General features: G+C 44.3%; 4 protein-coding genes across 4 annotated transcripts; 2 read left to right on the top strand and 2 right to left on the bottom strand.

Moving 5' to 3' along the window:
• Positions 1–233: 233 nt before the first annotated feature.
• Positions 234–3,375, top strand: FZD5 (frizzled class receptor 5). Its single transcript, XM_040069842.2, has one exon. The coding sequence runs from the start codon at positions 243–245 to the stop codon at positions 1,989–1,991; it is 1,749 nt and encodes a 582-aa protein (XP_039925776.1). The 5' UTR covers positions 234–242; the 3' UTR covers positions 1,992–3,375.
• Positions 3,376–7,928: 4,553 nt separating this feature from the next.
• On the bottom strand, positions 7,929–40,469 carry CCNYL1 (cyclin Y like 1). The gene is made up of 10 exons (XM_040069409.2): positions 40,007–40,469; positions 27,645–27,719; positions 25,411–25,445; positions 24,099–24,199; positions 22,608–22,643; positions 21,830–21,881; positions 19,075–19,194; positions 16,944–17,110; positions 12,429–12,591; positions 7,929–9,649 (listed from the first exon to the last, which is right to left on the bottom strand). Exons 1-10 carry the CDS (start codon positions 40,251–40,253, stop codon positions 9,533–9,535), a joined length of 1,113 nt encoding a protein of 370 aa, XP_039925343.1. The 5' UTR covers positions 40,254–40,469; the 3' UTR covers positions 7,929–9,532.
• Positions 40,470–50,491: 10,022 nt separating this feature from the next.
• On the top strand, positions 50,492–53,454 carry METTL21A (methyltransferase 21A, HSPA lysine). Its single transcript, XM_040068869.1, has 3 exons — positions 50,492–50,651; positions 51,840–51,951; positions 52,979–53,454. Exons 1-3 carry the CDS (start codon positions 50,505–50,507, stop codon positions 53,374–53,376), a joined length of 657 nt encoding a protein of 218 aa, XP_039924803.1. The 5' UTR covers positions 50,492–50,504; the 3' UTR covers positions 53,377–53,454.
• A 4,353-nt stretch (positions 53,455–57,807) lies between these two features.
• CREB1 (cAMP responsive element binding protein 1) lies at positions 57,808–97,321 on the bottom strand. Its single transcript, XM_040068866.2, has 8 exons — positions 97,118–97,321; positions 78,443–78,564; positions 74,901–75,047; positions 73,108–73,208; positions 70,165–70,307; positions 68,540–68,722; positions 66,962–67,112; positions 57,808–64,071 (listed from the first exon to the last, which is right to left on the bottom strand). Exons 2-8 carry the CDS (start codon positions 78,554–78,556, stop codon positions 63,927–63,929), a joined length of 984 nt encoding a protein of 327 aa, XP_039924800.1. The 5' UTR covers positions 78,557–78,564; positions 97,118–97,321; the 3' UTR covers positions 57,808–63,926.
• Positions 97,322–121,896: the final 24,575 nt, after the last annotated feature.

Genomic DNA, 121,896 nt, shown 5'->3' with positions numbered 1-121,896 from the left:
GGCGGCGGCGGGGAGCCCCGGCGGGGCGGGGCCGAGGCGCGGGCGGTCCCGGGGCGGTCCCGGGGCGGTCCCGGGGCGGGGCGCGGGCGCGGCGCGGAGCGGGGCCGCCCGCCCGCCCCAGAGCGCAGGTGGCGGCGGCGGCGGCGGTCGGGATCCCGGTCTCGCTCCCGGCGGGGCCCCGCTCCCGGAGCGGAGGCGGCAGGCGCCCGGGACATGCGGCGGCGGTAGGACGCGCGGCGGCGATGGGCGGCCGGGGGCTGCCGGTGCCGCTGCTGCTGGGGCTGCCGCTGCTGCTGGGGCTGCCGCTGCTGCTGGGGCTGCCGGCGGCGGGGCGCGCCGCCTCCAAGGCGCTGGTGTGCCAGGAGATCACGGTGCCGATGTGCAAGGGCATCGGCTACAACCTCACCTACATGCCCAACCAGTTCAACCACGACACGCAGGACGAGGCCGGGCTGGAGGTGCACCAGTTCTGGCCGCTGGTGGAGATCCAGTGCTCCCCGGACCTGCGCTTCTTCCTCTGCAGCATGTACACCCCCATCTGCCTGTCCGACTACACGAAGCCGCTGCCCCCCTGCCGCTCCGTCTGCGAGCGGGCCAAGGCCGGCTGCTCGCCCATCATGCAGCAGTACGGCTTCGCCTGGCCCGAGAGGATGAACTGCGACAGGCTGCCGGTGCTGGGGGACACCGAGGTGCTTTGCATGGGATACAACCACACGGAAGCCACCACCCTGCCGCCTTTCTTTGGGAAGCCCACGCGCCCTGCCAAGGACATGGCCAAAAACCTGACGCCGCTCGACGGGCAGCGCCTCTCAGGGCTGGACTGTGGTCAGACTTGCAAGTGCAAAGCGCCCCTGATCCCCATCTCCAAGGAGTCCCATCCGCTGTACAACCGCATCAGGACTGGGAAGGTACTCAACTGCGCCATCCCCTGCTACCAGCCCTACTTTACCCAGGATGAGAAGACCTTCGCTACCTTCTGGATCGGCCTCTGGTCCATCCTCTGCTTCCTCTCCACCTCAACCACCGTGGCCACCTTCCTCATTGACATGGAGCGCTTCAAGTATCCTGAGCGCCCCATCATCTTCCTCTCTGCCTGCTACCTCTTCGTCTCCCTGGGCTACATTGTGCGGCTGGTGGCAGGGCACGCCAATGTGGCTTGCAACCCTGAGCACCACCACATCCATTACGAGACCACAGGCCCCGCTCTCTGCACCGTGGTTTTCCTTCTCCTCTACTTCTTTGGCATGGCCAGCTCCATCTGGTGGGTCATCCTGTCCCTCACCTGGTTCCTGGCAGCTGGCATGAAGTGGGGCAATGAGGCCATCGCTAGCTACTCGCAGTACTTCCACCTGGCTGCCTGGCTCATCCCCAGTGCCAAATCCATCGCCGTACTGGCGCTGAGCTCTGTGGACGGTGATCCGGTGGCCGGGGTTTGCTACGTGGGCAACCAGAGCCTGGAGAATCTGCGGGGCTTTGTGCTGGCACCGCTAGTGGTTTATCTCTTCACCGGCAGCCTCTTCCTGCTGGCTGGCTTCGTCTCGCTCTTTCGCATCCGCAGCGTGATCAAGCAGGGCGGCACCAAAACCGACAAGCTGGAGAAGCTGATGATCCGCATCGGCATCTTCACCGTGCTCTACACTGTGCCTGCCACCATTGTCATTGCCTGCTACATCTACGAGCAGCACAACCGGGAGGCCTGGGAGCAGGCACAGAACTGCTCCTGCCTGGGGGACCCTCACCGTCCCAAGCCTGACTATGCTGTCTTCATGCTCAAGTACTTCATGTGCCTTGTGGTGGGGATCACCTCCGGCGTTTGGATCTGGTCTGGCAAGACGCTCGAGTCCTGGAGGCGCTTCACCACCCGCTGCTGCCGGGCCAGGAAGCCCGCGGGCGCCTCTGTGTACGGCGAGGCCAGCCCGGCCCTGGTGGGCAGGACGGTACTGCCCAGCATGGCCTCCTACCACAAGCAGGTCCCGCTGTCCCACGTGTGACCGGAGGGAGCCTCGGTGACCCCAGCCGCAGGGAGAAGAGGGTTGCGAAGACCCTGGGCCACGGAAGAGGGGGTGACAGCTGGGCCACCCCCGGCATCTTCGGCCCCACCGTGGTGGCGCTGCCTGGGACCATGGGCATGGAGCAGCTGCAGCCCCATGCAGGGCAGGGGGAGTGCTGCCAGCTACGTGGGGACGGAGGGACAGGGAGGCCTGGAGCCTGGCACTGCCATATATGCCCCATTTGGGGTCCCACATCCTAGCTGGCATTCTGGGATGCTGCTGCCTGTGGGCCAGTAAGGTGGCAATAGCTCTCAAGCACTGATTTGTGTCCCGCAAGGAGCCTCTGGGCAGGTCTTGCTGGTGCTGGGGTGAAAGGCAGAGCTGTAGCAGACAGGGCAGATGGTGGCCCCCCACCCCAGGTAGGGGCTGGCACTGCCACAGAGCCCCTCGTTAAAGCCCAGAGAGTGGGTCAAGGAGAGCTGGCAGGGAGTGCTGCCTCCCTGGGTGCCCTGGAGAGAGCAGGAGACAGCCCTCAGTGCTCCCAGAGCCCTCAGGCACAGCTGCATATCGAAGAGGAGAAGGCTGGGAGCCCTGGTGTGAGGCAGCCACTGGCCCTGCTCAGGCAGCAGCACACTGAGCAGGAGGGGTGGAGCTGCACGGGCCGGGGGCTTCATGGGCAGTGGCAGTGCAGGAGGAAGGGGCCGTGGAGACGATCTGCCACAGGGACAGGGTCCCAGCTGCGTGCAGTGCAGGCAGGGACCAGGTGATCCCCTGCGGTCCCTTCTGCCCTGGGCAAGCACATCTGGCTCCCTCCAGCCAGGGGCTCAGGCCTGGGCAGGAGCTGGCTCCGGTGGGCTCAGCTGGGTGGCACCGGTGGTGGTGCTCTGCGATGGGCAGCCAGCTCCACTGCCCACGGACACTCATCCCGGGGAACCGAGGGGCTGCGCAAGGGGCCGTGTGGGCAGCGAGGCTGCCAGCCCAGCACGGGGCTTGCAAGGAGCTCTGGCACCGAGAGCGGGGCTCTCCTGAGCTGCCCTGGAAAGGGTCGGTGCTGCTCGTGCCTCTCGCCTCTACAGTGGGGTGAGTTCCATCTCCCTGTGTCCTGCCTGCCAGCTGTGGCGTGTGGCACAGCAGCTGAGCGTGGCACAACCAACCCTAAAAGGGTGTTTGTACCCCTGCAGTGAGCAGTGGGGGTGCCCCAGGTGGGCAGCACGCTGTTTTTCCTGAGCAGCAGCTGGGTTTTGCAGTCGGCTTCAATATTGTTGCTGCTTTTTTCAAAGCTGTGCCTCTGCTAGAGAGAGTACCAGGTTTGAGAGGGAGCAGTTAATGTAGGGAAACTTAGCAGAGCACTCGTACCTCTTTTCCTCCAGCTTCCCAAGCGTTTTTCACTTCCCTGGATCAGACAGCAGTTGAGCACTGACAGAACCATTGCCTGGCATTAAGCAGTGGTGACAGCTGGGTTTCAGTAAGTAGAATAATGGTGGTGGGGGGTTGTTGTCACTAAATGCAGCCAGGGTAAGGGGCTCCAGCTGTGGCACAGGATGAGGTTGGCTGCCTCTGGCTTCAGGCCACTTGTGAAAGCACCTGCATTTTAATTTATTTTTTTTCCCTGCCCTAAGCAGTGGTGATGTATGTAACTACCCAGCCATTACTGGAGTCCTTTTTGCCCTCTTTCAAGCATGGCACTGTGACCCAGCTGCTCAAGCACTGGAGAACAACTGCTGGCTTTGCTCCTGCAGGACTGCAAGGATCTGAGGCTGTTCTTAACACCTGTGGACCACTTCAGTCAAAAGGTTTCCACCTCATTTTAAAAGGAAAACCTGGGAAGTGAGGGAACACCCAAGTGGCACGTCTCTGGATAAAGGTACTGCATGAGTGTCTCTGGGGTGCTCTGGATAGAGAAGACAGAGGTGCAAGGATGGAGGGCTCACCAGGGGCTGTTCAGCTGCACCCATCCACACTCTCGCTTTAGGGCTCACCCCCTTCTGCATGTTGGAGTGCTTTATTGTGGACAGAATTGCACCATATTGTGTTACAACTGTAAATAGTTGTATTATAGCCTAATTTGTACATACAGGAGCCGTAGTGACCTTTGATACAGGTTAGGGACAGGTGTGTTCTCAGCAGTGAGGCAGGTCAGGCGCAGAGACGCTGTGGGTAGTCTCGTGCTGCAATCCAGGGCATTAAATGATTCCAGCCTCCTCCAGTCTGCACCTTGCTGGACTCCTCTCTCTATATAGTGCCTTTTGTAGATACAGCTAAACACACATCACGCAATACAATGAACAAAACCGTGTCGAGGGTGGTATTTTGCTGTTTTTGTTTTTTCCAAAGTGCAACTGACTGTGTTGAGAAATCCAAGATTAGCTACAAGCCGTTGCCTATTGAAAAATATAAGAGCTTTGATCTAATGGTAGGGTAATACAATCAACTCGTGTTTGAGCCTGGCTTGTCAGCAACAAGTGGCAGGAGGGGGGAAGGAGCCGTTGCCGTGTGCCCTGTCTGCTGTAGCCAATTTACATGTTGGGTTTTGCCTCTTCCGTTACCGATGCTGTTCAATGTTGCTTAAATAACTGTACTATATTATGTGAAAAGCTGAAGAAATTTTATTCAAAGAGAAGTATCAACATTAGTTATTTATGAGGATAAAAAAATAGTGTGTCTTGTTTCCTGCTTCTGTTAGACTGTCTTTTACCTTAAAAGCTTCCCTGTCATGGGGAGGGGGAGGCGTGTGCTGGAGGGCCACGCAGGGCTCTTATCACTGGGCGTCGTGGGGAACTGGTGAGGCAGCTCCGTTGTGTGGCACAGGAGTAGCACGTTCCGTGTGCACGGAGCCCACGCAGCGCTGCCCTTGGCACGGGGGATGGCACCCATGCGTGCCCTCAGCGCCGGCGTGCCTGGGCTGGGTGGTGCTGTCAGGCTCTGCCCTGAGCTGGGTTCTGCGCTCGGGGGCGGCCGTGCCGGCTGTGCCCGTGACTGCGCTGACAGCGCCTTCCCTGATGGGCCAAGGTCACGCCTCGCTGCTAAAGAGGGTTAACTATCAACCTTTATTGACGTTCTGCAGTTTGCACAGTATGTGTCCCTTGCCCTGTGCAGAGACCAGGCCCTGAAGAGGTGCCCTTTGGTACTCCTAAGGCCAAGCAGATGACAGCTCCACAGCAAGCAGGACGCTGCACACCGGCCCATTTGGGTGGCCGTGTTGCCATCTGCTGTGTGACCTCTCCTGTTGAGAGGAGCACTTGGGGAGGGACAGCAAGGGGTTAAGGCTGGCTCCGTGGTGACTAATGGTGCAGGACTCTGCTATCTAGTTAGGTGTGTAGGCACACACCAGGTCCCACCAGATAGGATCTCTTACCTGGAAGCAGCATTCCAGCACCCAGTGATAAACCTGACAGTCCTACGGCCTGACTCACCTGATGCTGCAGGGATCTGCCGCCCCATGTTCAAGTACAGGCAAAACACACCATTGGGGCTGACCCTGTCGCTTGAAGGGCAGCAGCTTTGGGGTGTGGAGGGGCCGTGAACCATTTCAGCATCAAGTTCTTCTCAAGGAGCTGTGGACACTCACAGCCTGCTCCCGGAAGTAACTCCAGCACCTTGCTGGCAGCCTTGTCATTCCTGCCTGCCAGGAAGCTGTTGCGTCCTCAGCTCCGCAGTAAACAGGAGTTTGGCAGCACTGCCATCCACCGCCTACCTCAAGCCACTGTTTCCAGGGATGGGCCTTTCCTGGAGGCAGCTCGTGAATCACCTGCAGGACTCTGTGCCCGTGAGCACACACGTGACCCCGCACAGCTGGCCCAGTGCTTGTGCCCCTGTCTTCTCCAGGCTCCACTTGGTCAACTTCAGCCACCCTCGAGGCAGTCACCGGCTCCCCTGGGGCTGCATGCTGCAAATGCAGCACAAGTTCAGGCTGGGTGGCATGGGGAATGACAGCGTCTGAGAGCATGGGGACCATGTGGCTCTTCAAATAGGTTTTAATGTCATAGATCAGCAGCCAAAGTGGTTATTTCACCTGGAAAATGCCTTGTCTGTGAAGGCAGCCTGAGACTTTCCTCATCCTAAGACAAACAGGCCCATGCTCTGCCATTTAAGTGCTCTTTTGCCGGTCCATTGGGGGGTGGGCGTTAGTAAGGGCACTACAGTCACTTTGGCAGCACCCTGAAATTCACTCTTATTTGGTGCAAGGATAGTTTTCCCAGGTAACGATACGGAATGCCCGTCCTATGTCACTGTCCTGCACTACGGGAAATCCCAGGACAGGGGCTGCAGCCTGCCCAGTGCTGAGCTCTGAATGGAGCAGCTCACCCTGCCCTGAGCACTCCTGCCAACCTCCTGTGCAAGCTCTTGCCTCAATAGCTCTCCCGTCCAATTCTGCTTGCTCAGGGTATGCTTGACACCTATACTCTTATCCAGGAGCAGCGGTCTTGACATTTATTCCATCCCTCAAGTGCCTGTCCTCTTAACTGCCAAACCCAAACTGAAGTAGTTCTCGTAAAATTTCCTTGGAAACAAAATACACAGTCCCTGTACACAAAGGGAAGGGGCTGCTGGAGCCCAAGGGCATCTCGTAGCCCACAGACACCTCCATGGCCTCCTGCCCCTGCTGACTGCTAACACACGCTGCTCCTGCTAGTCTGGCTGGTGCTCACATCACTCTGGCTGGGCCATAACACAGCTATTGTCTCTGCAAACAGCATTTACTGCCAGATGGGGAGTGCTACCCTGGAACCGAAAGCAGGTCACCTCAACATAGATTAAATATTATTCAGCTGTTGGGTTAATAATTTATAATATATATAATAAAATATATAATTTATATTATATAATCCTATAGCCAGTTGCTCTTCCCTGGGAGGAGAGGTAGGTAACAGTCTCTGTAATTCCAGTATTCTGACCACGATTGTAATTTTTATTCTGCCTCTTTGAGAAAAGTGTTGCCAGCATATAGAGTAGTGCAAATTGGAGGGCATTTCCCCTTCACAGTTCACTGTCCAGCAGAACCACCTAAATGCAATTCCTTCTGAAACACTATTATAGCCCAGCACTTCAAAAGGGAGCTGTATGGTTTACGTGTTATTGTTTAGCTAAGAAATACACTAGCTGTGTTTTCCACAGTCTAACTCTCTTAGGGGTACCAGAACAGTAAATGGAATTGCTATTTTTTCCCTCTTAAGAATCTGAGTTGGTGTTCAGGCCTGCTTAGTATCTTCTGAACAGATCAAAATCCCATTGATAATATGCTCTGGGATACAGTAAAACTAAAGCCAGGTAATATTCAAAGCAAAATTAGGTTCCTAACAGCTGTCTCCTGCAGGATGTATTGCAGAAACAGCCATCAGCTTGAGATGTCATTCACCTGCCATCCAGACAGCAGGAAGAGTCTCCATCTCATCTGGCAACAAAGGGGAAGGAGTGCCCCCAGTCTCTGCTGAGCGGCTCACGGTGAGTGGCTGCTTTTGGAGCAGCCCCACAGCAGAGTGCACCAGACCGATCCCACACTGCACCTGGCGGTGCTGAGGGAGCTAAAGCTCGTTAGCAATTAGGTCACAAGTCAATCCAGGAGCTGGTCACTTGTAGATTCCAATTTAGTGCTCCTCAAGGGAGGACTTAAAAACCATCAAATTGCCTCGAGAGAGACTGACCCTACTTAAAGACCATTGAAGTGCAAAGAAACTGTCAGTGAGTGGTTTATTTGAGCAGGCCGAGTCAAGTTCTAATTCCAAAGAGCATGTGGGAAGATCTGGGCAGCTGTGCAGGGCTGCACCCCTCCCAGGACTCTGCTGCCAGCCCATGGGGACCAAATGAAGGTGAGAGGCTGGTGTGGGAATGGAGAGGCCTTAACACACACCACTGGGGTTTCTCTTTTTTTTTTTTTTTTCCTTTTTTGAGGGGCGGTGGAATCCAATAGCTGTACAGAACACACCCTTCACCTTTCACTTTAATTAAAATAGAGTTTATTAGCTTTTCTTTTAATACAAACATGAGAAAGGAAAACCACCTGAAGATGTAGTGTTATTTTCAATATTGACTTGTGATCAATACCTGAAGTGCCAAGTTCCGTGGGTTTGGGAGCTGTATGCAGCATTTGAGCAGCTGAGTGCAGCCACACTGAGTGATGATGGCACTCACACAGCCCCACTCCCAAAGGCAGATGGACTCGTTGTTCAGTGTAAGTTTGTGGGCCTTGGCTGTAAAAGAAAGTGCACAAAACCCGTGTCATTCGGAGGGAGATCTGCTCCTAGGACACTGCCTAGAACCTATTTGGATCCAAAAAGGGAAGATGCTAGAAAGACTTGTAACAGGAACAGTCTAATAATACTTATCCTGTTTAGAGTTCAGTTTCAGAGCTTGAAAGTAAGCTCTGTTCCAAGGTGTCAGAAAGAGCAAACCCCAAGCCTCTAGAGCAGTTGCACAAGGTAAAATTCACTTTGGAAAAAAAAAAAAAACAACAAGGTTTTAGAAAGCCTTTTGATAATTCTCACTTGAACACAGTATTTTTCCATCTACCTTGATAGGTAGTCCAGGATTCTCAAACTCATTATTGTCTCATTATGAATGTAACTTCCTCCCAGGAAACTGAAACCCAAGGAGAGCCAGATGGATGCACAATATCAGCTTTAGGAACTCACTGTATATAGCACAAGAGATCTGCAGTAGAACTCAGAGAAGCAGTGCTGCACACACGCCATTCACCACTGGATTGCTACACTGTTTGGGATGGTGATGATGTTTCCAGACCAACTTTTTCATTCAATGCCTCAGAAAAATACACAGATTACATCTCTTCCAGAGCAATATAAGTATTAGAAAATGAGAGAAGCACCATAATTCACAAGAAATGCAGCATGGACCCTATACATTTTAACAATATATAAAACCGTATCTCTGCCCCCAGTCAAAACATTCAAAGTCTTTTGACAATCTTTAATGGAGTGAAGTTGTGGGTGCAGAGATGGAATTCCTTCCTGCTGGGCAGCTTCTTGGTATGAACACATCACCAATAATAGCAGCTTTTAGTAGCCAAACCAGGGAAAAGCCATCAACACGTGTCTATGCTACTGTTTTCAGCTCCAGAGTGGCTTTATACTTTTAAGAGTCCCACGTGTTGTTTTTGTTAACACTGCATTGACCTGAAATACAAATGCAGCGAGACTCTGGATGACGGAGGAGAGGAGGGAAGAACATAGTACTATAGTCATGTGGTTAGTGTTTAAATTCTAAAATTTAAAACTACTTATTATTAAAAACCTCGAGAGTTCACAGCTATAGGCCTACATAGTAAGCAAACATCTGTGGGGGAGAGAAGGAGACAAGTTTGTTTTTGCACCTCTGGATACATTAGAAGGAGGAGAGAGTCGATTTGACAAAGGTCTTGTCTTTTGCACCAAGTACGTTCCTCAGGCTCTGGGCTCCCTCGGCTGATGGGCTCTCCTCGCTTCCCCTTGCTGGAAGACACCATCACCGCCGGCTGTGTGCATGGAGTGGTGGATTCCTGCGCTTGGCGTGGCTGCGGGTTCCTGGTGCTGCACCTTGCTCTCTCCTCAGGAGAGGATGGCATTAGAACGGCGGATACCAACTAAGTTATCAGCACTGAAAGATCGTCTCATAGCAGCTTTTGACAAGTCTTTGTATTTGTCTTCACACAGCCGGGAGATTGCCTGGACACCACAGACACGCACAGAATGAAAAGGCCGCATTAGGAAAGTTTGAACGTGCCAAGGGAGCTTTACAAGCGCAGGAACAGCAGCTCGGGTGCTCTGCAGCAGTGACACTCCTGGCTTTTACCCAGAATGACAATAAATAAGGACTGCTCAGGAGGGGAGGTAGTAATGGGGTCTGTCCCCAGGTCAACATGAACCCCAGCCATCAGAAAGGCAGACCTAAAGAAGGTGAATGGCTTCCATGTGCCAGCATCTTCTTTGTTTTACTAGTCTCTCTATCTAATGAAAAACTTGGCTCCATTTCAGACTTAAGTTTGTGGAAGTTATGTTGAAAATCACCTCTAGTAGCGGGGTCTGGTGCACACAGCAGCACAAAAATGTTATTTTAGCAGTGCAGAAATGCACACAGGCATTTCTCTGAGAGAAAAGGCTCAAGCTGTAAAGGTTTCTGCGCTCCCTTGGGCACCTTACCCTTGGCCACTCAGGGCAAGCAAGCCAAGAAAATTAATTTCTATTAGGGTGTCTGTCTACACCCTCACTCCTAACATATTCTTTTTTACCAGGATCACCCCCATGAGCTGAGAAGGGAGGGCAGCCATGGTACTTTACTATGGCAATTAAGTATTAGCACGTGTAGACAATCTAGTGTTGAATTGCTTTTTCATCCATTTATTGGCTTGCTTCTGCCCTGCTTTATCTGTCTATTCTAGTAACAACCCCAATTATTTAAATCCTAATAACACAATTGTCAAAAAAAACACTGTGTCTCCTCCCCTGCAAGGCCTGCTTCTGATTGGAGCTTTCAGGCATTATCAGTGCAAATTAATAAGGATACCTGTAATAAAAAAGTTGAACTGAATTTCAACCCTGAACATTTACTTCCATTAATAATTTACCACCTATCACCAGATGAACTTTCAGAGTCCTGTGATCAGCTACAAGCCTACACCTTCCCTTTAAGGCAGCACCCATTCAGCACAGCCCAGTGTTCTGCAAGTTCAAAAGGTGAAAAGCACTCTGAGCATGAATAAAGTCCTAAGTGTATTTTAAAATAATTATTTACATTTATTTCTGCCGACCTTCTGGAGGCATGCATTTGGCTCAAGAGTGGCATTCTTTGAGACACTGGCGGCATGAGCTCCTGGTGCAAGACCAGGCAGACTCTCCATCCTGCTTTAATGCTAGCACATCAATCACACTGCAACCTGTGTTGACATATTTAGCCCCAGCTGCCCATATGGTGTAAATCAGTTTTCAGTTTCTGGAATTCACTAATTCCCTGCTCTATACAGGCTCCTATCAGCTGCTTATGTACCTCTAACCAAAAGGCAGAATTAAAAATTTTACCGAATAGTCTAAATATTTATCACATTTTAGAATTAAACCCCAAAATGTCCAATATACATGGATTAGTAAGTGCATGATAGCAAATTACATACTGTACTGAAAATTACTCTGGTTTTAAATACCAAGCCCTCAGATACTAAGAAAGAAGAAACAAAACAGGCTCACAATCTGTAAATCATCCACTTATGCCCTGGCACTGAGCAGTTCAGTAAACAATTTCCTGTGGACTATGAACTGCCCTACAACCACATTTACAATTAGTGACAGTGTTAGCTTAAAGTGCAAGTAACAAGGGTGAGACAAAGCAGAAGAGCTGCATTGCTTTACTTTAAATAGAGGAATTCATAGGCATATCATACTTATCATTCCAAAGGACCAGGAGGGTTCACACTTAGTCCCGAGGTTGAGGCACTTATGGGACAAAATAAAATCTCTAGCCCTTGTCAGAATTATTGGGGGTGGACAACGGAACAATATAAGCCAAGAATCTGCAGCACACCCCTCTCTGAAAGGGACTATGGTATCAGTGTACACAGGCCCTGTGGTAATGCTTTTGTTGAAAGGTCAACAAAACAACATGCAGAGTCATCAATTAAACCTGGACAGATGAAAGGTTGCATTGATCCAACAAGAAATTTCACTGGGAACCCGGGTAATTGTATATTTTCAAAATGTCTTACAAATCTCCAGCAACTAGGAAGACCGACTCTGCAAAAGCTAAAGCTTTTTAAAGTGAGCCTTCACACCAAGAAGGCTGCAGTGCCTCCTCACAAGGGCAGCCTTTCCCATGGAGCAGAAAGGCACAGTAATCTGCATTTACACTCCTCTGGGCATTCTGAAGGATTCCCAAGAAGGGGCTGTTCTCAAAGTTTATCTTAAAGCAGTGTTTCTCTGGAAAGGTGAGAAGCCACAACTTCTTTCTGCAGCTGCCCCAGACAAATTGTTTATTAAACCATGAGAGCAGTGAGTGCTCCCCCTAAATCTAAAAGCAGCTGTGCAGTGGGATGCAGTGGGAAACCTTCAGCTGGTGATATTTAGACGGATCTGAGTGTGACTGCCTCTAGGTGCTTGGAATACAGACTGTGACTAGGGAAGGACAGACAATCCATTACATATGACACTAATCCTTTCAATCTTAAGTAGCCTAGCTGAACTACGGTTCCCAAAATAACATCCATTTTATTTTGCTATCTGCTAGACTTTTGTAATCTCTTCCAAAACCCTTCCTTTCCTCAGAATTCTAGCTTAGCCTAGGCATGGTTTTAGAAGTGCTAACTGTATTTATAAAGGGGTTAAATTACCCTGCAATACACTAATTTAAAAGCTTTTTAGTTTTTCTAACTGCCACTTAACATGACTAGCAACAGATGCTCTTACTACTCATACAAGACAGAGGAGTCCCCTAATCAGCCACTCTCAGACCATTTACCTCCAGCTTCTGTGCTCTCTCTTTACTGAGAGGCTCCAGCAGAAAGCTCAGGTTATTGTCATCTGCTAGGGAGCGAAGATCAAAGTAGTATTTGGCGTAAACACTGGCAGGAACATTGATATTAAACTGCAGTAGCTCCAAGAAGTGTCTTTCCATCTCGTTCCTGGGAGGCGTAAGGGACAGGAGACAAAGGCAAAAAAAAAAAAAAAAAGATTGTTTTAGCTGGCTGCAAACACTGAAGAGACCTCAAGCTTGTTTTAAACCCAGCAGCTTTGAAACAGGTCACCGAGAGCTCTGCATTATTAGTTTCGAGAGACAGGTCATTCCCTGGTGCTCAAAACAAGGTGCAGCTTTTGAGTCCTGGCACCTCCGGCTCGGCGAGGAAGGCAGTGCCCTGTCGTGCACTCGCTCGGCCGAGCCGGGAGGTTCATTCTTCGGAGTTCCATTAGTGCAGCTGTACAATTCATGCGCCATTCTCACTCTCATACGGCCCCACGCTATAGTGATCAGATGAAAGGAATGATGTATGCTGTTTATTAGCTCTGAAGAACTTGCAGACATTTTCACCAGGCTGATAACAGGAAGGGGGTTTATTGAAGTAGAGGCAGACTAACAAAAGGAGTAGGCAGATCACCACGGCAACAAATGGATCTATGAAGAGCTGCTGCTATTATCTCACAGAAAAAAGCCTCTTGAAGCAACATGGATTCATCTCCAATAAATAAATAAATAAGCAGCATTAGGTGGGAGAAGGAATTTTCTCCTCAATAGCAATAGGCAGGATAACAAAGTACTATGTCAAAGGGCACTGTCCAGTTTTTACTCTCTTGTCTGTTTTCACTGGGCAAAACACTTGGAGGAAAGCGTGGAGAGTGCCATGACACGAAAAAAACTGCTTCAGCTACTGTAATGTGGTCAGCTAAAGCAGAGATATTCTGCAGAGGAAAAACAATGTTTTACAAATTAACCTAGAAAACAACTGGTGGTACCCAAACCGAGCAATTCAGTTCAACACGACAACAGTCCCTACAGGTAGCAGATCTGTTCCAACAGAATTTAGCAGCTGTACGGGCCAACTCTGAATACACCAGAAGATGAGTTGCACCAAGTCAGTGCCAGGGTTGTTACTGCTATTTTGGGAGCTTTTAAAATGGATGCTCTACCTATCAGTGCGGGGGCAAATAAATCAAGGAATCATCTGCGTTGTCCTGTATTGGGTGGTGGGTCTCAATATGAATAGCAGCTTTGTGCTTCTTTCTAGCACAGCAGACTCGAGTATCATTGAACCTAGTGCCAAAATTAATTTCCTGTTCATATGGTCATAAGCCCATAGAAATGTAAATCAGATAATGTTTTGATGATCAGCTGATCAGAGCTTGATTTACCCTGTGAGTAAATGCTCTTCACTGTCCCTTTTGTACTCACCAGGCTAATACATTTTAATTCTGCAAAAATACAATCCTTCATTGGATTAACAAGTCTATTAACAGTGGTTTAAAACCTGGGAAAGCATAATGCCCACGTTTTTTCTGTGCCTTATTTACAAATATATGTGGCCTAAAGAATGAACAGCATGTGTCCCCGTACAAACAATCAAGGCAAGATTAGCAGCTGTACTGTTAATTTTTCAGCAATTATGGATTCAGTCTCATCAAAGCCAGCAAGTTCTGACAAAGGATGACTCCCAAATGTCAACTGAATTTCCTTTGATAGTCTTCCCATCAGAAAGTAAAACAAAACAAACTATCTCCCAAAACCCAAAAGAAAATTGTCTTTTGTTAAAAAACCCCACTTTTGCCTTGGTCAAATAGAAAAGGGCTTGTGATAGAAAAATTAAGATGAACTCTTCAGCTACGTTGAGTAGGATGAGGCAAAGGCAAATGCCCACATGTGGCAATAGCCAGGCCTGGATCTTGCATCCCTTCAGAACCTGAGAGCCCCCAGCTCCTGCCCTATAACAAAGCTGTTGGGGGCTCTGCCAGCAGGAGTTTGGTGGGGAGGAGGTGCACCCGTGCTGCCTTCACAAGGATGCCTGGCTTGTAAGCACACACACAGATTTGCAAGCTGGGTGAGCTAAATCAGCTAGAAAACCTTTTGCCAGTTCCAGTGGTGAAGCCCCTGTGCTTGGCTTGCAGTGCTTCAACAAGAGATCTGTCAGGTTGGTGAGATCATTCTAGACACAGAGAGCCAAGAGGAGGATTCAGAGTTCACAAACAAAACTCCCCACCAGTTCTTGTAGACAGGCTGTTCCTGCAGAGGAATGGCCCACTCAGGGAGCCATACCTGGATGAGTCCTGCCAAGCAGTCTTCAGCTGGGGAGCTGCTGGGATTTTGGGTGGATTTTTTGGCAGCATCGCCAGCTGTCTCCAACATAAGAATGCAACTGTGACTGAAATCCTTGGCCAACTATTTTCTCTCACTAACTCTTGTATTTGGAATACTCACTATCTAATGACTGCAAGTACTAAAACTGACAATAACTATGGTACCAACCGTGAATTGAAAGTAAACTTGTAAACTTATAACGGTTTTGCCAAGTATTTGAAGCAGTTTTCCAAGGTCCCTATAATGGTGATGTTATCCAGCCAAGGAGTGGTGAAGTCTGCCAGCTGGGATGAACATCCTGTGCCACTGTCAGGAAGGGGGTAGAACAGTGTCTGCCCGTACCTAAATTCAAAGGTCTAAGTCATCTCAGATGAGATGGGATTATAAAAATCTCATCCTCAAATTGGAGGGAAAAAAAAAAGCCTAAATGCCTAAATTCCATCTATTTTCCTTACCACCACCACCACTGCTTTGAAAATGCAAGTACTGGCAATTTCAGGAGACCTAGCATTGGCAATAGAGCATAAATATCCTGCTTGTTACAGATATTTTCAGTGCTATCAATTTGATTTGTCCCAAATGGGGCTAGAAGAAGAGACATCAAAAAGAGCAAGATGTACACTCCAGCACTCCTGGCTTTGCTGACCCCACTTCAGCCATCTCAGAATTATTTGCAGCAATGCTTCAAGTATGTTCCTCAGATAGATGAGCACTCGGGGCCAGGCTGAGTGAAGATGGACATTGAATAAAATCACTAATTATGCTTTCCCGAAGCAGGGCTGGTACAGTCCTGAATTTTGAGACAAAGAACTCCCAGGCAAGGGAGAGGTATAAAACAAGTAACAGTGGTTGCTGTTTGAGGTGTGAAATCATTTGAATAATAAAAATTGTTCTGGTCCAGAAAACTCCCTCATTTTTATATATACAGCCCCCCACCTAAAAAGAAGAAAAATATATATTCCTCTTCCTAAAAAGTCCCAAATAAATAATTACTTACTGCATTTTAAACATTAGTTTGGGCTGATCCAAGGTAGAGAGCATGGGGCAAGAACACTGCCCCATGACACAGGCAGTGTCCCAGAGCTGTGTGCAGAGCCCTGCCAGTTCAGTTTGCTCCTGTGCTAGGACTGGCTGTCACTGCATGGCATGGACACATGCTCAGGGCACAGCCCTGGGATTAAACTCAAACATACACAAAGCATGTCATGAAAGCAAGGCCAGAAAGCCTGGTCTTTTAAGCTGGACTTGTATCATTTCTACCTGTGGTAACAAGAGAAATAGGAGAACAAGCTAGCAAATAGAATTAAAACAAAAATGTTGACATTTCAAAGCTCTGAGATAGAACTTTGTGAGAAGGAATTTAACAGAAAACCTAATGGGCCAACTACAGTCCACATAAACACACCTCCAGTCTATAGTATGAGGATGAGTATCTTCCCATACTGCAGAATCTGGCTTAAAGCTGAGTGCAGCAAGAAAAGACAGCAGATTGAAAATTTCTGAAAAACTGAAATTGACATCTAAGACAAAAATACATCTAAGGAACAGCCTTACAAAAACATGCAGTTATAAGACAGAGGACTTTGTTTTCAGCACTGGAGGCACATCTAAGAACCCACCCAGAGAGGATAAAGCTGTCGCAGTAGCTCTGTCTAACACAGGCAACCGCAGCTACCCACATAAACAACTGCCAGCAGCAGCACTAGGAGTTCAGACCTTGAGATGTTTAGGCCTTAACTGGATACACAAGCACAATGAAAGTCACAAGTCAAAATTCTTCAAGTTCTAAAACAGAAAAGGCAGGGGACAAATTTAGTTCACTTTTTTTTTCCTTCTAAAAAACCCTTTTGATAAGACTATAAATTGGGCAGTTTTGTTCCATGGCTCATCACTGAGATAAAGAAGGTAAAGAAAACTAACTTCAAAGTCACTCACACAAGTCATTAAAATTATTAATACAGATTTGTCTCAAAGTAGGGTAATTATCCAAAGTTTCTTGAGGTAAAAAAGAGAATGAGGCCAGACACTAAATATACACCTTACGTATACATCATAGCAATAGAGAGAGATTTTTTCAGCATGATCACAAAAATTGCTGTTTAAAAAACCACAAACAAACAAACAAAAAATCACACACAAAGAAAAACCAAAATCCCCACCAATGTGTATTACCCAAACCGTGCAACTTACATGTCCTCAACAGTAATGTCCTTGAGTATTTGGCAATAATCCACATTCCACACAGCTTGATCATCCCAGACTTTAGAAGCCAGCAGAATAGCTCCTAGGACTATCCTCTTCCAGTTACTAGGGCATATGTCAATCTCTGCATAGGTTAAAAGCCTTTCCAAATAAACCTATAGAAAAAAGAAGGAAACCCCCCCCAATTGTATGTGTGTAATTAAGACCGGGAGCAGAGCCGAGCAGCAAACGTGCCAGACCAGTATCAGTATTTATTTATTACTGTTAAGTGTGTCAACGTAAGTATCAGTGATTACTACTTACACTTAAGAATCTAAATTTTCAGGGGTTACGGGTTCAATTTTTTATGATCCCACAAGAGCTGGACCACCGGGTACAGGAAAGCTGGTGAGGTGTGAGTTCTGAGCAATGAGCACTGCTCCTCCAGGGACTGTCACACTTCACTGGCAGGTTCTCACTGGGCCCTACCTGGATGGCAAATCACTCAACATCACATCAGCCTGTCATCCTGGTTAAGGTTCAGCGCTGGGAGCTTAACAGGAAGTGCTAAAACCTGCACTTGGATCTCTAGTGATGGGACAAAGATGTGTTAATTGCCATCTTTCCACAACCTGAAAGGCCTTTAGGCTATTTCTGTTTTACCCTGTATAGAACAGACTTCAATCCCTTCATCTCCATCAGCAGCAGTTTAGGCAGGGAGACATACTCTAGTCCAAAGATGTGCCTTGGTGTTTTCTCCCGTGAGATCTCAGACCAACTCTAAGATGCTGAATCTATCGCTTCCTTGAAAGTTCTCTACTATTCACACTCCTATAATGATCCATTGTACTAAGTAATATGCACTTTCAAATTTGAACATAAATTGGTTTTAATTTTCTATTCCCTCATCTAAATCTAAGTTTCTAATGTAGCTTCAGACAAATTAGTGGGTAAGGGAAGCTCCACCTATTAAGGTGTAAGGAAAGGATTCATCTTTGTCACCGAGGTTTCCTCATGCTTTCTTCCCATCCTTGTCTTGTGGCCGTCTAATAGCCTAAAGGCGTTCCTATAATAACAGGGCCATCTAGTGGTAAAATTCACTGTAAAAACTAACTCCATTTTTTGTAAACACTTCACAGTTTGCCTAGGGTTAGCTGTCATCTTGTTCTGTCAAAATTGCTTCGATCTGAAAAAGCAAAAACCTCCAACTACTTTCAGAGTTTCGACAGCTTAAATATTCAGCGTTTTTAATTACTCATTTCCTTATTAAAGAGAGTCCTTCAAGCTGGGTTTGCTGAATTGCTGTATTGTCTTTTGGTGACAGTTCTGTTCTACTTTCACACCATTTTTCAGAAAGAAGCCACAATGAAGACTGAAGTTTAGTGTACAAAAAAAAGCCGTTTGAGAGACAGTCTAAAATAGCAATTCTACCTGTTGTGGTTTTTAAATTGCCTTTCATATACATATATAAAAATAAAAATAATCATTGTCATTGATAATTTTTTTAATCCAGCATGCTTTCTGAAATCAAACAGCAAACTGTAATAAGATTATTATCTTAATATTGTTCTTATATTCCAAGTACCTCCATATCACCTGGGGGAAAAAGTTATAGCCGTTTTGGCTTAATTAAAAAAAAAAAAAAGTTTGGTAGAAAGGTGGCAATGATTGAAGGACTTAATAATGAGAAAGATCCTCTCCTAGAGTTCCTATAGGATTGACTCTTGCTCTCTTGAGGCAGTATTACTTGTTCTGGTTAATATGAACTCAAAATTCACACCTTCCCTTCCACACAGCTGAAATACAAAACATCTTTGCGTACGATCTCATCACACCCCACTGTTTACAGCATCCCACCGTTCTGCTCTTCTCAAGCTTCTTCAGCCAGTATGTATTATGAAACAAACAGGGTTTTATTGGGCAAGTAATTAAGCATTACGTATTTATATAAAGAAAAGGAAATTGCCCTTTTATTTAATCACTTCTGTGACTACTTAGAAATCTCTGCTGAACTCACGTGTACTGTGCCTTCATTAATAGGGTTTCACGAGACACTCTTAACTATTTAAATATCAGTTCAGCCCTGTTCTCTTAATGAGGGCAGGGGAAAGTCCTCCAAAAGCTCGAGGGCGCCTCTTACCAGTGTCACTATTGCACATTCCGCTGTCAGCTGTGCGGCGCTGAAGAGCGTCCGGACAAACCGGTAGATGTGCTTGTGGTCAGGGTCATGCTTGTAGTAGTCATCTGGGACTTCTTCCCGCTGCAAGAAAGTTCTTGGAATTACTGGAAATCTGTCTTACTGAACACTGACTCTAAAGAACAGGTTGTTTCTTCTCACCGAGGTGTATAAACCCACTTCCTGTCGCAGAGGCAGAACAGAAGTCTACACTGAAAGAAGCAGCCCTGCAACATTGCAAACATTCCAAACAAAACACACTAGCTTTAGCTGCTGTCTCTCTTCTGAACTCTTGTTTGGTCTCTAGGGCCAACAGGAAAGAGCATGAGCTACCATCACCACTGCAGGTGCTAACTGTTGTCCATGGAACATTTTTCAGACTGAAAGAGATGTTAAAAAAAAAAAAAAGGCTTCTTGCTGCAAGAAAATCACAGGTATATGGGGAAACAATGGCTCCTCAAAAGGCAGAATTAACAGACTTCATGAGGTTCCTCGTCCAGCTGAGGCAGCGCTGAAGAACACGTGGCAATAATTCTGTCACAGGTAGAACTCGAAGGTGGTTGACACTGTCTTCATAGGACTCATTCATGACGAATTCCAGAAAAACAACAAAGCTAATGAACAACTAGATTTAACTCCAACACAGTGCTAAACTGTTTCTAAACACAGGGGAGAAGAAAAGCTCAGAAATAAACAGTCTGTAAAAGCAATCCTAAAGTAAGTGTTTGAGATACCTTCTGATATTCAGCACTTTTTCTGGAGGGATGAAACTTCAAGAGCTCCAACTCTGCACACTGGTTCTGCAAGATTGATAGTATTGTATTCCCCATCTATCTGTGCCCAAAAACCATCACGGTCTCTCTAGGACCCTGCTGTGGGAAGCTGGGGATGGATGGGTGCTATCCCAGGTGCTTTTAAACTCGGCTCTGGAAGGCACCTGGGCCCTGCTGCTGTGTGGTCTCGGCTTTGCTGGCTGCTTGGTCTTGCCTTAAGCACAGGCTTTGCCATTTTTGGGTTCTCTTTTTGATGTTTTCTTTCCTGGTCTCAGAGAGACTGTAGTTAGTGGTTTTCTCATCTTGGGAAGGGTTATTTCTGACATTTTGGATCTCTCCTGGTTCCCAGAGGGTGTGAGATTCAGCAGTTCGGTATTTAGCAGTTGTTTCCTGTGAGTTTTTGCCTGTTGCTATTTTGTTTGTTAGTAAACTTATTTTTTCACTTACATCTACTTGTATTCATTCCTTATTGGTGGAAAGGGATTGGTTGACCCTATACAGGGAAGCAACACATTCCAGAGCGTTCTCCTTTTAAATTGTCCTAAACCAAGACACGGGAACTGAGAAAGGAAGCACCAAGACTGGTATTTGTGACTAAATCCATGGTACCAGTAAGTGGATGCCATTAGGGTCAACAGAGCCTGGTGTGGACTCCTTATGACTGCATCTTTAGAAGACAAGGTGTTCAGAGATTTCTTGCTGCTAATTAACCTTTCTGAAGGAACACTAGGTACCCAGGCAAAACACCATTGCTATAGAAACTAACAAGCCGTGTGTGCCTTTCCCTCAGAAGTGTGACAATCTGCCATAACTCTATTTCTGTCTGTATGCTGCAGTAAGATACAGGAGACCTTTAAGTGTTCCCCAGAGGACACAATGATTTTCTTCTCATTAAATAGGAGGTAGGCTATCTGAAAGGATCAAAGGATGTCAGGTTGTTAAATAAAGAAATTCTCTGATCGAGCCCATCTTACATAAATAATTTTGAATGCAAAACAACAGATTCAGGCATTTAGAATAGTTTTGGTCCACACTTTAGCTCTGAAGTGCTACAGTCCATACAAGACAAAAGTGTAGGTCATATTTAGGGATGAAACTCTAACAAACACAAATATTAAACTTTTTATTAAAATCTGTTGGTTAACAAGCGAAATCTTTGAAATAGGTTGTACTGCATTCACTCAGGTAAGTCCCAGAGCAAATTAAAATTTTAAAGCTACTTGATCTTTGCTAAATTAATTTCACATGAAAAACAAAGGAAGTGGTTCTGCAGGACAGACATTAGGATAGGAGTGCTCAAACTGGATGTGAAAAGCACACGCTGCACTCCTGAGCTTCCCTGTACTATGAGGTTTTGCATCTTTAAGAGTGTCTAAAAAGGCCTACCAGGACCAGTCACATTAAAATCACATCCTGAATGCTTCTTGCTGTTACTGCAAGCAGTCTTAAGCTTATTTGCTTTACAATATTGCCTTTACTGTTTCCTAAAGGCCAAACTCACTGTTGCCTACTTTGTGTGACGCTTCATGTATTATATTCTCCTGTTTGTAGTCATTTAAAAGATTAGACACATACCTACTAACCATGTCTTCCTAAAGAAACAGGAAACACTTCTAATAAAGCAGAATTAAAGAGGCGAAGAAAAGACACAGAAAAGAAACTTCAGACATGGAATACAAACAAATTGGGCACTTCAAAATGGCACAAGCATAGCTTCTGTTTGTAGTCAAAGTAGAAAAATCAAACATAGTGTGTAACCTTTAGAAAGACTGGGCTCTGTTAAGGATCTAGCTGATCTCAAAAGTCACTCTTTGCACTTTGTATTATATAGAGAGAATCTAAGATAAATTTGACTATGGCCTGGTGCTAATACACTTTTATGACTTATACCACATAAATCAAGATGTTACTAATACACACTCAGAGGACAAAAAAATTACACTTACTGTGAGAGGATGAGATTTTTCATCAAAAATATCCAATGATCTGTCAGAATCTCTACAAAACAAAAGTATCTGGTTTAGCAATAAGAGTGGATTTGTAATGCTATGCTCTACTAAAAATCATTGTTCATTAAAGAGGATCAAGGGACATATTTTATAGTTCAGCTTGTCCTAGAATATGGTATGGAGCTACCTCATATTTTTGCAAAGCCTTTAATGATGAGTCCATACAATTAAATATTTCAGATGCTAAACAATGAATAGCTTTCCATGTTCTTGTATTATGCTTACTGAAGTTCTCCCTCAAAATGTGAAACCAGATGAAACTCATTAATAGCATTTACTTCAAAAAGTCAGCTGTAATTCAGAAGCAGATGCTGGAACTAGCAGTAATGGCAAGAATGATTTGTACATTTACAGAATGTTCTTTCACCCATCAAAACTAATCTGTACCTCTGTATTCAGGAAAAGCTAAACAAAGTCCAAAGGCTGATCTGTGGTGAGGTAAATGTGTTTTCCTCCCTCCCTGTTTTGAAGTTTTATGTGCCATTGGATGGGTGCATTGCTGGCCCTTCCACAGCTGCTCAAGAGAGGGTATAAAGAGAAAACAGATACAGCATAAAGTGCCATATTTTTCACTTCCTTTGAGTTTCACCAGCTGTCATTGAAATGACCAAGACCATATTTGACTCTGTGATCTCGAGTCTTTTCCCAGTCTTGGTGACTCTGATTTTATGGCCCAAAAAGTCATTATATTTCAGCAAAGGAAGAGTTCACTCACCTGTTCTTTATATGGTAGAATATTGCTAATGTTACACTAAAAAACAGAAAAGAAAAAATTATTTAACAAAGCATATTCCATGCACACTATTCCACGGTAAAAGCTGTCACTCGGCGCAAAATGTTACAGATCCATTTTGCAGTGACTTCCTCTCACATCCCCAAGTACTACACATCTCATTTCTGATGTTTAATTGGACAGAAATTGGCCAAATTAAATCTGCCATCCAAACTACTTTTACATCATTGCACAGGTATTTGTCCAACAAAATAAGTGTTAAGCAGCATTTTCAACATATACCTTCATTTCCTGATTAGCTGATATTTAGTGAAAATGTGGACTATTCCCAGCTAAAATATAAGTTCTCCTTGATGTTATAGATACCATTGCAGAGATTCTGCAGATGTTTTAACCCTGTCTGGTTGTCTAATTTAGGAACTGTCTAAAAAGAGAATAATAAAGATGGTGTTATGCCAGCATAATCCAAGAAGTGGACAAGAATAGATTTCATGAAGTGAGGCAACAGGTTTTATATATTAGCACTCATCTACTCTGGCCAAATTTCAGATTCTTTGCTCGTGGTGATAACACAAGTGCTGCCATCACAGGAACCTGTCATGAAAAGTTCTGATCTGCTGTCAGCTGTACAGCACTTCAAAATGGCACAAGCATAGTTTTTTAGGTTTTTGTTTCTCTAGTAAAGTAGAAGTGACATGCTGAATACTTTTGTCTGAAGCCAAATTTTAAAGTAACAAATGGACTTAGACATTTCCAAACTTTACAACACTATTAAATCACTCTACAACACTCTTAAATCAGTAAAGCCTTCTGGGACTCAATCTACTCAGCCTTCCTTTCCCCTCAAGCACAATAAAACTCGCTTCTCAGTTCTCAGCTGGTATCATCTAGGTGCAAATAACTGACTTTCTGGTACCCAGAAAACTAGCTCCAGCAGCCATTTACACTGGAGAACGTAATTATCACCCTCTAAAGTAACAAGTACGTGAAGAAAAGGCAGAAAGGCCAGAACTAAACCCCAAGTCAGCAGCGTGCTGGTTTTCCACAACTAGAGGGCAGACTAATATCACAGGAAAGTACCAAACACAGCCCTGTAACTTTTCCTGCAACTCCACGCACAAAATCTGTTTCAAGTTTTCCCAGGTCAAGAATTTCGTGACTGCAGTGTGAACTAACTCCCCACCTCAACACATACTTTCAAACTCACAATGCTGACACACTTCTGCACTGCCTCACAATGAGAACGACTTGGAAGCAGGACGGTCCATGAGCTCTTGACTGAAAGAGCTCCTTCCAGCAGTCAATTACCAGACCGCCACACCCCTTCCATGACCAACCTGCAGAAGCAGTGCTGTGCTTCTCATTTAAGAGTTAGACAAGACAAGTTGGCTTTGGAACAGACAAGACTCCCAGAAAATCCCAAATAACCCTTACAATGCCACTCCAGCCCTTGTTAATGACAAGGGTCCTTACCACTTTATTGTGCTTCTAAGGTTCGGTTGACTGACGGTGCTGTCATCTATAAATATTGTTGAGCACGAGCTGTATTTTTTTGTAAGCTGCCCAGGAGAAACCTTGGGGGAAAAAAAAAGGAAAAAAAAAAAGAAGAAAAGAACTGAAATACATTCAAGAAGAGCGATTCTCTAAGCTTTTGTTTAGCACACTGAATACTGGCTTTACACCTCAGGTGGTGCTGTACAGGAGGTGACTGTGGATGGTTGCTGCTGCAATGTAAGCTACCCTGTAGCCATCTATTCCTTTGTGTAAGATACATTTATAAACCATCCCTTGTAATACACAACATGACTTCAGATAATTTACAGCAGAAACAGCTGAGCTAAAACAACAAGTCCTGATTTTCTTAGTTCTCTCCCATTCCATTCTCATCAGTTTGTGTCCCAGTCTTCCCCCTCTGTGACGTACTCTATTAAATAGATTTCCCTGTGACTCCATAATCAACATCTCCCTTCTTTTACATCCTATACCCTCCCTTCACACATGTCCTGTTTAGCATCTGGAATCTGGAAATAGAGTACTGTTATTACTCTGACTTTTACTGTTAATATTTAGAGCTAGCAATATCATCCATTCTAATCCCATCCATTCTGTACTGTAATAAATATTACAATATAACCCTACCCAGGCCTCCCTGAGCCTTTTCAGAGAATGCCTTACATTAGAGATAGGGCATCATAATTGAAATTTTAATCAAACAATTCAAGATTCATTAGTTTTCACCAGAATTTTTTAAATGCCTTGTCTAAAACTTGAAAGTGAATTGTCCAAACCAACTAATACTTGTGTAAGAAGCTCAGAGCATATTTTCAGATTTTAGAACTAATGGAGTATCACTTGTTTATCATACTGATTTTTGTTCATTATTTCTTTCATACTGGATACACTTCTTAAAATAAGTCCTGTAACAATACTCCATCAGCAAGTCATTTAAGGCTTGCCATCCTGGCTGAAAAACTAATGCAGTTTTATTTCTGCTTAAAAAAAATACAGGCAGGTTGGTTTATATTTTCTTCTTTACTGTTTTGAAATGCTTAAGACTGACAACAAAAAAATTCATTCTTATTCTTTTGACATCAGCCATTCTATGCTCTGTGATATTGTGCTTGTTTATTGCTTAGAGATGTTTAAAGATAATTCAGTTTCACCTTTCTAAGGAGGATTTGGAACATGTGTAAGACTATATACCTAGAACTGCTACAGTTGTTTTCTTGAATTTGTCTTTGGCCCAATATCCTAATATTATTTATATAGATTCTGGTTTACTTACATGGTTTATATGGTTACTCTTCCTCTTCTCTCGCACTAGAAAGAGGGAAAAAGAATGTGAACTGAAAGGTTTCCCAATTTACATTCAATGAAGTAAGTCATTCTATTAACCTAGTTTTCTAAAGTATGGGAGTATTAAAAGTTTCAAATTTTACTTTAGGCGTCTGGAAAAGTACTTTGAGGAAAAAATACCAAGTTTTATCAAGCTAGTAAGCTACATATTCCTTCTGCCTACCCACGTGTACATTTAGGAACAATTACTTTCCTAAGGGGAAAAATGTCTCAGCTTTGAAAAGATGCTGTGTATCATGAAAAACAGGATGATTTCAGATAGTTCCAACAATGTCCAATATCCAAGAGCAGGCAGAAGCAGAAGCAGCACACCCTGAGCTTGCCAAAGGCACACAAGGAGGAAGGGAGGTGCCCAGCATAATTTGTGTTTTCTCTCCTCCAACTAGACAGCAGAAGGTAAAAGGGTATTTCACTACACAGAAGGTGCTGGCACAAACTGTGCACCTCTTTATCATATAACTGAAACCATGTCATTTGATCATTTTAAACTGTTCAAAGTCTTTCAAAAGAGACTGCAAGGTTAAACCTCCAGCTGTGACAGCAGCAATACAACAGCGTGTTAGGGAGAGCTGAGAGCTGCACACATGCACAAAGTATACGAATGTGACCAGCGTGGTTCTAACCTCAGATCATTAACACTCCTTAGCAGGACACATTCTCTTACATATTTATCAAAGCTGACAATTGGAAAAGAGTATCCACATTTTTTTAGTCTCTTTGCATAAATCTGAACTCATAATCTTGATACCATCTCACTGAGAGAGAACTTATAGATATTAATTCTACTAATTCTATGGAAGGTCAACTAAAGAAGAACAAGGGAGATTAGAAAATAAATTTTCCTGCCCGACTTCTCCATAAAAATCAATTAATTTAATACAAACTTCAGAGAACGGTTTAATAGTTACTACCTCACCTAGAGGAGCCTTTTTCTACATGAACACAAGTCTACACAATTCAGTATATTTCATTTGAAGAAAACCAAACGACGTTTAAAAGCAGCGCTACCCCCAACAAGCCTGTTCACGTAGTTTGAACATATCTGCAGCAAGGCTGGCAGGCTGCACAGTGCTCATGAACTCTGTCAGCGTGTGAGCTGCACCTTCAGCACTGCTCATCTCAGAGGTGTCTGAAATGAGCAGGTCAGAGCCTCTGGCTGTTTGAACACTGACCTTCGAGGCTCTGAAAAAAGAGAGCTTTACATTTCCTTGGTACCATCTCTCCTGGAGAGCCAGGCTAGTGCTTGTTCCCTCTGCTCACGGATTATCTGAGCACTGCAAAGTTGATACAACTGACAATTCTATCACTTGCCACAAGACTGAATAGCAGGACAGCAACTGACAGACCTGTCAAAATAATTCTTTTCTGTGGCAAAGCTGTGCCAAGTTAAGACACACTGCAGCTTTCCATCAACACATCCAGCCTCAAGTGCATCGCTTTCAAAGCAAAACAGTGCTTCAAGCAAGAAACAACTATAAAAGAAACAGAAGCATTTTCAAAAGATTATCTTAAACTTTTTTTTAGTTGTAACTTCAAAATGTCCTCATCGGAATTTGCTTTTATTTGTGCAATATAGAGATGCCTCCACTTTTTAACAGCCTTTTGGAATGCACAGGCCTATAGCAGTTGTTTCAAAATTGAGTTATTTATGTAAACACAGGACCTGCAAAGAACTTGAAAATACCAATACATCTATATAATTAAAACCAGGATTGGAGCATATGTATCCCCTGAAACTATTCTAACAGTTTAAAGCAACATATTCAAAAGCAACTGAAAGAGACTAATGGCTTAGGCTTCTTATTTATTACAGAAAACTTCAAATTTTTAACTACAAGTTTTTTACTTTTACATGATTTTTCACATAGTCCTTGGTCATTAAAAACTTCACCATTGCTTGAAACTTGAATTACACTAATGAAGAGAGCTTTGCTCCTTCAGACTACTAGGATCTGCACTCTGAAATCTGATATTTAAGCATTTTAAAGATCAAGTGATTTTAAGTGTTAAGTAAAATGGTCTACAAACACATTTCTGTGTAAATACATAAATTACTAACCCCTATGCTTTGAAAGAATTGAAGCACTGTTCTTGAGCTGTTACTTTCGGTTATTTTTCCAATTTTTCCCCTTTTTTGTTAAATTGGAAAAAACCTGAGCTTACCATCTGTTTGTGACTTGCTCAGGAAGATTGTGCTTGCTCTGGGATGATCAGATGGATTAGATTCCAAGGCCAAATCTGAAATAGGAAGGACAATAAAAAAAGAGATACCTTTAACAAAAGATGATAACTGCAACAATTCCCACCCAGCCTCAAAGTGCTCAAGCACAGTGATGGAAAGAAGATCAAACCCACACAGACTGGGCTGTCTCTCTGAAACAAAGCCGAGATGAACAAAAATTTTACATTTTTCCCTCTGAGAAAAAAAACCCACAAAAAAACTGGACAGGGAGACCTCAAAAAACCCCATTTATCTTCAGAAGTCAATCTGTGGCCCTACATGTAAGGGTCACTGGGTGTGGGGCACGTGCTCAGTAGTGAGCAGAAAGCTAGAACTTTATAAAGAGAATAATTTTAAAAAAGCATACCAATACAACAAAAACTTATCACTGCTGATCTTTCCTTCTGTGGTCTTTCCCTCTGATCTTTATGTACCAAATACAGCAGGAAACAATCTCTGTGGTCTTACAGAAAACCTAATAAGTAACATTTACAGTGCTGATAAATATCAAAACACGGAGCTTACACTATTTCAGTTCTTTTGGAATTTCAAATAAAAACATGTAAAGCTAAAATAGAGCTACTGAAGAACAAAATGACTGCTTTAAGGAGTTGCCACAACTGCAAAGGTTGCCACAACAGTGCAGTGATGGCACTAGAAGAGGGTAAATTACTCCCTTAGATTAAGATGGAAGTGATCACTAAAGTTTGTTGATGAAACTGCGACCATGATGATGAAATTCTGAGCTGCCTTAGCTTTGACAGAAGAAACAGCTGTTCCAAGGAAGTCATGCTACAGACACAGTGACTTATGTGAACACATGAACAGAATCATCTAGGACTGTGATCCTCTAAGTTCTGAAAAGAGCAAATTTGCATCCATTTACAGTTGTCATTCTTACTCCATGCCAGCCATACAAGCACACACACTCGTGCACTTTAAAGTGTTCAAGGTGGGACACCAACACAGCTGCCACACCCCTAAAAAGCAAAGCCATCTAAGAATTGCCATCAACTTTTCATTAAAAAACTCCATAATCTTTTTATGCACCCAACCAACAGAACTCTGCCAAACCACAAACTGCCTGGGTGCTGAACCGTGTGAATGTTGGTGCTACTGCACCTCCCCACAACACAAGCCACAGCCCCCGTGCGTCTGCAAGGGAACGTAACTGCAGGAGTACACGAGTCCCCAAAATTTCCATTCCAGATTCCCACTGGTGCACAGCACTGCGGTCCAGACCTCCATGTTTTCCAAGTACTGGCCTTTACAACACCGCTGATATTTGTCCATCTGTGATGCTCTGGCATTGGTCCAGGTTCTGGACCACTGTAATTTTGAATCTCTACTGTTTGATGTAGCCAACATTCGTTTAGGAAGACCAAGACTGCTCAAAAGGGAATTGCCCCCTCCTCTCAAAAAGACCAGAGTCAGCCATGAAAGCAGATCATGTGAAGATTTAAAAAGCTAATTTACAAAACCAGTTCTTCTATTGTTGCCTTACTGTGCACAGTCATAGCACACAGTGAACAGCTACCTGAATTTATTCATGCAGTTAAAATGTAAAAAGTCCTGGCTCAGATGCCCTAGAGTGGAATTTGCCTCACAGCTCATACCTCAAGTACTTCTGATACACAGTTGATTCTCTGAAAAATAAAAAAATCCAGCATGCAATAGCATGCCATGCTGCCACATTTTAAATATCATTTGTAACATCTTAACAAAACAGTACAACTTGTTTAAAACTTGTCCACAAGTCTGGCAAGTTTCTAACACTGATTTAACAAAAACACTTCTAAGAGACAGTATACTGCTTCTAATACTAGCACTGCATTAACAAACAAACCCAACACAAACAGTGATTCAGAAGTGGAAGTATTTTGCCAGCCTACAAGTAACTGAAGTATCATCAACAGGCCAAACAAGACTGCAATATGCAGACTTAAAATATAGATTATTATCAGCAAGTTATGATGCAAACAGAGCAAACAACTCAGAACTTATTTATGTACACTTCAGCAGCAACTTTTAGAGTAACTGGGTAAGTCAGGTCAGAGAGGATTTCAGAGGTCTCCAGTTCAACCTCTTGCTGAAAAGAGAATCAGCTTTTGGTAGAACATGAGGCTGCTCGAGGCTTTGCTGAGCTGAGCCTTGAAAACTTCCATTGAGGGTCCACAGAGCCTAGACCATCTTTCCCTTTAGGGGGACTAATGCCTACAGAGCTGTGAGACTCACTATGGAATGGCAGGGAAGAGCCAGCAGGACTGTACAAGTCTTGGGCCACATTTAGGGAAAGGCAGCAAGGAAAACTGGGGAGGAAAAAGCACAGGAAAATTGAAGGAAAAGGGCTACTGAAGTCAGTAACTCCTAATACAGGACTCCATGTTTCTCCTTGCTGAATTTCATAGGGTTGGTGTTGGCCCAGTGCTGTCTGGGTCCCCCTGAATAAGCAGCCTCCAGCACACTGACTGTTGGCTGTCATCTGCAATTTGGGCATCCTCCATCACCTCCTCACAGGACAGATGCTTTTTTTCCCAGGGAAGAGACAGTACAGGATAACACTCATTCTCCCTCACCTCATTAAAAAAAATACACTACTATCTTGACTTCCCTGTGGTTTTGATTTACTTTGAAACCACGTGACTTGTTAATGCTCACTTTCTTACATTGTTTCTGCCTCTTCTTGTGCTCTGCCAGTCCCTTTATCCATGCCTCTTACATGTCAGAAATCTGTCTAGGACTAAAAGCACAATGAATATATAACCAACTTTAATCCCAGACAAGAAGTGTCTGCAATGTCTAATTGTCACTCCAGGCAAGAAGATCCACAGCATTGCTGCATGCACTGAATGACACAAAATTGACAAGGCCAAATGAGTCAAGCCCCTGAACCAAGCACACCCACACATTTAAGGAGGGAACAGAACCGAAAGGATCATAGACTTCACCGGCTCCAGTTCCATGATGGCTCTGCCAGACACAAGGACCTTTCTGCTGGATGAAGCCAGGTATATCAACACTCACAGCACATTAAATCCACAACACAGATTATCCAACCGGAGTTAAGGTACTAATGAAGTCCAAGACACATCACACGGCTCCCAATATGAAATCCCACCAGAAATTATCAAGACCGAGCTGGGTGAAAAGTATCTGGGTTTGTTATTCCCAGATAACATGGCATGAGCAGAGACAGTGTACCTGCTTTGGTCTAGCAAGAGACTGCAAAGAAAGATGCGTTTAACAGACCACCCCCCTGTAGCTGTCCCCTTATAAGCTGCCGGAGTATTTTAACCATCCTGCCTGTGCCATTTTCCCTGGACAATGCTTTTTCCTAAGCAATGGGAAAAGTAGTCATGTGATTTGCTTGTCCTAAACTGCCAGTGTTGCTCACAAAATACCAAAAAGCAACAGCAATACAGCTGATGAAGGAAACATAAGGCAAGAAGCAGATAAGGGCATGAGCAGAGGTAAAATGTAATGGGACACAGCAAAAGAAAAGGCAGAGGAAGAGATAAATCTGTCTGCAAACAATTTGACTCACAACCAAGCATAACTCCTAATACTTCATCCTGGTAGCACTTTTGAGTCCAAAGCCAAGATACTACCCTGAAGATAACGCTAAGTCCTGAGTAGGAGCTGCATCAGAAGTTGTAAGACAGAAAACTCAAGGTTCACAGAAAGCTAACAGAAAAAGAAAGCGTGTATGCCACAGGATAAACAGGAATAATAGGAATTAAAACATGCAGAGACAAGAATGAGAGAAATAACAGAAACAACAGGATGATATAAAAAACAAGAAAACAGAACATTTTTGTTCTAGAGGCTATTAACTCAATAGAAATCAAAACACTTTCTATCAGACACTCACAGTGATGAAGAGGTGAAAAGGGAAGATTCCCACCAGAAATTAGGTCAGTGACAGCAGGACAATAATGCTGCTACACAAGGGCCCTTCACCTGTCTGAGAACCTCCCCCCTTATTTCAGTGCATCTCTCAAAGTCATTTACTCATGTGTACTACCAAGCTTGTCAGATCAATCCTGCCTCCAAGCGGAGCAGAGAGAAGCCTGAACTTGCTTCCCTCTGCCACCGTTCCCCCTTTGAGGAATCCCTCGCAGCTCACTTGCACTTCAGACAATCTCAGCCACCTCTGCTACTGCTGTGTGCTCACAGTCTCCCACAGGGCAGATCACATCAATTTTAAAAGCAATCCTCTGCCCTAGCTCAAGATCTTACATCCTTTCCACAACACAAAATCCACATGAAAACTTTGCTTTTATCCATGCCATGTAAGAATGTGTGTAGATTTTAGGAATTTATAATGATAGCTACTTATCTATGGTTTACACACGTCCAGGGGTGACTTCTAATTATTACAAAAACATTTTACACATTGCATGGTGCTACATTTATTATCCCATGAATAAAGCTGACAGTCAAAGATGCCGCTAAGCAGCAGCCCTTTGATAATTCCACTACCTCAGAACAATAAACTGTTGCATTTTCTTTAACAGTTTTAGCCCCATCCTTTGCTTTATTAGACAGCAGTAACATTTTGATACAGCATATTTAAAGCATGAAATGATACAATAATCTCTTTCCTGTAAATTGTGTTTTGTCACTTGCTCAATGACTTAGTAGCTGTGACTAATGCTTGAGCTTCCCTTATGTTTCATTACCTTATGCTGTAAAGATGCAAGCCACTTAACACTCCCAATACAGATGTAAAAATTGTAACAAATTAGATGAGCAAATGTGCCAATCCATTTCAGAAAGTCTGTTATTCATAACAATAATTTCATATAAAATTGTTTCTCCTTCCAATTATGTTACTCTAATTCTTTTCCCAAAACCTTTTAGGAAAGTTACAACTCTGGTTTCTGAATCTAACCTGCTTTGTTTATTTGTCCCAGCTACTCCAAATGCACCAGAAAGCCCAGCACGCATAGGCTGCTTTCCATTTGCAACTCTCAGTGTTGAAAGATTGTTAAAAGATTATTTCTAAATATTGTGAATTTACACAATAGACACAGAAGGATGTTTTAAAGCTATTTAAAAGGTGTCAGTTAATCTTTATGGCATACTACAGAAACAATAATATCATTACCAATACTCAGCACATATCTAAGTACACACTGATGTTTTGGAAGGATGCAGAAACTATTTCAATATACACCAAGCTCTCATAATTAGAAAGGAATTATTTGCTTTTTATACCACACTCCAGAGTTGGGCTGGAGAAACTGACACAGTAAACATTTCAAATTTTCTACTAAAATCAGAAGAATTTAGAAAGCAAAACTGCAGAATGTATATTAAATACTGGAGACTACCCAGGGTTTAAGTAATTGGTTAATTTCTGTTGCTTAAAAAAAAAAAAAAAAAATCAATACCATATTAATATGTGTTCTTTCATTTCTCAAAGTGCAGGAGGATCCACACCACTCCCTAGAGCCTCCCAACATGATCCTATTGTACTCCTTTCACAGCCCCTGCTGGGGAAACATTGCCAAGAGATCTGTTCCACAAAACACAACACCCATCCTTTCTGGGACCAAACGGAGCCCAGGAGGCTTCCACACATTTCCTGATGTACCTGATGTACCTTATAACCTGACAGGGTTATAAGCACTTCTACAGATTTTAGCCAAGGCAGAGTATCAGGAGTGCCCCAAATTCCACAGCAAAAGCAGGACAAGTTAAAACAGTGGTAAACAAGATGCCCCTAAGATTTTATTTTTAAACTAGAAGGAAAACAGTAGCTCACAAGCTAGACTGTAGAAGTAACTAACATTTTGTTAGGGATGTGTTCCTGTACTGCATTTAATTTAGGACCATTTAAAGGACAAAGAGAAAGAAATAGTTCTACTCTGTCACTTTTTATTCCCCACACTGACCTTCACACATAACACAATTCACTATCACCAGAGGTTAAAGTCAAAGTTCACAGCTCCCATTTTCTAACTCATAAGCCAAAACAAAACAACAAAACAAAAACAAACACCAACTAAACCAAAAATTTTGGAACACATAAAAGCGCACCCAAATTTTAGACTCTTACATCCGTGCTGACAACAGGACATCCCTCCCATACCAACTCCTCACATGTTCTCTGCCTCACTTCCAAGCCGTGCTTCAGAAAGCAGAACAGGTGAGTACCAGAAATTCCAGCCTCACGTAGTGTCTGCAGGTGACCAAAGCAAGACACACTGCAGTGTTTGCTGGTGTCACATGCCACCTGATGGACTGGCACATTTTTCACCCCTTCCGATTGCTCAATTTGCAAACTTCAAATGAAGCCTGGACCTTACCTGCAGTTTTGTTCCGTAAAAGAAAAATAACTATCCACGTAACAAAACATGTCCAAGAGCTTTACAGAAAAGCTTTTTTTAGTCTTTGAAAGATACCGGCATTCAGAAGTTTATTATCTGAGCCTGACTGACACATTTCATAACAAACCAGTGGTAGTTTTCACACTGGAAAAAAATCACAGTGTTTGATTACTGCAATGATTTGAGACCCTTTCAGAACTCCAAACAGAAGCAAAGCTGTGCTATACACACACAGCTCAACAAACATTGAAGAATGCTACCTGGCTGACAGGGGGATTTTTGTGTAAGCTCTTAAGGTAATCCTGATATTCACATCAACTGCAAGGAGGATCTTCAATTTTATTCATCTGGCTTTACTACACGTTTAAATAAATAGCACCAAGTTTTTTTTTAAGTTAGTACCATCCTCACTTAACTCTTGAAATCAAAACATTCAGAGTTTTCTTCTGAAAACATTATTTTTCTAGTGAGTGAAATAAAAGTGCACATTCAAACTCTAGATGTAATGCAGAAAAAAACAGATTTAAAAATCTCAGCATAGACTTGCTGGCAAGGATCTACAGATGCAAGGCCTGGGTTCTCAGTGTTTGGTAGAATTTCCCTCCTGCCTCCCGCAGTAACTTCTTCCTTCTCCCTGTATGTGGGAGAAACGTTGTTAGAAATGTTAACTTAATGTGCAGTATGAATCTGGGAGGAGTAGGGTTTTGTTGGCTGTGCAAGAGTTCATTCCCCTGTTAGTCAGCTTCTTGGTATGACCTCACCGCAATGATCACACTTGAGAGAACACATACTTCTAGCCCCAGAACTTCTGTTGTTCTACATCTACCCTGCAGGTGGGGGAGAAAACAGCAAATCTCTTAAAGAAAGCCAGCAGAGGATAAGGATGCTAGATGTAAGTCACACAAAACCAGTTAAAAAAAAAAAATTAAAATTAATTGAGCTTCCCTAGTTCTGTAAGTTTCATCAAACCCCTCTGATGATATATTTCCTTTCAATACCTGTTATGCTGAAAGCCTGAAGAAACACAGCAGAAACACAAATCAGTGTGAGCTTCATGTACATTTGTTCCATACCAACTACTCTTAAAAACCTAAGGTTTTTACTTGCTTCCTGCAAAAGTCTCCAAGACTTATCGAAGAGAAAAAATGATAGAGGATTCTTTAGTTGCCAGCAGCATCCAAGCATAAGAACAGAAATACAAATACTATACTCCGGCGATGAATTATTTTACTTCCAATTCTCAAATGTCTATATCAGTTTCACTGCTGTTTCTAGATGACTTTGTGATTCAGTCATTTCTACTACAGGTACTTCACAGATTTTTTCTGGAGGCCAACGCATCGAGCTTCTTAAGACAACAACATGGAAGGTGTTTCAGGCTTACAGAAAGTCCAATACTTCATATCTGTCAAGATCACAGACTATCTGCAACTGCTACAAATACCTTTGCTCCGTTTTTGGAAAGGGATATTGATAGTTATGGGGAACCAAGAGTGAGTCTAAGTTAGGTGAAAAACTTGGTGGCTACAAGGAAAAAGGGAGAAAGGACACTAAGAAAAGGCACCAAAGCATCATCTGATTTTTAGCTTTGGCTTTATGTTTGTCCAAATAGACAGCAGTATTTGTCAACCTATGCAGTTACAGATTTTCAAGTAGAGAGGCACAAAATCCAACACAAGATGGTTAAATCTTCCCTGTGATGAAAACTGCTGGCATCAAAAAGCTGATTCTTTGCACCGAAGTGTTTTAACTTAGCTAACATTTTAACTAGGATTTAAAAAAAAAAACAACAGCCCAACAACAACAAAAAAAACGGATCTAAAAAAAAACCAGGAAAAAACCTCCACCCACATGCCTGAAATAAGCTGAAATTATATAAGAGAAACAAATGAACAGTATTTAGACCTTCTGCAAGGAGGTTTATAGACAAGCTGTTATAGACAACCAGATTACAGACAATCAATATATCCAAATATCTGTTCATCTTCAACACTGTTGAATAACTGCAGCATGCAGGAAACCTGAAGCTTTCAAGAGCTACTCCAGGCACTAGCCAGGTAAACCTCACTTACTACACCCCTATTAACTCTCCTCTTCAAAGTCCCCTTCCATTTGCTTTCCCATCTAACCTGTGGGTGATGGTCACATCCCACTCAGCTCCTCTCCTGATGCCATTTGTTGTTCCCTCTTATCCCTGACTGTCTTTTCCCTTGTCATTCTCCATTCCCCAGTTTTATTCAGGTGAGGGTACCAGGTCACTTTGTCCCACCACTTCAGTAGGGTAACACTCTTCCTCTTGCTTCGAGGGATCAGGCAAACCTCTGCTCAAACTCAGCGAACAGCAGCAGTGCAGGGCGATGTTTTCAAGTACAAGTGAGAAACATCTGCCAAGCAACGTCTTGTTCTAGTTTTATCTGAGGATCAAAGAATTTTTGAAGAAGTAGATCTATGTTTAAACATAGGGATCTAGCAAGAAAGTGTCAGCTGTAAGAAGTTCTTCCCCCAAATAACCAGGAAAAAAAATCTCAGGCAAAAAAAAAGATGCCCAAAATAAGGATTAGCAGACGCTCATTTGGGGAGGAAAACCCAAACAACCAAACAAACCCAAATAACCTAACCAACACCAAACCAATCACCACAGCCCAAACAGCACACTAAGATCAAAGAGCTACCATTACTAAAACTAGATAGGAAAGCCTTTTTGGTCAATTCAAACTGTGTTAAACTGTTGATTTAAGGAACACTTACTGCTCAGCTGCGAAGTCAACTAGCTGCTTTAGATTCATGGCAGACTTTGATACTTAATATTAACAGTAGGCATGAATCTATTTAGAAGAAGCTTCTGTTTTCAAAGCTATGTTTATTCCTGTTTACCTAATCCAACTTGGCTTAGCATATCAAACCACAAACACAGTCTTATTTCTCGTTTGGAGAAAGTGTGCACCAAACAGGTTATGGCTCAGGATCTTGAGAGCCATAAAACACAAGGTCATGTTTTAAATTCTCTTAGGAGAGGATCTGACAAACCTTTCTCGTTTGAATTAACTTTTGTTGAAACATTAAACTTTTAGTTTTACTGTGTGTTTTACCTCCATTCCACCTACCACTGCTTTTTTGTCATACATAAATACCACATCATAATCTGCCCATTTTAAGAAAGTGAGAATTTTCTTATTTCATTCTCATGTGATACAGACAATCTAAGCAGTGCTGACTGGAAAGTAGCGCTTGTCAAGGAGAGTGCTGGAGAAGCTACAGAATAATCCTCACTTAAGAGCACAGACCTTTCATAGCATTCCACTTCCTATGAAAGAGTAACACAAAGCTATGAAACAACACAAAACAAAAAGGCCAAAGCTCAGTAGGTAACTTCTGTGTTCCTGATACAACTAAAACATCCAATTTTAGCAAAACAAGTGCACAACTACTTAAGACATTTTAGAACAACAAACAACTAGAGGTAGAAATTTAAGGAATGAAGCATCTCCATCCTATTTGGATGCTAGCTTTCTGATATATTTAGCTGTTTTCTTAGAAACTCCTAGAACTGAGCAGCATGGAACAAAAATAGCCAAAATGATCTTGACTTTTTTCCTTGCAGCTTTCTCCTTTCTCCCTGCCAAAGGATTCAAGAAAAGGGCAGTCAGTAGGTTCTCAGCCTCCCATTATAGAATAAGTTTGCATCTTAGCTAGCCTATGATACTATAAAATAATCAGTTGCAGAAATATGTTTTATCCTCCAAATGAAACCAATACTTTCTAGTAGTCAACAGCACAGAAACATGGAGGCTGTTTGCATGGCTTGGGTATGCCAACAGCTTTTACATCCTAGAGTTTAAGAGGAATAAGCATAGGTATCTATGGTCTACTAGGTCTACTGCAGATTTATTATTTCATAGAAGGTATTAAATTAAAGAGATAGCTGTCTCACTTCTAACTTCTTCATAAAGCCTGTATCATAACACTTGATTTCAGACTTCACAATAAGTGCTTTACATTTTGAAGTTAACTGCTTCCAATTCTATCCAGGGAGTGCTTTGTAATATTCGAAAATCAATGCAAGAAGTTCTGCTTCTATGACTGACTATCCAGAATTTTATTTTAATAAAAGTATCAAACTTTGATACTTTCTGCATCCCTAAAGAGTTATATCAATCAGAAAACTTCAAATATCATCTATCACTTGCAGCAGATAACATCGGAGGGCAATAATGAACCACATAGCACTGTAAAAGTGATCTTTAAAATAATCTTAAACATATACTACTTATGCAGTTCTAATTTTAGGATTACCTGCTGCCTCAAGACTAAAGTTTCCATAGCCACAAAAGTAAAATTTGTGATAAGACAGCTACTGTCTTATTCTTGGACCATACACTCTTATTCAGGCTTGCAAATTCAAAAAAAATAAATATTTCTCTACTTCAAGGCCAGTCCTCAAACGTGAATGAATTCACAATTAAATCTGTTACTTAGCACAGCTGACATGATCACATACTAAAGATTCAAACAAATACAACCCTTATTCCTGAGCAGATTTGTTAAGCTTAGGCATTTTTACTTGGCTTATTAGAATCATTAGAGAGTTTAGCTCCTCCTCCCCTAATGAGTTGAGAGAGTTCTGTAACTCTTCCTACAAAAATAAAGGTTTATTTCTCCTAGGCAGCAAACACAATTTCTACTACTGCACAGCTGTCTCAGAGGAGATCCAAGGGGCTGTTCCATCTCATTTCTGGAACAGCTGCACCATATGGTGCTGTGCAGAACCCTGGAAGTTTAATAATTCCATTTATGAAGGTCTCCTCACACTCTTCTGCAGCAACCAGTATACCAAAAAAAAAAAAAAAAAAAACAACCACGAAAAAAAAAAAAAATCTTAAGTTTAAGAAGAGTATGGAATACAGTGATTGTTGTTATGGTAGGCACCGTACATGAAAGATGGCAGGCAGGCAATCTTCTTCCAAGTGAATAAATTTCGCATAGGTGTGGTTATGATTGCGAAGATGAACGGCAAGATGTTTGTTAATTAAACTAAGTTTTGAATACCATGAGGTGCTAGACCGCGCCGTGCGGCTGCAGCAGCACCACGTGAGCGCCCGGCCAGACAGGAGCACCCCGGACCTGTTACATGTCTCGGGAATTCCCGCAGCACAGCCCTGCAGCTCTCCCGACCCAGGAGGAGATGCCTGACAGAGCCAGTCTGTGAGGTACCAGCGCTCCGGGTGTAACTGCAAGGAATCTGAGCGGCACACACGTACTTTCCCATGAGTCCAAGGAAAGCAAATTGGGAACACGGAGAGCTACGCGACAAGGAACGCCGGTGTCATGAGTACACAGTTACAACCCTGCACCCTGCACTGCCGGAGTATAAATTACCCATGTCCAGGCACGGTGATGTCATACGCACACGATCTTTGTAATTCTTAATTCCCTTACTCCCTACACACCCTCTTCCTTCCTCCTGTTCAACAGAGACTGGAAATGCAGCAGCTTTTGCGATCTGCCGAAACACCGCGACCGAGTCACGACTCCACAGTTAAGGAGAAAAGAGCACCCAGACTTCTCCACCTCGGCCAGGAGCACCCGGGGGCTCCGCCACGTTCTCTTCTCGTTCCCCGACCCCCTCTGCGGGACCCGGGCAGGGCCGGGCGCTGCCGGGCAGGGGAGGCGTTCCTGGCCCGGGCGGGGACTCTCCGAGCGGCCCCCGGCTCGTCCCGCGGGCGGAGGTGCCGGCCCGAACCCGGACCCGCCGGGGCCGTGCCGGCGCCCTGACAGCCCTGGGGAACTTTGCCTGGGGCGCGGCGCGGGCCGAGCCCTGCGGGGCCGGCGGGACCGCGCTGCCCCCGCCGCCGGACAAAGGGGCCGCGCCTCGGGCCGCCGGTGCCCCCCGGGTGCCCACCCGGGCGGAGCGAGGGCACCGACGGGACAGGGATGCGGTGCCCGGCGCTCCCCGCCCGCCCGCCGCTCACCATCCGGGAACTCCCGGTCGCTGATGTGCTGGAGGTGGGGGCCGCCGCCGCCGCCGGGATCCGAGTCCCCTGACTCGGCCTCCGCCGACCCCGAGCCGCCGCCGCCGCCCGCCGCCGCCGGCGCCGCCGCCTGGTACGCGTCCGCCCAGCGATCGGGCCCCGGCGCTGCCCCGCCACCGCCGCCGCGGGCCCGGCTGAGCTTGGGGCTGGCGTCCGGGGATACGCAGCAGGTGACGGTGTTGCCCATGGAGCTCGGAGCTCCCCCGCCGGGCCCCGGCTGCGCGGCTCCGGGCTGGGCCGGGGGAGGGGAGGCGGGCGCAGGGCGGGTCGGAGCGCGGGGCGGGCTCAACGCCGCCGCCACCGCCCCCGCCCCGGCCGCGCGCGGCCCCGCCCGCCCCCGCGGGCCGCGCGACCCCCCCCCCGCCGCCTCCTGCGCGCGGCGAGCGCGGACCTCGCGCGAGCGGCCACCGGGGGGGAGCGCCGGCCCCGCCCCGCCACCGCCCAATCGCCTCTCGCCGTGGAGCCGCGTGACGGCCGCTCAGCCAATGGGCGCGGGGCTCGTTACGCGGCCGCGGCCGCGCCCTCCCCCTGCCCGTGCGCCCCCCTACTGCCCTCGCCTTCCCCACGCGCACGCGCGCACGCGCGGACGGCCGAGAGGCCCCAGACGCGCCCCCATGGGCACGCCCCTCGGCGCCGCGCTCGGCCCCGCCCCCGGGGGGCTCGCGCCGGCCGGGCGCGCACGTGCTGCGGGCGCGGCGCGAGCGGCTGTGCGGGGAGGCGGGACAGGCGGGGGACAGCGGCGGCCACCGCCACACCGCCACACCGCCACACCGCCACACCGCCGCACCGCGACACCGCCACACCGCGACACCGCCACACCGCCACACCGCCACACCGCCAGCTTCTCCTCTCCCTTTAAAGGGCTGAAGGGCTCCCGCCCCGCGGGCGGCAGAACCTCAGCAGTGCCGCGTCCCCGCCGCTCGCCGGGCGCTCGGTTGGCTGCTGTGCGCGGTGCCTGCCAGCAGCCCGGGAAGGGAACACTGCGCGGGGCCGCCGGAATCCCCAGGGACCGCTCAAAGTCCGCAGCAGCTGTGTATTTGCTTGCTGAGTTTCAGCTACCTGAGAGCTCCTCAGAGGACTGGAATGTTCAAATGCACTTCAGGGAAGATGGATTAGAGGGCGAGACACCCACAGCAATCAGAGCCCCTGAAAAACACAAACACTCGTTGTTCTGCAATGAAACAACCCACTATCGCTACAAAAATTTAACTCTGGCCCCTGATAAGTAGAATGGCTCTGCAGAAGACTTAGGAACACACAAAAGTATTACAAAACTCTGCTATCGTGCTGGCAGTTATCCCAGAGATAAGCAGGCTCAGGGTTTTACTCCATTTTGTAGGAAAAATCCTACCGTTGGCTCTCCCATGTGATGACAAACATGGAGTTTTTGGGTAAACCACGTGTAGTTTCTTTGAGAGGAAGTCATAGATGCTGTGTTTCCAGAATTTATACAACTTAATCCCAAGCACAATAACGGGACAAACCAAATTATTTATAGTCTTATGTGAGGATTAATCCCTCAGACTGATGAATTATACCTTTTCAGTTACCAGCAATTTCTCTGAACTGTTAGCTAAGCCTGTCTACATGCTACTGACAGTTTGCAAAGCCTTGTTACTCCAGAGGAATCTGACCTTGCTGTGGATTACAGGAGGGCCTTGGGGAAGATTTGCTTTCAGCACTTCTTGAACCACTTTGGGCCAGCTGAAGTCCCTCTGCAGCCTCTGCACTCTGCTTGGAAAGCTGTAGGCCAGCCAGTCCTGCTCCCAGTTCTAGGAAGGGCCAGGGGTTAACCATTGGGTGGAACAGGAGATTGACTCGAGCCAGAGAGGGAAAAAGGGGCTTCATGCAAAACAACCATGCAGAGATCGGTGTTTTCTTCTCTCTGGCATCGCACCCACTGATTTTCTGTGAGCATGGTGGGGGAAAGAGAAGAAGCTAGAGGCTTGGTGTGGCTTACTGAAGTAATTAATTCTCAAGCAAGAATATGAGTTGGCTTTCATCTGCACTATTTAATAAGAAAACTGGCATAATTTACTCTTGCATGAGAAGAGTAATACCTTCCCTCACTCTCTGCACCTGGCTGACTATTTTCCGAAGCTGGAGCAGCTGAGCAAGCTGCACTCCTGCTGCACTGCTGGGCCCCTTCCAGCGGCTCCATGCCGATGGAGGTGAGCTGCTCCATCCAGAGCAGCGGTAGGAGCCACAGGCAGATCTGCACACCTCAGCCATGCCGAGTGTCCGTGTCTAAAGCTAAGTCCTTGTGTGCCTTGCAGCCGTGCCAGCGTGTGCTGTGGGGCTGCCTGCCTTCGGCAAAGGGAGGTGCAGCTGCAGCAAGCGCCTCGAGGGATCCCAGCAGCAAGCTGGGACCTCTACTAAAGCTCAGCCTTGGAGCAGCCTCAAGGGAATCCTTTGCCAAAGCTGCGGTTTTTGGGCAGTGAAAAATCCTTGTTCAAGGGTGAGGAAAGTGAGCAAGAGTGGCTCACTAGGCAGCTGGGCACCAGGACCCAGCCATCCGGACCAACAGCCAAAACCCCACGTACTTGTGCCGATAGGTGAAAAATGCTGGGAACTTGGAGTGGCTGGAGTATGTGACGTGCCTCACTGCTGTTTGGGTGTGAAGGCTTTGGTTCCTCTGGCTCCCAGAGGCTGAAGTTTCCCATGGGTTTCATACTTGGTCTCTGTGTAATTCTGCAAAGGGGGAGAGATGAAGGCTGCTCCTCCCCTGCACTAGTGCTGTTGAAGAGTATTGGGATTAATATAAACATGCAGAGGGAGGAAAGAAATCAGTAGTCTGTTTCCCTGTGAGGACTTATTCATGTAGGTCTTAAGCAAGAGGAAGCTGACTTTAATCCCTGGAAGTCACAGAAACAGCAAACTGTCCCACCTCCTTGTCATTCCAGGAGACGTTAAGCTTCCGCTTCCACATACCTCAGTACACCAGTAAAGAGTAATTTTCCATATCTGTGCATGTTTTCCTTTAGCTGCGGTGATGAGGAATATTCATTCCCTGCTCCCTTTTGGCAAAGTAACTCTTAAAATCTTAATTCAGATCTGATTTATCAGGATAATATGACAAAACCTGTTGCTGTGTGTATTTTCTGCAGAACCAGGTGATCCTGTTAATAGGATCTGAGCAACACCCTGCAGAAATGAAACACATTATCTTTTATTTATGCAGCTTAACATTCTATTGACTTACTGCTATAGCAATACTCTGAATACCCTCTATCACGATTTATTACTGGTCCTGGTTTTCTTCCTATTTTCTGTCTCATCTTTCTACTGTTCTGCTTGATTTACCCCAGTGAATCATCAGACAGTTTCCATTATTAAAAAAATCAATTACTTTGATGTACAATGGGCAGCACGTACCTAATTCCACATTTTGCATTAGCAGGCATTTTGGATGGTGGATCGTGGCAATAATGAATGCCTGAGCTGAAAATAGCTTACTACGGACTGCTGGGATCCAACCTCTTTTCCTCCTGCTCCAGAAAGAGAGGTCTGTGCCACGAGACTCTCAATTACCACCCCTTGTCTCTGAGCAGGGCACCCAGCAGGCAGCAACCCTCCTGTGATTTAATTTTCACAAAAGGGAAAGCAAAGTAACTTTCAAAAATGTGGGAAACTAATCCTAATTTAAGCCTTCTCAGGAAGTTGCTGCAAACTTTGGGAGAACTCCACACAGTCTTTAAGGAAGACCAGACGGCATCTTGAGACAAATCCTAAATGAGATTGTGATGACAGCCAAAGGAGTAGTGACCTCTGCTCCTAATATGCAGAGATTAGAAAGACCTGTAGCTTATTCTGAATATACAAAGGACCAGACTTGCTCCTCATGTTAGTCCAATGAGGTCAGAGGAGCAATACCCTGCCAAATATTCCAAGTGAGGAGCACACCCTGCCAACCACTAAATGCAGCTTCTGAGCTATAAACTTAACTATATGTATAATTATTTGCAGGATGCATAATACATGAAGACTACCAGGCTTGACAAGACTAATATTAGTGCTACCAGCTGTGTTTTGGCTTGTGGGCTTACAGGGGGAGGTAATTCTGTCTCTTTACTTGGCCCATTTGCTGAGTACATGTGAGCTGCTGTCTGCTTGTGTTCAAAGGAACCCCACTTCTCAGACAAGTCTTTACGTTTCCCGCGATGGTTCCTTGTAGGCAGAGTTGTGCAGGTTTCTATTTAACTCCCTCTCTGAAATCTCAGCACTTGCATTCACAACCACACAATCCTGTCGTTCTTTGTCTCATGATGCAAACCCAGGCTTCCCTTCATCTGCAAGCAGCAGTATCCCTAAGAGGAGACAGTTACCAGCTTCTATATGAGTAATAACTCTTGAAAAATTCCCAACTCCAAGCATATGTTCTTGTCCACACCAGCTGCAACAAGATGAGAGTCTTCTAAAAGGCTTGAAATTGCAGGATTTCCCGTAAGCCGTCCAGCTTCACAAGTCACCATCAGTCCCAGAAATGGAGAATGGCTCGTTGCACACACTTGGTTGTGCTTCACAGGGCCAAGAATCTTAAATCCAGCAAACTGATGTTATCTTCACCCTGACTTGGTACTACACATGCCTTTCCAAGGTCATGCACCTCCTTGCCTGTCTGCAGGGTGATGACACCAACTCTGGGATGTGTTTTGTTCAATTTCTCCCTTCTTAGAAAGTGTCACAGCTGGGGGAGGAGTGATTTCTGATCTTACTTGGATAACTTGGAGAAGAGCCAGGACTTTGTCTTTTCCTGGAAATGTAGCTGCAGGAAGAATGAATCACCAGGTTGAACCTGTATAACCAACTGAAAACAAAAGCTCAGACTTCTGTGTCTCACTTGGAAATAATCGGGGGAAAAATAGGCATCCTGTTTTGAAACCCACTACCAGCTGACAGGACAAAAATGTTGCACGTGTGATGTCTTTTGAAGCTGACAAGTAACCTAAGACTACAGCCATTTAAGGGAAAAATCCCTGAGCAAAACAGCAGTTAGGGAAACAGAATATTCCAATATTTGGGGGAGAAAAGTAACCAGGGAGGTTATTCGGAACGCCCAAGGTGGATTTTTAGTAGCCCTAAAGTTTCACACACTATTAAATCTCTTGTACTACTTTGGCTAGCAGTGAATACAAGCCAACTGGGGAGCCTGTGTTTGATAGCAAAAGGCCAGGCTGCAGTGCTGCTGTCATTGATTAAACCCCTCCTTTTGCCTTTGCTGCAATCTAAGATGTCATTACAGGCAATGCAGAAGCTGCTTGGCTGGCATGCGAGCATCTGCAGCGCTGCAGGGATACCAACAACACAGGCATGTGGGAATAAACCTTTCTTTATCTTAGCTTCTCTCTTCTGCTCCTACCTTCATTTTGTCTTCAAGTAAAATAAAACCAGCTTGACAATTGCCAAAAGACTGAGTTAGAGTTAATGGAGGCTTAGTACCTGAGAAGAAAATTCGAGATGTGCTGGAGCCAAGACAGAGGCCTGCAAAGCTGTACTTTGGGCTGGCAGAACCACCACTTTGATTTATCAAGTATTCGAAACAGCTGTTACTGCCAGTCAGGGATACAGATTTCTTACATGGAAAAGGAAAATGCTTTTCAGTATTTTAACACAAACATTAACGTGAATAGTGAGTTTATTCAGAAAACTCTAACTGTGCACGTGTAAGTCCTGCAGCAGGTTTATTTAGGGTAACCTTCTGCAATTCTAATTCCAACTCTGGGCCGCCAAAGCCTTGACAGTGGTGCTCAGGGGCCCTCCCTGTTAGTTTTAAGGTACTTGTAATTGCTTAGACTCAACTCTTCCATCTTCTCTATTGTCTGATGGATTTTCTTTCTGAGGACTCAAGAAGAGAAATGCTGACAATACCATTAGAAATAATGCTAAATCCCTCACACTTTTCATATGCATGGATTCTTCCTTCCTTTAAAAGGGTAACATCTGCACAGAGGGAAATGCCTTTGAATCTATATGAATGCTACAGCTGTTGTCTGCCTGTCCATATAATTGTTTTAAAGCTGTTTAAAGTTAGTTGTTGTTAAGTCATTTTAAATTAATACAGTGCATTACTTGCACTGTCATTTCCTCTCCAAGTGCAAAACACTGAACCTATAGAGCATATAATAAATTTCTCCACCTAATGTTAAGCCTCTAGGTCCATACTTAGACTCCACAGAAGGAAGGTTTTTGTAGCATTTTCCCTGCCCCATGTCTGTTCCACTTCCCCATCGCAGCCCTGTGCTCCCAGGAGTGCTGCTGGAGCAGCCCTTCCCAGGGTGCACCCACGTCTGCTCACGTGTCAGTCTTGCTCCCTGGGTTAGGAATTCTCCCCTCCCAAGACCCAACACTGGCATCTCATGGCTTGGAAGTTCAGCAGCTGGAGATGTGGGTAAGGCTGTAGGCCTGTGAACATCTGAAAGTGGGGGGAGGTTTCCAGCAAATGAAGTGCAGCTGCAAATCCAGTGGTTGGTTCTGAAGAAGAGTTTACTCAATTTGGTTTTCGTTCCTTAACTAAAACTTCAGAACAATGTCAGCTTTCAGAACTGCAAGGCCTTTGAGAGCTCACTCACATAATTCTACTAAAAGCTAACTGCTCTTTCTGTAACAAGACACTTTAATAAACGTGATTATATGTGGCAGTTCATCAAGATGCAAGGTTGAAGGCATGAATGTAGTATTACTGATGGGAACAATTCCCTCTTCAGAGGTTCCAGAAACTTCCTGTATTTCAGCTCAAGCACTTATGAAATTATACATCTTCATATTTTTGATCATTCCTTCCACTGTTTAATGTAACTCTGTGTGTAAAGGAAATGAAATGCTAGATCGGATTGTACATTTATTTCAATATTTCATTTTTTTTGCGAGGATCTTGCAGAAGCAGCAGGTTCTAAGGTCTACTGATAACCCACCAGTTTCTGCAGAAATGTAAGTCTTTATTTTTAATTCACCCCATCAGTTTCAAAGATGATCCAAATCACTTCAAGCTGTCTTGATTCTGCAACTGCAAGCTGTCATCAACCAAATTAATCTCTGCTTTATTCCCTTTGTATTTAACAGCAAGTGATTCACCACCCCATCTATTTTATTGGTGTGGAGAATCTAGAAGATTCTTCTACTGGTGAAGATGAAAATGTAAAACTTGTTAAATCATTTCAATGCTAGTCATTTGAATGGCCACTTACAGCGATCCAAAGGGAGAAAGACTGCTTTCTTTTCTGGGTTTTCCTCCAAGCTTTGTGTTAGCTCTTGTTCATTTGGTTGATGAAAGCTCTTAGCAAAACAGATATTTGCCCAAACTTTACTTCCAAGACAATTTTCACGTTCCAGTGGAATGACAACCAAAAGTAGCTGCTGTTTATTTCATGAGGAAAGGATTAAACCAGAAGTTTCCATACAAATGTAGAGCAGAACCATTTGGAATAAGGCGTTGCTGTCAGAGAGTTATCAACTACACAGGTTTCTAGATAGAGTTAAAAAAAAATCATATTGTTTCTATTTATACCTGCCTTTGCCTTGGTAACCAGAGACTGTGTGAGGGATGCAGTATTTTCCCATCATGGATGTCTCCAAAATCCATGCGCAGACATGCAGTGCATCCAGTGTCTGCAGAGCTATCACAAGAACTGTCACATTTATTTCTAAGAGAGGATTTTACATACTAAGCAGCAAAGATTGCAGAAAGACAGCTATATTAGTATAGATTCAGAATAATTTGTACTAATTTCTATCTTATCTACTTTGTTCTTTGATCTTTTAAGTACTTCAAGGACATTGTGCTTAAACACTTTTTCTTAATTACCCCGAGCAGCTTACCGAAATCCGAAGCAGCGGGATTTACTCATAATTGGCTACATTATGCCTGCTTTATCAAGTAGTTGAATGAGGTAAGAATGGAATTGGTGTTTCTTCATACTTTAAATCATTCTTGCTTACCTTAAAATCGGTTGTTTCCTACTTCGCAAGATTACCTGCAGCTTAGGTGTCCTTACAGCCCTCTGCAGTGCTCAGAAGCCACACCAGGCTGCGTTCTCACCACTTCACTGCTGTGCTGAGCTTTAGCCCTGCTGGGAGAAAAGCATTTCAGCTCAGCGCATCTGTTTTAGCCATAATTCTGTGTTGTTGTGTTTTCCTTATGCTTCTACTGTCAGGAAAGGTAGAAGAAACTGAGTGTGTCTTTCTGCCACTATAATACCCAGGTATTCCATTTTCTTGGAAAATGGATGTGGAAAGGTGAAGAGAAGGTAAATATAGGCTCTGAATGAATATGGGGAATCAGGCCCTGCTAAACTAGTGGACTTGCTTCTCCCTTAATAGCTTTACTATCCAGTTATGATTTGGAAAGTAATTTCTGATCTTCTATCTAAGGCTCATGGAAGAGCAACTTTATCAGGGAAGAAGGGGAAATATTTCTGGGAAGCAGGGCAGGATTGGTAGAGAACCTGCTGCGCTCCAGAGATATTCAGGGATATCTGACTAACAAAATCACATTATTGGGATAAAATCACTCACTGCATTACCATCTTTGGGAACAATACATTTTCACATGCAGCCTTTTTTTTAGTCTAGTTGCTATTCAGTCAGACACTTGGTCTTATGAAATACTGCAGGGGAAGAAAACTCATCTGGGGACAGAAGGGAGGCAGTTGGGAGCACTGGAGCCCTGCCACACTCCTCCATATTCTGGTTGGTGATCCCAGGACTGGCATGCGGTGCAGGAGATGGTGGTGAAAGCTCTGTGCCATTTGGGAGTTTCCCTCTATTTGCCTGCTGGTGTAGTTTAGGCAGAGTGTAGGTGACTCAAAAAGTCATTCAAACAGAGTTCTCATTGCAAATGTAATGACTCTCATTGCTTTTCCCACACTGCCTATATAAATAATTTGAAAAATAATCGAGATAATAGCACAAACAATTTCAAACTCTCAAAAGCAGGAATAGTGGCAAGGGACCAGCACTTTAGGACATAAAACCACAGAAAACTGAATCATCACACCTGTTCTGGCATGTTTATAGGGAGAAGTCGGAGTTGTCATAAGACAAGTATGGACTGGTTTGGGGCAAGTCAAATTTTGGGTTCCATTCTCCTACAGTAGCAGAACCCTAAAAACAAGCTTTACTTTCTGCTACCCCTGTGCGACCTGTAATGATCCTCCACAGAGGTTTTCATGAATCTTGAGCCGGTCTGTTGAAATCGACAGCTTTTAGATGTAACCACATTTGCATTTGTGCGCCAGACAGTTTTGCTGGTCCCTGTGGGAAAGAGAGGGGATACCTTCTGGAGCTGGTTAGGGTCGCCAGCTTCGAGGGGCTGGCCTTGCCCCATCGGTGGTGTCCCCAGGAGCTGCCAGGGCACAGAGCCACTAGAGATGGGGCAGAGAAGTTGTGTGCCCCCGTTCCCGCTGCCCCAGGCTCCTGTCGGGGGCAGAGGAGCATAGCTGCAGGCACCACGCCTTTCTGCACAGCAATGCCTCCGGGCAGCCAGAGCATGAGTGCTGCCAGGACACTTCCCCGACTCTCCCATGGCCTTCAGCAGTCTTTGGAGCTAGTTCAAGTAACGCAGGAGAGGAGCACTGTGTTGTTTCGCCAAACAAGAGATTAAATGGAGCCAAAGGTGAAGAGAGGCCCGTGCCCGAACAGCGCCGGGGAGCGTTTCCGCCGCACCGCCAGCCGAGAGAAGCCTTGGCCGGGCTGCCTGGGTCAGCGCTCCACTGAGATGCACAACTGCGGTCTTTCTGCGCGGGTTACCCAGCCACTGAGGGAGCGCTTCCATGCTGCCATGACACTTGCAGAGATAACGCTCTCCGTGCTACCAATGGAGGACGAGCCTTGCCGGGCTTCACAAATGCCTCTCCCGGGCACTGATTTCAAACCCCGCGAAGCAAAAGCCAGAGGCTGGCACCACAGGGAGGCTGCGGGAACAGCTGACAAAGTCCCACAGGGATTGGGACCTTTCCTCCCGTACCTTTCCGCGGGGCAGTGGCTGTGAGCAAGCGAGGAGCCCCTCCGGGCCCGGCCTCCCGCCGGAGGCAGCGCGGCGCTTCTCCCCTCGGGCCGCCCGGGGCCCTCCGCGCCGCCGGCCCCGGCACAGCCTCCCTGCCGCCTTGGCCCCCGCTCCCGCCGCGGCCGAGGGGCAGGAGCGCTCCGGGGACCTTCCGGAGCAGCGCAGCCCAGCCCTGCGTACCGGGGAAGCGACCGCCCCGGCTCGGCTGCTGAGCGCCGCCGTTCCCGCTCGGGCGCTGCGGAGAAGCCGCACCCGCCCCTGGCTGCGGCGCCGGGGGCCGGGCCGGGCGCTGCGCGGCGGCCCCGGGGCTGCGGCGCGGGCGGAGCGGGCGGGCCGGGCACGGGCGAGGGGCCGGGCCTGTCCCTGCCCCGGCTCGGGCAGGGCCTAGCCGGCGGCCGGGGCCGCCGCGAGCCGGGCCTGGCGGTCGCCGGCGGCGGGATGGCCTTGGTGCCCTACGAGGAGGGAGGCGGCTGGGCAGCGCGGCAGCTGCACAGCCCTTCGGCCACCTTCCACTTCGCCAGCCGCACCATCCGCCTCCAGCAGGACTGGCGGCGCCTGGGGGTGGCGGCCGTGGTCTGGGACGCGGTAGGTGGGCATGGCAAGCGCAGCTTTTCTGCACTCGGTGGCTTCCTGTGCCTCTTGCCGAGCTTTCAGATTCACCGTAGAAAATTATTTACCGTAAAATTATAAAGGGAAGAGGGAAGGCTTTAATATTTATTTATTTATTTATTTATTTATTTATTTATTTATTTATTTAATTATTTATTTTAATGTTAGGAAAGAAAATGTTAAGCTGTGCTTTACTTTCCCTCTTTCCCCATAAGAGATCCTACAGGAGCCCAAGGGAGACACACCAGCTAAAACTGCAGGGCCAGGAAATATTCCGGATAACTCTCACCTCTTTCTTTGCAGCAGCTGGTGATATTAGCTTGGCACCCTTTAGAGCACAGCATGGATCCCACTGCTTGTAGCCTAAAGGAAGGCTGCTGATAGACTTTATCTTGGGGATAAGAACCGTCCAAAACAGAGGGGTTTGTGGTGGGTCCAAGGCCACAGGGCAGTCGCTCACATCATCACTGTAGGAATCCAAGGGCTTCCTATTGGGTGGGATCTCAGTCGACGTACAAATTGCACTTTTACCTCTAGTTTAAATGAAGTTTAGCATTTTTAGCAAACTTCTCAAATGAATTGGTGTACTGCTGATCTTTCTGGACATAACTTTGACAGAACTTGCTGTGGGAGTGGTCCTTATCAAGATGTATATAATATATAACATGCGAGATACAACCAGCTAGAAGTGTCATTAGTTTACTTTCCCTGTGTCCTTCCCGAGGGCATACCAGTGTTGTACAGAAACCTTTTGAAATACCTTATAAGATACTATGAAACCTTATTCTGGACTTTTGCAATACTATGTTCATTTGCTAGTCTTTGACGACCACTCAGCTTTTCCTTTCCAAATAAAACTCTTTCTACCTCCTGTTATGTTTGGGGATTCATGGAGCAGTTACCAATCCAAGTTGTAACGTCTGTGCTTTTTTTTTTTTTTTCCTTTTGCCAGTAGGAGTCTTCCATATAACTTTATAAAAAACTTCCATAAAGCATTAAAAGGCTACACGTGCACACAGGAGGTGGAGAAGGGCTGAACAAAGTCTTGCTGCAGACCTGAAGCACCTGACTCTTCCCATACCCTTCTCTCTCAGGTTAAACCAGGAACCCTGTGTTCAGTATGACTGAAACCCCGTGCTTAATCGCCCTTGTCTCTTGGCTTAGGCTGTTGTCCTGTGTGCTTATCTGGAGATGGAAGGCATTGATCTCAGGGATCGGTCTGTGATCGAGCTGGGAGCTGGAACTGGATTGCTGGGAATAGTGGTCACGTTACTAGGTAAGGGCTTTTTTGTTGTTTCATTTAGAGCAAATCACAACTATAGTAAAACTAGCTTTTTTTTCATGTACATGCTTGGTATAGAAGTGAGCACCAAAGCTGCATGCGTTAACTGGGATGGCTCTTCTCTGAGTCATCTTCCTTCTTGTTAGACTCGAGAGCCTGCTGGGATATTTGTTGTAGTGATGGTGCCACTGCAGTTTACTTTATGGCGGGACCCTGTTGAGGCTGAGGCCTGTTGCCATGGCAGGCAGCTCTGCAGCATTCAGCTCTGCAGCTATTCCCCCCCAGGGAACAAGAGCTGTGCTTCCACTTGTCCTCCAATGCAGATAAAGCTACAGACAGAAACCACTCTTCCAGCTTGCAAAAGCCTTTCATTAGCCTGTCTTGCAGACAGGGCATGGAGAAGTGAAGTGATTTGCTGCTGATCTGTCTGTGGCTGAAGCAGGAGCTGGGTACTATGTTAAATTTGTGCTATCTTTCCCAGGTTAACTTTGTAATTCAAAGCTCTAGTGGCTGGGAAAGGTGCCTATTGAAATCATAGAAACAAAACAGTTTGACAAAATACAGTCATGCCATGCAAAATCACACAGGCATAACTGACCTGTGAAAGAGGCTCTTTACCTTCCTCTCTTCTACAGAAAAATATGGAATTGGAGCAGGTTAATTGTAACACCCCCTGTAATTTATTGTTTTGTCACACATGGAAAGGCCAAAAGTAACTCCTTGAGTTTCATGCATTAAGAAAAAGCACCAGAAAACGTGGGGTTTTTTTTCCCCTACACAACTTAATCTTCACAAGAGTACACTTTGTATTCTTAAGTGACTGATGAAGTGTAGGATATCTGTAGACCGGGGGGTTTTGCTTGTTTTATTTTGTTTGTTTGTTTTTAATCAGGCAGCTCAGGGGAGCAGTTAATGTTTAACAGGAACCAAGGAGCCTGCTGGAGTTAGAGCATTGTATTCCATGTGCTGTCTTGAGGGACATGGACTGTGAATGTGAGCCATGTCCTCCTGTCCCCCTTAGGTGCCCATGTTACCATCACAGACAGGGCAGCAGCACTGGAGTTCCTGGAATCAAATGTGCAGGCGAACTTACCCCCGGAACTACGTCACAGAGCTGTGGTAAAGGAGCTGACGTGGGGAAAAGACCTGGATAACTTCCCTCCGGGAGCATTTGACTTCGTCCTGGGTGCAGACATCGTTTATCTGGAAGAAACATTTGTAGAACTGCTTCAGACTCTGGAGCACCTGTGCTCAGAGCGAACGGTGATTCTTCTTTCCTGTCGTATCCGCTATGAGCGGGATCTCAAGTTCTTGAAGATGCTGAGAGAGCGTTTCTCTGTGTCCGAGGTCCATTACGATTCCAGTAAAGATGTTCATATCTACAAAGCACAGAGGGGTAGTCGCAAGGATGACTTTTGACTCTCTGCTTTGTTAATAAGCCACTAATGCTGTTCAATTCTCCCCTCTGTTTCTACTCAATACACTTCTTCCTAAGCATGAAGTTGCAGTTGTGTTATTTCACCGCCTTCTTGTTCTGCTAGTCTTGTCTGATCACTGGGCCTGATACAGCAAGGATTTATACTGCTGTTCTGTATATTGAACCTCTGCTTCATTTCTGAATAGAGTCGTATAGGGTATTCCACTGTCCTTTTATCAAACGTAATTTTTGAAACTGATTCAAGTTGCAGAAATCTCCAGCATCAAAATTGTTACAGCAAAATGTCTGTGTTTGAAATCAAACCGCATTTAATTTCTGGGGGGAACTTAAAGAGATTACAGTGGGATTTTTTTCCCATTATCGCTTCCTTAACTGTAGAAAAGAGTGGATGAAATAAAAGATAATGCTCCAGCTCTAAATGCTTTAACTCTTCAGGACCTCTGCATCTTAGAAGTTGTGGTAAAAGAAACCACTTAAAAGGCAAAAAGAACCAAAGGCAGATGCTATAAAGTTGTTCTATTGCTGTCACTGCTGCACTGAAGTGGCACCGTGAAGTAAAGAACAAGAACTGGAGGGGCACTGGGAACAGGGATGGCCAAGTAAGCCAGCTTGGTATTTTTACCTGACTTGCAAGCGAGCGGGCTATGCCTGCAGTACTGAAGCAGTTGTGGTTTCTGAGTTGTCCCTAACAAGTCTGCCTCACACAGATCAAGGCTTCTTGGAGGACATACACGTGCACATGTGCCGCCAGGAAAGTGCAACAAGGAGACTCAGGCTGGGCTTAAAATATCAAATCAGCCCTTGACTCTTAAAGTACTGCTAAGATAATGTTCTACTTTGTGCCTTTGTTTGTGCTCCCTCTGTCTCTGAGAGCTGTTATTCAGGAAGGGAGGGTGGTCTGCGAAGTCTTTGTAGCCGGGGAAGTACTTTTGCATTACTTGGGACCTTGGGGCAGTGTCTAGGTTTCAGTGTGCTTTCAGTGCACATCGGTAGTTAAGACACTAAGTAACAGATTTCATACCTTGAGCTTGTAAAACACATCTGTGTGTTTATTCCAGAAGATCCGGGAGTCCAACTTGCACCAGCAGCAGATTTCCTTCTCTTTCTAATGGTGGAAGGGTGAAACTGATGAAAACAATGGCGTAACAGAAGACAGCTACACCTCTAAATGCAGGAATTGCTTTACTATTTTTTTGGGGGTTTTTTTGTGTGGATGTGGAACTCCTTTTGCTTTAAACTTAAATTCAAAAAGCCTCAGGTGCATGTGCATGTATTTGGCACTGGCAACAGCAAACAACTTTGCAGAACAAAGCAGCTGCTGCTTTGAGCTGTGGACACTTTGGAACGTTTTCGTCACTTTTGCTCCCATCATACTTGCTGGCCGGTGGTCCAGGAGTGCTGTGCTGACTCTACTGTGGAAATGACACATTTATCATTAAGGTTTGTGCTTCATCCCTGGCACATCTCTTGCATGTTTTCAGCGAGGTTCCTTGCTTAGCTTCGGACGCCGTCTGGGAGTTGCTGCTCTGGAACACTTGCTGTAACAGTATCCTCAGAAGCCACATGGTGTCACTAAAACAGTACTTAGGCAGCCGGCTGCGAATTCGCGGCCTGAAACTGGATTTGGAATCAGTTTGGGAGAAGGAACGGTACCTTTAACTGAAAACAGATCATGAGATGAGCTCTCGTGTCAGGTGTAGCTTCTTCTGTCCTATCAGCTGGGTGAGCAGTGGTTTAAAAGGATTATGATCTCTCTCCCCTCTCTCTGGCTCTGGTTTTCGGAGTGTGGCTCTAGTTCTCACCTCTCCTCTTCCTTTTCCTCTCCATTGGTGTTTCCTTGTCTCCAAGCTCATCTGGGATTAGGCATCATGCTCATGTGTAGCTCAGGCTCCCCTTGGGCTGGAGCTGGCAGAAAGCAGTGTGCTGCTACCTGGGCTGAGTGCCCAAGGGAACTTTCCTATGGGAAAAGCCTGGCAGTGCTCGGCCCTTGCAAGAGGCTGGAGCTTGCAGCACTGACAGCCATAGCAGCTTGCACTGTTGCCATAGCAGGAACATGCTAAAAAGCCTGCTTAAATAGCACAGAAAAAAGCACAAAATAAAGGCTGGTGCAGCAGCCTGCACGCTTCTAAGAAGGGGGTTTTGCCCCAGGCCTTGCTTTGACAATAGAAACTGTTTCATACTTTTTAAAACAGTTTAATTCCATCTCTTTCTAATTGCTCGGTTAAGTGTTCAGTGTCAGATTTCCCATTGCTGCTGTTACAGCCCACAGCTGTCCTGGCAGTGCAGGAACGTGCCAGTAGAGACCAGGCTTGGCTACTTTAGCCACGCTAGTGTTACACAGCAGCTGTGTGCACACCCAAAGAGGATGTTTGAAAGCTGAAGTGATGCTACTGCCCATAAATAATTGTGGAGAAAAGCACGAGATGGCACTGGCAGCTCAGGTGAGTGCCTTGCCCCTGACCTGCAGAGTTCTTCCCACCCCAAGCCAATGGCACCCTGAAAGGGGACACTTTCTCCTCTGACTGCCACAGGGTGCAGTCCTGATTGATTTAGGAGACCAGATCCAGGAATACTGCAGTTAGGCCACAAGCATGTGCATGTCAGTTGTGGTTTAATTTAAAGCTACAGTGTTTAGGGGCAGGCATCAACCGTGAGAATGTAACTGAGCTGAAACCTGCAGTCCATTCCCCCCTGGGCAGTGCTGACACCCACGTGCACCAGGCAGTGAGTGCTGCCTTCCACTGTCCCAGGTCTGGCTTCCCGAGGTTTATGTATTCCCATCACACTTACCTTCAGGGAGAGGTCAGGAGTGAGCCAGGCTGCAAGTGAATCACACCAGGTGTGCAGGACAAGTTGCAGAGGTGTAACTGCTGGTGAGTGAGCACAGGGAGCAGCTCTCTGCAGTGACGCCTGCAAACTCGGGTGTCCCAACTCACGGGAGCTCCTGCTCTAGTATGAGATGATGCATGACGACAGCTGTTGCCAGCAGCTGTTTGGCAATTACACCAACACCCTGCCCAAGTACTTCCTGTCACCCTGTTCATCCCAGCACTAGAGAATCCCACTCTCCTTTGGGTGGTTCCACTGCACCGATCCCGCTTTGTAACAGGCAATCTGAGCTCATCTGTAGAAGGATGAGTTTGGCGTACGTCCCTGAGTAGTGGGGCAATGCGCAAATAGTCTCCTGAGAAATTCACTCACTCTAGGGAGTGGGTCCCAGCCACAGGAGAGTAACCAGGTGAGCCACAACCACGCTGTCATACTGAGAAACCACCCCTTAAACAGCGCAAGAGAACAAACTTTTCTGAAATGTAACTGCAACCAAGGTAATGTTTGATTGATACTGAGATACATTGCTGACCACACTGGGATGAGTTACCCAGTTCTTTTTTAGTGCAAAATTCAAGACAAACTGCATTTTTATCTCAGGGACTAACCCGTTTGGGATTCTCTCTCATTACTGTAGATTTTTCTGAACAGGATTGTGAATGGCATTATAAAAACTAGAAAATCCCAGCTGTAATGAGCTGACCTTACTGCTTCCTCTTGATTTCACTGGAGGTGTGTTTACCACAGTGCTGAATTTGTTCTCCTGGCTTCCATCCCAGTGTTTGGATCCAGCCTTGCAGATTACATAATAGGGTTGTGATCCTTGCAGTGTTTGCTGCCTTCTGTTTCTGTTCTGTTATAAAGACCAGCAGTACATGGTTTACAGGAATGCTTAAAAGTGAGACATGCAGCATATTTAAACTGCGAAAGGCATAAGCCTTCCAAACATGAAACAACAGAACTGCCACCAGAATGGATACTGGAAAGCAGGTTTAAAAATATCAGGAGGAAGAGAAACTTTGTTTTTCAGGACTGAACCTCTGACTAATTCAATTAAGATTTAAAAAGCCTTCTCTTTGGGGAGAATAGTTTAGGAATACTTAGGGAAGGGTACAGATTGAGAGGACACCATAGACTGCTCAAAATATCCCTTTTCCTATATTCCTCCAGCTACCATTTGCCACTAAATTAAATTAGTGTAAATGGAATACCTTGCTCAAAAAAGAGACTTTGTAGAGTTTTTTAAAGCATGTTTATGTGACTGCACATAAATGTTTGTGTAAAAAGGGAGTTATGACAGTTTATACCACAAAGGTTACAGTAAGAAAAAGCACTTCTTTATGACAATAATTCACAAATTCACAAGAATCACTTTAATATACAAAGCAATTACTACCATTCTGAAACACAAAGCAGCTAATATGTACATAGTGTTAATAAAATGCATTATAACCCAGTACAATTTTTAAACACAGATAAAGCACAAAAAAAAAAAAAAAAAAAAAAAAAAAAAAAAAAAAAAAAAAAAAAAAAAAAAAAAAAAAAAAAAAAAAAATCCCCAAACCAAAAGCAGAACACAACAGGGATGTTTCTAGATTTTTGGGGAGATGTAAAAAATCATTTCCCTCAGCTTTAGTCTTTTAACTTCCACAAGTATGTGGGAGTCAAGCTCAAATACCCTGTTCTGTGCTGACATGGTTTGGGTAAAGAATCAGAAATGCAGATGAGGTGGACATACTCTTTCCAGCTTACACTACAAAGGGAGAAGAATAACCCACGCTCTGGAAGCTTCCCTGAAAAACATTGTTTCAAAACAATTTCAAATTATAAATCCACAGTAGAAACAACTCATTTCTGAAGTGAACAACTGATCTGTGGACAAAAGTCTGTGGAGGGGTTGGCTGCCAACTAGCACCTCTTCTTGCCCTGTTCCCATCCCAACAAGTCCATTGTAAGCAGCTCAGTTTCAAATCTCATATAAACTTGAAGTTGTAGAACTTTTAAAAAATAATGTTTTAATATAAATAAATGTAATTAAACACAAAAAAAATGGAGTGGCACCTGGATAAAACACAACTTGTGGAGAGCACCCAAACATCCTTCGTTCTTAAGAATGACCATTTCCAGATAAGCGACTGGCTCGAGGCCTGCTGTCCCCATGCTCTCACTCAGCTATCCCCTAATTTAGAGAAATACGCAGCTGAGGCTGAGTGAACTGCTGAACTCACCTGAGTGCAGTGACTGCTCAGCTTACAGAGTGTGCCAGCCTGTCCCTGGCCCTTGCCCTGGCAGCACACAGCTCCTGAGCACAGCTGACTGCTCCTGCCTCTCCTGCTGAAAGCGAGCCCTGAACTCACCACAGAGCAAGTCACAAACCTGCACTTGCCGTGCCCGAAAGCAAACAGGTCACTCTCTTCAACTAGAGCTACGCCAACTAGCCCAAGCACATCTCTTTGTAGGCCACAGCTCAAATACATTTTAAAAACACATTCCAAGGCAAAACACTTGAAATGCTAATTCTCTTTACACCACCCGGATCTGGTCCCTTTTCCCCAAAGATTCACACACTTAAGTCTATCTATCCACAGACCTGAACCTGTCACAAGCACACAGAAGGTGGATTTCAGCACCCTCTCATTCACCAGTCCGGCTCCTTCCAGACCAACTGAGCTTCAGGATACTTTCAGGCTTTTGTAAAATCAGTGTCTTTTACAGCTAGCAAATGACACAGCTCAGAAAAATGAGTTCCGAGGCAGACGACAGAGAACCGTCAACGTACTGTATGCTTTTTAAAACCTGCTCACAGTGACAGACTTCAGGGTTAAATTATCATTATTCCTACAAAAGAAAGGTGGTTGTGCTTTTCTTTTCTTTTCAAGCAGGGTGACACATTGTCAATGTACCTTTACTTCCTAATGTCAAATTATTGGAAAGCCTTTCAATTTATTTTCTTGGAATGCAGCTTGTAAAATCTGCAGACAAATCTCGAATTAAGAAAAGGGGAATAAAGTGGCTGAAAAATAGTTTAGCTTTCCTTCCAAATTAACCTCCCTTTCCCACATGGGATCATTGAACTAGTTCTACTCTAAAAATAATTTCACATCCATCCTCTGTGAACTGCTCCAAGACACCACACGCTTGATTCTTGCCCCTTCAGCTCTGGTGCCCTTCTGAAGCAGTGCCTGCTGGGCACCAGGTGCTGATCCGCAAGTTCAATTAGCGAAGGAGTCAACTGCTGCGGAGGAGTGAATTGTGTGCAGGCAGCAGGATCACAACAATTGTGCCAGAAATCTTCTCAAGCAAACCAAATTTATCTTAGCTTTTCTTTTTTGTTGTTGTTCTCTGTGTTTTGTTTTGTTTTTTTTCCTTTTCTTTTAAAAGTGCACATTTTAATTAAAAGTTTACAAAGAACATAGTGTAACAAAAAATAAATACGTGACCTTTTGGTTGGATCATTGGCAAATGTTACATCACTAACCAGGCTCCAGGGTGAAAAAATTAAGAGTAAAATCAAGGTCTTAGAAAATCAATTAAATCCTCTATGAACTGTCATATATTTGCAACCACTGATATCAATGGGTGGACTTGTCTTTAAACCACAAAAAACCACTGTCTATCATAAATGAAAAAAACAAAATAAAAAAGCAGGTGCCAGTTTTCACTAACAGATGACTACTTGCTACTGCAGTTTACTGGAAGCCCAGATTTAGAAAAAGCAACCTGTGGTACAAATTTAGGTCAGAAACTATCAGGGCTGTTTTTCCTTATGAAATTTTTTCTTTTTTTCTTTTTTTTTCCTGAGCCTCTTAATGATTCTAAACACCCCACCAATTTTCTGACCAATGTACAAGTACCAGAGAAGACAGTGATCTACAATGCAAAAGTCAACTCCAGGCTAGCCAGAACTACAGGTGTCTGAGCAGTCCTGATGAGCACAACAGGCTAAAATTGTGCTTTCGGACACAAGCAACGGTGCCGGCAACTACCCAGTGCTGGTGAAATTGCTGCCTAAGGAAGAATGCATCGCCAGGAGGAAAACAGAAATCTTACCAGTGGTTCCTTTAGAAAATAACACCTTAACAACCTTTCCAAATGTTTTGCCTTTGATATATAGCTGCCAAAGAGAAAAAGCACAAAAGTGAATTACTCTGGGTGGTGGTGGTTGTAAAACAACTGTTTACATAATTTCAAAAATCTTCATCAATAAAAAACAAACTTCACAAAAGCCACGAAAGACGAAATAAAATTCTTGAAAACGGTTAACTGAGAGACAGCACAAAACAAATCAATAATAAGCGCTAAAATAACGCAGCCCAGAGCTACTGGGGTGAGGGGAAGCTTTCACACGCACACACATCCACACACACCCAGACACACAGAAAAGTAAAAATTCTTTTCCTGACCTCCATATACTATAATACTCAGCATTCCTGACTTAAAAGCTCTCAGAGCTGTAGATTATATACTGTGTGTATATATATATATATATGTACATATATTATACATATGTATTTTCCAAGAATATCTAAATTAAAAGAGCACCATTGACAATATCTTAACTGCCTGACTGGTGCTGTTGTTTTGCAAAATAATGACATTACAAAAATTATATTTCAAACCAATTCTTGTTTATTATGAACATAACGGATCTAGCCCTTTCTAACCCTCTCTTCAGGTAAAACAGTCTATCAGTTCTTGAAAACTCACAACCGTGAGATATAAAACTAATCCTCCCCCTTGTCAGCATAATTTCCATCCTACTTCCAAATGGCCTTAGTTTATAGAAGCTTATTACCCCAACCTCACTACTCGGTAAATAACATAGGAACGGATTCCTGTGTCACATTCTTTCCCTTTTTGGGTCAATATGAATAGTAAAGCATGTATAGGTAGCCTAGCCAGCCCCGTACTTGGTCTAATACATTTTTTATTATTGTAATCTATAATTTTCCTTAAATAAATTTGTGTCCCTAAATCCTCAGTGCAGCATAAATAAAAATAAAGATTCTTGCAGACCCCCATGTACTTTGAATTACATTCCTTTTCTTAGTGAAACTTTATTTGCTAATGAAGTCTAGGCTAAAACCACTACAGGCCACTTGCAGACCACACACAGACAAACGGGTAACACAGTTCTCCTCTCACTGCCACACAGATTTGCACATATTGTGTATTAGGAGAACCCCACCTGGGCACTGTTTTAGGCTCCCATGCCCATTCAGCCCCCAGGCTTTGTGCCCAGTGATTATCAGCAAGCTCTGGACAGCGTTCATCACCCACTAGACAGCTCTCAGCGCCCAGCTCGCCTCGCTCAGGTTCACAGCAAAACCTCACGTTTTTGCAAACAGATGTTCTACAAAAGAAACAGCCTTCATGTGCATATACGGCCTTTTCTGTGTTTCTCAAAGCTGGACGAACCATTCCATGTAATCGCAAATGAGGCCACCATGAGCTTCCATGTTTCACAAGAACGACTCCTGTGTTATTCAACATTTCCACTTCAGTACTCGTTCTGGAAAATGTAACCGTTTTATCTATTTGTATTTGCTGATTTTAACAATCAGATCATTTTTATAAAAGCACTGCTGAGAACTTAGGGTCTTCTTTAAATTTGCATTGCTAAACTAATAGATTCATCTCCCATTAAATAAAAACACAAAAAATCAACTCTCTATGGCAGATAAAAATAGACCATTTATAAACACCCACTAAACTTGTGAAAGTGAATTATTTCACATTTCTGATACTTATGTTCTTTCTTGAAATACAAGTGTAATTTGAAATTCTTGGTAACTCTAGTTTTAACAATAACGCTGTAAGTTTAACCCTGCTCCTTATAAATTAAGTCTCTTGGAAACTGAATGCCCTCTCAAATGAGAAATCTAGAACTTTTAATACTGCTTAGGTGCTTGAGACTCAACTGCCCAGAGTCTTCCAAGTATTTTCCTTATAAGGTCACACTGATTGTATAACCTTTGAGAAGCTTGTGTGTGACATTTATCCTAAAAAAGAGATAGAGTGAATGGGAAAAAATATTAGCTAATACTCTGCTAGGCAAGGCATTAGTGTAGACCACAGCCTTATCCATATGTTTCTATACATAAAAGTTTGACCAGAAGCCCAAAGTAAACTTACTCCATCAAATGACCCAAGTTCACACAGTGAGAGACTGGCTTCAGAGAGCCAGTACACAAACCACCCATGATTCTTTTGGACACATTCTTTTTGACAACTTCTTGACATTCTTTTTTGGTTCCTTTTGAGCATGATTCTTTTTAAGTCCTAATGCTTAGTACAGAGGTTTTTAAAAATATTAACTACCTTTTCTAAAACCATAAATCTGGGAAAGATCACAGTTCCTCAGTGCACAGAAAAAAGAATTGATCTTGCAAACATCTGAGGCACGTGAGTAATTTTAGTTGCAGGAATAGATTACTCAGTAAATCTGACCCTTTCCATGAAAAAATACCTCAAATAAATTAAGAGTTTAGTTAACCTGGCCAGGCTCAAATAATCAGTGTTGCCCCTTGTGAAGCAGGAGTTAGAATATTTGTGTTTGAAGTCCTCTTCAATATTTGAGGTTGTCCTAGTAGCTGTCACACTGCAACTTTATTTATGTATAGAAGGCAGCCTCAAAGTTCAAAAAAAAAACGTAGCAAACCAGGCTGATATTTCTATTGAGTACAATACTTTCCATTGCATAAGACAGTGGTAGGGAAATAAAAACAACCTCACCGCTTGAGAGGACTTGGGACACAGACCATACTGTCAACAGGGAGTACTTAAATGGAGTTGGCCATGCTTCAACTGTTTAGTTGTTCTGCATACAAATAGGTAGTGCTTTCATGTGTTACTCCTCTTTACTACATGACAGTTTTCAGAACATCACAATTGCATCTTTTTTTAAATTTTTCTTTCCCATCCAAATATAATTTCCCAACCTATATCCTATGAAGTTGGTGTCTGTTTTCTGTGCATTCAGAATGCTGAATGCACTTGCACACATGAGCTATAAGAAGCAACAACTGACCAGTGAAGCTCATTTCAATGCATTTGTTTCTGAGGTATGGAGAAGGTTTTACTAGTCCAGGAGGGCTCAGTGCAGATGGCAAATCAAACCTCTCCTGGGCTAGTTTGAAGAAGGTCTGTTATCTCCACACCAAGAACACGACAGTGAAGCGCCCTTCGTCTGGCATGCTGCTCAGCCGTGTGTTTGTACAGTTCAGCATGAATGTGTGAAACCAATTTGGCAACCATTGCTTCTTCATTGTACCATGCATGCTCCACCTAGGCGGCCCACAGTTCTCTGGACCAAGAGGCTGGGGTGGTTCTGTCTCTAAGGCAATGGAAAGAGCTCAGGACAAATTCTTGACATCTTTACAAAAGGACCCTCCCCACAGTAACTTCCCAAGTGACCACTGTTACTCCTTGAAGAGGATCGGGAGACGAGAAAGAAGCCTGCTCTTCTTCACGCTGAGACTGATGATGAAATTCATCTTGTAAGGGGAGAAGTGGAGGCAAGTACTTGAACATTCACAGTTTGATGCAAAGCACAGATGAAGTATATTCTGTAGTTGCTTCAGGCAGTTTTGCGCATAGAAAAAAAGAAATGTTTAGAAAATAAAAAGTTTACTTTGTCTTTCTGGGTATAGCCAGAACCAGTCTCTATCCCACCTGGACAAGTGAAAATGAGAATCCAAAATTAATCTGATTTGTGGCAGTAAAGGTCCTTAAGTGCTTTCAACTCCTCAATCAGTGTCTTGTTTTGGTTTTCAAGCACAGCCACTCGATTTTCTAGACATTTCACGTACTCCTTTTTCTTCCTGCGACATTCACGTGCTGCCTCTCTGCAAAGCAAAAAAGGCCATTCAAATCCAGAACAATCATTTGCAGACACGGGCTACCTAACTGCTTTCAGGCAAACCTTTACTAGTATTGCCATTTTCAGAACATGGAGCTATTGTTAAGAAATGCAAATGAGGGAAAAACACTGAGTTCGTAACAACTGCTCCTCACAAATCACACACAATCTAGATCCACATATAATTTCAACATACAGATCCCAGTAAGACAGCATAAAGAAAATTTTTATTATTATTTCTGTGAGCAAAGGAGCCTACTCAGTGATAAAATTTTGCCTGCAGGATTTACATTGGAGCCTTCAGGCTGAGTCAAATGCTACTGCAATAATTTGACTTTACTATCATCTATTACTCTTTTTACAGTCTTTAACTTTTCCCTTTGCTGCAGTCCAACAAAATGATCAACTGGTGTAAAAAAGTGCTGTATTTAGAGCATTCATGTATTTGCTCTTGAGCAATGCTTCCATTTTAATAATGATGTCTGCATCACTGCAATGATACTATTAATGACACACACACAAAAAAATGAAATAAACAGTAGGAATCATGTAACTCTTTAGTCCCTGTCAGTTATACCAAAAACAGACCTCAAGATAGTGAAACTTCTAAATCTTGCTTGCAAAGAGTGAGCTGCCTGTAGGTAACTTGGTAACATACCAAGAACACCAGTGAAAAATAGCAGAAGGTATTAAATGTGCTGCTGAGCATCCTGAAGGCAGAACACCAAGGCAGGAACTACCCTGCACAGCAATATAATGGCACCACCGTGCAAAGTAAGCACAAGGCTAAATGCCACGGGCAGATGGGAGCCCAGGCTGAGGGATCTCCTCCTGCAGTGCAACTCGGCCATGCAACACTCTGCAGACACATGGAAATAAACACTGATTTGCCCTGAAACTTTAGGTGCAAAGCAGAACAGCCTCAAAGATGAGAGTCCATGTGCCCCTTCATTGCAAACACTACACAGACCGCTGAGACAGTCAGTGTTTTGGGAAATGAGGGGACAAATCAGAACCCAGTTCCTCCCCACACTAGTTAAACAGTAGCTGTAAAAACAGAATGCATGCCAGGAGCTAACTGATAAGAAGCCTCTAAAGTAATTTTTGAAATTCATCTCCACAAATGAGACAGGATGAAGAAAACATAGCCTGTAAGCCCTGAAAGGACTCAGGTATCCATTTGTCACTCCCCCAATTACAATTGCACATGCCTGCAAGTGCTTCAGTAAACCATGTGTAACATTTAGAATTTAAGTAATTTTGGGCTGTTACTAAAAGATTAAGTACTAGTGGATGAGGAAGTGCCTTCCAGTCCAGTACAAACTACTAACATGTCTCCTTGGGTGACATTTTCTTTCTAAGATTTTTTTCCAGCTTAGACTGTGTATATTAAGCCACCTCAAGTCTATGTGTGCTAGTTGCTCATTATGAACAACCAGAGTTTTGCTGAATTACAACAGAGCTTAAAAAATGTAAAATTTATACAGAAAATTTGCACAATAATATCTATGAATATTTACACTATAATCCTCCAGTAAGTACCACCTTACCATCTGCCTCTCTATCCTTTTTCCCCACTTTGCTATGGAGCTTAGATTTGCAAGTATCTATTAAGCAGACTGGCTAAAAGCACCACATGCAACACGATACTGTTGCAAAAGCTGTCAATTTAACTCAAGTGGGGTAATTCCCCATTGTTTTTCTTGGCTTTCACAAACACAAAAGCTTTCTTTTGGTGGAGTAAGACTGATGACTAAATAGGGTATTCTGTGATTCTAATTAATTTTTTTTCCAAATGCAGAGCCTGAAAGGTTGATATCTACTATTCACTGGTATGAGAAAACTATATAAAAAGGGAGATGGATGACACTCTGTACAAAAACCTTTTAAAAAAGTGAACTCTGCTATTCAGTATTATTTACTTCATTAAAGCCCCTCATATAAGCACTGGGTCTGCTCAAGTAAGTTTCTATTGTGTTCACAGCACAGCAACCTATTGAAGATAAATGAATCAGTAAAACATCCGTTTTTTCACACTGACAGATGAAGTTAACAAGGCTTCCAGGGGAAGCCCTGCTCAGAAGGACTGGAAGCACTGGGTTCTCAGTGTCACAGTGTAACACACAGGCTGTGGCCTGTGGGTAAGCGTTCAAGCTTGGTGTGAAGGGCCAGTTCAGGCCCACCCCTTCCCACTCCCACAGCAACAGACCTGAGGAGCATCCTGCTCAACTTCTCCCTACTGCTCCCTTCCTTTGCCACCTCCACCCACTCCCATCTCTAAGCTTAGCTGCTCCTCCTCACACACTGAATCCCACAGGATCAAGTCTTTACCTTTCTTTTAGCCCTTCTGCTGCCACTACTGGCTCCACAGGACTTCAATCAAAAGGAATAGCTGCTCATTTAGCCTTTGCTTGAGCCTTTCTGCCCTTGGAGGAGAAAACCCAAAGTGGCTAAAAGAACAAGTGAGACGATCAAGAAAGTACTCACGAAGAGCATACAGTGGGCCAGCAGTGAGGAGAATGCATGCAGAAGGCTAAGGAAAAGAATCCAGGAAAGTAAATCATAGAATGTAGTAACTAAAAAAAAGCAACTTATCTCGGTGTTCGTAAGAACATAGCTGCAGTCATAAAAGTATCTCACCAATTACTTTTCTCCTTACTGCAATAACCAAATTCACACACCTCACAGAATGAGCCTGACTACTCAAGGTTTCACAGTTGCAACACACAGCATTAGTAGATGTGCATTTTTGCTTTGCATCTTTAAATAAAGGCAAGTTCTTCCTAAAACATTTCATAACACGACTAGGAAAGATCAGGACTCTTAGTGCTTGACGCTCTAGGCGTACGCAGAAGAAGCGATCTGACTGTACGTGCCTGTTCTTCATTAGACGCACTTCTCTCTTCCGCGCAGCCTCTTCTGCCGGCTGGGTCGGAAGCGCTGGCGAGGATGCCATGACTACTCCCGGTGCAATGGTGCTGGTCGGGGCGGTGCGGATCTGGTAGGTCTGCACGTCTCCTGAGGCAGCTGCAGGGACACACGGAACGTGGCATCAGTCTGGTGACAGCGCTGTCACACGTGCTGTGGAGAGCACCTCCTCATCTGGCTGTCATCTCTAACGCGGTCGCCTCTCTGACCCAGTCAGCTCTCTAACCGTGCACCCTGGCCCACAGCTCAGGAGGGATGGCCGTCAGCTGGGTCATCACTGCTACCTCAGGCTTAGTTTACTAATATATGCAAGGCTTTGAGCATTCCTGCTGAAGAAGTCTTCACTTGTGCTTGGTAACTTGATTTGTCTTGTGGTATAGATGTGCTTCTTTCTCCCTTATTATATTTCTTTGTACTTCTCTGGTTTTTGGGCAGTTCTAGCATTTCTAGAGAAGGGTGGGGTCACTATTTCTAGCTATGCTCTAAATGTCTGTCTGGAAAAGGAGGAATTGCACATGTAATTATCTAGCATAGAAAAAAAGGTGTAAAAATGTAGCAATTACTCCCATAACAGATGGACAATGCATTCTATTACTTCTCTAGGATGAGCAGGGTCTTTGCTTTCTTTTATTTTATTTATTGTAATCTTAAGAGTATGTTAACTTTGCCTGAGCTCACAAGAAACCACAATACAATCTAAAGAAATCCTATGTCTATAAGAACACAAAACCCCAAAAGATCAGTGCAACAATAGTACTCTCCTCTGCTATGGGTTTTTACTGATGCCTGGTAAACTCTTCACTGGTTCATGTTCAAATCAACTACTTTACAGTCATAGAAGCAGGGGTACTTTTCTGTTATTTTCAATAAAAAATTTGTAATACTCCTCAATTTTTAATAAACCAAAATATGTATTTTTATACAACAGCTCCCCACAACTTATTCTAAGCGAAAGTAGCTCACCCAAGTTGAGGGCTAGACCAAATGGTCATTTAAGGCAATCTCCCAAATTGTTCTATGATTCCAAGACTCAATGATTGAGTCACTCACTCAATGACTGGTTACAAAAGTCACAGTAAGACGAAATAATGACTTGCAATTGAAAAAGGGGAAAAATTACTACTAAATTAAAGTGTCTCTTTAGAAAGAATCAAATATCCTTCTCTCCTATCTTTAATGCTTGCTTTAAATTTCCTATTGCTGCACATATGGCAGAACTCAGAACTCTAAAATGGTATTAGTTTATGCAGAACATATAAAAAATTTGTGTGGACAAAATGCAGAAAATACAGCATGGAAAACCCAAATATATTAAACCTCAAATATCCATAATTTTACCAATCTAAAGGGAAAGGCTTCACAAAAATATGACAAATAACTTTGTCCAGAGTTTCAGCTATTTTACAGACTTGTCTGTGCCAAAGGTGTTAATTCTGTTTCCTGACACATTTGAAGGAGTCAGGCTAGCAACTTATATCTGCATAGAGAAAATGTGACACAGAATGACTGGCTGTGAAGTTTCTCACCTTGTACAACAACTTGGTTGCTGGGTACAAGTATCTGCTGACCATCTGTGGTTTGTGCATATTGTAAAATGGTGGTGCCGGGTTGGGTTGCAGCTGCATTGGTCATCGTCAACGTCTGGAGACCTTGTACTCCGTCTGTGCCGTTGTTAGACAACTGTATTGCTCCTCCTTGGGTGATGGCAACTGCAGACAAAAAAAAAAAAAACAACAAAAAACAACAACAAAAAAAATCAACCCAGCATTTAAGACACTAATTCACTCATTAACTTACAGTATTAAACCTAGGTATGGAAGAATACTGATCTAAGCTAAATCCTTTGAACCCTTACACATCCCCAAATCAAACACATGGCTTCAACGTACATGAATGAAATCATCCTTTGAAAGGTAATTTTTCAAATGTTTGTGAGGGCCAAACCCCACAGCCTAAAATACAAATTAGTTTCTCTAATGTAACAGAATGACATGGAAGAGCTACAATCCACCCCCATGGAATACTTTTTAATTTGTTAAGATTTACTTCTTGGTTGGTTTAGGTATTTTTCTCAGTCCTTACTTCTTCTCATCTGAAATTCCTCTCATCTGTGCTTTATGCCCGTCAGTCTCCTCTGCTGCTAGTGCTATCCATCTTGTGTTGATTTGGCTTTTTTTTCCTCCTTCTGATTGTGTCTCCCCCTTCTCTACAACTTCCTCAGACCCTTTCTAGCTGTTTCTTCATTCATAAAGGTACATTTTGGTTCAGGCAGTCTTAACTTTGCTGGTTTTTTTCCTTTCTTTCCCTCAGTCCTGTCATGCAGGTATACTGGGACATCGCCTCTTTTGTGATGCATGGAATTTCATGGAGTTCCTATACGCAGACACACCAAAATCTCAAGTGCCTGCACACACAGTTATTTTACAGTTATAACAGGAATCAGAATTAACCACTTCCATTTTAATAAAATTAAGCAGGGTAGAAGGCAAAGGCGTTAAGGAGTAAACAGAGATACAACATTTTAAAGAGATTTTAAGAGACAGATGTAAACAAGTAGTTCTTTCTCCCTTTTGTATGTGTTGTATGTGTCTCGTACTGTATGTGTTAGTGTGAGACAGCATGTGTCTTATCTTTACTGCCGTATCCTTAATCATTCTTCAAGTCAAAACAATGTAGCTATACAATCTAATATATAAAGAAAACGCAGAAACATATAATTATGATATATATTAAGGTTGTTGACACCATTAATTTTTTCAGGACTTTCTAAAAATGTAATTGCAAACTGTAATGTTTTTTTTTCTAATGATGAGGTTACAGTTTTGTGAACAAGTGTTAATGATCTGCCAAGAAAAAACAGAAGCTTCTGAATTCTACCATCTAGTTCCTCAAGTGAAGAAGTTCATAATAGGCTTATGGTTTTGTCTCAGGATGCATTAGCTGCACCAAGTGGCAAGCAGCTCCAGAATGTTAATTGAGCCTTTCAAACACTTACAATAGGAATGTGTTTAAAAGGCCTGTTTAACAGTCAAAATAATTTTTTTTTTTCACCTCCTGCTTTGTCCTAGTCCAAACAACAGTTATAGAAATAATAGCTCTTCATTTTCTCATCCCCACTTACTAGCACCACTGAGAAATTCAGACTACATACTGTACTGCCCACTGCTGGTTTGGTAAATGGGAGTTGGCACCGTAACAGTGGCGATGGCAGGTGCTGCTGTTTCCTCTTCAGACTTTTCTTCTTCGATCCTTGGCACTCCTGGGGCGTCTGAGGACAAGTCATTCAAAATTTTTCTGGCAAAGACAGTGTGTTGTAGAGATTTTAATAAAAATTGGGGGAGAAAAATAGTCTATCTGATACACAGTGCTGGGGAAAACTGTGAAGTGCAGCAAGCCAGCAAGGAAAATATGAGTGGAGAATGAAAACCACATCTTCCAACTCTTATTGGAGAGGACTGTTCAAAATGCCAAGCACTGATGGGCAAGGGAGCCAGCACAGAACATCTGTGCTTGTCAAAACCCACGATACAGCTATTACAACCTTCTCTTTTTGTTCAGAGCAGGTTTCTCGCATCCATTTTTAGTTGTTTCCTGCTTTTAGCTATATAAACATTTAAAAAAACCGTCAGAACCTGTCTCCTCACTTACATTGGGGGAACTGCTCCATTTCAAAGACTATAAACACCTCAGCCAGAGAGCTGAGTACCAAAGGAGTTAGCAAGAATGCTTGCAGAGAGCCAGCAGTTCATAATTTAACACCTGCCTGGGAGACAATACCCAGCGTTTGAGAACAGTCTCGCAGTTATGTTCACAGGTGCCCTGCCTGAGAAAATTCATGGGTAAAGGAAAGAAAGGATTGTTTCATTATTTCCATGAGCTAATTGTCCAAAGTCAAAACTTCTGAAACATCACTGCTACGGATCCCACTGAACATGACTGTAGACCGACCACAGCAGTCATTGCAATTTGAGGTCAAACACTGTCCTTCCTCAGAGGACTGTCAAGTCCTTTTCAGTGCTGGCATACTCTATTATGTCACTATAAAATGCAGTAAATGCCCTTGGGCAAATGTAATGCCCTTAGGTAACAGGCAATATTTTTTGTAATTCTCCTCCTATGTTTTCCTGTGGATTGGCACCGGAACTCAGTGGGATGAAGCAAACACAGTTGTAGACCCCAAGTTCCAAGACAACACTACCTCCTTATGCAAGCTTCCTAAGGCTGTGGGAGCCAGAACACCTGTATGAAGCTATCGAGGGAGAGCAGTCATTCTGCTTAGCAGATTGACCAGCAGGGCTTTGCGGTTGCTGTCTTGACTTCGACTGCATGCAAGAAACCCCAGCACTGCACAACACTGTGCGAAGAACCACTTGGACAAATGAAAAATTCCCACCCAAAGAGTTTGCAATCTAGGTGTTAGACCAGAAACTAGTGAATGAAACAGATGAAAAAATATGGAGAGAGCAGGGATGATGAAGAACAAAATCCAAGGAGACAAAAAAATCACTTTTTAACATCATGTCATTATGACATTGTGGTTAAAATCTACCTTTGCCATCATAAAGATGGATTTAAGGTAAAGGATAAAGGTGGTAGCTTTACAAATATAGGCCCTATGAATTGACATGCAATACATGATGTACTTTAGTAGCAGAATCACAGAGGAGTTTTTGTGGAGGAGGTATAGCTTTCAATTCTGTGAACATATCTACACCGATCCTGTTTCTGGGGCCAGTTATAGCAGGCTAAGTAACGCCAGCTGGGAAGTCACTAAAGACAGCAGTGGTCTGGCTCAACCTTTCTGACCTAACCAACACCAGCCCAGAGTCTGAGCTGCATATAGAAGTTTTACAGCTGCCAAGTGCTGCTGTGTCACCACGATCTGGTTTGAAGTTTGAGGCTGTGTTGTGGCACCAGTGCATGCAAAGGAGTCCATCTCAATGAGAAGTCAGCATGCACAAGCACCCTTTTCTCAGTTGCTGCTTGTTTACTTAGCTCTGTTTTCTCACCATATACAGCCACTCTTCCATATATAGTAAAATCAAGTGTCTTCCTGCAGAAGCAGACTGAAGGGAATCTGTGGCAGCTTGAAGTTAACACTGCTCCTCACAAATATTTTCCCAGATCTATTATGGCTAGGGATCTCCAGCAATGATTTTCACTATCTTTGGCAGAACAGCCTTGAAGGCTGCTGGACAAGGCAGACAGTAATCTCCCAAGTGCTAAAAAGGTATCACAGCTGAGATATGCTCAGGCCTACAACCCAACTTCTATTTCCAAGGCTATGCTCATAAAGGAAAAAGGAGCATCTGAATTTTCTAGAGCAGTGGGAACTGACAGGTCATTTAAAACCGACTGAACCCCAAAGCTGTTCCTTAATGCTAGTTAGCATATTTTAAGAATGAAAATGGGATTTAGTACAGACACAAAAAGCTGTACAAAGGTTTAATTAGTAAAGTAACATGACACACCATGTGAAGGAGAACCTCAGGTGGTTCTGCCAGAGGTATTTACCATGAGAAACAGAGACTAGATGCCTTTGACTACACTCAACTCATACACTGACTTAAACTTTAAACACAAACAATTTTGCTCAAGAAGAAATTCTCTCTGAGCTATGGAACATCACAACTTCCATAAGTATCATGGGAGAAAGGAATTAAGTCGGATTGCTGCTAGCATTTCAACATTAATGAAAACCAGTAGAGTTGATTTTTTGTACGCTACAGATTACGCAGAAGTCACTATTTGTAAAGCTTCAGTGTATTTTGCATATTAAGTATTCATTAAAGCTATTTCTAAGGCATCTATCACAATGATACCTCAATTTTCTGAAATGTGGCAATTAGCATGTTCTCAGCTCACTTTTGTCTTAAGTGAGTGTAACTGCTGAGGTTTCTTCCTCCTCTTACTACTTGCTTATCTCTTTACATCCTATTCCGTGGACATATTCCATATTCCAATTCCAAGACATTACAGAAGAGAGATTTCATTTAAAACGTAAATCTAAAAAGAATAAAAATACAATCCCACTGTATCTCCACGTGAACGCACTCATCCCTCAAGCAAGATGCTTCTGCTTTGACCTCCATACCTGTAAGAGGGTCGTCTGGACAGAATTTCTCTTCGTTTCTGTGAGTCTGTGACACTGTCTACTGATTCCTGTGAATCTTCACTTTCTGCTATAGTGGAGATCTGTAAATAAGAACAAGCAATCAAATTTAACAAGACATTTCCAATGCCTTTATTTTAGGGAAAAGTTGACATCCCGTGAAAAACACCACAATGCAAGTATTCTATCTAGACAATGAACAGAAAGCTACTGCTTAGTAATAGATCCAGGAAAGAATGACCATGGTGAGTGATCTACCCCTCAGAATGTTCTTTATAATTTAAATATTCCAATAAGAAAGCATAAACATTAATACCATACAGTTTTTGCCTTCCATGATATTGTTTTTGTCCATTACAAGGAAACAAAGATTTTTTTAAAATAAAATTTAGAGAGAGAATAAGTAAACCAAATTAAGGCAGCAGAAATGATTGGAAACAAAGAATAAAATACTGAAAAAACATCAATTTATAAATAATGAGTTAGATATACTAAAGAGAGACTGCTTTTTACGGGAGAAATTACCAGGAAAATGTCATACATGAAGATATTAAAAAATAACATATTGCTGCAATTCTGAGTATCTGTGCTAAAAAAAGCAAAAATGTTTATGGAGGAAAGTTTAGATAAAAATAATATTAAAATAATTTAGATAATTTTAAATTCAAAATGTGCATGACAAAATAGATAAAAGCTAATGATGCTTATGTGAGAAACAGAGCTCACATCCTGACAATTTATGCACTGTAGAGAAGATTCCTAAAGGCTCCAAAATCTTGCTGGCACCCACATCTCACAATCATCAGACAGAAGGCCTGAATATGTCCAAGGCTGACTATGAGCTGCTGGGCTCTGAATATCAAAACCTGATGGATCTGCACTGAACCAGGTGAATTCCAAGCATGGCTTCATTATCAGTCTCTATCTTCCACCTCCAGGGTAACAACTTGTGCACTTATCTCAAAACTGCTCACCTCTGACAGATTAAAACTCTAAACTTTTGACTGCAATGGTTGAGGATGGTAGAGCCTGCCACAAACTCAGCACTGAAGCTGAGAAGGAAAAAAATAAAGATTATTAACAGAATGGCCTAGTTTTAAACTATGCATACCTTATTTTTTAAAATAATATCCAGTTGAATATCCATAACAAAAAGTCACAATACCTACTTGTTTCCTCTATCTTCAGGCTACCTCACCATATTGCATTACCTGTCTTGCTTTACAGAAGAGAAAACGCTAAGGCTTTCACAAAGCAGACAACACTCAACCAGCACATTTTAAAACTATTTCTATGTAAGGACTCATAGGTTTATTTTAAGAACCAGTGACATACAGAGACCTTTTTTGTAAACCAGTGAAAATATTTCTTATGGAGCAAAGACTCTAATTCTAGAATACCAGCCTCATTAATTATTAAAAATTACATTATTTAAAAAAAAAAAAAAAAAAAATTCATCCTTTTGTTAGCCTCAGAATAGTGTGAACTCTTACTGAAAAATGTATGGAAATATAGCAGAGAGACAAAGTAGAGTAATACTGTAAGAAAAACCATAAAGCTGTTAAAATCACCAAACAAATTCTAGAGGGAAATGAAACTCAGCAATGTTTGAAAATGAAAAGTGGTTAAGCCAGAAGAGAAAAAAAAGTCAGAGTAGCAAATACTGTACATATTTGCAAAAACACAATTCAGGACACAAATACATCAAACCTAGTGCAATGACAGGTCTATTTCAAAGGCCCCATTCACATATTAGGAATTTCTTCAGTCAGTACCTGAACTGTCTGGACCTGTGGAGACTGAATAACTGATGGCTGGGCAGCCTGAATTACTCCATGCACTTGAACTGTCTGCCCATTGGGCAGCTGAACTAAGGTCACCGTGGGTGCAGAAGATGTTGCGTGAGCTGCTGGCATAGATACCTGCAAAGAAGAGACAGCGAGCATAAATTAGGTTATTGCAAAATATCCTCAGTTCAGTATTTGTTTTGGTGAAAGAACTATGCCTCTTCTAGACCCCAGATGTTTCAGTGTAATATAAAACCCCCTGAACTGCGTGAACCCCAGACCTGACCTACTTCACAAAATAATCTAATGCAGAATTTCTGCAGGCTCAAACGTAATTTGTAAAATCACTGACAAGAATAAGAAAAACACAACTGCCTCTATTTTGAGGTAACCTGATACAAACACATCACTACCTTTCACTTAACTTCACTTGGATACTGCTCAGACTTGGGTGTACTCCTACAGACACTGCTGAGTCAGAGGCAGAAACATATGGGAGCGGAGCTATTTTTGTTCTCACTCAGGAAAATGCAAAGAGTTTGCCAGATGTTAAGAACTTGACATTTTTAGGGGATCATACCTTTCACTTTCTACAGATTAAGCCATATGAGTAGCTGGCAAAGTGCACGAAAATGAAGAAAACTGACCACGCATTCAGACAGAAAACCCCCATGAGTTAGCAGAGGAAATAAGTATTTTGTAGGCAGCCGTTGTGATCGTTGTGCAACAGGTCAACACCAACTCTAGTTTCAAGAGTCACTTCTGTGAGGAAAAATTGCCCACGTTTTTAACACAACCGTGTTTCTGCAGCACAGACCCGCAGGCACGGCAGCTGTGCCGACAGGGATTCGCACGTTAGGGCTGGGCCTGGGGGACAGCGGCAGCCACACAAAGCCGCGCACGCCACACGGGGCACTCTCACCCCGGCGGGACGCTCTCACGGAACGACTCTGGGCAGCTGAAGTGCCATGCACTGCTCCACGGCTGGGCCAATGCCCAGTGCACATCCAGAACTCCCACTGTCTGCTGACTCCATGCCTGTCTTTGGGGCTGGGGGCTCCTGAAAGGCCGCACGGTGCCAGGGCCGCCGTGCCAGCACACCCTGCCCTCAGTGCGTCCCTCCCACGCATCATGGCCCTCAGGGAAGGACGGCAGGACGGCAGAGCGAGCTGCTCTGGCAGACCTCAGCCACGGCACGGGTCACTGACTCGACAGCTTTCTTCTAGTCACCCAAGTCTGGAAAACCTAACAATCCTCCAGGGTTCAACAGCATTTAAAAAAAAATTGATCCACATAGCTGCAGTGCGAGAAAGGGCTGCACTGCTGTCCTACCTAATCTCAAAGGGCTGCTATGTACTGGAAGCAGAAGGAAATCCTCTGCTGTCCCTGTGAACACGTGGTTCTCAAAAAGCTGCAATAGCTGATCTCTGAATTTCCATGAACATCCACCACTTACAATGAAATCTTGCTTAACAACAAAATTAAAGGGAATTACACGTAGACCTCTCTCCTCCACAGATGTCTCTTCCCTAATCCACCAATTTGCATTTGCTTTTACCTTCCTTTTTCAGGAAAGCAGCTGCAGCATTACATGGCGCTACTTAACTCGCATCTGAGAGAAACTGGGGCTGAGATTAACGTGAGAGCGCTTTCCTCTGGCAAATTATATTCCTTTACCAAGCGACCTTTCTTAATAATGCATGTCTGACTAAACAGTCCTTGGCAATGACAGCAAAGCTGATCAACTGGAGGCCACTGTGGTTGGATTAAGCCCACAGCGGAGTGTAACTTCCGCACATGTCTCTGACTCATACCTTGTGGAACTGGGACAAGTTTCCTTTTGACTCTGAAAACTACCCTGAACTCACTAAAAACACAGCAATTAAACTAAGCTTGCAAGAGGGGTGACCTTACAAGAGATGATGCAGAGATAATGGAAGAATTAAATTGATATAATTATTTAGATTTGGCTAGGCCTCTGCAGGCACTCCCTAATGCCAAACACTGCCACTTCACTTATTAAAAATATCATAGTAACATTAACACTGATGTGAAAACACAAGGAATAATGTTTAGACTGTTTTATCACCTCCACAAACTATAGGCCGAGGAAAAACCAAGGTGCAAATAATACAGCAAATAACAACAAGGTGGTTCACGTGGATTTTAACCATACCTGTATAGTGTTTTGTTACTTGGAAAAAAGTCTCATTCAAGTACCGGGGTAATTATGTCTGAGTAAAGTGCATTCTACCCACTACATACTTGTAAGTTCAGCTCCCTGGAGGTTAATATGCTAGCACATAAATGAAAAACATTCTTGATTGTCTGGACTAAACTTTAAAGCACACCAAGTGAGCAGCAGTTAACTGGTTTTGCAAGAGAACTAAACTACTTCCACTCAGTTCACAATGAAGTGTTATTCACACCACCTACATCCTATGCCTAAGTTAGACAGTGAGAAAACTGCCCAAAGAGGCAAGCTGGTGCAGGGCAGCTGGTGGCTCGTAAATTCACACTACAGCTTCACCCAACAAAATCACCCTGTGCATTCGAACAGCTCCAATCCCTACACTATCACTTGAATGGAAGTGTACGGACCACAGAGGGCAGGACTTGTTTGAAAGTCTCTGGACTACCAAAAGGTGCAATGACTTTAAAAAGACACTAATCGTTTACAAAATGTTAAGAGATTTAACACTTGTGCCACTTAAAAGACACTCAATTCCATAAACTATGAGATCAAAAACACCTGTTTTTTCTTTGCAGACTACAATTAGTTTTCAAATTAAATGGTTACAGAAGAGAGCCAAACAGATTGTGCAGTCATTTATACAATAGGCTGGTTTCTGCCAACCATCAGTGTGTTTGAAAATGAAACCCAGTTCCAAAATCAGAGATGCAGCTGGGATTGTGTTTCTTGTCTCTCCAAAATAATTTGGGGACAACAAATGATCTACTTCTGTCTCTATAACTCACCAACAATTCTGTGAAACTCTGGAGGCAACAGGATAACATGAGCTGTCAAGTGCCAGATCTTTCTACTTGATGATAATGCTCATAATATTAATCCCATCTGATAAAATGTTGTATCTGCTGTGTATTTATCTACACATTCAGTTTGTTTTCTTCAGAATTAAACTGACTACTACAGACAAGTTTTTAACAGAAAACACAGTAACCAGACAATTCAGCCAATATGGAAAAGACAGTAGATTACATGTATTGAAATGAATACCTTTCAGTGGTATGGCTGTGGTAAAGAATGCTAGAAATATTTTAATTCATTACTGTGTTAACATTACATAATTTACACACATACAGCTCTTCAGAACTAACACAGCCTAATGTGATGGGAAGTCAAAAATCTCTGCTGCTTTAAAAATGTGAAGACAAATATTAAAAGAATGATACATCACATGTGTTTCAGAATGGTATCAATAGAATCTTCTCTCAGGCCCATGAGCAGACATTATCCCTCTTAGAAATATTAACCAAAGTAAAACTATTACACCGTATGATTTTTATACCTGGGCTAACGTTGCAATCTGTGGTTGTGCCTGTACTGTCATCTGTTGGGTTTCTGCCTCTGTACCGGCTGCATCTCCACTCTGCTGGTTCTCTGCTCCAGATTCCATGGTCATTTAGTTACCTACAATCACAATATTTGTCGTAAGTCTGGGTTGGTATGCAAGTCCATTACTCTTGGTGGATCAGGCAGTAATCACTGCAGCTGAATTCCCATTACTACATAGTGTTTTAATTTGCTTATTAAATGTTGCCAAACTATTAGTATTCAGGCAAATTCTTTTCATGCCAGGTGTTTGCCTCAGGATGATTTTTCTGTGTGTAATGTTTCTGAAAAACAAGTCCAGTCTCTTCCAACAATGAGAACAGAAAAAATGCGTTTTGCTCATCCTAAAAAAACTGAGCAATTGCACTCTGATGACCCAGCACCTCTGCAATTTGGAATAAAGACCTGTCAGGAAGGGTACTCCCTCAGTGCCAAGGTGACAACATGCCTGGTTACAGCCCTCCCTCCCCCCCCAGCTGCAGTCTGCAGGTATCCAACAGCAATTGTTTCTGTGCTGGGCACTCAGTTCTCAGTCATCTTTGCCTCAACTAAATATACAACACCTCCATGCAAGTTCTTTACATCACCACACTGTATGGCTCTATGTCACAGCAACTTGGCCTCTTCCATCCTGTAATTTTAACACCAGTATACAAAATGATGGAAGCCATTTCTACTTGAATTTTACCACTAAAGATTTTATATTCAGAGGTACACACTAGTTTACCACGACATAAGTTTTTATCATATACAGTTCCTAATACACTGATATTTCTAAACCCTAACTGAGCAAACCAAGATCACCAGAACACACAACTCTATAAAAAGAGGTTGCATAACTTCCAAACCCATGCACGTAGGCAGAGTGCAATGCCTGTTAAATTCTGCACTGATCTGAGAAAATCACTTTTCAGTTCTTTAAGTACTGATATGAAAATATTTGATACAAAAAAGAACTTCAAAATACAAGGAAATTAGCAAAGTACTGTATTATACACAACTCCAAATATTAAATATTAAGAACGGGTATTACCTCCATAGCCACATCACTTACTCTGTGCCACCCTGAGCTGCCCAATCTATTCAGGCCTATGGCTACCCTAGGGCAGCACCACCTCTCTTCAGAGCTGGTCCAAAACAACCATTAGAGCATTTCTGCTTTGGGAAGGGGCCTGGAGGCAGAGGATGCTCAGAGCAGAAGAAAGGTGGAAAGAAACAGAAGTGCCCTCTCCTACCCCAGCCCCTTGAGGAAAAGACTTAGAAGCATCAATACAGGTGGTGGTACCACGTCCACACTCCAGACATTTCATTTTAAAAGCAGGGTCAGGAAAACTTCCATTCCAATGCAAACTATACCACAGTGTTACAGGAAAGAGAATACCTTTCATACTGCCTAAAACAGCAGAGTCATACTTCAACCCTGAATATGAAATGTCTTACAGTAAGCAATTAATTATCAAGAAAGATAAAACAGCTTTTCACAGTGTGAACTACATCCTACATCGAAGGAAAGCAAGGCAGTGTATATAAATCAAAATCTGTACATTTACTATTGAAAGTGACCATTCAAGTGAGCTTTTGTGTGTGTCAACACTGAAATGTAAAGTATCAAATATTTAGTTCTAACATCAGTAAAGAAGGAAAATAATTAAACCTGATTTTACTTGAAAATTAACAATAAAAGAAAATCATACTTTTTTTTTTTTTTTTTTTTTTTTTTTTTTTTTTTTTTTTTAGCAATTTAAATTATTCTGGAATTTTGTTAGGCCTTTCTCTCTAGCCAAGATTTCTGTGCTACAAACCAAGTCTTTGCCATGTTGCATTTCATATTTCAAAAAGCACACAAGAAAACCCATGCACTATTAGTATTTGCAATACGCATTACCAAACAGCTTTTAAAGAATTAATTACAACAGTTTAAGTGGTTTTCTATCACAACTTTAACACACAAGTCATATTTTAACACTTAGTCCTCCATGCTATATGCTCATTTTTGAGTATTCTGTATTTTGAAAACTACAACCCAGACTACCATAGGTTTCCCTCTGATTTTTTACCATTTCCATTACCATTTTACTATTTGTCCAAGGTAAGCAAATCAACAACTTTTCCCAATTCTATGCATGTATCATGGTGACTCCAGCCAAAAGACTACCTCATTGGAGCCATTTCAGAAGCAGATCTTTTACATCAGCAGCATCTCCCAGCCAAGTCTCTCCAAAGAACTTTAAAACACAACTTCCCAGTAACAAATCCAAGTATATAGCAAAAATAATAATGCTTTTGTTTGTTAATAGAAATCATGACTCCAGTATGGAGTCAATTTGGATTAGAAATGGATGAAATGTGCAAATATCAGGTATTTAGCAATGTTCACAAAGGTAAATGTGCTGCCAAATTCCTGCTGATAAATGCAATGTTCTCCTAGGAAGAATTTCCAATCCTCTCATACACTATTTAGCAAAGGTCCTCTGTCTTTACAGGCTTTGCTTCCACACTTGCATCATCTTTTGCATATGTAATCAGCAAAAGGATTAACTGTTTGAGACACTCCCTCTTCTACAACACCAATATTTGAGAAATCAAATTCTTAACACGAATTAACAAACACCTAAAAGGAACTTCCTCATTTCATAATGTAAGAACCAAGCAATGCAGGAAACTGCCTGCAAGATTTACATTTTGACACATGCAATTTAAGTGAGTTTCCAATGGCCTGGAGTTTTTTGACAGGCTCTCAGTCTCATGTTATTTACAGGTTCTAAGAACTCTGGTTCCATTTAGCTTGCACTTATACATCACAGTATTTGAATTCTAACAGCTTCGCTACTACCTTTTACAGTAATTTGTGAGAAAAAAGAGGAATCAGATTGTTGAGCATCAAGGCATCATATTCCAGAGACACTGGTCACTAAATTGTTTAACGTTTGGGTATGATCAAGATTGCCAAGATGTACAGGATCATGCACGCATAACAGAAGCACTAAGTTGAGTGCATGGGTAAGGCCATGACAGCTGAAATCAAGGTTGTCAATTCCTATTCTTGCAATTTACAGTGTAACAGATGAAAATATATTTGGTGTGAAACCTTACCCTCCCAACACATATAAATGAATGCCAATCTGTACATCTCCTTTCTAAGCTTTCGTACCCCTAGTCTAGACAAGCTTTGCTGATGTGTATCCCAGCATCTTTCTGTTCTTGTGGGTGCTACCCCCTCCTTTTATTCCTCCTGCCCTGTTCACAGTGGCCCACCCTGCTCCCTGGCACTGATTTTCCTGGCAGGCACCACACTTCTCAACTGAAGACAGGGATCTGAAAAGCGTCCTAGTGGGAAACAAGTCTCCAGGACATGGACAGCATATGGGAACCAAGGGAGAACACTTCTCATTTTTCCTTGCTTCCAGGCTACTTTCCAACTTGTCACCCACATGCACATACTTTGAGAAAGTATTAGTAACTGCAGTATTGAACCAAGTATTCTAAATGCAACTAACTGAAAACAACAGCCATTAACAACCAGAGCTGGAAAACCAGAGACTGCTTGCCTAAAACATCCTGGGTATGAACTCTGAACACCAGAAAGCTGATGGGACTACCTGGTTAGAGATGGTTTAACTCATGGTTTTTGTTGTACACAGCTTTCTCCATTAGTTCAAATGTGGAAGCAGTATTATATTTACTAATGCTTTTTATTAATAACTAACTTACTAATGATCTCAAACTCTGGAAGTGAAGAGCCAAACAGTGAAACATTCAGCTGACAGATGGGTATTTATTTTAGTTAAACTGAGACAGGGAGAAAGGAGTTCAGCAGAGGATAATTAACTGTCCCAGCTGAATTTACACCATGACTACAGAAGACAGACGCTACTAAAAACAAACAGTTGCAGAATACAACTGAACTACACACACTGCAGAAAAATCCAAATAAACCTGTCTCCTTAGTTGCATAAACCTGGAAGGGGCACTTAGCTAAGGACTACTGCAGAGAGATCACTTCCGATTTCTCCTTGACATGCATTTATGACAAGAAAAGCTAGAGAGTTAGACTGCAACAATACTAAGAAACAGGGTAATCTTTAATTACTGTATTTGTGTAGCTGGACCCTATATAGATCAGCTGGAATACAGTGCAGAGATTGGGAGCCTCTATTAAAAATGGGTTCTGTGGAATTTGGGTATTCAGAGAAAGCAAGTATTTAGGGCAATGAAAACCTGTTTTATGAAGAGACCAGATGGATTTTTATTATTTATCCCAGAAAGGAGAAAAATGCTTCAAAATCCAGAAAATATATTTAAATTATTTTACCCAAAACAGGTTAAGTAAACTAGAAACACGCACTGTCTGATTATAAAATCAGCAAAGCTTAAAGATGTCAAATTTTAAATTATAAAACTAAAAACTAAAACAAAACAAAACAAAAACAAAAACAAAAAAACACAAACAAAAAACCCCAACTATTAAAATTATGAAAATTGATACTTCATGTACTGCATAAATGGAGCACTGATACTACTGATGACAAGAAATTTACTAGGATTTAAACATGGATTAGACAGGCATTTGGGTAAAAACAATATCCAAGAATATGTTAAATTAGTACAGTTTTTTCATGCTAAAAGAAAGTTCTGAACCAAAAGGAAGACAAAAACCTAACGACTCAGGATTTAAACAGATTTCTAATCTTTAAAAATTCAAATAAATGCTTTTATGAGGGGGGAAGATTATATCCCATGTAATTTTTGCAGGTTCCAGCAGTCTTTTGAGGTACCTACTAATCTTCACTATCTTGAAGACAGGATGCTGAACAAGGTGTTACAGTAATGCTAACTCCTATAATTCCTGTTAATTAATGAGCATCAATGCTGTGTATTCAGAGCATGAGCTGTTAGTTACCTCCCCTCCCACCTGCCTAGAGTCAGGATAAAATATTATTGTTTTCCAACAGCTCTCATCTCATCTTCTTCACTCTTTAGTATCCTCCCCTCGGTATGTCTGTGGTCTGCCTGCTCTACTCTGCTTCTCTACATCATTTTCTATCTCCTGTCTGATTTACCCCCACGAATTTTACCACATCTCCTAAAGATTAGGCTCTGGTCCATGGTTTCCCCTTGCCCACACAGAGCTTTCCTACTCCACAGACAGGCTGCTTTTCATCTCCCAAGGCAGACTGGAGAAAAGAAAGGTGGAGATCCTTTCCCAAACACCATTAAATCCAAGAACCAAAGTACCACGCTGTGGTTGTTAGAGCAGATAACACTTCCCATCCACTTTCATATGCAAAAGTCCTTAATACCCCAAAGCTTTCTTTGTTTTTTAGCTGGACAGCTGGCACAGTAAAACACAGCACCTCTCCCTGCAAGCCTTTCTTTTCTCTATTAGCGCTGTGGTGGCAATTCACAGTCAGAAGTTCAAGCTTACACTGACAGTTACTGCCCATATGACATAACTGCACCTCCAGGAAACACGGTTCGCTTTACACCTTGGAGGTACTGTCACACCTGCTCCCCAGTGAGCACAGCTTCACCAAACCACATGCTGGGAGGAATCCTCCTCTGACTTCTGGATTTATTTTATTCAAGTATACACACACATTCTGAAGAAAAACTGTCTCCAGAAACAGAGGAGAGACCCAACAAACACATGTCCATTCTGAACCTGACTTGTACCACACCCAGTCATGTGCTCACCCAACACCTTCACAGGTCACTCTACAGCCACATGAGGCTCCTGACCCAGGGCATTATCCAGTCACCCAGCTGCTCATGGCAGTGAAGGACCAGATCAGCTGAGGGAAGGGACACTGAGGCAATGCCTGTTTCTCGAGCCCTGTATTCACAGCAGCGCCAGTACAATTGTTCCGGAAGCAAGCACAGCTCCAGTATCACAAGTTCAGGAACTTGACTAATTCTGTATTTAACGCATGTGGCTTTATAAAGCCACAGATCCACCACGAAAGCACTGAGAAGATGGACCTGCAATCTGTAAACGTTTCCACTGCCACCTTGCAGAGTGGCAAGCCCTTTTAGCCACAGCTCAACAGCCACCTTATGAACTCCATTCAGCAGCTGCCAGACTGAAAATGTTCAGAGAAAAATAATTTTATTTAGAGCTAACACATGGGACTTCAAATAACAAGTAATAAATGTTTAACAGGACAAGACAGACCCATAATTATCTCTCTTTGTCACTAATGACTATAGTGGGTTGGGGCAAGAATTGCAATTTATACCACAGCTTCTTTGTCCTCCCAAGCCAGCACTGCCACTGCTTGTGGGTATTTGCTCCCTGTGTCCTCTCCCTTGGGTGACCAGCCTGTGTGTGTCATGCTGTGAACACAACCTACGTTTGCTGCTTCATCTGAAATCTGCCTTTTATCGCTCCACAGAATGGGTTCTCCACAAAGCCATTTGATGATCACACCAGCTTCTGGGGCAGGGAAGCCCAAAGGCCAGGCAAACCAAACGGAAGTGGAAATAAAAGAATGGCCGCAACAACCAACGCCACTAAAAACGCCAAAAATGAAGAACAGTCTTCAGATTGTGTTCTGCAAATAATCTGAAATAAAGCAATCTGCCAGGATAACTGAAGAATAAAAAGCTGGAAAAGTTCTTCTTGTCACTGAAGTTAAAGTATTTCATCTTGAACATACAAGAAAAATTTAATCTCACTGTAAAAATATCTCACACAAAGCAGAATCATTCCAACAACAGAATGTAATATATGCAGTCCTACCCTCTGTCTGCATCAATGTGACACTCAGAGCAGAATCTAAAAACTCTTTGCTGACTGAATACAGCCTGCAACAGCCACTGCAAGAGATCTGAACAAGGTAGTATTTTCATACAGGACACAGAAGAAATGCAACCAGGACTCTTAATTAAAATTAACAAACTTTTCTGGCTCATGACTTTTTCAACAAAACTTTTGTCACACATCTGAAGTTAGCAAAAAATTCTCAGGTACCAGATTTAGATACACGAGTGCCACAAATGTAATCTCACAGCTACAGTGGTGAGCACCCAAACAAGCAATCTCTAGATTTTGTTCTCTGTTGGCCTCACTCAAGCAAGCTGACATTTACCAGGCAGATGGTGAAACAGTAGGCACAGGTAAGGTATATGAGCAAAAGTTGCTTAAACACTCTTCACTGCTGTATCCTCCTGATGTGATTCCATAATTCTGGCATTGTACTAGTATCTAGTGTTTCTGCCTTCAAGCTTTTTAAAAGGAAAAAAGGCTCTGACTGCTATTAACTGCAATTAGTTTCTTGTATCACAAATTACACAAATAAATACAAAAGCATCCAGCAAGTATTTGGTACACACACATAATTTAATTCAAGTTTAACCTATACAGCCTTTTTTTGTTCAATATAAATTATAAATAATAAATAAATAAGTTAATTCCCCCACCTCTTTCTACTAATCTTATCTAATAGTTGGGATAGGTCTTATGTGAATACAGTAGAAGCACCCAAAGGGAGACACCAGAGCAAGCATTCCTAAGACATTAACAGTGAAAAGCAAACAAATGACTCTCCACTGTCTTATCCCCTTCCTGTTCAGAAATGCCCCCAAAATACTGCCAGACTTTACTTAGAAAAAACAAAATGTCAAAACAAATCCCACGAAGGTTGCAAAGTCATTAGGTAACTATTGAAAACATAATCCATAAATATGTTCTATTTATAAATGCTCTGTGCTCCTATTGAAGGCACTTACGGTATTAAAAGACTAATTCACATTCTTTAAGTCTGTGATCCTCAACATGCAGAACAGAATTCTGATAACTATTTATAAACACCTTTAACAGTGAAGTAAAAAACCCCCAAATCCACCGGAAGACATCTTCAAATTGAATTTTAGAGAAGCAAGACATATTTAACAATGTCCTGGCCAACATATTCAATGTATTCACGAAGACTTCTGAGAACTCTGCCCATTCTGTTGTTCTTAACGCACTCACTGCCAATATCATATTTATGCATTTTTGTTTCTTACAAACTGCACTTTACTACAGCTTAGCATCAGTTCTCTGACATTATTTGTAGGACATAAAACTCACCTAATTTTCAGTCTATGAAGATTTCTTGCAATTCCTACCAACTGTAAAAGCTTTCCTTTCTCAAAAATGAAACCGCATGAAATTGCCAAAATACATGCCTCTTTTCTCCCTGTGACTGCTGAAAGTACTGCAGCTCATGTCATCACACATAGCCACTGGTTACTTAATAAAATCCATCACATTTTATCTGAACGGTATCATTTGTAGGCAGTAATCTTTAATGCAGTATAAAATATAGGCACCAAATTATTTTGTATCGTGCTGTTGGGGGGCTAATGCTCCTGCTGAATACACCACAACTCCAGGAACAGGCTCTTTGCAATTGGTACAGGCCCAGCAAGTCAACAATCAGCACAGCCAATTGTGATGAGCTTTAATTTCTGGCCCTAGTCAAGTTCTTATTTTACCTTTGACTGTGAAGCGCGGGATCCATGATTTCACGGGATTTGAAGCTGCCCTCAGCCCAAATGAGGGCAGCTACCTGAAGCCAGCCACTTCTCATATTTGCCCTTCTCACTGCAGCGCTGAACTGTGACTGCACACCAGTCTGATGGCAGTTTTTATTTAAGAAGGATGACGTGATTACATCTGTACTATGACAAGTGAGGGAGTTCTGCTCAGCCCAGCGTGAAAGCTTTGCTGGATGGAAACAGCACCCATCCAAGAGCCTATTAATGCAACATGACCCCAGGCAACAGGAGTACAGAGGTGGGTACAATAAACAACACCTTTTCTGCTAAGGAGGCCCTGTGCCTGGGCTGGTACACCCTGCTCTTAGCACGGGCGGATAGCCTGGGCTCAGAGCCACACTGAAGCAGCTCTACAACCCCTTGTAAGGAGACAGAGTGAGCGATTCAGAAACAGTTCTCTCCCACCACCCAGATATCTTGATATGCCAAATAAATAATTTACCCTGCTGTACTGGTCAACCAGCAGAACATTTTGAGCCATTTCCTTTCACAGCAAACACTGGCATGTGAACGTGTTCCAGCAGAAGAGCTCAGGCAGCCCCGAGTGACAGAAAGGAGAGCTAATTCAGCAAGTGGTCAAAGACCATCTCCTTTCCCACTGACAGGGAGAAAAGGACTGTCACTACAGTAATTAAAGGAGTATTCAGAGCAGAAAATGATGCCAAGTTACCGAGGCTAAGACCCATCTAAAAGAAGGTGCATGTGTTCCTTTCTTCCACTGGATAGAGCTGTCAGCACTAGAGATTTCCACCTGACCTGCCAGAGTCATTCAGATGAATATTATATTTGCTGTCCTCCATATGCATTACTATGTTTTATGGTCTTTTACTGCCTCACCATTCATTCTGGCAGACCTTTAAGAACCACCTAAATGCTGCGTGACATATTTTGACAACCTTTTCAAGTGTCGTAAGGATCTCTGTCTACTTGCCAAGCAACCTTTAAACATTCCAGGTCTGAGGCATCAGCTGGAAGAACTGCTGCAATTCCAAGCCTGGGGCAGCCTGCAATTCTGTAGGGAGAGGCTGTACGTATTTTCATTAAATAAAGGGTTATCTCTGAGGTGAGGGAGCTACTGAAACGTGTTCACAGCAAACAACTACAGGAGCGATGACTGACTGCTCAGCAGTCACTCCCCTAAAATGAAGAAGAATGAAGATGTTGTTAGGACAAGGGTAATCAATATATGGCTGCCTGCTGCACAGGTTGCACTCCACAGATGTGCTAGGGAAATCCACGGGCTCAGCCACTGGGTCTGTGACCAACGCTAACGTGAACAAAGCTAAAGCTACTTCAAAACTATACAGATCACCCAGCTCTTTTTTGGTGCTCTGAGCAAATCAGGAAAAACTTAGAAAAAGATACAAATAAAACCCAGAGCATTATACAGGCCTACACTGGTGGTTAACCTGAGTATTCCAAGCCCAAGGGCCAAAAATATAACATTTAGTAATCTCAGACCTGTAACAGAAAAAGGAATCACCTCCACATAGGTGTTTCCTTAATTGTAATGATTTGAATTACATACCAGGTATGATTTAATGGAATAATGTGAAAAAAGTCAGAGAACCACATAAACATGTTTATTATTACCTGAAATCCTTTTATTCCAAAGAAATGTTTTCAGAGTCTCTGTTAATTTTACACTGTGAAATTATTAATAGGCACATGTAATTTATCAGAACAGAGTAGTGTAAGACTGGACTGAAGGCTCTTAGAGATTGCACTCATTAAATATGACATTCTAAAGTAATTTGAATGTAAATCTATATTCTGAAATGCAAATCTTCTGGGAAGTCCCAGATATTCAGGGGACTTTCCCATTAATAAAGTAAATGCTTCCTTTTCCACCCTATAATGAAGGAGAGCAACTGTCAGTATTTAAAGTTCTTTGTATGGTCTCAAATGTTAAATTAGAGACCTGAATTTTATAATCCATTTGTAATAATAATAATCATCATCATCATAATCCCGAGGCTTAAATAATGTAGGTCACCTCAGCAAAATACTGTACACTGAAAAGGGTCAGATACTGGAATCCCGAAGTGACATGTATCACACTTGTTTTCACATCATTCTTCTGTTGCAGATAACTTTCAAAACAGTTGGGGAATTTAGGGCAAGCATGGAGTTTCAGATATTTATAAGCTGCACAGTTAAACTTGGCATGAGAATTTCAGGTAGAATTTGTGTCTCCTGAGATTTTGTCTGTTGGTGAGAAGGGGACAGCTCCACAGCTAATGTTTCTAACCCACTTCTGAATGTCAGTGGCTAAAGCATCAATTCATAAAAAATATCACTTCAGATATTTATGCTTCAAGCCTGACAGACATGAACTATTTAAACAAACAGTACTCATTCTGATTGATGCTTGGAACCTATGTGGTATTTCTAGAGTTCAACCCATAGTATAAAAGCATGAAGTTACATAACTTGGTAAATATTGGAAAGTCTTGTTTAAAAAACCCAGAACACTTTTAATGAGTTCAGAAAGAACACACAACAAAATGGATGTTTCAGATCAATGCTTTCACTGTTTTATTAAGTATCTTTAGAAATGGTCACCTGAAAGTAAGATCGAGTTATTCATACAGAGCTGACAATTACCAAATATCAAGTCAAAACTCTGGAAAAAAAAATAACCTCTATCTTTAAAAGCAACATAGTCTGGGTTTTTATTTTTTTTATGATTTAATAGTTTTGTTTCATTTTTAACAGGCAGTGTAAAATATTTTTTGCTTCAGTGCCCTCCAGGAAGTGAAAACCTTTGAATTCTTTCAGAGGCTGAAGTGCTACAGTAGTTTGCCCAAGTATGCCCAAGAAAAACAGCACTTCCTTACAAACCTTGCCCTTGTTAAACTTCTGAATGCATCCTATTCATAAAATCAATTGCAACATTAAAACCAAAAAGTCTAGGTCTTAAACCACAGCTTAGACTTGGAAATACTTTTAAATCCTAAAATTGCTCTGGCTTTACTAGTTTTATTGAAAACATCATTGCTTGGTCAATTAGCACTAGTCTTGAAGCATCATCAGACTATATTGCTTAATGCAACCAAATTAAATCTACGACCTGGCCTCTCTCTTAAAAACCAACTGAAATGCAAGTGATCAAACTTTGTAGTAAAATAATTCTGACTAACGTATCAACCAAGTGGATTCTAGTTTATTTTTCATGTGTTTTTAAATTTGCCTGGGCAGTGCAGGAGAGCTTTTCAAAGGAGAAAGGTCACTCAAATGCCTGCCAGGCAAATCTACTCTGCAAAAGCATCATCTCCAAAGAAAGAATAATGCTTCTCAAATACTTAACTGGAGTTTAAGACCTCCATTACCTGCAAGCAACATGACTGTCCCATGGAACATGGGTGTGATATGCTGGTAATGCTGAAGTCTGCAACGACCCAGAGTAAGCAATGGGAGCCACTGATGAACCAGAAAGGGCAAGAGAATAAAACAGAATCCATGTTTTACAACAATGTGTTGCACACAAAAGAATATTTCCATTTTGCTTTCTGCAGCTACAGTCTTGCAAGAATTTCTGCTGGCAGCACTGCCAGCTCAGGCTCTGGTTTCCTCTAAATTCTTTCTTATTTACACCTTTACACTTGTCTGTGAAGCTATGTAGTAAATGGGACTGGGCAACCAACTTGCACTACAATTTCTCGCCTGGACCAGTTCTCTGATCCAGTTCACATGCAGTCGTGCTGGTGCTACTGGCACAGGAACAGGAGCAGGAACAGGGAAGGTGGAGCAGAATCTACCCTGCTGCAGCCAGGCTGGTGAATGAAAGCAGATCAAATCATGGCTACAGGTGTCACAAGACTGTGGGAAGCCAACAAAGATGCTGAAGAAAACACCTCTATTCTGTAATTTGATTACTGTTGTGATGACTTTGGTTCAAAGAGTGGGAGGCTGGAAACAGTGGAGTATTTTTTATACAATCAACATTAGCTTTCTGAGGATTGGGCAGGGATGTATTTTTTCAAACAGCCACATTGCTGACAAAGTAGCTATTTGCAGCACATAACAGTTCTTCCTCTCCCCAGTCCAGAGTAATATGCACTGGTTACACACGCCACATTAACTTTACACTACAACTTCCAGGCCAGTAGTTTCAGCCACCATTAATTATTTTACAATCCAGAAGACAGGACAAGGTATTTATCAGTTTTTAGCAACAGTGACACTGTAGCAAGCTGACTGTCCAGGAGCCTTGGGCCAACTGACAGGATGTGCATCCCCGCGCTGGACCTGGACCCTTCTTGGCGCTTCGTATTTCAACTTGGCCCTCATTAAAGATATGTTATATATAATTCTCCCCTGCTGACTGGGCTCCTCATAATGAAAAGTACCTAAGACGTACACTGATCTAACCTCTTGAAAAGACTGAAATCTGTCTCTCATAGGGAGCAGTTAGTTCAATTACACAGGTATCATCAGGCTTTTAAAACAAGGAAACTTTCCTTGGTTTTTTTTTGTTGTTTATTTTTCGACTTACTGTGTTCTTAGCTTTCCTACCTGCAAAGACAAACTCATGTGGCTCAGATCACTATGCACAGAGTCCAACTCTTCCTTCTTTCACTCCAAGTTATGGATATGCTGCCATTCCCCAAGATGGGTCTGCTAACACAGCTCTCTGCTGTTGAATGAAGGAAGTTGTGTCCCCCTCCTTCCTTCCCTTACCATCACTGCAAATCTGCACTGGTGTTTGTGTTAACAGCATCTCAGATCACCACCAATTCAGCTCACTCATGCAGGAGAAAATTATCTACTAAAATAAGCACAGTTCTCTCCTGGGTTAGTAATTTGAACTGGGTTATTATGTTTTATATACAATCAACACTACAAACAATGTAGGTCCAGCACCAGCTAACCAGGAGCAGGAGGGAGAGAGCAAGATCTCTGTCTCCTGAGAGCCACATACAATTGTATCAGCTCAGACAAAACCACAGCAACAGATTACTTTTGTTGGTTATACTGTGGCATTAGTACACAGTACCCTTTTTCACACCTTCCCTCCCTTTTTATCTCCCAGAATTCTCCTATCAGTACAAAAGGAAAATCTGGGTGAGTTTCACAAAGAGGGAAGGGTTCCTACACCTACAGTAACACCCTAGGCTTGTATTTTTTTTCAAGAGAAAGAGCTCACTACAACCCAGAAATGTGTAAATTTACAAATTCTGCTGATATTGTACGCTACTTGGTGCAATGGACAGGCACCAGTGGATTCTGAGGCCAGGCCAGCTACACACAGCCAGATGATGTGTCATCAGGGAAAAAAAAAAAAAAAAGGGCAAGAAAATAATGCTCCCCATCCATTATTTAATGGGGTGTAAAAGATGATGAGAGAGATTGAGAGATTTTACAGATGAGAAGAGATTTTCATATTCAAGCCCCAGGAAAGGTGCAAGGGAAAGTAAAATCCAATTGATACTGTAACAGCATAGAAAATGAGATTTAAGGTAGCACCTATAAGAAAAGTGCATGTAATATTGGAATCAAAATGTCACTGGAGGATGCAGGTCCTGAAAAGATGATTAAAATATTGCAGCAAAGAGCTGCAGTGAATAGCAACAGGCAAACTTAAAATGTGAGGAAAAAAAAAAAAAAAAAAAAAAAAAGAAGGAAGTAAAGGAAGTGCATAGAGAACTTGCTAAAAAACCACACAGAAGATGTTAAAGACAAGTATAAGCAACACAACAGATCAGTTTAATACATGATATTGAAGTTTGGGAACAGCTGCTGCTTACGTTAATTTGCTCATGGTCAGCACATGTAAGAACTTAGACTTAGCTGAATGATCCAGCTCTGTGGCAAGAAGAACCTCAGCAGGATCTATGTCATCCAGCTTAGTCATAAACACAGTCATAATTTAAAAATTTTTACATAGGCTGCATTTCCTCATTTAGCAGCATAGCTGCTTGAGCTGCCCTTATCTCCCTGCTCATTCCAGCCCTATCCCCTCCCCTGATGATGATGCTCGTACAGCCATGCAGCAGTCAGGGGAGGGAATGATCCAGGTGAAAATGAACCAGGCTCCACACCTCTCAAACAGCTAGATCATTTCCCCATGCAGGTCCCCAAGCATTTGTGTGAGTGCAGTGGAAAAGACACGGAAGATGCTTTGGCCAGTATTACTACAAAGAAAATGCTATGAGGAGCTATGGTTTCAATTCATCAGCCAGTAGATAAGCTTCAAGAATTCCTGGATTTCTTAGGTTAACTGCTCTTTTTTTAAGTTTAGAAATCTATCTGAAAAAGTTTCTGCCCTTTTCAGAGGGAGAAAATACAACCAAGCTTTAGTTCTGCCATGCGCAGGGAAAAGGAGTTTTCCTGATAACCTCATTGACTTAACTGGTGATCACTGAACACTTAGATCAAAGATTTTTACAGATCACTTTAACTCTCCTCTACCAAGACTGTGAAAGCATCAAGAATAGAGATTTTTATTTCAGTTTCCCGCACTAAGGTAGCTTCAAAATAGTTCACTATAAGGCTTCCTGCAACTGTGTCTCAAGTAGCCAGTGTAGTCTCCTGTCAGAAAACTGAAAAGTAACAAAACCCAGAAGAGCAATTGGCAGGACTCTTGTTGTATCTTCAGAACTATTTTTCCATCTTTCACCTAATGGCCTTTTTTTTTTTTTTTTACAAAATATCAACTCTTTTTTACAAATATCAACTCTCACGATATTCTCAGGACAAAACCAGGAATGCCTATTATCTTAGGATAATATCCTGTACCTCTCTGCACTCTACTCATATAAAATCACTGCAAGTAACTAACCAGTATCAGTGCTGCTTTAAATTTGTGTGTATGTACATATGTTAGGTAAACCATATACATGCATCTGAACAGGAACACGCTTCCTCCAAATTCGTTATCCTCTCACCTTAAAGTGGCTCTTCCAACAATGAGTTTTCTATTCTTGATACATAATACTGTAAATCTAGCACTTGGCTGTTTTCAAGTGCTTTTTTTACCTGAAAGGCCGACTAAAGCCTAGCACATTTTCACCTCCTGTGCAGCTGACAAGGCTGTTTTAGAAATATGGAAAGCTGGAAGGTGTTGTACTTGTTCTCACTCACCTTTTTTAACTGCAGTACAATCAAGTGACCTAAAAGCTTTGAGGAACAAAATAGGTATCAATGCCTTCATGCTGGGAGATGTACATAGATCGTTAATGGCAGGCTGCTCAGGTTTTCATAATCACTATGAAATATGACCTCACAGACTGCAGATGAGGCAACATGATTTTTGATTCAGTAAAAAAAAAAAAATGAAATCACCGCCTTGCCATGAACTTGTATGCAGGTAGGGTACCAGAGAGCTCAAAACCAAATTGGGTAGAGTTGTTTCTGTAAATGAAGACTGCTGTCACGGCCCATGAAACTAACTTTAGTTAGATTAGTGGCAGAAAGCTAACACGGCCTTCTCACTGCACAAAAGCCTTGAGAAGTGTGGCATGAGTAACTGATCTCCACTTGCTTCCAGAGATCCAAAAATAGAGATGAAGTGTGAATATCCCATTTGATTCAAAACGATGCCAACAGAAATTCCGAGCTGGGGCCTTGTCTCCTATCAAAATACATACCTACAGAGCTGTAGCTGCACTTAGGCAAGAAGAGGCTGCTTCTCACTGCAGCAGAACAGCTACTCTGCAGAGTAAGATCTACAGAAGATTTTGTATAGCAATAGCTGTGCCACTGCAGGTTTCCAAGAAACAGCCAGATTTATTACTTGACAGTCTAAATGAGATGTTTCTAAATTTTCTGTATCAGCAAACCCCTCTCCCCCTTTTAGACCTTTGGGGTGTTTTTTGTGATGGATTTTTTTGTTGTTGTTTTTTGTTTTGTTTTTATTTGGTTCTTTACTTTTTTTTACCCAGAGTAGTAGACACACCTATCACCAAACCTATGAGAAAAAAAACCAAATTAGATGCAGATCGTTCAGTGCAGATCCAAACACTATATTGACAGTAAAAATCTGGATATCGGTGTTCTCTCAATTAAATGAGAGCATTTAAAATTATTACACTCGTCTTTACTACGTGCAACAATTTGTCACCTATAAGTGATGTTTAGCAAATACACAACCACCTCTCTGTTCCCTTTTCTCTCTGACCTGTGAGGGGACAAAGCTGGTGAGGAAATGCAGAGATCTGTGTTCGCAAATATGGATCTGAGAGTCCTCCACTCTGTTATGAAACAATGAAATAAAATGTTTTTCTAAAACTACAAAAAACAACAAGCAAGGATTTTCTGTCCCATTTTTTGTATTTAAAATGTAGTGCCTATTCCATCAAACCAAGAATGAATGAAATACACCAACAAATACACTCTCTTTAATCACTATCAACAGCTACACATTGCTTATTGAAGTCCTCAGATGTCTACTAATCAATTAGAAGTTTAGAGACCCTCTTTTCATGTTGGTATTATACAGTGAAGTGATGTAGAGCATCTTTGGCCTTCATTTCAAAAGAAGTGGTGGAAGTGACAGAAAACAGAAATTCACATACAAGGAGGCATACATGTGACTCACAAATATCCATTTTGAACAAAACCTGTTTCAGTGGCTTGGTATTTTACTGTATAAATTCACATTTGTTGATACAAGGAAGAAAGGATGCAAGCAGAGTCTCAAAATTCCTGTATTCTAAAACAGTGTTTAGTGGTGGTCAGAATGGGACTAAACAGAGATATATGATATATCTAAGAAGTCTCTGGTCTTTTATTTAAGAAATAGGAAACATGTTTCTAACCCCAGGGGAAAAAGAAAAAAGGTCAGGTGTTATTCCAGAAGCAGATTGTGAGCAGGCATTCCAATATTTATGAGGAAGAAACAAAAATTTTAAAAATTGTTTCATGAAGAAAAAGCATATGACCACTATTTAAAACTTTTTATCCTTGTATGCACTTAAGAGGTGTAACAATCTTTGCTTAAAAAGTTTTTTAAGTCTGCCACGTTGTTTTTTGCTTACTACTGTAACACAAAATTGCAGGTATCCAGGATTTGGAAGTAGAACAAAGTCAAAACACGGTCTTCTATTCTAGGCAAGAAAAGAGGAAAAAAAGCCTCCCAGCTGCAGCAAGGCAACGCTGGTGTAAGGCATAAAAAGGCATATGAGCTGACATTTGCTATTAAAGCTGGGATAGAGGTCATATCCTGTTCGCTGTGCAGCACCCAAGTCTGTGGAAAACTGGCAAAAGCAAATCCCAAAGCGAGATTTACCAGCCGCAGCCTGGCTCAAGTTCACTTTGGGTTAAAAATACTACCAGGGGAGAAGCAGCGCGGCGAGAGGGAGCCGTATCCCTGTTACGTGACCTGCGCGCCGGGCTCGGGCTCTGCCCGCGGGTCCCGCCCGGAGCGCGGTGTTGGGTGACCGGCACCACTGCCCGGCGCGGCCTCCCGGAGACGGAGTATCAGCGAACCACCAGACCAAGCGCTGCCCCGGCTTCCGAGCAGAGATTTTATTAAAAGCTTCTCGTTACAGAGCCGGGGAGCGCCCAACGCACTCGTGTCCATCACGGCGGGAGTCTGTTTGTTTATCCGTACAGCGCGCTCGGGGCGCCGGGGAAGCGGAACTCCGGCGGGCGCGGGGGGCCGCGGCGGCCCCGCGGGAGGGTCCCCGGAGCGCGGCGGGGCCGGGGGGCGGCAGCGGGGGAGCGAGAGCCGGAGCGCACACGGCGGGGCGGGGAGGGGGCGCGGGCGGGAGCGCGGCCGCCCCCCGCCGCCGCCGCCGCCGCTCCCCCTCGTCGTCGTCCTCCGCCGCCTCCTCCGGGAGCCGGGGGGCGCGGTGCCCCTTCCCCGCCGCGCTGAGCGCCGCCGCTGGTTGCCGACAGAGCCGCCGCCGCCCGGCCGTGGCGGCCGCCGGGCCGGCTCCCATCCGCCATTATCCTTTGTTCGCGGCGCGGCGGCGGCGGGGATGTTGCAGGGCTCGGCTCCATCTTTAAGGCGGGCGCCCCTCCCGCGGGCGGTGCGCGGCCGGGCCCCCGCGTCCTGCCGCCCGGCGGCTCCCCTGGTCCCCGCCGGGCTCCATTTCCTTCCCTCCCCCCCGCCCCTGTTTGCTGGGCGCCGTCCTCCTCTTACCGGTTACCAGGCTGCTCCGTCACTGCTTTCGTTCGCGCCTGGGATCTCGCCGCAGTTTTATTCTCTCCCCCACGTAACACACCGCGTCAAACTACACCTCCGCCGCGTCACTCACACACACAGGCGCTCCCAGCCCGGCGACAGGCAGGCAGCGGCCGACTGAGGAGCGCCAGCCAGGGAGCAAGCGCCGAGCGCGCCCGGCCCCGCACGGAAACCGCCGAGCGCTCACGGAAAGCGCCGAGCGCCCGCCAGGCGGCGGGAACGGCCGAGCGCGCCGCCGGCCTCCGCGGAAAGAGCCGAGCGACCGCGGAAACGAACGAAGCGCCCCGGAGGGGGAGGCGGAAAGAGCCGAGCGAGCGGCGGGAAGGCGCGAGTGGCGCTTCCGCCCCGGGGCGGCCCGCGCGGGAAGCACCGAGCGGGACTGCAGGGGGGGGGGGGGCGCGCGCTCGCCCCCCGGCTCCCCCCGCCCCCATCGTGCGCGCGGCCGAGGCGGCCGGAAACTCGCGAGCGCTCACGGAAGCGGCTGAGGGGAGCCGGAGGCGCGTGTCCGAGCGCGCGCCGGGCTCCCTCAGGCTGCCGCGGCCCCCCGCCCCTGTTTCGCCACAGAGACACAGAATCGATTAGGTTGGAAAAGACCTGTGCGATCATCGAGTCTCACCTGTGACTGAACACCATCATGCCGACTAGATCACAGCACTAAATGTTTAAGTTGCTTAAACACCTCCAGAGACCGTGACTCCACCGGCTCCCTGGGCAGTCCATTCCAGTATCTAATCACTCTCTGTCAACTACTCCCTGATGCCCAACGTAAACCTCCCCAGGCTCAGCTTAAGACTGTGTCCTCTTGTCCTGTTGCTGGTTGCCTGGGAAAGAAAATGAGCCTCATCTGGCTACTCTGTCCTTTCAGGCTGCTGAGAGTGAGACAATCCCCCCTGAACCTTCTTTTTAACAGGCTACACCCCAGCTCCCTCAGCCACTCCTCATAGGACTTGTGCTCCAGCCTCTTCTCCAGTTCCATTTCCTTTCTCTGGACACACTCCAGCACCTCAAAGCCTTTCCTGACTAGAAGGGTCCAGAACTGGACACAGCATTCAAGGAATGGCCTTATCGGTGCCAAGTACAGGGGGACAATCACTGCCCTGATCCTGCTGGCGACACTATTCTGGATACAGGCCAGGATGCTGTTGGCCTCCCTGGCCACCTGGGCACACTCTGGCTCATGTTCGGCAGCTGTTGACCAGCACCCCAAATAGTTTTTTTGCTCAGCTGCTTTCCAGCAGCTCTGCCACAGCGTGTAATTGTGACCCAAGTGCAGGACCTAGCACTTGGTCTTGTTGAACTCATGCCACTTGTCTCACCATTGATCCAGCCTGCCCAGATTACTTGGCATAGCCTTCCTGCCCTCCAGAAGATCAGCACTCTCACCCAACTTGGTGGTGTCCGCTAATTTGCTAATGGTAGATTCAACCCCTCACCCAGATCATCAATAAGGATATTGAATTGAACTGGCCCCTATGCAATCCTTGGCAGACACCGCTAGTGACTCGATACCAACTGGACGCAGCAGTGTTCATCACCACTCTCTAGGCCCACCTATCCAGCCAGTTCTTAGCTCACTGAAGAGTACATGTATTCACATCATGGGTTGCCAACTCTTCCAGGAGCATGCCATGGGAGATGGTATCAAAGGACTAGACATGTCTCTGCAAACACACTGTTCCCATGGGAGACCTGCTATCCCCGGCTCTGCAGAGCTGTATCCCTCCATGGGCACACCCTCCCTGTGTGCCCCACTGCTGGGGCTGCTGCCCAAACCCCTTTCCTCAGCCCTCAGTGTCACCCCAAGACCCAACCACCTCTTCCCTTTTCAGGAACAGTATGGCAGGTGATGTGCCATGGCCAGGTCACGCTGCCCCTCAATGCACCCTGGCTTCCTGGTGTCCCTACTGTGCCCTCCCCCATGTGGTTCTTCAGGTTATTCCTCTAAACTTTCCTCTGTTGCCTTGTTTTTACTCAAAACCAGGTACAGTGTGACTGGTGCACCATCAAAACACAATATCCCCATGGAATACCCCAGCCCTGAGCCACTGCTCCCACTGGTGCTGGAGGTGGCAGAGGTGTGGCCACCAGGCACCTGAGCTATCAAACCACCATGTTTAGAGTAGCTGGGGGCAAGGTGAGGATTTTCACAAATGGCACCAGCTCCCTGCTTTGCCACCTCTCAGGAGGGACAAAAGTTGGCACCACAGCGCAGAGGACCAGCTGTGTGTTTGTGCCTTGTTGAAGAAGAGCAGCCATGTGCTGTGGTCCTCAATCTCATCTGCAGTGCCAGCATGATGTCTGTTGCTGGGGGGTTTAGATGCTGGATAGGTGAACTGTTTCTGAGAAAGAGAGAGTTTCAAAGAGCCGGTGCCACCAGGGAGTAGGGAAAGAGCCAGTGGTGCTCCAGCCACCTGAGTCCATCCCCGTCTTCTGTTCACAAACCCAGCTGAATGCACTCGATCATACACCCTGAAGAACAGACTGCTCCAACTACAACCAGACAAAAACTAGCTGTACTCAGAAAAGCTGCTTTTCATTCCCCAAGACCTCAAGATGGCACTACATAACAAGATTTGAAGCTCCAAAGCCAATTCATTTTTGCAGCTGGCCTGGCACGACATCGCTGCCAGGTGCACTGCATGACATGGCACTGGTGTGTCATTTAGTTCAGTTCATCTCAAGTCTTGTTTTCTCAAAAAGGTTGAACTGATTTTACTTATGCTGAGTTTCATCTAATTCCCCCAGAATTGCAAGAAAGGGTGCAAGGAGCGATTAAAGCTGTACTTTGCCTTAGTTTTTGTTGATTACAGTTATTCTAAAATAAACCTCTGATATTTAAAAAAGAAAAAAGGTAGCTCAGGTTAAACAGCTAAAACATTGTTTCATTGCCAACACGTACTATGGCTTGGGCCACAGCTTGTTTTCTGCTTCTGCTGCACTTTTTCCCTCTGCCCTGCCTGCAGACAGGAACTCCAAGGTTGCAGGACAGTGTAGCCTTGGCTGCCACCTGTTTTTTCCCCAGCTGTTGCAGACCTCTGCTGTGCCTTTGGCTCTTACCTGTTCCTGTCTGCAGTGTACGGCCAACATAACTTTTGGAAATTATTTTTTCTTTTTAGAATTTGCTAGGATATGAAAATCTCCATGCACTAAATAGGTCTTTTACAGCTCCTTTTGGGAGCAGAATGTTTCTTCTTCTTTTGAGACAAGCAAGAAATATAACCTCAGTGTTCCTGATTTGGTCCATTCATTGGCAGTGAATGGAAATGCTTCTCACTTCAAATCACCAATAGAGGTGCAAGAGGCTTGTCTTATCATTCCATCCTTCTCATTTCACAGGATATTGGGGTGGAGGGTACTTTTTGATAGTGTTTTGACATTTGAATTCTAGCTCCATTGCATAGTTTTAATATTTTAATGTGTGCTTAATAAAGTATCTTCTCTGCATTTTGTTGTCATATACAGATGTAAATCAAACTAGGTAATTAAAAATATGTTTTAAGTCATCTAAAACATGAACACTTTTACATTTTGCAAGAACTTCTGCATTTCCAAAAGTGATTCCAAGATCAAAGTATAAAGATTCAGAATTTCTGCTCCTTTTAGTAGTAAAATACTTTGTGTGAGAAAATATTTATGATGAGCAGAACAAATGTAGCCATCTGAGTGTCTCTTGTTGGACTCATGGATTTTTTTAACTGTTTTCTCATCCTTCTCTTTGCCCTTTATGTTAATGTTTGTGTTTCATCAGCTTTTTTTACTCACGCAAGTGACAAAAATCACATACATTTACCACCCATACATGTTTTCCAGAACTGAATTGCAGCAAGCCTAAAAAATCCCACCAATTTAATTTAAGGGAATAAATTTTGGTCCTTGAAAGGCGAATAAAGTGTAATAATCAGATCTCAGTGTATGGCTCCCATCAGAAACCTGGGCAACACTCCCAGCCTGAGTGATGAGAGTGCCACTGGTGTTCCTCCAGACTAGGCAGGACTGCCTTTACGCAGCTGCACAGCTCCTTGCGTGCCTCTGATCCGGCTGCTTCTTTGGGGCCAATGCCTTGGCACACTGCTGACTCTGCTCTCGCTCACAGCTCCCTGGCAGCTCCTCAGCACTTCTCTGAGAGTCTGTCAGCTCACTGATGAGTTTGCACAGGGCATCTTGAGCAGTGGCTACTTCTCTGCGAGCCAGTGTAGGCTCCCCATATAACAGACAGCTCAAGAGAGCAATTGATCTCAACCTAAAACAAATGCGTCCGATAGGCCAGATGCCTGAGGGGTGTTGAGATTACACCCAGTGTGTTGTATCTCCATCTCTTGCACCATCACAGAAGCTTAAACCATGGGATATGGATGTGAGCTGGATTCATGCTTGCCTCGTACTGGCTCGGTGGCAGACTGCGTGGACATCTCATTCACAACTGCTGTGGAACCTTCTGACAGCTGTTTAGAGCATTCCTCCTTCCCTTCTGAGTAAGACTGGGACACTAAGCAAACTTGTAACTTCTTTAGGAGAGGGGACAAAAGTCTGAGTTGCAAAACTCCCTTCTCTCACTGACATAAACACCTTCCTTTCCATCATCCCCAAGATGCTTCTTGGGGGATCTGTAGAAAACAGGATAGCAACGATGTGACAATTATCCACAAAGTCCAACAGGGAGAGGCTAACTTGGAGAGTGAATTGGAATGCTCAGCAGATTTCTTCTTCATCAGCAAAAGTTTGCTTTACCATGAGTGAAACCCAGCAAGATTAATTACTTTTCTTACAATTAAGCCTCAGAGGCAAATTCATTAGTTTTCAGCTTCCAGGTTGGTTACCCTGAGCAGTGGACTCCCTGCACACAGCATTGCAATTGATTGCCCGTGGCCCAGGGTCCACAGAGGCTAACGAGTGACATGTAGCTCAAGAAAGGTTTGCACTTGGCTGTGTGGTGTGGCAGAGTCACAATGCACACAATGGCGTCTGCAGCAGTGAATGCTGCTGCACTGGTAGCATGAAAGATAATATTTATTGTGGAAAACACAGAAGCACATGCATTTTCAGTCTACAACAACATAAAGACAGCAACACAAAAGTATTTTTTGCAGGCTACAGTGATCTTTGGGAATTATTTATAACAAAATAATCTTTCAGCATCAAACACACTGACAATTTCAAGAGGACCGCTGTTCTCTACCACTGCAGAAACAGAGAGAGTGTATTTTGTACAAATTTGACATTAAGCACAAGTATTTCTGGGGAGGAAAGAAGGCAAAGAAGGCAGGGTGTGCTCTGGGACTTTGCAGCTGCATACACTAATGGATATTCTCCCAAGGAAATGGAGAGTACTTGCAAAAAATGAATGTGGAGAGCAACAGATATTACAACAGACAGTAAAGCATCCAGCACTTTTCACTGTACAGAGTATCACATTGCAGTTTCCAGCCTATACAAACTGAGCCACCGATTTTAAAGCAGATGTAAGAGAAGGCAGGGGTGCATCCACACCCCTGTGATGGACCATTCAGTAGAATAGACAAAGCTCTGAACTGGTGCTGACTTTGAGGATGATGAAGATAACAAAGAATGTGTTATTCTGAAATCCAGTGACAAAGGCAGCCCAGTCCTCCATTTTGGCCTCTGCTTCTGAGATAGATGGAGGCTTAACTTCAAACTCTCATACAGAGCAGCGTTCTATCATTTCATAGCCTCTCAGGATCAGCTAGAACTGCTTACTCATCAGGATATGGACAATACCCTAAAGGTTTAGTATCTGCCACAGAGAACAAGATTCACTGGACTCCCTGAGCACTTTATTACAGAACTAGGTCTAAATTCACAGTTAACTCGGAACAAAGTAACCAATAATAGAAATGGTTTTTCAACATCATCCCACTTAAAGTTAATGATCTGCAGCTCAGGTTTGCCCTTACTGCTCCTGGACATTCATCATTGCTAATAGTAATAAATCTTCCTGGCCAAATACAGGCTTTACAAGCAGGCAGATTGCATGCTCAATTAGCCCAAGGAAATTGGTCACTTTGCCTAACCCCTGCTGTTTGAAATATGGAGTCTCCCTGCTGCACCATCCTGCTGAAGTAGCATCATGTCTCTTCCACCAGTGGAGCACCCAGGGAGGGGAAACTCTCTGCTCTGAGTGGAGAATTCAGCTGTTCCCCACCATACATCTCCTTGTGTGTGCAGAGGACCTTCCCAGCTCACAGGCTGCTGCAGCAGGGTTTGCCTGCTCATCCAGTGTAGCCATGACTTAGGGAGCTCTGAGTGCTTTGGTTACATTCTGTGCTAAATAACAGCCCATTTCTGAATTATCAAATATCACCTCTCCCAGAAGCAGAGGGGATGTTTCAAGGGCAGAGTGTGGGAACAGATAAGCACAAGCAGCTTTTTTTTGATGCTTTGACAGTGTTCTGTGTTTTTTAAGGATAGCCAGAAAAAGAAATCTGGCTTTTTGAACACACTACAGAAATCCCAGCCCACAGTCTGAACTTCATGCAGACTAGGAAAAAGTCTAGGCTTTCCCTTCAATCCATGAAAAATGCCTCCTCAATATTTTCTTCCCATTATAGCTTCACTTTTCTCTGTCTTCCTCATTAAGCTGAATTTCTTCTCACTTTGCTGGAGGCCTTTTTAACAATTTATCATTTTGGTTACCTTGTTCTGAGAATTTAGACCAGATTCTTCACACGGCGTCTTCCCATTGCAGAGACATCCAGGCTTCCAGGGACCCCTGCTCCTTATCCAAAGATAAATGATGACTTGTGTTCTCAGTGAACCCCTTCTCACCAGGCTGCCTCCTCTGCCCCTATCTCGGTCCGCTCTGACTTAGCAAAGGTGTGACTTAGGCTCAGCACTGCAGGGCCAGCTCAGGTACAGCCTGTCGGCCTCTGTCTTCTGTGCTGCTTTCCCTGCCTCAGGATCGACAGATGCTGGCCCCGCAGAAGTGCGGTTGTTGTTGTTATCCCATCTTATGGCAAGTCCCTCATGTGCCAGATGTCAGCAAAACTGCTTTGGGCTGAACCTTTAAAGGTCACATAAGCTTTAAAGAGCATCTTGTGTTTTCATGTGACAGATTGTCACACAGAAGGGAGAATTGAAACGAATTGGTGGCCAGGGAGGGGCTTAAACATGCTATAAATACCTGGTACCTCTCCAAACAATGGTGACTGTTTTCTTGTCTGTTAGGCCCTTTCATCACATACTTCATGGCTTGTGGGCCTGGTTATGCTCAAAAACTTTCTGTTCCTTCAAGAGATCGAAAAAGCTATGATTGGTATAATTAGCATTCAATAAAGTACCAAGCACGGCAAATATAATACAAATAGGATACTGACCTGGCACTGCAGTGTACCTGGGACCCTGTAAGCCATGAAGCAGTTGCTGTCATGAGGCCACATTGGCCCTGCACATGAGGGAGAAGGAGTTGGGACTTCTCAGCAACACATCATTTGGGGAGCTTTTCCTTTCAAAGAGGAATGGGATTTCATCTGTTGGACATGGAGGAAGCCACTGTTGGATGAGACACAGTGGAATTGAAAGCCAAAATGAGAAACCAAACACAGTAAATTCCGTCAGGGTGAAAAGGGAAGAGATGGAGAAATTAGGGAATAATTCCTGGAAATACCCTCAGCTGTGTGCCTACATTTTAACTTGGATATTGAGGGTGGTATATTCTATATCACTCTGATGTTAAATACCCCATTTCTATCTGCACAGCCTGCTGGTTTTGAGCTAGTTCCTATCATATAGAAAATATTATTTAGACTGACTGCACAATTTGAAAAATGAAAAAACCTTACCTCTCAGGAAGCTAGCAAACACTAATTTGGTGAATAATCGTGGTTCTGGAGGAAAGAGAAAAGCCTGTGTGTGGTGTTTGGTTTCAGTATCACTATCTCACAGTCAGTCCATGTACATTCAGCAGCTCCATTTCTTAGCATGTCCACTTAGTTTAAACTCAGATTGCAGGAGTTAGGGAAAGGAGGGGGAGGTTTAAAAAAGAAGAATATAGTGAAATTATTTAAAAAGTAGCAAAGGTTGATCTGAAACAAAATGCAGGCAAAACCCTCCCCCCCAACAACAATAAAAAACCCCCAAAACAGTGGGTAGAAGAAAATAGTGATTACCATTAGCCCTCTTTAGTTTCCATAACAGGCGTGTACTATCTATTACTAATTTAGCTGATGAGAGAGCCACAATTTCTTTAAAACATGCCAGGACTCCAGTCTGTCTCTCAGCCTGTAATATCCAAACAACAAATTGGGTCCCAGCTGGGATGTGTTTATCAGCTTAAAAAAACCTGATTTTCTCTTCCACAGTCAGAAGGAAAGCATTGTCTGACTACACGAACCACGATCAGTGCTCTCCCCAAACTCCCTGCAAATGGGCAGCTTTGGCTATTGGACTGTCCAGATACTGATTCTGGCTCTGCAGCTTTAACTCTGTCTGTTTCTGGCAGCTCATCGCCATTGTCCAACCCCATCATCCATCCCACCAGCGGGGTCCATCCACCTCCCACACCTGCTGCAGAACTAATTACGCTTTGACCTCCCTGCCCAGAGGCACTGGCTTAAGTGAAAATGAGTCTAAGCTGCTTTAAATCGGAAACAGGCAAGCAGGAAGTCTTGGTCCAGATAACCGGGTTTAGCCTTTTTGTGTGCGTGTGCTTGCTCTTGCTTATTGTCTTTCAGGTTGATTTTTATGGACTGCTAACTATTAAACCACAGTGATTTGTACAATACTTCCATTAGCCTTGCTATTATGTGTAGGTAAGAATGAGATACTGTATCTAATCACAAGTATTTATTTATCCAATGATATAACGTATTTACTTATGTGGCTATATAACATAGAATTTAATTTGTTCTATGAAAATAGTGAGCCTTCCTTACTAGATTTGTGTCAAAGCATGTGAACATAAATTGGAATTCAAATAAAAAATCACATTACTTTAAAGTATTCTTATTTAACTATTGATAAAATAGCTCAGATGGGCACTGTGTAAATGACAGTAAAATTGGCATTTACAACAGCCCTATTAGACAAAAGGGAATTGGACTGAGAAAAGCAAATCGATTTTTTTTCTACACTGTGCTTGAAGCATAAACTGTGCGTAGAGAGGAATCTACTAATTTAGAAAATCTTAGTCAGTTAATTGGGGTACAAATGTTTGCTTTCTCCCTCTGTCTCTCTGGGGGTGAACTTCCCGGGGCATAGGTGAGGGCTGTGGTGGGAAGTGGCCTCTAGCCCTCCCCAAGGACCCTGTCTGACGAGGTGTCCCCTTTTTGGGATGATGACCCCAGTGCCACTGAAGTGACCCTCACATGCCACTGCTGGGAACACACTCAGCAGCATTTTCAGCACTGCCCGGGGGCTCTGAATGCTGCACTGTCTTGTCTGCTGCTCCCAGGCAGCCCCAGTGAGCCGATGCTGAGAGCTGGGAAACAGCCCTGGGATGTCTGCATGAAAATCTGCATGAGAAACCAGTACCCGAAAAGCAGCTCCTCACCTCAATTTTTATGCAAAGATTTTCTTTTTTTTTTTTTTTTTTTTTTTTTTTGACAGCCTCTGCTCATATCATACAGCTGTGGAAATGCTTGTTTCCCTCCTGTTCTGTGGTTCCCCCAAACCCCAAGGGTACAAAGGTTTTGTGTTTCCAAGCCCCCTGCCACAACCAGTGGTTGGCTGTGAGGTGCTCCACGGGTGTCCAGCCATGGGCTGTACCTGCTGCCCGACTGTGAGTGTGGAGCCATGGGGTTCACAGCACCAGCCTGGCTGGGGAGCAGCGAGTGGGAGCTGGCTCTGCATGCAGGAAGAGTGCAGGCTACTGACTGCAGATCCCCTTGGCAAGATAACTATTGATTGCTCCCCTTTCCCCCTCCCTTAACTGGTAAGGTTGATATAAATGAGTTGCCATGCAGAGCTATATACAAAAGGATATTATACGATGGGGAAAAGGCAAAGCCAAGCATTTGGCTGAGTTTAGGCTGTTCTGTGCCTTTCCAAGCACAATAAAATTAACAGAATTATCTCTGTATGTGCTAGTGTTTGTGGAAGGCTAACGGTGTCAAAACGGCAAAAGAAAATGAGAACAGGTTTGGGAAGGCAGCAGAGTGTTATCCCTGGATGAGAAGATTTGTGGTTCAATTTGAATAGCTTCACCTTGGAAAGACCCTGCTCTGAATGGAGAGTAAGTTATTCTGGGAGAGGAACTCTCCTACCCATTTCAATCAGTAGGAAGAGAGTAAGAAGAACAGTGGAAGGATGCTGCTGTGTCTGGATGCAGCACATGGAGAGCTGATGTTCCTTAGCAGAGAATATTTCCTCACTTTTATTTAGCTCTGGGGCATGGGTGATCTCTAGCCCTATGCCCATCACACCTGTCTCAATCTACCAAATATATTTAGCTCAGTGAAAGCGTAAGTACACACATAAAACCAGTTTAAAGATCCAGTTTGGTTTCATTCATGGACACTTCTAGCAGAGAAGGAACAAATTGGGCACTACCTATCCAGGTTTCTGGCCTCAATTTGGAGTTTCTGCTGAACCTCATCTGAATGAGTCTTGATTTCTGAAAAATGGAAATGCAGTAGGAGCTTTGTAGTTTGCAAAGCCATAGTCAGGTCTGACTTTGCTCCTGATGTCTCCCACCATGGATTTCCATGGTGGACATGAGACCTGCCCTGAGCTACAGCTGTTTTTGTATTTCTAAGCTCTGAATTTCATCGTCCTCTCATTCTCTGGGCTTGTTGTCACTGTTAATTCCATCATGGCGACGTCAACTACATGTCCAAGAAGAAGGTGGGATAAATATCCCAAAGCTGCTTTTGTCTTTGAGGTTTGGCAGCCCTTATAGTAACTGTGACTTGGGAGGAATGGGAGGGATCATGACCTGTAGAGTGAAAGAACAATGCAACACAGTACCATTTTAGCGCCAAATTTCCATGAATTGGCCGACGCAAACATCTCAGCAAGGCAGAAGCATGGTATACACAGGAACCTGAAAATGCAAGAGAAAGCCCCATACTACAGCACTAACTCCCAGCGAACAGAAGCAAGCTGTTTCTGTAAGCACAATGCCAAAGCTCTATTAGAGTGTGCCAAGAACAGTCCACAAGGAATAACTTCAGGTTAAACAGCTGCACAGGCCAGATAACCTGGGGTTGGCTTCATCTGCAAAGGGCAGTGGGCTGGGTGCCAGTTACTTGACCAAATTAAAATTTCGGTGATGTTGTCTGCTCTCTTGGGCTAGCTCACATGAACTACCCCAGGTCAGATGCCTTTGGGGAGGAAGTCTGGTTTTGCCCAGCACTGATTTCTTTGTGCAGGATTCCAGCTAGTTAAGGACATCTCACTTAGCGTGGGCCACTATGCAGCCAGGGACACACCAGTGCTCCAGAGCAGTGTCTGCCATACCTACATTTGGAATGATAGCACAGCTGCCAAAAATCCTGTTAACAGTGTTCTTTGACCATTCCTTTTCTCATCATTTCTCTCATGTCATCTCTGAGGGGAGGTATCTCAGGTGACGAAAGGTTTGTAGGGAGAGGCGGTTTTTCTGATCTGACCAAAGAATACAGTTGGAAAAACCAGGCAGACTTTGGTGAAGCCCTCCTCCCTCCTGCTGTGCAGTGCAGGACATGGGTGGCTGCCAAGTGGTCTGTGGGATACCAGCGGTTCCAAAACTCCTCCATCAGCTTTTGCCACAGCAGAGGGTCTAACAGAGGATACCACCTTTCCGACACTGCAGATCTGGTCTTGCTTTTCAGATGGAAGTCTGGGTTTGCGCGGCAAAGTCTTGGTAGTGGGGGCTACAAGCGTGACTTCTCTTAGAAGCTGCCAGAAGCTTCTCCTTATGTCTGACGGAGACAATGCCAGCCAGCTCCAAGATGGACGTACCTCTAACCAAAGCTGAGCCCATCAGCAAAGGCTGGTAGTGCCTCTGGGATTGCATATTTAATAGCTACAGAGACACAGGTGTTACTGCTACAGGGAAGAAAAACTGCTACGGAAAAAGGTTTGGTTAATCATTAGATTTTCCTGTGACTACCTGTAAGTAAAATCAAACTCTTGGAGTCCTGTTTAAGATGGGCTTAATGAAAGAAATATTGGAGTGCCATGCCCAGAAGTATGTAGGATGACACAGGTTTGGAACATGAGAAGCTATATGTGTACCTGGAGTTACTCTGATAATTCTCTTTGAGTGTGCCACCCTGCTGGGACACCAGCATGATTTTTCTCCCCAGCCTGAGACAGCTTCTGGGAGATCAAGATTGTTATTTTTTTTCCCCCTTTTAAATCTTCTGAACAAGAACTTATGTGCAGCCTAAGCAAAAAGTCCTGAGGCTGGAAATAGCAGAGAAAGCAGCTATAATGACCATATATGTTTAATGGTAGGTTGTAAATGACTGGTGATGTTTCAGCTGGAGGTCTTCAGCAGTGGAAGATTTGATCTCAGAGTGGTAGCTGCCACCCATTATCTGCAATGAAACAAATGGAAAGACTTCTGTGTCTTTGCTTGATGCCTTTTTTATGTCCCACATTTGGAGGTTTCCCTTGTTCCCGTGAAGCAGACTGTGCTGACAAAAAGGAGAATGGCTGGCAGCCGGCTTCAGTGTGGAAGTCATGCTGCTAGTGCAGCCTGCACGCTCCCAGCCTGCTCTCTGGGGCCTGGATTCTGCTGCTCTGCTTCCACTGCAGTCGGGACAGACAGAGCCAAGCTCCTTCACCCCTTGCTCCTTCCTAATTCCTTGTGTGGACAGTCCCATCCCAAGGGGATAACACTGGCCAACTGCTTCAACCGAATGTGCGTGCTGGTGATGGCATCTGCTGTAACCTTGGTCAGACCAGGTCATATCTGTAACCTTTACCTGCCTTCCTATCTTTGACATTCTCCGCCTGGATTTGGGCTTAGAAAGAAAACAGGAATTCCTTACTGTGCAGTTTTTTTCCCATGCAGTCTGTGGAGTCACGTGATTTCTAACCAAGTCAGGAAAAAGATCAGTCTAGATTGTTTAGCTGGTACAGACCCTCATGGAGTTATTTCATCCTTTCTAAAAAATTCCGTTTACATGCAGTGCAACAGCAAAAATTCTGTTTTGAAGAAAAAGCAAAACATTTTGATGCCTTGCTCTGTCACTGTGAATGCTTTATGAGCAACATACTTCTTGGGATTTCAAACGATTTATCTCTTGAGTGTTGATTTTGGGGTGGTGTCCATCTGCTGCAGCTCCCTGGCTCGGCAGCTAGCACCTACCCCCGACATCACCAGGTGCTTTTCTTATGAGCAGCCAGGACAGGGGTGTGGGAGTTTTGGGGGCTGTAGGTTACCCAGCATGCTGCCCCTGCACAGCCCTGCTGCAATGCATTATCAGGGCAGAGCTGAAGATGGCAGCAGGAATTTGGTTTCTCTTCCTGTGTTTTGTCTCCCTGGGAAGCACAGCGCAGGGCTGCTGCAAATGAGGCTGCGATGTGGGTTTAATGACATTGTTCCCGGGGTCACTGCGGAGAAAGGAACTTTTCTTCCCTTGCATTTAACTCTATTTCATGCACAAAGGACACTGAAGAAACCCAGAAATCTCCACGTGGCTGAACTAAGGTGACTGCCCTGAGTAGGGATCCTGCCTTTGCTGTGGGGACACAGGCTGTAAGCCCAGACCCATGAGCTGCCTGCACTCCAGTGCTCCCAGGCAGACTGACTATCCGTGCTATCTCCGATGGACTTCAGCAACGGGCACCACGTGGGTTTGCACAGCTAGAAAAAGGAAAAAATATTCAAGACAAATCTGCATTTGCATACTGGATGCCTTGCATACCCACAGGGCTGATAGTGAGGGGCTGGCAGCAGATGGCAGGGGAGAGGGCACTGCCGGGGGACTGGGGACTGAGGCTTTGCCTTCTCTACCAAGGGGGAATCACAGCATAAGATCTGCTAGTATTAATAGCAGTAGGCAAAGGAGAGACGCCTGGTGCTCTGCCAAGTTTGCAAGCGTGAGCACTTGACTCTCAAGCCAACGAGAGAGAGGCCAAGGAAAGCAGCAGGAACTTTATTCTACATCTTAATTTATTGATGTTTCCTTAATCCTCTCACAGACCTCATCTGTTTGAGAAATCAGGTTCATATGTCACCTGTAATGTCTCCTTCCAGACAAATAGCTCCACAGCATCTGCAATTTTCATAAGTGTGTTGCACTTTGAAGACGAAGATACATGGGACACTTCAGCATAGATTGCTTTTAAGTGCTGCAGGATTTGCCTCATCAACATGAAGGTCTATTCACTGTACAGTGCATGCTTGTATTAGTTTCAAGTTGCTCAGATGCATCAAAAGCAGAAGAGCCCATTGCTCCAGGCAGGCACTGTCAGCTGACACATTGCCCAGATTCTCATTTAGAAGGCAGAAATTGAGAGGAGGTCTCAAAAAAGGAAGGAAAAAAAAAAAAATACAGCTACCCTGTAAACTTTACATAATTTTCTGGGTTTCATTCATTTTACTCTAATTTTACACATCTTCACATTAAGAGCTTATATTGTCAGAGGAGCACTCAGGATAAGTAATGTCACTCAACGAATCACAAATGGAAGCCATGTCGGCTGGCATTGCAAAATGGATCTATAACTGGCTTTTTGTCCCTCAATTTGACATGATTTAATTCGATTTCTGTGATTTATGGCTGGGAGGAGGATGCTTGCTGTTCCCCATTCCCTCCATGCACCCAGGCTTGATGTCTTCTCCTCTTCTGAATATCCTGGCTTTTGGAGGTAATGAGTGTCTTTCCTGCCTGAACTGAGTTTTAAAGCAGTAACTGGGAGAGGGAATTTTTTTACCTGTCCTTGCTGACATCCCAGGATAATACGTATCACTCATGCCAGCCCTGAATTTGGAGATTATGGCGAAACTGCATTTGTAAGAAAAATGAGTGAGGCGTTTGGGGTGAGTTATGGAGACCTGCAAGAATTTACTGCCACAACACAGAGCTGCCAGTGACAGCAGTGGCACCCGGTGCCACTCCAGGCTGCTGCAGCTTGGAAGCCTCCTCTGCATGTTTATTTACTCACTTAGCTCTGACACAAAACCTGCCATGTCGGTGGGTTTCCGTGGGCTTCAGTGGGATCGAAGCACCGTCCGTAAAATCTTACCAGCCGCTACATCGGTGAACCATCGCTGATTTAGCAAGAGGTGTTGCATCCCAGTATCAAATACAATTAAATTCAAGATAATCATGCACATGTAGCAGAGGTCCAACATATTCACCTTTGCGGACGCAGTGTGTTAAGGTCCCTGCAGCCAGCTGAGGCACTCCTGTTCTTGCTGCCAGTGCAGAGGCAACAGCTGCGATACACCACGTGCACCTGAAAGCTGCGGCTCTTTGCTGCTCACCCTGACTAGAGGCCAGAGCATCAATGCATGAAATCCATTCGCTTTAACATCACCTCTTCCCCTGTGCCTGTGCCAGCCACCGCAATTTCCCACCCCCTGGAGAGCAGCAGCGAGCCCCTGGCTCCCAGCTACCAGGTCAGCACCGGCTGTGCCACAGCTGCCTGCAGGCTGTGTGTCGGTGTGGTGCGCAGGGCAGGGGCCAGCCATGGGCACACAGGGGCTCTGCACCCACCTGGGCACTGCTGTGTGCCACGCACACCTACACGTGTGCACACGGGTGCACACAAGCACCGCTCCTCCGATCTGACCCCAGGGTAAATCCGTGCTGCCAATCTAAAACCTCTCCTCCTGCTCACCACACGCAGCGCCCTCCCCCTTGTGCTGTGGCAGGGTGTGGGTATGAGCTGCTGACCAGCTGAGGGTCCCAGCAATGGTGGTTTTGGCACGCAAGGAGCTCCGGAGCTGCTGGGGTGGAAGGCACCCCATGAAAGGAGAGATGATCATCCCTCATCTTGCTCATCCCACACTCGTGTCACTAGCTCTGTGAACAGGCCCAGGTAAGCTCTGTCCTTACCTTGCCAGTCATGATTTTAGGAAGGAAACATTCAAAGCTAATGTTGTGCACCCTGCGCCCAGGCCACCCATCAGGGGCCCCACATGACACGCCTGTAAAATCTGGGCAAAATTTACTGCTGGCTGTGCAGTAGTAGGACAGACAGGCTCCTGCCGTGACCCTGGAGGGTCATTCATGGCTTTCTGGTATCCTCTTTCCTTGCTGCATTATGCTTGGGTCATGAATATATGTATTAACTACAGAACAGTCTTAAGCAAACATTTATCTTGCGGAGCAATGGCTGTTGTTAAACACACCGGGGATGGATGTCTAGGAAAACAAGCCCATTCGAGCACAGCACTGGAAATGAGGGCGTCCTCACAATAATTTTTTCCTTGGGTTAACAGTTTCCAAATAAGCAGGTGAAATGGTCTGAGGTGATTAAAGCAATAGAGAAGATTAGTTTTGTTATATGTAATCACCTTTGCTTCTCTTTTATGTGTGGAGTGATTTTCTCAGCAGGATATGTTATCTATTTTAGGGAATGCTTAGTCTTTTTGTTATTCTTCTTTTCTTTATTATTTTTATGTAAATCAGCTTTTTAATATTTTTGTGTCAATTTGATAGACTCTAATAGCAAGTCTGTTTGGTAGTAGATTCCCCCCTTCCCCAAGCACTTCTTTGCCTTTAATTGCCTTAATTGTTCTAATTTGAATAAATCTGGTATCACACCTTGGCTTGTGGAAATTTCCTGCAGATCTGCAGTGTTCTGCATGGAGCTACTTCTTCATATTTCTCTGTCAGTTCTCTTGGGTGGGATGGCAGGGGATGGGGGAAGGTGGAAAACTCAGGTAGTGCCTGATCTTGGCAATGAGAAGGTGCAGGTGCTCCTTTCGGCTGGGCTACATCTTCATCTCAACTGTATTTCACTCCTGCTCCTACAGCAAGTGGAGACCTCATTCTGCTCCCTGGCTCACCTCATCTTCTCAAAGAGATGAAGTTTTGGGTTAAATTAGGCAAACCTCAAAACACATGTGCTTTTTTTTTGCTGTTGCAACTTCTTCTAGCAGTATATGCAGTGCTGGGGCACTCGTTTCTGCAGGATTTCCTCTCTCTGTGCCTCGGAGGAAGGCATGGATTTAAAGTGGTTATTTTAAGTCATACAAAGCACTATCAGCCTTTTTCAACAGCGCTTAGCTCTGGTGCCTCCAGCACTCTCCTCATTTTGGAGGGAGGATGCTCATAGGGGACATTTGTGTCCGAACCCCTGTGCTGCTCATTGCCTCGGGAAGCTGCAGACCTTGAGCTGTCGCTCCACTTTGGATCACAGACAGAAAGAAGGGAAAGGTGTAATTTGGCATCCTTGTGCATTTTGTTGGTGAGCTGAAATAATTTTACCCTGACAAAAATACGTGTCTCCATCAATCCCTAGACGTTGGTGAGGCATCCTCCCTGAAAGATGCAACAAGAAGATTGTGCCTCCATCAGTACGGGATCTGTTCATGGGGGTGTGTGAGCTGATACAGCCTGTCAGGTACATGACAGGGTGCAGAAGAGCCTGAGAAATTTTTTCTTATAGATCGCTTGGAAAACAGTCCTGGGAGCAGCCCAGATGAGAAGGGCTCCCTTGGGAGCACTGGGGAATGAGCCTTCATCTCTCAGGGATGTGTTCAGGAGGTGGAGATGGCTGTGGGCCTCCTCCTGCGCTCCCTGGCCCAGACAGAGGGACCTGCGGATGGTGATGGTTCCTGCATGTGGGGTGTTGCCTGCACTGGGAAGCTCCAAAATCAGTGAGGAAGAAGAGAGGGGCTTTATTTCCAAGGAGATTGTGCCCAGAAGGCAACAGGCAGCACAGAGGAGTCACTCCTCCTCGCTCATTCTGTCCCCATGACACCCAACCCAAAAGCTGCTGGGACTGGGGGGAAGTGCTCTTTTGATTAAGCTGCCACGGGGCACTTGCCAGCTGTGGGGTCACTGCCTGCTTGCATAGAGTAGTTAAATATTATTGGGAAGTATTACTGTGGAAAAAGAAAGGTTACAGTAAAGAGGAATTAAGAGAAAAATAACAAGCTGACCATTATTAGGGAGGGAGATGCAAAGAGATAGAGGGGGGAACAAACATCTAGTACAGTATATTAGACTTGGGTGCGGATGTAAGTATAAAATGCTCCACAAGTCCTGTAATTGAGAAAATCCATCAAATGTCTTGACAGCTGTTCCAGCATTTCCAGAAGCGATAAAACTTGAATTTATTTCACTTCTGGAAAGGGGGCAGTATCACCTTCTGGCGGCTCTAATGAAATGCCATAAAATTTGAGGAAAAACTGTGCTGTAAAGTAATAAAAAAGGGCAGTCAGCAGCGAGTTGTTTGCTGAAACACTGTCACAGGGGACGTGGCGGGGTGGACCTGCTCCCGCTGGCCACAGCACCCAAGCTGGGGGATGCTCTGGGCCCTGGCTCCGTTCCCTGCAGCCACGGTGCTTGCAAGTGAGCACAGCAGAGCTGAGCCCGGCTGGGTCTCGGCCCTGGTCGGGAGGCAGAGCAGAGGAGGGCTGCAGAGTGCAAGTGCTGAGGAAATGTTCTTAATTTAGGTTTTTTTATTAATTGAGTCATTTGGTGACAGGAGAGAAGGTCATTGCTGTTTACCTCCTATGGTAGCTGCTAGGCAATAAGCTTGTTTTCCTATTAAATTCGTTAATTGAAACGAAATTTGTAATACAACATTTAAGTTATTTGAAGGCTCTTGGACTCCGTAACTTAACCCTAATTTGTTGGCAGGAGAGCACACCTTTTGCATACATTTTTCTTTTTGGCTCACCATCATCTCTCATGTAATTGCTGGGACGATTTTCTTCCATTGCCTAATTTCATGCAAATGCCGCAGGCACCTTGGGAGCCAGTGTTACCACCCCCAGCGGGCAAAATTAGGGATCCAGGTAATATATTTAAACAAGAATGGGTGGAGACTTCTAAAAATAGAAGGGAAGGAAGAGCAGTGCTGGCTGTGCAGAGGGACCCCTCTCCTCCTTCTCACCACTGTCGAGGGTTAGGCACAGGGGTGACCAGTCACACCTTGTCTTCCTTGGGTGATGCAAGGGAAAAGTGGCCTGGAAAGCAGACCAAGAGCCACCAATTTTCTCCCACTTAAAGGTTAGTAATGTAAAATCCTCCATGCCAGACAAAAAACTTAGGATGAGGCCATACGGATGGCCTGGCTAACGCATCCCCGTCATTACGAGGAGTAAAGCACTGTGCACCGCTGGTTTCTGTGCTGTGAAACCCTGTGCCCAGGCACTCTGGCCATGGGCACTGCTGGGATTCCACCAGCATCTCCCACTCTCGGACACCTCCTGTGGCTGATGGACCTTTGTGGGCTAACTGGGACTACTCCATGGGGTGTGAAGCCTGTACTTTGGTCAGACTGTGGTTCCCAGTAGCTGGGCTGGAGGATGAATTGTGGGAGTCATGGGAGTAGGAGTCTGCTGGAGGAGACCCAAGTTGAGGGAAGCATCTCATTGCCATTGTGCAGGAGGTGCAGCTGCTCGTGCTGCGCAGCACGCCGAGCACTTTACACCACAAACCAGAAAATAAAGAAACACAAAAAGGTGATCTGTGAAAGGATTATGAAATTCCTAAGTGGGCTTGTCCTTTCACACACACTGGTGTATACTGGCCAAATTGGAGAGGCTGAGCTCTGCTGATAACCTGTGTGCTTTATTCTGAGTTTTCAGCCCAAGTCCCTGCTGCTTACAGAGGTGTTGAAATAAGCAAAGGAATGATTGTCTTCAGCCCATCATGAGAATTCAGAGCCCTTTTCTTGCAGCAGGCTGCTCCTGGTCTCTGTTCTCTTGCTTGGCACTGTGTGCAGTGGGAACCAGAGGCGTCCTGTGGTGTCCGACCAGGTGGCACAGACATTCCCTAGACTGCTTGTTGGAAACAGCTTTCTCCACAATGAGTACTCTGGGGCAGCCCGGGACTTCCAGGAGGAATTACCTGAGTGTTAGGGAGAGGATTTCCCAAAGCTTAGGCGACAGTGTATTAGAGGCTGATACTAAAATACCCTCAAGCAGGGCAGAGCGAACCCCTTTGCAGGAAGCCCTTCGCTGGCACTGCATGGGGGGGAAGCCCGCCTCCTGCCCAGCCGTGGGAAGGATTCTTCTGATTAACCCAAAGTCCAGATTTCTACATGAGGGTTCCCATGGCAACCAGGCTGCATAGATTAAATATTTAAAAATATGGAAGTGATGCTGAGTGAGGCGAATGCAAGGACTTTAGGGCAAGTGGTGTCTCTCTGTTCCGTCCACACGGCTGGGTTGTGGCCCACGCCGTTGTCCTGCAGTCTGGCCGCTGCCATCTCACCCAGCACGGCTTCTCCAGGCTGGGAGCAGCCACTCTGCCCGTCATCCTGCCCATCAGCATTGCTGCCCACAGCCTCTGTGGGACATCCCCTCTCTTCAAATGATTTTCCACACCAAAAACTTCGGGACATGAGGCCGGCCCCTTTTGGCATTTGCTTCCTTTGCTACCAGTGCTCTTTAGAAAAGAAAGATGGAAAATGCAATTTAAGTGCTGAACAAACCTTCCCCAGGCTTCTGCCCAGTGAAACATCATTTGTGGAGAACTTCAAAGCGACTGCCAATAATTTGGGGTGGGAGAGGAGCAAAGCAAAGAATGCTGCTGATTTGCCTTCATTTTACAGCTGTTGGAAAGAACCGGCTAGTGAAAAGCGAATGCTCTGTGGGAAGTGATCAGTTTAATGATATTTTGATGGGAAATTTCTAATCCACTAGAAAGGAGTAATGTGCTTTGACCTTGTTTCGTTTCTGACACACTGTTTTACACAAAGTACATAGCTCAGGTGGTACTGGCCCTGCTCACTGCTACTAAGATTATTCTGCCAGCTCCAGCAGTACCCATCCTGTGGTAAACCAAAAAATACCACTTACAGCAACACAGGATCTTCACTGGGAGTTGCACATTTCAAGCTCAGCATAGTCATGTCTTTTCCCACTAGTCAACGTTAATTTATTGATCCAGCAATCGAGTAATAGTGGCAATACTAAGGGAAGGCGGTGCCTGCATCGGGGCATCCGCAGGGAGGTACAGATGGCCCCTCCAGACACGGCGGAGCTTTAACGGCACCGCTATTTCAGCTCCCGTCTTTGGAAAAGAGATATCTCATCTCTGAAATGACTGGAAAGTTAGGGAAGTTGAGTTTTTAATGGCACCCACCATACCTATATCCACTTTTAACGTTTCAGCCTTGTCTCTAAGGTAAAGAAGAGTGAGGCTCATTAGAGCCCTTTTCCTAATTAGCTGCTGCAAACAGATTTTATTTTATAAATGCCTCAATGTAAAGTTATTTGTATACCTAATTTCTTTTTTATGTTACATTTATTTTTAAGTGTAATTCACAAAGGCTTCACATTTATAATTCTTTCAGGGGCATTACAACCAGCGATGCACATTTATTACAACCCCTTAATTTGCTGCATTTTATTTCCATATGCTTTTGAATTGCTATTGAGCTTGTTTCATGCTCTTCCCATAGTTAAATTGTATTTTTTTATTGTACATAAATGGTAAATAATTGATACCTGCCATCTGGTGCTAATCATCCTGCCAGCCCTATGTCTCTACCCTGTCCTTTCATTCCTTGCTAGCTCTCCCCATCAGTTCTTCCCCTTTCTTTCCCAATTTTGTCTGCATCTTCAGCCCTTTGCTCCCTGGAGGTGCTTGCAGTGATGTGATGCCAAGAAAAGCACTGCCCTTCATCTCTGCTCAGTCCAGATACTCCTGACACCTTTCAGGGGAGGCATTTTCCCTAGGGATACTCAATCTGCCATCCCCGCCCAGGCTCCCCTCATCCTCATGGTCTGCCCAGTCCCATCACCCAGGGATCACTGCAGACCCCTCAGTTGGAGCCACTCTGCCCCAACAGTGCTGGGCTTTGCAGCGTATCTCCTGTGGTGCCCGTGTGCCTCGTTGCTTCCTTGTCAGCATTTCTTCCTGCATTAGACCCCCAAGAGATGAACACCAAACCGCTGGGTTTCCCTCAGTAGAGACTGGGCTGGAAAAAAAGCAGCCAGACATTAGCGATTAATAGCAGCAAACCTCCAGTGCTGGTGGCTTCAGAGAAAAGCAGCAAGCCAGAGGCCACGATGCTGCGACTACCTCCTGCACTGTCACAAAGTTCCTCTGACTCCTGAGATTGCTCAGCAGTGAGTTACATGGGCTATGTACTCTAAAAATTACATTTGCAAAGTATCCAGTTGCCAAAGTCAGGAAAACCTAGAGGTGCCTAAAACTAGAGAGTGCTTTCCATGAGCAAAGCCATTTCTTTGTCTTAGCCTGAATGAAATCTTTCTAGACATAAATAAAACCTCCTTGGAGGCAGATTCTTGGGACGGAGATTGTCTATCTAAATGGTTAAGAGTTGGGCGACCTTGTGAGTAACCAAAAGCAAGGCTTCAAGATGGGGAATACTTGGGAAAATTAGGAGCCAGCATTATTACCGGCCCAGCTGATAATAACAGCTGGCACTGTGCAGATATGTGACCATCCGTGCTGAGCTAATTGTTGATAAAATCCTAGGAGTTATAATTAGCCCCTGTGGGACTCCTCGCACCGCTAAAATGAAGCACATGTCTCCCTGTTTGCGGGGAAGAGCTGCAGGGCAGGGGGTGGCCCAGCACCCTCAGGGTACGGGGCGCAGCCTGGCGGTGCAGCCTCCGCCGGGCAGTGCTGCCCCCAGAGCGGGGAAGGGTGGCGGTATTTGAGGGGATCGGGAATAAATAAACCGGCGCCTCCCACTTTTTCACACGATGGCCAAAACGCGCCGTTGTAGGACAATCTTTCCCTTGCCAGAGCACATGCCGCTGCTTCTCCTGCTGCGGCACGAAGAGATTTTGGGACGCTGTACCTGTCTGTCCTGCGCGGAGCCTGTGCAGCCTGGCGGGCCAGAGGAGGCCTCGGCGCCCCGTTGGGGCCGTAGCACTGGCGCTTCTGCGGGCGATGGATGAGCTTTCCGCCTCTCCTTCAGCGTCCGTGTGGACAAGGCGGGATGATCCCCGCAGAGCCAAAGGCCGTGCAGGCTGCGGCAGAGCCAGAGCCCGGGGAACGGGGCTCCGTGGGGCAGCGACGGAGCGAAGGGGCCCCGGGCGGGAGCGAGGAGATGCGAGGAGAGCAGCGGGACGCAGCAGAGGGAAGGGAGCGACGTGGGGAAGGAGGTGCGAGCTCTCCGAAGGAGAGGGCACTGCCAGCCCTGGGTCAGAGGCAACAAAGCCTCCGTCATGACCGATGGTCCTAAAAGATGGAAAATCGGCTGAAGGCTAAAGGCATCACTCCTGAGGGACGGACGCCTGCAGTGTATTTAGTAAGGAAGCAGCTCCTTTCCATACTGCCTGTATTTTAGTGCACAGGGAACGGCCCTGCTGAATGTGCCTCGAGCAACCAACACCCAGAGAGACACAGATGGGCTTTACTCTGTCCTGAAACCTCCTTTTTGGCAGTCTCGCTTCACTGGGGGACCGATCAATCAATAATTAAAACACGGGATAATTAAAATCTCTTAAAAACCTTCTCTGGGTCCTCAAAGTCAAATATATCGGTGTTTCCACCAGCTACACTGCTTGTCCTGATTTTGTGGCGTCTCCCTCACGTGGTGATCTGACCACAGTTTGTCGCTGCTGTGGAGAGCAGGAGCTGACAGGCTCCAGGAGCACCAGTCGCCAGCGGCTCCCTCCGGGGCCCTGATGCATTTCCAGCAGTGGTTGCATCATTTGCAGCATGGCTGCATGCAGGGATGTGCTCATGTGCGTGCATGCCAGCTCTTGTTTGGGGAACAGGGTGGTTTTAGCTGCTTACATCCACCAGAAACTGCAAGCTCTGGGTCCCCTTGTAGCTGAGTAAAGCCCCCACCAGACCTGAACAGAGTCACCGTGAGAGTGTAAAGAGAAATCCCACCATGACAGAGGAAGACTAAAGGCATTTTACCTGTTTACTGCCAGGTAAAAAGTGACCATTCTAGGAGCTGAACTTGTAACATGGGTCCTTTTCTATGTGTTCATAAATCTAGCTATGACAACAAAATGGCAGTTTTCCTACTGAAAACACAGACCTTTTCCAGGCATCTAAGGGTTAAAACACATCAAGCAGACTTTGAACCCTGAAAAAAAACCCCTCTGCCCAGGGAGCTTTCCTGGGCGAATTCAGGCCTCTGGCACACGCTAGCTAAATGGTATTCATTAGGTCAGAGGAATTTCTTTAGAGGAAAAACCCTGTACTAGAGCCAGGTGCTACCAACGTGTGATTAATAGCAAGTGGTGGGGTCCGTGCTCATCAGCCAAGCAGGGGGATGTGGGGGGGATAGAAAGCTCTTCCCAAATGTCTTTGGCACAAGCCTCAGCAGCTCTTTCTAAGCTTTTCCTGAAATCTCGCTCACTTGTGTGATTAAAAAATGCTGCTGCATCAGTAGCTGTGCTCTTGGGAGCAGGTGAGATGCAGCACTGACATTTCGAGGTTATCCAAGCAAGACAGTTCCTGACCGTAGCTTTGCCTGGATGCTAACGTTGGCTGCCAGGCCACATCCCCTGGATCCCCCAGGCACGCAGGGGAATAAGCTGCAGGGTGGGGAGTTGTCACCCTCCTCCAGCCACCTGGCCACGAGGCCACTCCTGTGGGTCCCCCCGGAGCCCGGGTCCCTGGGGCCGCGTCTGTGTGCCCTGCAGCCCCCGCACCCCTGCGGGCCACGGGGATCTGAAGAAGTGGCTGTCATTGCCAGAGCTGCTGGTGCCCAGAGCTGGCACC

The sequence above is a fragment of the Hirundo rustica genome, chromosome 7, assembly GCF_015227805.2.
Source record: "Hirundo rustica isolate bHirRus1 chromosome 7, bHirRus1.pri.v3, whole genome shotgun sequence".
Classification (NCBI taxonomy): domain Eukaryota; kingdom Metazoa; phylum Chordata; class Aves; order Passeriformes; family Hirundinidae; genus Hirundo; species Hirundo rustica.
This window is presented reverse-complemented; position numbering and strand designations above follow the sequence as displayed.

Bases quoted from the DNA above. Each gene is read 5' to 3' on its own strand.
- FZD5 (XM_040069842.2), top strand. From the start codon at position 243: ATGGGCGGCCGGGGGCTGCCGGTGCCGCTGCTGCTGGGGCTGCCGCTG.
- CCNYL1 (XM_040069409.2), bottom strand. From the start codon at position 40,253: ATGGGCAACACCGTCACCTGCTGCGTATCCCCGGACGCCAGCCCCAAG. The intron at 21,882-22,607 runs GTGAGTGAACTC...TTTGTTTTGTAG, and splicing joins TTCTACCATATAAAGAACAG to AGATTCTGACAGATCATTGG. The intron at 17,111-19,074 runs GTAAGAGGCGCC...TTTTTTCTATAG, and splicing joins AATGTGCAATAGTGACACTG to GTTTATTTGGAAAGGCTTTT.
- METTL21A (XM_040068869.1), top strand. From the start codon at position 50,505: ATGGCCTTGGTGCCCTACGAGGAGGGAGGCGGCTGGGCAGCGCGGCAG. The intron at 50,652-51,839 runs GTAGGTGGGCAT...CTCTTGGCTTAG, and splicing joins CGGCCGTGGTCTGGGACGCG to GCTGTTGTCCTGTGTGCTTA. The intron at 51,952-52,978 runs GTAAGGGCTTTT...TGTCCCCCTTAG, and splicing joins AATAGTGGTCACGTTACTAG to GTGCCCATGTTACCATCACA.
- CREB1 (XM_040068866.2), bottom strand. From the start codon at position 78,556: ATGACCATGGAATCTGGAGCAGAGAACCAGCAGAGTGGAGATGCAGCC. The intron at 70,308-73,107 runs GTATGGAGGTCA...TGTCTTTGCCAG, and splicing joins TCCAGACGACCCTCTTACAG to AAAAATTTTGAATGACTTGT. The intron at 68,723-70,164 runs GTATGTAGTCTG...TTTTGTCTGCAG, and splicing joins AACCAGCAGTGGGCAGTACA to TTGCCATCACCCAAGGAGGA.